General features: G+C 38.9%; 1 protein-coding gene, 1 non-coding gene and 1 pseudogene across 2 annotated transcripts; all 3 read left to right on the forward strand.

Annotated features, from left to right (window-relative positions):
- The first annotated feature begins 27,608 nt into the window (after positions 1-27,608).
- Positions 27,609-29,493, forward strand: LOC123832828 (annotated as a pseudogene).
- Positions 29,494-31,038: 1,545 nt separating this feature from the next.
- LOC123832871 lies at positions 31,039-31,206 on the forward strand. Its single transcript, XR_006788131.1, has one exon. It is a non-coding gene; the product is annotated as a U1 spliceosomal RNA (small nuclear RNA).
- Positions 31,207-52,510: 21,304 nt separating this feature from the next.
- MAOA (monoamine oxidase A) lies at positions 52,511-121,452 on the forward strand. The gene is made up of 15 exons (XM_045860451.1): positions 52,511-52,801; positions 69,245-69,339; positions 75,471-75,608; positions 98,121-98,225; positions 98,973-99,064; positions 102,591-102,732; positions 105,563-105,712; positions 106,003-106,162; positions 107,230-107,326; positions 110,385-110,438; positions 115,144-115,201; positions 116,395-116,492; positions 118,053-118,164; positions 118,370-118,426; positions 118,618-121,452. Exons 1-15 carry the CDS (start codon positions 52,519-52,521, stop codon positions 118,756-118,758), a joined length of 1,782 nt encoding a protein of 593 aa, XP_045716407.1. The 5' UTR covers positions 52,511-52,518; the 3' UTR covers positions 118,759-121,452.
- Positions 121,453-142,460: the final 21,008 nt, after the last annotated feature.

The raw sequence follows: 142,460 nt of genomic DNA on the forward strand, positions 1-142,460 counted from the left end.
GGTTAGGTTTATTCCTAAGTACTTTATTTTTCTTGTTGCTACACCAAATGGGATTTTTCCTGATTTCTGTCTTTTATACTCCATTGATAGTGTACAAAAAATGCCTTCAATTTCTGGATATTGACTTTGTATCCTGCTGTTTTGCCAAATTCACTTATTAGGTCAAGTAGTTTTTTGGTGGAGCCTATAGGATTTTCTATGTGCACTATCATGTCATCTGCAAACAATGACAGTTTTGCTTCCTCCTTTCGAATTTGGATGGCTTTTATTTCTCTTTCTTGTCTGATCACTGTAGCTATATCTTCCAAAACTATGTTGAATAGAAGTGAAAGTGGACATCTTGTCTTGTTCCGGATTTTTGTGGGAATGCTTTTAGTTTTTGCCCATTGAGTATGATGCTGGCTATAGGTTTATCATACATGGCCTTTATTATTTTGAGGTATGCTCCCTGTGCTCCCACTTTGCTGAGTGATTTTTCATAAATGGGTGCTTTTCCATATCAAATGCTCTTTTGACATCGATTGATATGATCGTGTGATTTTTGTCTTTGGTTTTGTTTATGTGATATATTATGTTTATTGTTCGGGAATATTGTACTATCCTTGCATCCCTGGGATGAATCCGACTTGATCGTGGTATATGATCTCTTTAATGTATTGTTGGATGTGGTTTGACAATATTTTGTTGAGAATTTTAGTGTCTATGTTCATCAGCAATATTGGCCTCTAGTTTTCTTTCTTTGTTGTGTCTTTGTCTGGTTTTGGGATTAGGATGATGGTGGACTTATAAAAAGTATTTGGGTATCTTCCATCTTCTTGGATTTTTTGGAATAGTTTGAGAAGGATAGGGCTTAGCTCTTCCTTAAATGTTTTGTAAAATTCTTCTGTGAAACCATCTTGTCCCAGGCTTTTGTGTGTCAGGAGTTTTTTGATTAGTGCTTCAATTTCAGTGGCTGTTATTGGTCTGTTCAGGTTTTCTGCTTCTTCTTCATTCACTTTTGGATGATTATATGTTTCTAGAAATGTCTTCATTTCACCCAGGTTTTCAAATTTCTTGTAATATAGTTGTTTATTATGATATTTTGGTGGCAGATCAATGAAACTTGTCTCATGCTCATACACAAGATGTTATTTGAGTAATTTAACTCTGTGGCTGATAAAACCAGAAGAGTAAAGTTGCTCATCTAGTCAGAGGACATGGAGTATGCTTAGGGCAACATGAAGAACACCCCCCCCAGAAACAGGTAGAAAAAAATGAGAGATATGAGAGATTCAAGAGAGAGAGAGACCAGAAAAGTAAATAGAAATGCAACAGAGAAGTAGTGCTCCAGCAGTGAAGAAAAGAGTGCTTCACGGACAGAGGGAACACTGAGCACTGTTAAAAGCCAAATAAAAAATCACAATTGAGAAATGTTCATTAGATTACCAACAAGCAGCTTACTGATAAACTTTGTAAAAACCAGTTTGAGCAGAGTGGTGGAGACAGAATATCGATTGCTAAAGAGTGGGAGCCAAATTAGGAGAAACGTCAAGGATACACAACTCATTCTAGAAATTTGGCTGTGAAAGGGACTTGACAGAGCTAGCATAAGAGATCAAGAAAATGAGAATGAATAAAATAAGCAATAGATGAAGTAGGATGGGACAGAAAGGGTTTTCCTCTGTCTTTTTCATGGGAGAAATTAGCACATTTACAGGGTGATTGGAAAAAGAATATAGAAAAGAAGACCTTAAAATTAAAAGGGAAGAAGGAGGGGAAGAAGGAAAGGAAGAGACATAGAGTAAAAATAGCCAGAAATGATATAAATGCTACAGGAGACAAGATCTAGAGCACAGGTTCTACTGCAGCTGGAAGGAATGAAGAAAAAATCTGATATAAATGCTGACAGAGATTTATAGATTTAATTGCAGGTAGTTGAGAGGATTTTGTTATTTGGTTCCCAAGGTCACATAAGATTAGAAGATGTAGATTTATTAGGGACAAATACATTGACAGTAATAAAAATAACAGTTGATCTTAAAGGAAATTCATTTTCTAAACAAACATTCACCTAGTGCTATAATAGGTTTTATGAGGATACATTAATGAAAAAGACATTGTCTTAATTTTATGAACAGGTGAAAAAAATGTTTCCCCCTCTCAATAAATGGTGGCCTTACCATCCTATCATTCATCTAACTGCTTCTAGGAGAAACCCAGGAGTTTCTTTTCCTCACCTATTCTTCACCACCTCTGTCTCCACAGCATGCAAACACACGCACACGTGAGTGCACATGTGCGTGTGCACACACCCCCCACATCCAATATTCACTAGGGTGCCCTAGAAATTCTATTTTAAAAACAGGTCTAGAATTTGACAGCTACTTCCATCTCCACTGCCTCAACTTTGATCCAAGCCACTAGCACTTTTCACCTGACTATTGCAGTAACTTTGGTGAAATAATAAAATTTCAACTGAGTAATTTTAAAGATTGTATTGGGTTTATTCACTGATTCTTGAATCAGGTAGCATCCAATCAAGCAGACAGAAAGGAGCTCTGAGAATTATACAAGGCAAGAAATTTTATAGGCAGCAGGGAGCAGGAACCAGGAAGTTGTAATAGACAAAAAGTAGATAGCTTATTACAAGGTTACTTACTTTATAGAGAATGGGATGGGTTTATCAGGCAGATTACCTACTAATGCTGATCAGGAGATTCGTGCTTGGCCGCTTTAAGATTCTATTTCTTGGAGACCTGAAACTGAAATTAAGTCATGGTTTGGTGATGTGGGGCTTAGCAGAAGTAACTCCATTTGGTGCCTGTTGTCTAGTCTTTAGTGCCTCCCAATTTGTTTCCTCCCCATATCCACTCTAATATGTATCTGTCCATTCTCCACATAGTAATTAGAACATAGGTCAGGTCATTATACTTCTACATATAAAACCTTCTAATTGCTTTCATTTTCTCAGAAAACAAAATTCAATAAAGTCACAATGTCTTGAAAGACCCTAAATGAATGTTCTCCTGATCCCCTTTCCAAAACCATACTTACTACATGTTTCTTGTTTAAAACACCTCCTCCACTTGGGCCCCATCTTAGTTACTAGAATGTGCTAACAGTTTATCAACTCAGAATCTTTGAACTCAGGTTGAGCAGAACTAACACAACCAGCAGTGCACAGTCAGGAAGTCCTCGGGTTTCCCTGTTGATGGCTTTATGGGTCCAGTCATGTTGAGGCAAAATCCCTTTGGTAGTTCAGTAAATAAAGTCTTCTTACTGCATATGTTGGAACAAATAGACTTAGGGCAATGATCCAGGGTCCTAGAAGCAGCAAGAGATAAGGGGACAGTTACCTACAAAGGAGTTCCCATCAGACTGTCAGCTGATTTCTCAAAAGAGACCTTGAAAGCAAGAAGGGGCTGGAAAGAAATATTCCAACTTATGAAAGGCAAGGACCTACATCCAAGATTGCTCTATCCAGCAAAGCTTTCATTTAGAATGAAAGGGCAGACAAAGTGCTTCTCAGATAAGGTCAAATTAAAGGAGTTCATCATCACCAAGCCCTTATTATATGAAATGTTAAAGGGACTAAGAAAAAAAAGATAAAAAAATATGTATAGTAAGATGACAGCAAACTCACAATTATTAACAACCACACCTAAAACAAAAACAAAGCAAATAACTGGAACAGAAACAGAACCACAGAAATAGAGATCACATGGAGGGTTAGCAACAGGGAGTGGGAGGAGGAGAGAGGGGAAAAAGGTACAGAGAATAATTAGCATAGATGGTAGGTAGAAAATAGGTGGAGGGCAAGAATAGTATGGTAAATGTAGAAGCTAAAGAACTTGTAGGTATGACACATGGACATGAACTAAAGGGGGGAATGTGGGTGGGAGGGGGTGTGCAGGGTGGAGGGGAATAAAGGGGGATATGGGACAATTGCAATAGCATACTCAATAAAATATATTAAAAAAAAAAAGAAGAGCTACACTTAATAAACCAATTAGTCCCCATGTTATTGGAGCTATGTGCAGCCAGAAGAGAAGGTAATGGCTTTATGTTCTGTACAATTATTTTAGAATAATATCTACAGTGAGGTACTAAAAACACAAAAATGTTTCTATTGTATTTCTCTGCATTTTTGAACAATAATTCTTGAGAGAAGAAATGCTTATCAGATAGCTTGGTCTGTGATTTATTAATCCTTCTTTAGTTTCATTGCCTTGGATGAGTTTGATACATATAAAATTTTATTCTTTCATTACAGAAGTACTTGAAAAGTTACTTACATATTACCAAGAAATGTGTTCATCTTTAAACACTTTGTTTATTTTTACATTTCAAACCAAAATATGCAGTGAGAAATGTATCATATGTACTTTTGTCACATATATTTGTAAAAATTTTTCCTAATATGTGTTAAAATGCCTTAGTTATTGAAATATGTAGTAAATGGTTTTATTTTTTATACTTGAATTTTATTACCTTATTTTCTCTCAGTGAGATATGATTTTATTTACGAGTGTAATAGGAAACTGAATTTTAAGAGCAGGTAACATTTGTTAGAACAATATTATTTTTTGTCTCAAATAGAGATTTACATGCACCCCTCTATAAAAAAAAAAAAAACCTTTAAGCTATTTTCTTTAGGTCCAATTATAGCAAGTCCATTTTGCCAAGGACATAGATGGAGGAACTGGAACTCTAGAACATTGCTGGGATGTAAACAGTACAACCACATGTAAAATAGCTTGGCCATTTCTTAAAAGGTTAAACATATCCCTACTGCAAAATCCAGCTATTTCACTTGTAGGTGTTATCCAAGAGAAATCAAAGCATAAGCCCATACAAAGACTTGTACGTGAATGTTCAGAGCAGCTATATTTGTAATAACCAGACCTAGAATCATCCCAAAGGTCCATCAGGAGGTGAGTGGATAAATAAATTGTGGTATATCTATAATCATCCATCATCAACAAACACTCAATATCAGCAATAAAAAAGAATGAATTGTCAGTACACACATAGCTTGGATGAATTTCAAAATAACATGCTGAGTGAAAGATGCCAGATAAAAAAGAATGCATTCTGTTTAACTCCATGTATACACCATTCTAGATAATGCAAACTAATCTAGAGAGATAGAAAGCCAATCAATGATTGCCTGGGAGTTAGGTATAGGGAGGAGCAGGAGAGAATGAAAAAGTGGCTCAAGGAAACTTTAGGAGCTGACAGATTTGTTCATTTTCTTAAGTGTGGTGATGGTTTCAGATGTGTAGACATATGTTAAAATGTATCAAATGACACTCTTTAATATGTGTAGTTTGTTGTCTGTCAGTTATACCTCATTAATGCCTTTAATAAATAAGATAGAAGGAACAATATTCAATAGAACAAAGGTTGTTAAAAAATAAGATGTGATTATTGAGTTTCTTTTAAAAGGGATGTAAAATGTATATACCTATTTTTTTAACGAATAGTTCAGGGAGCTACACAAGGAATAGCAGTAGAGTTGGAAGAATCCTGTGGAAGGGACAGTCACTAACAGACTTTGTATTCACTAGCTCGTCAGCTATGTAATAACACCCATGGGAGAGATAGATATTATATAAAAATGTCAACAATACAATCTCTTCCTCAGAGATTTGGTGAGAACAAAGCAGAATACTGAGCAAATAAAATCCTGGTTCGAATATAATCTAAAACTCTCCATTCAAGACAGAAAAATATAAAAAATTAAAAAGCAGCCCTGACCAGTGTTGCTCAGTGCATTGAGCATCTTCTTGCTAAAGCAAAAAGTCACCAGTTCAATTCCTAGTCAGGGTACTTGTCTGGGTTGTGGGCCAGGTCCCCTGTTGAGGACACACAAGAGGCAACTGTACATCGATGTTTCTCTCCCTCTCTTTTTCCCTTTCTTCCCCTCTCTCTGAAAAACAAATTTTTAAAAAATTAAAAGCCTCCTAGAATACACAGCAGGCACTCACTTGACAAATTGCAGACTATGAGGTAGGCAAGAAAAGGTGGCTAGGAAGTATATGTGAGGACACATATCATCCTTCAGAATCTCTTCTGTTAATTAAACTGCACCAATGACCAATTTCCTCAGACATCCATTAGAATTTAAAACTTAAACCCAATTGAAAGATTTTACATTTCACTTAGGTTAGAGCTAAGTAGAGAAAAGAGAGAGTGATAACAAAGAAAGGCCAGAGGCCTAGGTAATCTGCAATCCCTGATTTGATGTGCCAACTACAGAAGCAGATATCCTAAGTGAGTTAGGAATATTGTATCTGCCTTCCTTCCTCCTTGAAGCAAGGGATTAATCATATTGAATATTTTTCCCTCTGAGGCTGCTTTCGAACAGCTCTTTCACTCTAAATTTTCTCTGTATCCTTTTGGCAAATAGCTTTGAGAAGACTTGATAAAAATAATCTTTGGGTCTTGTTTTTAATGATCCTCATGTAAATAGAAAGGATAGGCTCACATCTAAAAGTTCTGGCATGGACAGTGGCAAGTTTGGAAGTAACAGAAGTGTGAAACAGGCAAGACGATGAGGATAAAGACAAAGAATCCAAAAAAAGATGAAAGGAGGAAAAAAAGACCCTCAGTATGATTATTTGGGGGTCTGGGGAAAGACATGAAACTGGATTGCCTAGAAAGGTAGACCTTTGAAACAACTAGGATACTACAACATTTACTGATAGATACAGTTTTATAAAGAGATAGTGATTAATTTAGCTGAGAAGAATGAATATGGATTATCTAGGCAGAAATTCACATAGAGGGGAGATGCAGCACAAATAAAGGGATGACATTATGAAACTTTGTGCTGCTTTTGCTAGTGTATAGAATGTATATATGGTGTGTGTGTGTGTGTGTGTGTGTGTGTGTATGCATGTTGGGGAGTAGGGTACATGGAGAGGAGAATGGAGGGCCAAACCAGAAAATTGACATTGACAATGCAATTAATTACACTACAACTCTTACTTGGATTTTACAAAGTAACAATATTTTAAAAATAGAAGTGTTAGCATTTCAATCGTGATATGTATATAAGTCAGGGATGACTGCTAATGACTTATGTGGACTACCACTCAAAAATAACTTAGTGATACTGGTAAACATGTACCAACAACCTATGTAAGTACCATTTCCTGGTATAAGACAGACAGTGCCTGTCATATAGAAGTGTGCAATCCACTTGGGAAGCTGGACAATGTAAATAGAGATAAATACACAATCCACATTGTTAATGAAAGTTGAAAATGAAAGTAGTCTTCTTGTAACAACTGGAAATTTGCCTGCAGTGGTGACCACATAGAACCCAAAAATAATAGGGCACAAAGAATGTAGTCTAAGTGTTGAAAGGGCTGTTTGCTGTTTCTACTGGGATAGCACATATTTATAACTTTTACCTATTAATCTTGGCAGTTTTTGTCATTTGCTCCTCAATTGTGAAGTTTTTCAAAATGCTGTTGGGAAGGAAAAGACTCTCTTTCCTTTACCTATTTTGGGTTGCTTAGTTGGGGCCCTGTAAATTAGACTAAAAAACAGGTTAAGAAAAAACAAGCACAAGTTTATTAGTATATTCATCATGCATACATATAGGAGCATTCAGTGATGAGTAACTCAAAGAAATGGTTAGAACTGGGATTCATATAATACTTAACAAAAGAATAAACAAACTTGTAGCAATGTGACAAGACAGAGGAAAAGGGGTTTAGGTTTCCAAGGGCAGCAAATTGTGGGAAGGTAAATATATGGCAGAAACTAACAGAAAATAAGGATTATTTGTGCAGGTCCATTGTGGAGCTATCTCTCTTCTGTACAGTTATAAAGCTTGCTTGGCAGGGCAGATTTATGGCAGTCCTCATTTCTCAGAAGTTTCTGCTTTTAGTCAGATGTGGAAAACCCTGAAAGGCTTTATTTTGCATCTGTTGATTCTCATTTGCCTCCAGCTCAAAATAATCTTTATGCCAAAGTGGCATGTTTTAGTGTGGTATATTCTGCCATCCTTCCATAGGAACAGGAAAAGTAACAGAGAATACATTCCTCTGTCCCCAGGGGACAGTGTTCCTAGGATTATTTTCCATGGAGGTTAATCCCTCCTATATTAAACACAAATCAAACATCTATTCTGATAATTCAATGAGCAATGACTGAAGAGGTCATTGGGACCTAATAATCAATAGAGACTAGAAAACATTCAATGATTTCAAAGTCAGAGTTGGTTGTCTAAGGCAGATGGCCTTAAAGATTTTTGTGCCATGAATCCCTCAGCAGTCTGAATGTTTCTAAATTAATAAAAAGATCTAAGATTACAAAGGAAACCAATTACATTGAAACAGTTTTCAAAGTATTAACATTTTTACACTTGATCTAGCCAAAAGGCTGAGAAGCAGTTCAAAGTATTAACATTTTTATAATACAATAATTCATGATTCTTTATTAGTGCATTAAATAGCAAGGTATAGCAGTGGGATTTGTGACTAATTTTGAAGTATTGTGATGAGTGTAAGGGAGTCTTAAGATAGCTGCAAGCATTACTATATGACATAACAATGCCTGTAATTCTTGATGATGACAAAGAAAGTCACAGGTACTGCTAATACTACTAATGGTATGTTACTTACATTTATAATTGAAAGAAATGCTCATTCCAGTTAAAGGTTGGTGGAAATGAAGATGTATGTTTCCTTTTCAAGTTCACAGATCCTTCTAAATTCTATTAGTTGGCCTCAAATTAAGGACCCCTTATCTAAAAATATGTCATCTTATTTTTATACCCCCCATATTGGGTCTGCTAGTGTGACATGTGAAAATCCCCATTATATACCAAAATACATGCTCAGAAATAATAGTCAAGCCTTTCTAGACCCCTCCCCTATTCAAATAATATAGAATTGGTCAGGAGACTGTGTAGGACCTGGCAACTTTGCTACTTGCATAGTGTCTGGCTGTGCCTTTTAATCCTTAACTCTCTCTGCTTGCCTTATTTCTGATGTCCCCACATCACTCTCACCTTCTTTCAAAAAATTTTTATTGTAAGAATGATTTTGGACTTTAGTTTTCTCTGGGGAAATTTTTAATTTTTTTTTTAGATTTTATTTATTTATTTTTAGAGAGGGGAAGAGGGGGAGAAAGAGAGGGAGAGAAACATCAATGTGTGGTTGCCTCTCTCATGACCCCTACTGGGGATTTGGCTCTACTGGGGACTAGGGCACAACCCAGGCACATGCCCTGACTGGGAATCGAAATGGTGACCCTTTGGTTCACAGGCTGGTGTTTAATCCATTGATCCACACCAGCCATGGCCCCCTGGGGAAATTTTTTAAAATTATCTTAATATATCACAGGTATAAACTGGAAGAATTTTTGTGGACACAGGTGCTCTGCAACTTTTATTAGGAACATGAAGCAAATGAAAACAATGAGGCTGTTTCATGTGCATACTCACCATTCCAAACTGTTCTAAAGAATTTTCATCCTCACAAAAAGTATCATGGTGACTGATAACAGATGTTGGGTCACACCTTCTCTTTTTAAACATTATTTTCCAGTTCAGTAAATTTAGAAGGGTATATTCATGATGGATATACACTGTAATTGCAACCTATGTAAGGCACTCATTTCAAGAATAGTATATAAAAAGTTAATATAGCTTCAAAGTGTTGCTTATCAGTAGGTCATATTGATGCCATTGATCATAATCAGGATCCTGATAAGAAACACAAGGCAAATTTAGATGGGACTTTGGAATAGACTTTAAAGGGAATATTTACAAAGGTATGGACTGGATTAATGAAGTCAACAAAAGATGCAGAAGCATTCAGGGTCTAGCAATGGTGGGAAGCATGGAAAAGGAATAATGTTAAGGGATCCTGGAAGAGAGCTGGAACTGTGGAAGATGGCAGGACAGGAGTTAGAGGAAGGCAAACATGGCCATGACTTTATTTAAATGGGTAGGAGATTGGGGGTGGGGGAAGAGATGTTGGTAGTGATGACATAATTGCCCTGACCTTTCTCTTGTCCTTCAGTCTCTTGTCAACCCCTACCCCCAAGGCACAACACAAGCAGTAGCTAAAATGAATGGGTGCCAAAGCCATGTATTCCATGAAGGTCAGAGCAGAACAGAACAGAGAAAGGTAGAAAATCAATGTGGAGGAGTGACACGTGGAGAATAACCAGCACATGCTCTCAGCTCTTTTGAACAGTGTTTTATACAAAAACAAGTTGAGGAAATTGAAAGTAGTTGTCTGGTATAAAATTGAAACTCCTCTTAAGATGATGCTTTAAGGAAGGTCTTGTTTGCCTGGTTTCTACTGCTATATTGATCAAATTGTGTAGATAATTGTTTGTCTACCTTACCATTTTACTTTGCCTTCCTGGTCCCAGTCAGTGGGAATGCCTGGAGCTGCATCTATTAAGTGAGGCTGATTTGAGCTTAATTGTTTATCTGTTGAAATGAGAGTACTGCCTGTTTCTTTAATCATTTCTGTTGTTCAATTTCTGTCTTGAAAAATTGAAAGTTAAAGGGATGATTTAAAGAAGAGCCTTGACTTCAAATTGCCTACAGCCACATGAATCAGAGGGTTCTCTGACCCTCTTTAGGTGAAGGGAAGAGTAAACACGTTTATAAATGTCAGACATGGCCCCTGTAGGGGCTATTGATGCAGACAGCCAGAGCCAACATTAAAAAATTATTCAAAGGGCTTGATTCAATATCATTGCTGACCAGAAGTCTGGGAAAGAAATCATTTTGATGTATTTAGAAAGCTGTACTTTTCCCTGACCCTCTGTAATTGCATAACCTCTTTAAAGGAACCAGAAGCTTTAGCCACAGAACAGCTGCAATGATATTCCAATCTCACTCTACATCCAGTCCTTGCTCTGAAATTTAGTCACCTGTCACTTATTAGGGAACTTGATCACATACATTTATATTTTCTTCTTGTATTTAGGAGACTCTTTTGAGAATTTAATTCAATCCACACATACCATATCTCAGTGATACTATAACTGGTTATCACCACAATAATCACTGTGGTTCCTTTCTACAATGGGGCTATATTTTAAACTATTATTTTGGTTGTGTTCTGTTTTTCCCCCTTCTCCCTCTTTGTTCTCACTAGTACACTGAGGGCCAATTTCACTCTTTCAATCTACATTGAAAATGAAATAAAGGTACAGAAAAATATTCAAAGAAACTTTGAACTTTTGCGTCAAATGAACAGTCTCAGAAATGTGTGTGTCAGCTTTTCCTGTCCCAGAGATTAGATGAGACAGAGCCTAAACAGAGCCCCAAAAGATGGCAAACTAGAGACTCAAATGGATGAAGAAGGACAGAACACGAGGAATGAGTTCTCTGTCATAGTATCCAGAGTGCCGAGTAAAAGTAATCCCCTTTCTCCTACCTTTGCCAATTCATATCCTGTGAACGACCCACCTTTCAAAAATATTGGACATTTATAAGCCCCCTTCCCCATACCACTCTTGACCAAAAGATAGGTATGGGAGGCATAAAAAGAGAATTTCAGCCCCTAGTAAGATGAAAGTAAATAGGAATAGTAGGCAGTATCCTTCTTGAGCAGGGCAACAGCAGACACATTTACTGTTCCACATTCATTTAAAGAATGATATCAGAAGTATTAAGTTTAGCTGCCTGTGACAGAAAACCCCAAATAATAGTGGCTTAAACAAACAAAAAAAGTATCTTTTATGTAAAAGAAGTCTAGAAACTCCTTCCATTTATTACTCTGCCAGACTCTTTATATTTCATGGTTCAAGATAGCATCATAACTTCTAGTCTTCAAGTCTATATTCCAGTAGCAGGAAGAAAAGGAGAGGGGGCAATGTTTCCCTTTAAGGAAACTTCCTAGGAGTTTCACATGAAATTTCCAATTATATATATTTGCCAGAATGTAGACACACTTAGCTGCAAGGGAGGCTGGGATATTATGGTCCTTATCTGTAGCATTTAAACTGTGGGTTCTATTTCTCAGGAAGAAATGGAAAACAGATTTTGGGGGATAAATGTCTCTTCCAAAAAAATAAACAGAGTAATCTTTCATTTTATTAAAAAGAGGACAACAGGCCCCAAATGGAGTCACTTAAGCTAAGTCCAGTGTCACCATACTGACAATTAATTACAGTTTTAGCTCTCCCAGAAATGGAATCTTAAACAAATCAACTAAGTATTGTCTGATCAGCACCAGTTAGGTAGTCTACCATATCAATTCCTGTCATTCCCCTAAAGAAAAGTAACCTTGCAATAACCCAATAACCAGTCACTTGTTTTTTGGCCTAGTACAACTTCCTTTTTCCTGCTCCCATCTGCCTATAAAAGTTTTTCATTTTGTACAGCTCCTTGGAGCTCCTTTCTATCTGCTAGATTGGATGCTGCCCAATTCTTGTTGTTGAATAAAACCAATAAGCTTTAAAATTCACTCAGATGAATTTTGCTTTTTAAAAAACAAGGGTGGGCTGGAAACGGGACAGAGGTGGGGTGGGCTGGGATGGGAGTAAAAGGCAGAAAACAGTACTTGGACAACAATTAAAATAAAATAAAATTTTAAAAATCAATTTACAAAAGAGTAAGAAATGGGTAGAAAATTAGAAGGAGAAAGATAGATAAAAGAACAGAAACAATGCATAAATTCTTGGCATTTATGCCTTTTAAGAGTGGAGAATACTAAAAAAATTAGTACTCCATAATGTGGCAACAGATATATGAATAGGAAATTTTAATATTTATATTACTTTCAGTAAAAGATGTAATACGTTCAGTAGAACATGTAGGATCAAGGGATAGTCATTTATCCAGGATTAAAGCCTGGTCAAGGAGGGCTGCTGTCAGAACCAGCTTAATAATTCCCATGGCTCAGTGAAAATGATAATGCAAAGCCCCTTGTTTGAAAAGGGCATCACTGATGCTATATGCAAATTAAGCAACAAAGAACAGATTACATGTATTTTGGGTTTATCTTCTCAGTGCACATGCATGCCCCATTGTCTCATTGGGCTTTACTTACAAATCACAAGTTCAAAGACAAAATTATTAAGGATTTCAAGACAGTGACAGCAAGGCATTAAAACAAGAGAAGGGCCCTTCTGAATGTGAGGCCATGTAGAACTGCACAGGTCACATGCCCATGAAGCTAGCCCTGGGTGCTGTGGCAGGCATGGAGATGTGTCACTCATTTTCCCCTTCAGAACGGACCCTCTACCAAGAAGTGAGGAGTGTGGTTAGCAGACAGCCTCTAGATGTGATTTTCTTCAGGATTTATCTGAGCTTTAGAGCCAACATCACAGTACTCTTGGGGAAGTGCAAACCAATGACTAAGCAAAACAGTTTTCTTATGGCAACCCCCAGTGAATGACTGACCAAGGCACTCTGGGCTGGCCATTTCCACCCAACTTTGGACTCCTTTAATTGATACCCTTTGCCCACTGGAACAGCAGAGACTTCATTACCTCCTGACAGCTCCTGCTCAATTTTTTCCTTTCACTGGTCTAACTCCCAATAAACCTTTTCAATTGTGATGATTGCTAATAGCTTATATGGACTATCATTTAGAAATAACTTCAGTGATATTGGTGGGCATGTGCCAATCTATGTAAGTACATTTCCTGGTCTTGATAATGTACTATGGTTAAGTAAGATGTTACTGTTGGGGGAAGCTGGGTGAAGGGTACACTGGACTTCACTGTACTGTTATTGCAACCTCCTGTGAGTTTATAATTATTAAAAAAACACAAATTTTAGCTTAATGTTTCAGTGATTCTTCATCCTATACATTTTGTTTCATGCAATTAAGACTACATGTCACTCAGATTTATAATAATAATTTTCTCACACCATGAAAATTTCTTATAAACATAATTTTTGAAGACTACATGATCTCCAATGGTATATTTGTGACACATTCTTATCAATTTTCCTATTGTTTCATGTTTAGTTATTCTGAATTGCAGGGGTTCTTTTTTGGAAGGAGTTATTATAAAATGATTGAACATAAGCCTTTTGTCTGTGTTTTTATTTTTATGAAAGACTTGAAGAAATAGAAATAATAGTAGGTGTGAATGTTATTAAAGTTTTGATACACATAACCAAATTGTTTTTCTCTTAAGTTTGTGCCAATACACTCTCCCAGGAGTTAGGCATAAGAGAATCTTTCACTGCACTCTTAAATCATCATTTCTGATAAAACACATCAATAGGCTCTTCAAACAGCAGAATACTGGAGAATTTGAGAAGTGAAGATTAATATAGATTTACTGTCCCTTGCAGATCTAGCAGATACCACTTGGTTACATCTAGAGATTTTGTTTTTGCTATCTAAATTTGTTATAGAAAATGAATGGCAAACAGAGACTGGAGGTGCTTTCAAGTTTAAATACATTTATTAAAAGATCCATAACTTCTAGATACTAGCCCTGAAAATGGCAAAAGATGTTTTATTGTGAAAACAAGGTATCTGGTACATATTCTTGCTTTAAATGAAAGCTATTTGTACTGATTTCTCCAGTTACCCCTCTAGATCTACTTTCCACTCTTCTGCATACTGCTTGCTGCCATGAGGAGCTGCTCTCTCACTGGCCTGTAACAGGTCCCCATATAGTCTGGCTTCTGGTTGCATTTGTCCAGATGGGGAGTTCAGTGGGGAGATAATAGGCTAAAGGTAATAAGTTTGGGGGTACTTATTCCATGGTTCCTTCCCTGTGAGTTCTCAGAGAGCTGCTGTGTCCCTCAACTAGTGCTCACAGCTCCTCTCAAGGTGGTCCTCTTCATATGAATTTGTCCTTTCAAATTTCATTTATTTTAGCCCTGCCTAGGGGTGATAACAGCTCTGCTATTACTTCCTCAGGGTTACCTCAATACTTTTTGTAGTTTCCCTACACTGTGCCCACACCTTGGTGAATATTCTGATTATTAAGTTTTCCTCAAATTATCCTAATTTGTGTGTGCCTTTTATTTTCCTGATGGGGCCCATCTTCAAATAGTGGCTAGATGCAGTAGCTCTGAGGGAGGTGGAAGCATCCCCTTGATTTCAGAGAAATGGCCCTTGTGACTGTAGGGACTGTGCTTCTGTTGGGAGAAATGGGTACTGGCTGGAGGAGAGTAAGCAGGTACAAGTTATGAGACTGATTTAGCATCTGTTAATCTTGTGGTAAATATTTTAGGCAGGTAACTGACTTGATATGACAAAAAGATGATGAATTTTCAAACATTCAGCTCTCAAGTGGTTCCTATGACACACATACAAGTGCTCTAGAAAAAAAAAAGAGGGAAAGACAATGGGGAAATCTAAAAAGAATGTCCTATGATCCCCAATGACTTGTAGGCAATGATGGCATACAGGGAAACTGAACATAGTGGCCCATTTGCATCTTCTACCTGTTGAGATTAGTAAAACCAATAAATGGGCATATTGGGGACACTCAAGAGCAGTGCTGTGCCTAGCCATGCTGGAGCATGAAGACATGAGCAAAAAATCAATTAGTGGTCCTGTCTTTATTTAACATTTTGATTTTTGGTTCATCATGAATTTTTGCATTAATATTGATTTTTTAAACAATGCATTTGTTAAAAACCACCCTGCCTGGTTTCAGGAGCTGTAACTCGCCCCCCACCCCCATGAGTAAGGCTGAATGAGTGACCTTCAGACCATAAGCCACTAAGGAGACAAAGCTTATCTCCCTGGCAGGGGCACCCTGCTTTTGCTCCTTTTACTTCACCCTGCCTGGCCCCCAATGCTTGATTGGTTAGCCAATGACAGGTAAGATTCCCCAAGGGGGGGATGACCTAAGACAGACACAATCATGGGGAGGCCCCAGGGAAGGACTTGGGGGGCTATAGCAAAAGGGGGTGACAGACTCTGGCCCCTCAGCTTTGACAAAGCCTGAGTCCTCATTGTGTCTGTGAGAAGTCTCCTAATCTCTTGGCTGCCTTACTTCCCCTGCCTGACTTAAGCCTGAAACAATGACAGAGGGTGGTGCCGCCCTGTGCTAGAAAGGGCATGTTCCCTAGGGTCATCAGGCCTAAGAAAGAATATGTGAAATCCTGTGAAACCTGCTTTGCTAAGAATGCCCTCAATTAAATGATAAAGATCTGAGCAGGAAATGAGTTTGTTTTCCAAAGTTTTGTAGCCCTTTAGCTAACAGACCCTGACTCAGAATAGGCCCTTGTAGTTCTTTGTATGATATCTATTGTTTGATCCTTACTGCCTGACAATGATTAATGAACTTTACCTGTATTCCTGTGCAAATTGAAACCCAATAAAGAACTGTCAAGGCAAGGGCTGGGCACTCTCCTCTTGAGGGAGTGGCCAGGCTGCTCTGAGGCACTCTCCCCTTGAGAGAGTAGCTGTGCCATCCCTTTTCCTCCACAGGACTCAGTAGTCCATGTGAATTTATCTCATATCTCATCCATAATGCCACAGACACTGTGTGCCGCAGACACTCGGACACTCGGTGTCCGAGTCATGCATTGAAATATTTTTTTATCTTGATTACTCAGTGTTTGGTGCCCTTTAAGCTTTACACCTGAGTAAATTGCCTCATTTACCTCACTTTAGTGGGCCTATTTATTTTGACAGTTCTCTTTCCTTCACATCCCACACTCAATTCTGTTGGCTCTACTTTCCAAATACTTCCAGAATATGATTACATCTAGCTACCTCTACTTCTACTACCCAGGTTCAAGTCATTGTCATCTCTCACCTGGTGTTCTGGTTACTATTCATGTATTACTCCAAAATAGTAGTAGTATCAAACAATCACATTATTTTGCCCATGATTTTTGTGGGTCAGGGCTTCCGGAGAGACTTAGGTAGGCAGTTCTTGCTTATAGTCCCTCATGCTGTTGTAGCCAGGTGTCAGCTAGGGCTGTAATCATCTGAAGGCTCAACTGAATTGTCTGTCCAAGAGGTCTCACTCAAAGGACCTAAGAGTTGATAGTGGCTATCAACTGTGAGCTCACCTTAGTCTGTTGACTGGAATGCCAAACACATGACCATTGCATCATGGAGATTCCTCAGTCAAACTTTTTACATGGTGGTCAATTTCCACCAGAGCAAGCTTCCTAAGAGAATCAGGTGGAAACTTCATGACTGTTTGTGACCTAGCCTCAGAAGTTACATAACATCACTTCTACCAAACTCTATTGTTCCAACCAGTCCCCAGATCACCCAGATTCAAGAACAAGGACCCTAATAGTTTATACATCAAAAAGCAGCTAGGATTATCTTTTTAAAATAAAAGTTAAATCCTTTTACTCTTCTGCTCAAAACCTTGAGTGGCTTCCAATCTCTGAGAGAAAGAAAACAATCCAAAATTCTTAGCATAGTCTACAAGTTCCTATAAGATCTGCCAAACCCCTTAGTACACTCATCTACTACTACTGCCTTCATTGTTCACTCCACTGCAACATTGTGGGTTTCCTTACTGTTCCTCAAACAAGTCAGGCATATGTCTAGCATTAGGTACTTGTATTTGCTCTTCTTTGGCATGAAATGCTCTTTCCAGATATCTTCTTGGCTCTGCTCCACAATTCAGTGACATCTCTACTCAAATATCACCATATGAAAAAGGCCTTCCTGATCACCTTATACAAAATATTAAACCCTACCCCACAGATGGCAAACACAAGGCCCGTGGGCCAAATCCAGCCCTCTACCTTGTTTTATCTGGTCCAGTGCTTTGTTTCTACCTGGCGGCAGTGCCAAGCTATTGCTTAACTGTTAAGGAGTAGTTACATTTATACAGTCTAAAATTACATTCAGCCCTTTGAAGGCAACTGCGAGGCTGATGTGGCCACCAGTGAAAATGAGTTTGGCACCCTGCCCTACCCTATTACTCTCCTTCTCCTTACTGTGATTGATTTTTATTCAGAGCATTTTTTACCACTGAAATCCTATATAGCTACTTATTTATTTTTCCCCTGATTCCCACAACCCTATAAAAATCTAAGTTCAATGAGGGTAGAGACTTTATCTATTCTACACCTGATATATCCATACCATCTAGAACAGAGAGTAGCATATAACATATCTGATAAGTAGTTATTAAATAAATAAATGATTGAAGATAGCCATGATTACTCCTGAATGAAATACACATCATCATTTTTAATGGTTATACTCATTCACTTTATAGATAAACCAAACGTATTTAACTAATTTCTCCTATATTTGGATTCTTCTCAATATATCACTTGTATAACAATGAACGTGCTTATAAATGAATATCTTACAATTATTTCCTTAGGGTAATTTCCTCAAGCAGAATTACTATGTGACAGTGTCCATATTTTTAAGGTTTTTAATACATGTTACCTTCAAGTAGACTACTGCAATTTACACTTCTGTCATTGACATGTGAAAGTGCTTTATTCCCACAATCCCACCTCAGTACTATTTCTTCATTTGTTTGCTTTTGACACTATATGTTCACTTTCCTATATTTTGGGTGAGAATTTAATTCAGTTACATCATTTCCACATTCCCTCTTCACTACCATCACTACTATATTTGCTTGTTGATTTATTAATTTACTTCCTCCCTTTTATCTTTGAGTTGTATACTTAAACCTTATTTCAGTTTCTACTAATTTTTTATAGTATCTTTGGACACTTGATTAAATATTGTGACACTTCTGCATTTTCTTCTACTGCTTCATCCCTATAACTTGTCAGATGTTTTTTTATCTTTATATTGTCAAGATTGATAACATTTATGTTATTTTCTGTAATTATAACTAAGTATTCTAAAAGTAGAAAAATCACCGATGGAACTGGAGAGTATTTTGCTAAGTGAAACAAGCCAGGCAGTGAAAGACAAATACTGTATGATCTCACCTATAAATGGAACCTCATCAACAAAACTAACAACAAGCAAAATAGAAACACATACATGGAAATAAAGAACAAACTGACAGTGACCAGAGGGGAGGGGGGAGGAGGTAACAGGGGAAAGAAGGGGAAGGGTCAAGTCAACGAACTTGTATAAAGGACCCATGGACAAAGACAATGGGGTAGGGGAGGATTGAATGTGGGTGGGGGAGTGGGTAGGGCAGGGGAGAGTAATGAGGGGAAAAATGGGGACAACTGTAATTTAACAACAGTAAAAAAAATTAAAAAAGAAAATCAATAAAACATATAATAACAGCTATGAGAATACTGTTAATTGTAGAGCTGAGTAGTGTGGCATAATTATACAGTGTTTTCTTCTCTATGGTTCCAAGGTCATGATCCCAAAGGAGAATTTGCCTACTAACAAGAACAAATTGATTTAACACATTGCTCTGTAATGTCACATTTTTTGTGTGTCTATCTTTAATTGACAGGATAATAATAGGCTTTCTTTACCATACTCCTAATGCCTTCCAATTTACTCATTCTATATCTTTCTACTATACTCGTAGAGCTCATTGAATTCTAATTTTGATCTATTTGTTTTCTAGACTTCCAAATGGTGGTCAACTGATATTTTACTGGAATTCTAATTAGTTTCTTGTCATTGGCTAGCACTCATTCTTAGTTTTCAGCCATATTTTTCTAGAGTAAATCTTTAAAAAATTTCCTTTCAGAAAGAGAGGTGAATTTTATTTTTTATTTTTTGCTTGTACGATGAATTTCTTTCACCTTTAGAACTGATTAATAGCTTAGTAAAGAGTTCTGACCTCAAGATAATTTTTTCTCTGAACAGTTTTCTCCTCAAGACTTAATATTGAAAAGTTTCCAAACCTACAGAACATTTAAAAGAATATTTTTATCAACACTAGTCCTCCTTTCACCTTGATACACCAATCATTGTGTATATTACTACATTTCCATCATTTTTCTTGTTTGTTAATGAATTACTTGAAAATAAGTTGAAACAATCACCTCAAATAACTTCAGTCTGCCTATCCTAGAAATAAGAACATTCTTACACAAAACCACAGTAACTATTGCATCTAATATGATTAAAACTAATCAATATCATCAAATATATAGTCCATGTTTAAATTTTCTCAATTTTCATAAAGTCTATAGACTTTTAAATTTTCTAATCCAGAATTCAATTAGGTTTCTCACACAGTGTTTACTCAGCATACCTCTTTATTCTCTTAATTTTGCCTTTCAGGTTTTTATACAATATTGACTTTTTGTTGTTGTATATAATTGTTTTTTTAATTGTTTTTCAAGTACAGTTTTCTGCCTTTTCTCTTCACCCCTCCCCACCACCCCAACCCTCCCGCCTCCCTCCCCCATTTCCACCCCCCGTTGTTGTTATCCATGTGTCCTTTATAATTGTTCCTGTAAACCCTTCACCCTTTTCCCCCTTTATCCCCTCCCCTCTCCCCTCTGGTCACTGTCAGCCTGTTTTCAATTTGACTTTTTTAAAGAATCTATGCCACTTGTTTTGTTAAAATGACTTATATCTGGATTTTTCTGATTTTTTCCTCATGATTAGACTTGTTAGACATTCTGGTAAGAATATTACATAAATGAGATTGTGTACTTATTGTATTACACCAAAGGACATTATATTAGATACTGATGATTAGTGATCTTAAGTTTGATCATCTGGTTAAGATGATTATCAGATCTCTTAAGTGTAAAGGAATATTTTTCCTTTATAATTAATAAAATAATTTATGAAGTAATACTTGGAGGCCACATCTATAAACTGGTTAGTAATAATCTTTCATTTAAGATTTTTGTCATCTACTGATATCCTTGCTTGAATCAATTACTAAAAGAGTTAAATATGGTGATTTTTAAAAATATTTTTTCCATATTTACTGATAGTTTTCTCTAAAGAAGAACTTTTCCATTTCTTTCTCCCTATATTTTATTAACATATTTATTTTGGCATAACACAATGGACTAAAGCCTTTTTACTAATGGTTATAATACTTTTTGATACTCAAATTGTTCCAATTTTATTAGGCATGTTGCCTATGTAAAAATTAAGCCCTGGCTGGTGTAGCTCAGTGGATTGAGCGCGGGCTGCGAACCAAAGTGTTGCAGGTTCGATTCCCAGTCAGGGCACATGCCTGGGTTGCAGGCCATGGCCCCCAGCAACTGCACATTGATGTTTCTCTCTCTATCTCCCTCCCTTCCCTCTCTAAAAATAAATAAATAAAATCTTTTTAAAAAATTAAAGGTGCCCTCTGATTAGTAAAAAGCATCTGCACTGGTAGAAACTTTAAATAAACTATATATAAATACTTGATGCAAATGTCAGAATATTGGGCTGCCCTAGCTAGGTGTGGCAACTGTTATAATTGGGTATGTCCCATATGAGTGTTCCTGGATATTATGCCTGTGGAATGATTACAAAAGTTTTTGACTACTATGGAGCATGAGGCTTCTACTCCAAGCTAGGTTCCACACTTGTCTGATGTAAAACTTGTCCCCATGTATCTGAACTACCATTTGGGGGACTAAAGAGAATAGCTAAAACACTGCTCTCTGGACTGCTCTATGATCTGCTGTTGCATGGACTTCCATTGAAGATTACAAAGGATAATGCTGTCAAGCTGTATCTTTCTGAGCAAACTGATGCCACATGTGGCCCATGGTTGTTTTGTGAGTCTGAAGGTTTACTTGAACCCATGAAGACCCCTAATGGGAATTGCACTATTTTAAAATGAATACTCAGAGAAACCTCACTCACATCCCCAACGCCTGTATCCCACTCTCACACATTTTGACATTTATTATTTATCCTTCCTATGTTTCTTTTTCCTTAATTTTAGTTAGAGTTTACATTCAATATTAGTTTGTATTAGTTTCAGGTGTACAGCACAGTAGTTACGCAATCATACACTTCACAAAGTGCTCCAGTACCTACCTGGCACCATAGATAGTTATTACCATATTATTGACTACATTCCCCATGCTGGACCTTACACCCCTGTGAATATTTTGTAACTACCAATCTGTACTCCTCAATCCCTTCACATTTTTTACCCAGTCCTCCAACACCCCTCCCCTCTGGCAACCATAAGACTGTTCTCTGTCTATGAGTCTGCTTCCATCTTGTCTATTTATTTTGTTCTTCAGATTCCACATATAAGTGAAATCACATGGTATTTCTATTTCTCTGACTGACTTCTAATACCCTCATTTGCTGTTGAAAATGGTAACATGTTATTCTTTTTCACGACTGGGTAATATTCCACTATATATATGTACCACCACTTTTTCATTCGCTCATTTACTGATGAGCATTTGGGTTGCTTCCAGAGTTTGGCTATTGTAAATAACACTGCAATAAACATAAGGGTGCATATATTCTTTCTGAATGGTGTTTCAGGATTTTTATGGCATACTCCAAGAAGTGGAATTGCTGGGTCAAAAGGCATTTCCATTTTTTTTTTTTTGAGGAAACTCCATACTATTTTCCAGAGTGGTTGCACCACTCTGCATTCCCACCAATAGTGAGTGAAGGTTCCCTTTTCTCCACATCCTTGTCAACACTTGTTTGTAGATATATTGATGATAGTCATTCTGAGAGGTATGAGATGATATCTTAAACTTTGATTTTAATTTGCATCTCTCTGATGGCTAGTGATGTTGAACATCTTTTCATATGTTTATTGGCCATCTGCATGTCTTCTTTGGAGAAGTGTTTATTTAGGTCCTTTGCCCATTTTTTAATTGGATTGTTTGTTTTTTTTGGTGTTTAGTTGTATGAGTTCTTTATAAAATTTGGGTATTAACCCCTTATCAGATGTATCACCAGCAAATGTATTCTCCCAGTGTATTGCCTTTTCATTTTGTTAGTGGTTTCTTTTACTGTGTAAGAAACATTTTAGTTTGTTATAGTCTTATTTATTTTTCTTTGGTTTCCCTTGCCTGAGGAGATATATTAAAAAATATTACTAAGAGAAATGTCCAAGATTTTACTGCCTATATACTCTTCTAGGAGTTTTACGGTTTCTAGTCTTACTTTTATGTCTTTAACACATTTTGAGTTTGTTCTTACGTGTGGTGTAAAAAGATAGTCTAATTTCATTTTTTGCATGTATCTGTCCCATTTTTCCAACATCATTTATTGAAGAGACTATCTTTATCCCACTGGAGGTTCTTGTTTCCTTTTTCATATACTAATGGACCGTATAGATATGGGCTTATATCTGGGCTCTCTATTCTATTCCATTGATCTATATGTTTGTTTTATGCCAGTACCATGCTGTTTTGACTATTATTGCCTTGTAGTATAGTTTGATATCTGGTAACATGGTACCTCCAACTTTGCTCTTTTTTTTTTCAATATTGCTGTGGCTATTTGGGGTTGTTGTTGGTTCCTTATAAACCTTTGGATTTCTAGTTCTGTGAAATATGCCTTCGGTATTTTTATAGGAATTATAGTAAATCTGTAGATTGCTTTGGGGAGTATGGACATTTTAATGATAATTCTTCCTGTCCTTGAGCACAGTATATCTTTCCATTTATTAGTATCAATGTCTTATAATTTTCTGAGTACAGTTCTTTTGCCTGTTTGGTTGAATTTATTCCTAGTTATTTTATATTTTTGATGAAATTTTAAATTGGCTTATTTTAGTTTCCCTTTCTGACAGTTCATTATTGGTGTATAAAAATGCAACCAATGTCTGAATAGTTATCCTTTCTATGTTTCTTTTTGCAGATACAATCAGATATTTTTCTTACATGAAGGTACAAACACAAATAGATATACATATATATTATATATATTCATACCTTGATTTTATCACCTATATTCTGAAAATCACTCATACAGTTTATAGAGATCACCTTAATTGTTTTTTAATGGCTTCATAATGTTTCATTGTGTACACATATCAAAGTTTATGCAGCTAGTTTCATATGGATGGACATGTAGATTGTTCTAAATATTTTGCTATTAAAATAATTCTATAATAAATAACCTTGTGTGTGTGTGTGTTTCCTGTTTGTAGAAGAGTATCATTAGGGTAAATTCCTAGATTAAGGACTGCTGGGTCAAAGGGTGAATGCATAAGTGATTTTGTTAGATATTACCAAATTCCTCTTTATAAGGGTTTGTTGGGAACCGCCCTGACTGGTATCAGAAGCTGAAACCCCCACCTAGGCTAAGGCTAAGGGAACGCCCTTGGTACCGTAAGCCAGCAAGGAGACAAAAGCTTATCTCCCTGGCAGGAGCGCTGCTTCATTCATAACTGAACCCCAAAGCTTGGTCGGTTAGCCAAAGACGGGTAAGATTCCCCAAGGGGGGAATGACCTAAGACAGGCACGATCACTTTGGGAGCCCCCCCAAAAGGAGGACTTGGGGGGCTACAGCAAAAGGGGGTGATGGACCTTCGCTCCTCGGCTTTGACATAGCCTGAGTTCTCATTGTCTGGGAGAAAATCTCCTTATCTCTTGGTTGCCTTGGTTCCCAAGCTCCACCTAAGCCTGAAACAATGACAGGGTGGTGCAGCTCTGTGCTGAAAAGGGCGGATTCCCCAGGTGATCAGGCCTAAGAAAGAATATGTAAATTACTGTGAAACCTTCTTTGTTAAGAATGCTCTGTTGAATGAGAAGGGTCCTAGGAAGAAGTTAGTTTGTTCCTCAAAGTCTTACAGCTCTTTGACCCTGACTCAAAATAGACCGGCAGAGTTCCTTGTTATCTATTGTTCCTTACTTGCCCTTAATGAGTACTGTACTTTACCTGAATTATTATGCAAAACGAGCCCAATAAAAGCAGGTTTTGACAGTAAATCAGCGTGCTCCCCACTAGAGGGGGTGGCCATTCCGTCCCTATTTCTCCACAGAAACTAGTCTGTCTCTGTGCATGTTTTTTTCTCGCGTATTGTCGAGCCATCCGCAGCGTTCCGTGATCACTACTGGCTGGTGACCCATGCATCAGGGGTTGTACCATCTTCACTTGAGGTAGCAATGTATTAGAAAGCAACACATGTCTGTAGACGAAGAAGAGCATTTTCAAAAACAGTTGATATTGTCCCCATAACATGCATAAAACTGAGTGTCTGTATGACAAAATTAGGAAATTATAGGAGAAAATTCATTGATGTATACATGGCATAAATGAAAAGTGAGTTGGATGAAATAAGCACGTAAAGTTAAAAAGAATACCTAAATTGAAAAGGCATAGTCAAAACCTACAGTAGAAATAATAAAGCACAGAATATGTACTGTAGAAAATTGAATCAGAAACATGAAGGCTAAATTTGATTACCTCGCTCAGAATTCAGAGGAAAACAACAAAGATGATTATGGGTATAGAAAGATGCTCTAATAACATAATTGCAGGTGTTTCTCAGGAAGAAACCACTTAAAACAGACTCAATCAAGAGAAGGGGACTGAGCAAAAAAGCATAATAATATTAACTTAGATAAGGAAAAAATAATGATTAAACAAAGACAATAATCCATGCTAAAGTAGAAGAAAACTGCCCTAGCATAGGGATTAATAAAAACCCCCAATTAAGAGTACACAGATTGATAGGATTCAAACAGATACTACACATGCCTGCATACACACATGCCTGTTGTGCATTTGTATATACATACAAACTCATAGAATCCACACAAAATTGTTTAATTTGGGATATAAATAAAACAATGTCCTACAAATATCCTGGAAATATAGACATCTCTTTTAAAGATGTTAAATGAAATGATCAAATATAAATTTTCTAGATTAAAATTTAGGAACAATTATCATCTGAATTAACCAAGGACATTTTTAATTGATGAAATTATTGTAAAATTCATTTAAATATTTAAAAATACAGTAATAGAAAGAATATGTAAGAATATTGTAAATAATTTGTAAAGAAGAGTATTGGGAAGAGACTAATCCTTCCAAATGGTAAAGTCTACTATAAAGCAAGAATAAGTAAATCAACATGCCACTGAAGGCAAAGTGACAAGATAAGCAGGTCAGCATAATAGAAGAGATGACCCAAAACCAGATCTTAATATTTATGTTATACAAGGGAAAACAATTCTGTGTAGAATAAAGAGATTTTCCAACAGTTTTGTTATGATTGGGTAACTATTTGGATTTGCATGGGGGTGTCTATTCAGACCCTCACAATAGAGTGTTACAGAACACAACAAGGGGGGTCTGGGACGATATACTATTATTTAAAAGGCCCCCAGGTCCGTCATGGACGCCGCCCGAGGAAAGATGTCTCTCAGTGCCAGAGATTCGTGAAAAGGAAAGGAAATGTTTATTTAATGCTATACAATCTTAAAGTAGTGACCTAATGTCTTTATCAAAAATCCCAATGTCCCCCAAAACACCCACAAACAGACACAGTCCTTCCTTCCTTCCCCCTTTGCCCAGTCCAGAGTACCGTATCTCAGGGAAGGAAAATGAAGTCCATGGCTCAGACAGTCCTCTGGTTCTTAGTTAGCCCTCCTTCTCAACTGGGAGACCTCCCTGGGTTCTCGGCACCCTCGGCTGAGTCGCCAGGATCTCTGCTAAAACCAGGTGGTGGTTCCCCTTCTAAAGCTGTGGGGGTCTCCACTCTGTCTAGGCCTCATGGTTCTCCCTCTCAGGGCTGCAGGAAGGGGAGAGTCCCCACTCTGCCAAAGCCGCGTGGTTCTCTCTCCTATGGCTGCGGGAAGGGAGAGTCCTCACTCTGTCCAAAGCCACGTGGTTCTCCTTCTCAGGGCTGCGGGAAGGGGAGAGTCCCCACTCTGCCAAAGCCGCGTGGTTCTCTCTCCTATGGCTGTGGGAAGGGAGAGTCCCCACTCTGCCAAAGCCGCGTGTTTCTCTCTCCTAAAGGAGCACGGTTCTCTCTGGGATGCAGGAGTCTCCACTCCGTCAAAGCCGCGTGGTTCTCTCTCAATGACCGCCAAGTCTGGGTTTTAAATCCCCGCGGCCAAACTTCCTCTGCAGCCTCATTTCCGACTCCTCCCACACTCAGCTTCACATGCCAGAACTCATATCCTTCCAGCTTTACTGGGCTGCCATCTTGAGTCTGGGCAGGTGTGGCCCCATGTCCTGGAGCCAGTCTTCTCCGAGCTCCCACGCAGGCGCTGTAGCTTGGGGGATCTGCCCCCAGTCACGTGTTGGTGGGGAAGTTACTTCCATTCCCCTGGCTCAGAGATGATCACAGCTATTTAACATATCTAAGCGACCAGCCAAAGGTTATAGATATGTTAAATGACCACACCAGAGGGTAGCTGCAAGGCTGTTGCTATGCAAAACAGCTCTCAATGGCCTTGCTCCATTTGTCCCTTCCCCCAACCCACACCCTGGGTAGGGGGGTGGAGACATCTTAAAATCTCCTGGACACCTTGAGTTCTGGACCCCATTTTAAATGCCCATTTGGGGTCCCCCCTCTTGGCTGCACCCTGTAACAAGAGCACATAGAAAATTACATACCAGTAGATTAGGATTGAATAATTAAATTTTAAAATATCAAACAATCAGTGGCCAGCAGGTCTCAGAGTGAGTACATGTGCACCCACTGGACCTGAGCAGAAGGAGCACCAGTACTCATGTAGACATGGAGGGCAAGGCACTGTTTAGGGGGAGAGAAAGGTTTGGGTGAATTCTGTCCCTGGAAGGGGTGTACAGAGCAGGGCAGGAGATGCTTTGAGGGAGGTAGAGGAGCAAGGGAGTATCCTGAGCTAGAGCAACCCACCAGTCATGGAAGTTGAAGAGACGATGGATTGTCTTCAGGAGTTCCTGGAACATCACAAAGTGATCGTGGACCAATTGAATGAACAGCAAGAACAAGACCAATTTACTGACATCACCCTGATTGTCGACAATCACCATTTTAAGGCCCACAAGGCTGTTTAGGCTGCTTGCAATAAGTTCTTCTACAAATTCTTTCAGGAGTTTACTCAGGAACCTTTGGTAGAGATAAAAGGTTTAGTAAAATGGCCTTTAGTCATTTAAGAGAGTTCACATATACAGCAAAATTAATGATACAAGGAGAAGAAGCAGCCAGTGATGTGTGGAAAGCAGCAGAGTTTCAGCAAATGCTAGAAGCTATCAAAGCTCTTGAAGTCAGGAACAAAGAAAACTCTGCTCCACTGGAGGAAACTACCACAGGAAAAAGTGAGGCCAAAAAAAGGATTGCAGAAACTTTAAATATCAACACTGAGTCATTGCCACCTATAGAATCGGAACCATTGAAATTGAGGTAGAGATCATGGAAGGCACCATCAAAGTGGAAAAGGAAGGTGTGGAGACACTAGAGGAGCATGTGGCTTCTGCCAAGCATACTGTGAAGTACAGTACTTCAGAGTGTGTCTTCTTCCGATAATTCAGCTCTGGCCCTGTTGGCAGATGTTACCAGCAAGTACCATCAAGGTGACAGGAAAGGGCAGATGAAAGAAGACAGCTGTGCATCCTACCCCACAAGCAAAAAAGGTAGAAGGTATTGATTGAAATTGTGGAACTTCAGGTGGCACATGTGGAGAAATGTGCCAACATTGTGAGAAATGTAACCATTCATTTACATTGTTTTACCATTTTAAAGAACACATGAAATCACACTCCACTGAGAGTTTCAAGTATGAAATATGCAATGAAAGGTATCTTCAGGAGAGTGCATGGAAACAGCACCTCAATTGTTACTACCTTGAGGAAGGTGAGGTCAGTAAGAAGCAAAGAACTAGGAAAACATTTCAGACATATCAGTACTGTGAGAAACAGTGTAACCACTTTGGATATTTTAAAGAGCATCTTTGAAAACATACAGGTGAAAAACTTTTCGAATGTGCAAATTGTCATGAATGATTTACTAGAAATAGCACTCTCAAATGTCACCTGACTGTGTGCCAAACTGGAACGGGAGCAAAAAAGGGAAGAAAGAAGCTTTACGAATGCCAAATCTGTAACAGTGTATTTAACAGCAGGACCAATTCAAAGATCACTTGGTAATACACACTGGACATAAACCCAACCATTGTACTTTATGTGACTTGTATTTATGTGACTTTATGTGTTTCTGCAAGAAAATTAATTAAGGAGGCATATCAGTGAATCTCATAATATTTCTGAGCATCTGGTAACTGAAGAAGTTCTTTCAGTAGAAACCTGTGTGCAAACTAATCCTGTATTATAGAACAAATAGGTAAGGTTCATGTGTTACCACTGCTTCAGGTTTGGGTAGACTCAGCACAAGCGACTGTGGAACAGGTCCATCCCAGATCTGCTCCAGGACAGCCAAGTACATGGTACACACAAGAATGAGCTTCCAGAGCAGATCCAAGTGAGTTACCTAGAAGTGGGTTGAATTCAGACTGAAGAAGGCACTGAAGTCCACATGGTGGAGCTGCATATTGAATGGGTAAACCAGGTGCCCCTGGAAGTCCACACCGAGCTTCTAGAAGCAGACTTGGATCAAGTGACCCCTGACGTCATGAACCCAGAACAGAGGGAACTAAGCCAAGACCTCACTGCTGAGGCAGCTGGAGAAGTTCACAAAGACGCCATGGGTTTAAAGACCAGGCCAGTGATGGGTTCTCAAGCTGGAAGTGTAGGAAATGAGAACAGAACACCTTTGCCAGTTTTAGAATGAACAAGTGAATATATTTTTAAACATATGTGTTGGGTTTTTGAACTGATATTGGGCAGTGTGATTGTCCCTGAGCTAACAGACAAGTGGACCAAAGTTAAATTCTTTTCTGTTGTGCTGAACTGTTCCAATTGAAACAACCTGATTTCTCCTCCTGGCTAATACCACAGAGGAGGGATGTTTCCTGTAAGTGAATGGGAAGTTTTGAGAAGTATATTTCTGGAAACTTAAATGGATTATATTCTTATACAGTTAGGTACTAATATATCTATTTTCATTGTGCCAAGAGTTCCCCCTTCTTTTTCTCAGGTTGTGTTCTTTCTCAGTTTTTACACATTGTAAAACCAAACATAAAATCATTAGAATATAAGTACTGGTATTCTAATGCATGTTAGAAAACTGAATATCAAGAATATGGACCACATGAAGAAAAGTACATTGCTACTGTGCAGTTAAATGTTGGCTTCTAGCTTTCCTCAGTTTGAACAACATTCTTGTCTACTCTGATAGTCACAGATGTCAGCTCTGCAACAGAAACAGAGTGGTGGCAGCAGCAGAATTTCCAGAATGTAAAAACAATCCATACTCATGTTCCTTTTCAAAACCAACTAAACTTCTATAAGGCATCTCTGGTTCTTTCAAAGTGTGTGTTACAAGAAGCGATGTAGATGATGCTGTATAGTATTTATATTTTTGCTTATAATGGCAACTACCATTTCTTTTTCACTTAAGTTAGGATGAAAATTTCATTTAATGGCAGCCAGAGGGCCATTTTCAACTGGGAAAAATTCATTTCTATCTGTGGTAAACTTTATTTTGGTTGAAAAAGTGCACTAGTGTTTTACCACCAGGTAAAAAATGGATGAGCATCATTTAAAAATTAATGTATTTAAAATAAAGTACAGAGAAAAACATGTATAGAAGATATCAGGCTTTGTTTTGAGTGAATCTTTCCCCCAACCTTAATGTAAAGGTCTTGTGTTATAACTTTTAAAGCCATACAAATAAGAGTGCTAAACTGTGGACTTAAAAGTAGGTGTGTAAATATTTTTAATCAGTATTACTTGGAAAATAAAATAACACTACATTATAAAAATAGTGAACCATCAAAAATTAAGAAGACAGATTTTTATCCTTAAGGTCTCTGGGTTTAAAAACAACAGAAGAAAACACTAAAGGATAAATACAGGGTCTGGCAGAAATAATGCTTGCTTTAATGTGGTTGGTAGGGCAATAACATGGGTGTAATAATTTATAGTTTTAATTTGAACATATCACCTAAAGTGTTATATGGTATGCTTGAGTGTGATATTGTTAAGTTACAGAATTACATGTTTATGATTTTGTAATTCAAAAGGGGCGTCATTTGTGCTGAAACCTGTATAAGCAAATAAACTTAAAATTCCTATATAGAGGCTTCCAGTCAAGATGGCAACATAGGCATACATGGCTCACTTCTTTGCACAACCATATCAAAATTACAACTAAATAAAGTATAGAATATTCATCACTCAAAAATGTCAGAAATTAAGTTGAATAGAAGTCTGAATACTTACCTTGCAGGAGAGATACCATGATCACAAAGGTGGCTTTCCCAGGGGGAGGCTTATCCTTTGTACTCCGGATGTGCTGACTCCTGCAATTTCTCCAAAGGTGGGACACTTGACTGCATAATTTGTGGTAATGAGGGACTGTGAAGAAAAAAAAAAGCCTGACAACTACATAATTAAAGAAAACACATCCATCCAGAATGGTAGGAGGGGCTGCAGATGCAGAATAGGTGGGTCCCAAACCCATGTGGATAAAAATTCGGGAGGGATATCTTGGAAGCGAGGAGTCTCAGACCCACACAAGGCCTCCAAGCCCAGGATTCCAGTACCAAGAAGATAAGTTCCAACTACTTATGGCTGTGAAAACAGCGGACATTGAGTCAGTGGAGGCCCTAAGCAGTTCCTCTTGGGGAACCCATACACGGACTCACCTACTCATATTTGCACCCTCTGAGCTCCAGCACCATGGTGGCAGCTTGAAGGGCACCAGTGATATAGAGGGTGAGACTGAGTGTCTGGCATTGGGGTGAGCAGAGGCCACTGTCCCTTTGCTGAGCCCTTCCCACACAGAGCCAGGAGGCTGGTACCATATCTAAGACTCCGTCAACCTAGCTAACACTGTGACCTATCCTGAAGTTCCACAGAAGCTCTATCCCACCCAACTTACAGGTCCACCCAAGCTGCTTTTATGTAAGAATGGCTGGTTTGGGCTCCTAAATCCTGTTAAACAAACAACAGCTGGCTTCAGTGAGCCCTAGTGGCAACCAGATTAGAGTAGCAGCTTATTTTCACCTGAGAATCTACAACCTCAGCACAAGTAGCAGCCATCTCAGGTTGCTTTATAGCTCAGGTAGGGTGCCCCAGGTAAAACACAGGTAGGGGATGAGCTTGGTCTGCACCACCTGGGAAACCCCAGGGCCAACACACCTAGTAGACAGCTATAGACCATGTCAGAGCACCACTACCCTGCCCCTACACAGCTGATTCTCCATGGAGGACGGAGACTGGAGGTCAGTGGTCACAGCCAGGCCTTGCAGCTGACTGGCTTGGGTAAATCCCTCCCACTGATCTACCAAAAGCAACCAAGGCTCAACTACAAGAGAAGGGTGTACTCAGACCACACAAAGGGTGCACCTTAAGTACCCAGCTTGGGTAATAGGGGAGGCTGTGCCATGGAATTGTACAGGACACCTACTACCTTGGGCCATACTGGCTCACAGAGTCCAAGACACAGAATCCAAGAAGTTCTACCTAACACATAAAAACAAACACAGGGAGGCTGCCAAAATGAGAAGACAAAGAAACATGGCCCAAATGAAAGAACAGATCAAAACTCCAGAAAAAAGAGTTAAACAAAATGGAGATAAGCAATCTATCAGATGGAGAATTCAAAACACTGTTTATAAGGATGCTCAAGGAACTTAGTGAGGACCTCAGCAGCATAAAAAACACCCAGTCAGAAATGAAGGCTATGCTAACTGAGATAAAAAACAATTTTTAAAGATCTTTTTTAAGATTTTATTTATTTATTTTTAGAGGGGGAAGGGAGGGAGCAAGAGAGAGAGAGAGAAACATCAATGTGAGGTTGCTGGGGGCAGTGGCCTGCAACCCAGGCATGTGCCCTGACTGGGAATCAAACCTGCGATGCTTTGGTTCACAGCCCACACTCAATCCACTGAGCTACACCAGCCAGGGCTGAAATAAAAAACAATTTACAGGGAAACAACAGTAGAATGGATGAAGCTAAGAATCAAATCAGTGATTTGGAACATAAGGAAGCAAAAAACAACTAATCAGAAAAACAAGAAGAAAAAAGAATGAAAAAAAGGATAGTATAACAGCCTCTGGGACGACTTTAAGAGGTCAAACATTCACCTCATGGAATGTTGAAAGGAGAAGTGAAAGAGAAGGACATTGCAAATCCATCTGAAAAAATAGTGAAAGAAAACTTTCCTAATTTGGTGAAGGAAGTAGACACACAAGTCCAGGAAGCACAGAAAATCCCAATTATGATGGAAACAAACAGGCCCACTCCAAGGCACATCATTAATAAAAGGCCAAAGGTTAAAAAGAAAAAGAGATTCTTAAAAGCAAGAGAAAGGGGGAAATTTAACATTCAGCTAAATGCTCAGCTGAACATTAGCTGAGAGAGCTGTATTTATACTAGTAATTGTGCAAGTACAATTACAACTGTAATTGTAATAGAATAATCAATAAAATTTAAGTAAAATGAAAAATAAAATCTCTGTATATCTAAAATGCTATAAACCATACTAAAATATAAATTGGAGTATACTATTTGTAATGAAAATATCAAATAGAGGTTAACATCTTATTATTAAAGCACTTACAGAAATCAACTACAGAAAGGCATAGACTGTTCACAACAGAAGAAATGAAATAGATAATAAATGTTATTACTGATAAATATATTGATTACTGATAAAGCGTTTCATTGGTTATCAAGAAAACACTGATTAGAATAGCAATGTCATGCTGATTTTTCACCTTTCAAGGTAAGAAAGGTAAATAAGGATGAAAGGATCCACGATGGTGGAGGAGTAAGTGGAAACTACACTAATCTCCTCCCAGGACCAATCTGGAATTACAACTAAATTGTAGAGAAATCATCCTGAATAACCAACTGAACATTAGCTGAAGATGAGCCTTGTAACCACAGGCTTCACCACATGACTGGTACAGAGAGTGGAGGAGACACCTGAGAGCTGGCTGGGCTCCCACAGGTGGCAGTTGAAGTGCTGGAGGGAAATTCAATGGCCGGGGGTTTCCCCTGAGAAGTGTGTAGTCTAAATCCCAAGATGGGCTCCCTGACCTATAGCACTAGAGCCAGGAAAGGACTCCAGATACATCCAGCTGGGAAAAGCAGCAGGGTTTCTGTTTGCCAGAAAGAGAGGGCTGGAGTCACATAGAGCCTCTTAAGGAGCCAATGCATGTAATTTCATTTGCAGCCACTTACTCTGGGCTCCAGCAAAGGGTAGGCAGAGTGGACTAGAGACGGTGGAGGAGAGTCTGAGGATGGAGGCTTTGGGGAGAGAACTGAGGGAACAGCCACCAGGATCCCTGTGCTGAGTCATCCCCCATACTGCAGGAGCCAATTTGATCAGGCAAAGAGCACTCCCTTCCAAGTGGCATCAGCCTGAGGGGAAGCAATAGCTTTTCCCCCAGGAGTTACTCTACCCCACACTGTGGAGCTTAAGCCTGGTTGCTGATTACAGAGTGACTAGATTAACAATGGAAGGATTCACTAACTGTCAATCACTGGTAGTTTCCAACAGGCTGCCTAGTGGCTGACTGGGACACTATCTGACATCACCAGGGCAGTTCCAGAAAGAGTGGACAGTGAAATGAATTACACCACTAACTTCTTTATGATTTTCATTATTTTCTCTCCTGTACATCTTTTTAACATTCATTTCTTGTCCTTCAAATTTCTGCATATTAAGTCACTAGTTTTTATATTATAATTTATTTTAAATCTCATATTTTGCTCCTCCCTGCTCTTACTTTATTTTACCTTCTTTCCTCTTCTTATTTTCATTTTAAATTTTATTTGATCTCTTGCCATGACTTGTTTACATTCCACACTCTTACTATTTCTTCCCCTTCCGGTCTCTCAAAACCATTTTTCTTGTCATTAGTCATCTCACATTCCTTCTTCCATTCTCAAAATACCCTTATTCTCTCTCCATCTTTATCAGTCTTTGCTCATCCGTTGTGAATATGGTGGTTGTTGTTTCATTTCTCCAATTTTTTCTAGATCTTCACTGTTTTTGTATTTCAAATCTCTAATTTTACTGTTCCCCTGTCCTACTCCATTTTGCCTTCCTCCTGTCCTTTCTTTTTTTCACTTTAAATTTTCCTTGTCAACCTGGTTTTTGATACTCACTCTTAGTATTCTTTCTCCCTTGACCATATCAAAATCACTTCTCTTTCCTTTAGATGTCCCTTAAGCTCTTCTTTCCTTTTTCCATCGTATTCCCCTCCCACTAATATTAAACTTTGCTCATTGTTGTTGACAGTGCTGTGGTGGAAATTTTTCTCTAATTTGGTTCCTAATTTTTTCTTTTTTTCCTTCTCTCTTACTATTTATTTATTTATTTATTTATTTATTTATTTATTTAAATTCTGTTTAAACCTAATACTATACACTTCCCTTCTCTTACTCCATTCTGCCATTTTCCCTTCCTTTATTATTTATGATGTATTTTTTTCTTTCTTTCTCTATTTGCCTTGTCCTTATTCCTTACTCTTATTATTGTTCCTCCCGCTATCCCCTCAAAATCATTTTTCTTTCTGTTAGCTATCTCATATTCATTTTTATTTTCTTATAATAGTCTTAATCTCCTTATACTTTTATTAATGTTGGCTCATTTGCTGTTGATAGTGAGATTGTGGGTGGGGGGTTAATATTGTGGGTGTGGGTTTGCTTCCTGAGCTTTGTGGTTTTGTTCTGGCAGCACCTGCACAACAACAAACAAGATGTGGTGGGTAGAGTGACTCTCAGTCAGCCAGCTGGAGGGAAGTAGCCACCAAAGAATGACCCAACAACAACCAAAAGCCAATTACAACCAGACAGCCAACCTAAACAGCATAAAGGGCATCCCAACAGCATCAACTTCAGGAGACTGCACCACTGAATCCCACAGGTCTCCTACCACAGATGATCATACCAAAAAGACAGGGAGTCAAAACTGATCAATCTAAAAAGCATAAACAAACAAGAGTCACCTAAAATGGGGAGACAAAGAAACAACCCTTAATTGAAAGGAAAGGAAGAAACCCCATAAAGAGTGTTAAAGGAAATTGAGGAGAGCAAACTATCAGATATTGAATTCAAAATAACAGTTATAAGGGTGCTCAATGAGCTCAATGAGAACTACAAAGAACTACAAGGAAGCTACAAGGAACTTACTGAGAACTACATTAACATGCAAAGGGACATAGAAACTATTAATAAGAGACAGAAAGAAATGAAAAGTACAATATCTGAAATGAAGAACACAGTAGAAGATATTAAAAGCAGGCTAGATGAATGAGAGGCTCAAATCAGTGAGCTGGAGGACAAGGTAGAAAAAAATTCCTAAACACAACAACAAAATAAAAAGAAGATTTAAAAATAATGAAGAGAGTTTAAGGGAGCTGCAAGATAACATGAAACATAATAAAATGTGTATAATAGTGATACCAGAAGGAGAAGAAGTGGAGCATGGGATACAAACCCTGTTTGAAAAAATAATGACAGAAAAACTTCCCTACCATGTTGAGAGAAAAAGTCACAGAAGATGAGGAAGCACAGAGGGATACAAACCCTGTTTGAAAAAATAATGACAGAAAACTTCCCTACCATGTTGAGAGAAAAAGTCACAGAAGTCGAGGAAGCACAGAGGGATGAACCCAAACTGGCTCACTCCAAGACATACCATAATTAAAATGGCAAAATTTAAAGACAAAGAGAGAATCTTAAAGTAAGAGAGGGAGAAACAGCTAGTAACTACAAGGGAGCTCTGAGAAGGCTATCAGCTGATTTCTCAACAGAAACACTGCAAGCCAGAAGGGAATGGCAAGAAATATTGCAAGTAATGAAAGCTAAGGCCTGCAACCAAGAGTACTCTTCCCAGCAGGGCTCTCATTTAAAATGAAAGGAAAGCCCTGGCTGGCGTAGCTCAGTGGATTGAGCACAGGCTGCGAACCAAAGTGTCGCAGGTTCGATTCCCAGTCAGGGTACATGCCTGGGTTGCAGGCCATGACCCCCAGCAACTGCACATTGATGTTTCTCTCTCTCTCTTTCTCCCTCCCTTCCCTCTCTAAAAAATAAATAAATAGAATCTTTTTAAAAAAATGAAAGGCAAAATAAGGAGCTTCTAAGGCAAAAAAAAAAGGCTAAAAGAATGCATCTCCACCAAATCAGCATTGCAAGAGATGCTAAAGGGACTGCTTTAAAAAGATGACAACAATAAAAAAAAAGAAATCTCAAAATATAAAGATGAAGAAAAGGAGAGACAGAGAGGAATACAGGTACAAAAGGAAAAAATGGTAATGAATAAGTACCTATCAATAATAATCTTAAATGTAAATGGAATAAATGCTCCAATAAAAAGACAAGGTAGCTGAATGGGAAAGAAAACAACTCACATATATGCTGTATACAAGAGACCCACCTCAGAACAAAACATCTATACAGTCTGAGAGTAAAGGGATAGAAAAAATATTCCATGCAAATGACAATGAAAAAAGATGGGACAGCAATACTTATATCAGACAAAACAGGTTTTAAAACAAAGTCTATGAAAAGAGAAAAAGAAGGACACTTCATAATACTTAACGGAATAATCCATCAAGAAGATACAACCCTTGTAAATGTATATGCAACTAACATAGGAGTGCTCGTGTATATGAGGAAAATCTTGGAGAACTTCAAGAAAGATATTGACAGCAACACCCAATTACTAGGGGATTTTAATACTGCAATGTCAACAATGGATAGATCTTCCAAGCAAAGAATCAACACGGATATTTTCACATTGAACAACACTCTAGGTAAAATGAACTTAATTGATATACAGAAACTCTCACCCCAAAGAAACAAAATATAAATTCTTTTCAAATGCACATGGAACATTAACAAACATAGACCACATGTTAGGACACAAAACAAGCCTCAAAAAATTCACGATAATTGAAATCATATCAATTGTTGTAGGTTAAGTGGAGGCAGTCTAGCTTCCTCACCCACATGCCTGGGTAAATAAAGGAAGCAGTGATCCCATAATCTTGAAGGGGCCAGATAAGTAGTGTTCTCATAGCCTTGAGACTTGGTCTAATAAATTGTCTCCAAAACGTGAAGTGGGCTTACATACGCAAAATCATGCTATGTTGTATAATTTTCTGGCTGGAAGCTGGCTTTGTTCTCCTCTAGTACTTAAGGCCATAGAGGCTTCTCACTAGACACACGCAGCCTGCAGCATGTGTGGCTTGCCCAACCAAGAATGAAGGCATGTCAAGCATCCGCACACCTCTGTGAATTTTCTTCTGTCTCCCTAAAGCTAGAGTGGACCTTCCAGGCCTTCACAGGCTGTAACACAATTGGCATAGTTGGCAAGATTCTCATGGTATGGAAATGGATGAGCCCATGGGCTCTTTGGAGGGAAGCCTTGTTGGGTGGGCTGATCCTAGAGGTCCATTGCAACTGGTGGTGAGCCTTCTGGCCTCATGGACCCCATTAAGGGTGTTGCCCAATGTCAAGGACACACCTAACACTGAGGAGAAATCCGTGAGAAACAATGAGGTTGGGGGGACCCTGGAGTGGCCCAGCACCCATGTGGCCACGGCCATGGGCTGGGAGTTTCTTTCAGCTTTGCAAGCTGAGACAGAAACCGAGCTTCATGACACAGCAAAACTACATGAGCCCCAAGGATGAAAAGAAGCCCTGGAAACCAGAATTGGTGCTCTGGAAGATCTGCGAGCAACCGAACAATGACGCAATCACAGTCTCCTGCAGCAGCAGACAGTCAGAGTCAGAGGAAGATGATGCCAATGCAGAACGATGTTCCTGGAAGGCCTGCCCTGTAGTGATACAAAAAATGAAATTCCAATAGCCTATGGTACCTGGGGGGAATACTATGGGTCCTGTGCAGATAGTAGAAGATACCACTTATAGACCTTACACACAGGCAGAGCTGGTTGATCTCATGCATCAGTTTTGTCAGTGACCTGGGGAGCCCTTAGCTGAGTGGCTCTTGGGCTTGTGGGACCTAAGGGTGATAGCATCATGTGTTCTGATGCTGAGATGGAAAAGTCAGCATCCATCACGAAACACCCCTCCCTGCACCAGCGGCTGCAGAATAGCCAGAAACACAGTAGGGGTCAGGCCTCACATTCTTTCATGGAATAGGTAATGGCAGTTATCCATACTGTCTGGGTGAATGTGGATGACATACCAGATATGGTGAGGAAGTGGCTATTCTTTACAGACTTAGTTCAAATCTTGGGGGAGTTAGGCATGCACCAGGCTATGGTCAATCCCAAAACACAGGGCCCTGATGATGAATGTTTTACAGCTAGAATGAGGAATCTTGTCCTCCAGCACGCTGCTCCTTCCTCTTTTAACTAGCTGATGGTGATTCTCACGCCATTTGTTGGTCATCGCATAAATGACATTATGACCATGGAGGTAGTCTGGGAGAGGTAGAGTCTCACAGCTAACAGAAAACTGTTTGCACAGTCTCTCAGACTCTGTCTGTTTCCTGGCTGAACAGCAGCCTCATTCAAGTGACTAGAACACCGATGTGGTCAGATCTTTTAGGGTCTGGAGTCTATTGCACTAAGATTGACAGGAAGCCAAACGCATACCTGTTTGAGCTCTGGAAGCAGCTGAGAACTGACCAATGCTTCCTGCAGCCTTAGAAGAAAAGGAAACTAATGAGGAAATCCAGGGGTGCACTCCAAGGGCCCCGAGAAGCCTGTTCAGTCTGACTGGAAGATCATCTGGCTGTGTCAACCTCCTGAGGTGAAGGAGGAGATATCCTTTGGACCTGTGGCTAGGGACAAGGCCAAGGGACCCATCTTCAGGGAACAGGTGGGGACTGGAGGCTGCATGTTGAATTGACTATTCACTGGTCCCCTGCAAATGTCCAGCAAGTGTTAGTTCTTGTGGATACAGGAGCTTAATGTACTCTTTTACATGGAAACCCTGAGAAGTTTCCAGGACCTGAGGTCTCTATTGATGGTTATGGGGGACAGAATGCAAGGGTGAAGTCTTTGCAGCTCTCTCTGGGTACCGATCATTTGCCCTCCCCACCTGTGAATGCACTGTCTATGTCTCCCCCATTCCTCAGTATATCCTGGGTATTGACATACTACAGGGTTTGTGGCTATACATTACCGGAAGAGGGTTTTGCCTATAGGCACAAGTGGTAAAAGCTATTCTGCGGACATGCTAATCACCCTTCTGTGCAATTGTCACATGCGACAGGTAATGGCAATGAAGTAATACCAGTTGCCAGAGGACATGAGAGTTGGGGAAGGTGGGAATAATTAGGGCCTCTCACAGTCCCTTTAACCTCCCTATGTGACCAGTGAGGAACTCACATGGCACATGGAGAATGACAGGAGATTACTGGAAGCTCAATAAAGTCATTTCTCCACTACATGCAACGGTCCCTTCTGTGATGGACTTGATGGACCAGTTAACTAATGAGCTGGGAACTTACCACTTTGTAGCTGACCTAGCAAATGCTTTCTTCTCCGTTGACCTTGCTCCAGAAAGTCAGGATCAGTTTGCCTTCATATGGGAGGGCTGACAGTGGACTTTTACAGTGCTCCCTCAAGAATATTTGCACAGCCTGACCATCTGTCATTGGCTTGTGGCAGAGGACCTGGCTAAGCCATGGCCTCCAGAGTTGTACCTGTTCTGTTACATTGATGACATCTTGGTAACTAGTGATTCTCTTGCAGAATTAGAGAAAGCAGTGACTCAAGTGCTGTCACACCTGAAGTCATGTGGCTGGGCAGTCAAGAAGTCCAAGCTTCAGGGGCCTGGATTATCTGTCAAATTCTTGGGGGATGTCTGGTCGAGTAAGACAAAAGTCATCCCTGATGCAGTGATAGATAAGATTCAGGCATACCTGACCCCTACCACTGTGAAATAGCTCCAGGCATTTTTGGGCTTGTTGGGGTACTAGAGACCACTTGTGCCCCATCTAGCCTAGGTCGTTCATCCCTTGCATTTCTTGGTGGAAAAGGGAGTGAACTGGAATCAAACTCTGACCTCAGAACAAGTGTTCCAAGAAGCAAAGCACATGATTAAGCAGGCCCAGGCCTTGCGTACTTTGGAACCTGCTAGATCCTGTGAACTAGATGTGCATGTGACACAGGAAGGCTTTGGATGGGGTTTGTGCCAACAATCGGAACGGCTATGTCAACCCTTGGGTTTCTGGTCCCAACTATGGAAGGGAGCAGAGGTATAGTACTCCATGACTGAAAAGCAATTGGCTGCAGTATATGCTGCCCTATGGGCCACAGAAGCCATAACAGGAACTGCCCCCATGACACTTAGGACCACATACCCCACTGCAGGGTGGGTCCAGGACTAGATGGCCAAGACTTGTTGTAGGACAGCTCAGACACCCACATCAGCTAAGTGGGGGGGTTATCTGCAAAAAAAGAGTACTCTGTCCACTAGCTGCTTTCGAGCTGAGCTACAGGAAGTGTTAGGCCCAGTTAGTTATGTGGATGAGAAATCAACTGTTCCTGTCCCTATAGAAGAGATGGAAGCTAGCCCCTTCCACAAAGGGCAGGCACCTATTCCCTCAGATGCATTGGTACACTGATGGGTCCACCACTGATGGTACCACTGACCTTGCTTCTATGTTGCCTGAGGGCCAGCCTACCATCTGGACCACCAGAGGAATTCAATCAGAGACAGACACAATCTGATTTGAAACTTGCATGGGACAGAGCAGCCAGTGGGCAGAACTCTGAGCTGTATGACTCATGGTGGGCAATGTGGCACTGCCCCTGACTGTTTGCACAGATAGTTGGGTGGCATACCCAAGGCAAACATTATGGATCTCTACATGGCATGCAAACAAATGGATGGTTATGCATAGTCCATTGTGGGGACAGGATTTGTGGTAAGACTGATTGGAGTTAGGCCACCAGAAACAAATCACTGTATATCATGTTACTGGACATGTACCTCTTGCTTCCCCTGGGAATGATGAGGCTGGTACTCTAGCCAAGGTTCAGTGGCTAGAAACAGTACCTGCCAGTCCCTCAGGAAGAGAAGTAGCCCATTGGCTGCACCATCACCTCTTACATGCTGGGCAAAAGACCACATGGTCCACCATCAAAACTTGGGCATATCCTGTTACACTAGCAGAGGTACAAGAAGCTTGTGAGACCTGTGTTGTTTGTTCATGAGAGCATAGCTGAAGGCTAGTGGGAACTTCTGGTGGTGCAGGGACACGTACCACTGACCTGGGGACAGGTGAATGTAATCAGGCCCCTACCTAGTTCAGAGGGATATAAGTATGCTATTACAGGTGTGGACACAGCCACAGGACTTTTAGTAGCTTATCCCACATGGCACCCAGATCCAAAAGCAGTAATTGCTGTGCTGAAGCTGTATGTGCTGCTTATGGACGACCCTTAATCATTGATAGTGATCAGGGCATGCATTTTACTGGGTCATTGGTACAACAATGGGCTTGAGATTTGCAGATTGACTGGAAATTTCATGTGGCCTATCATCCCCAAGCTGCTGGAATGATTGAATGGTACACTGGTCTCTTAAAGCAGCACTGGTTTCTTAAAGCAGGGCCTGCGAGCAGCAGCTGCCCTATGCTGAGGGGCTGGATGAAATGTATATGGACTGTCCTCTGGACTTTAAATGAGTGGAGTCAGAGGGGGGACCCAGCTCCAGTGGAAGCACTGCTTCCAATTTGTAGTCCAGTTGAGCTTCAGGTACAGACTAAGGATGTTTTGCTGAAACCAGGCATGGGGAAAGAGGGGAATATTTTCTTGCCTGCTTCGGAGGGCCTGGAGCGAGGGTAAACAGCCACTTGGACATGGCTTTGGGAAATAAAAGCCCCTCACATGCATTGGGTGGCTCTTATTGCCCCTTGGAATCAAGGGGTGGAGAGAAATAGTGCTCTGGATGATTGGGACAAGGCCCCCAGTCATAATGGCATCAGACATATCCAGGGCCAGGAGACCATGAAATGCTTCTTCATGGCAACTTTGTGATTTCCCTATGGCCCAGAAAGAGTTTCAAGTAGATGCTGAACCCCCATTTGAGGCACAAAAGGTGTGGTGTTCACACCCAGGAAGAACCCCTCTGCCAGCCACTGTCTTATCAGCTGACTAGAAGCTTGCTTGTAGATTGCCTGAGGGTCATGACTTGCCTTTTCTGGTTCCTGTAACTACTCTATCTTTTCATCCATAGAGTGCAAAGTAATCCCTTAGCACTCTGGGTTCATAGCTATGCCTCAGTGGCTAACCAATCAGCATGCTGGGTCTGACTGAACTCCATCTGAGCACATCGGCCCGCCCCTCATGGCGCTTCTCTCCTGCTTCTGTCTCAAATTGGACTTGGCTTCAGAACCAGTGGAACAGTGAATATTCCTTGTGGAATGCTACCTGGACTGACATCTGTGCTGGGGTGAAGCAGCGGTATCACCGGCCCAGCAATTAAGTTGCTACTCCATATGGGATGGCTCAGGGTGGCTTACAGCTGAGGCCATGGAGCTGGCTGAACCAGCTCTCCTTTGCATTGAGAACCCCAAAGGACAAGCCCATGCGGGCTGGACTCTGACAGGTCTGTGTCAGACTCAGACTCTAGAGCATTTCTGGGAGGCACAGGATGATGCATAGGCTATAGTTCCTACTGGAGCCCTCTGGGTGTGTGGCTCACATGGGTGGCCTTACCTGCCTGGAAATTGGACTGGTCATTGTACTTGGGCATGGCCCTATTTGCCTGCTACAGTTCAGAAAACTCTTGTAAGCTGGCCAACAAAATGAGAAGCATTTAAAGCATGACACCAGGTCAAGTGTACTCCCTGGTGGTATTACCCATTAGCTGTTTTTTCTTCTCAAGCCGCTTTTGTTGTCACTGAGACTGAAATAACTGCTTTGTCTTTTCACACTGGTCTTGCATTGAATGCAACACATGATTCCTTAAGCCTGTTAAATGAAGTATATCAATTAAGAAAAGGAGCCTTGCAAAATCGTATGGCTTTAAATATGCTTACTGCATCCCAAGGTGGTGTATGTGCCCTAGTAGTAACAGAATGCTGTGTCTATATTCCTGATGTCCATTACAATGTTTGCCAAGGTTTATAGGCATTAGCCTCTGAGACCTGTGCCACTGAACGCCTGACATGCGATCTTTTGCAGGAATGGTGGGCATCCCTAACCACTGAATGGAGGTGGATTCTTGCTGTCCTGGGTGGCAGCAGTTGTGTTTTGCTTACTTCTTCCTGTAGCTTGTACTACTGTTGTGGGTTATTGGTGCAGGGCTCTGCCCTCCTCATGATGGGAACCTTGCAGAAGACATCTTCATGTAGATTGTGCAGTGAGGAACCCGGAAGTGGTAGGGTAAGTGGAGGCATTCTGGCTTCCTCACCCAGGTGCCTGGGTAATTAAGGGAAGCAGTGTTCCCATAATCTTGAAGGGGCCAGATAAGTAGTGTTCTCATAGCCTTGAGACTCAGTCCAATAAACTGTCTCCAAAACATGAAGTGGGCTCACATGTGCAGAATCATGCTATGTTATATAATTTTCTGGCTGGAAGCTGGCTTTGTTCTCCTCTAGTACTTAAGGCCATAGGGGCTTCTCAGTAGACACACACAGCTTTCAGCGTGCATGGCTTTTCCACCCATGAATAAAGACATGTCAAGCATCCCCACAGCTCCATCCATTTTCTTCTATCTCCCAAAAGCTAGAGTGGGCCTGCCAGGCCTTGCTAGGCTACAGCACGAGCATCTTCTTGGATCACAATGGCTTGAAACGGGAAACCAACCTCAAGAAAAATACTCAAAAAACATTCAAATATATGAAGACTGAATAACATGCTAATAAATAATGAATAGGTTAACAATGAGATGAAAATAGAACTCAAAAAGTTTCTGGGAACAAATGAAAATGAGCACACAACAGCCCAAAACTTATGGGACACTGTAAAGGCAGCCCTGAGAGAGAAGTTCATAGCAATATGGGCCTATATAGGAAAGAGAGATATTTCAAATAAACAACAAAATCCTACATATACAAGAACTAGAGGAACAATAACAAACAAAGGTCAGAGCAAATGGAAGGAGGGAAATAATCAAGATCAGAGCAGAATTAAATGTCATAGAGACTGAAAGAACAATTCAAAGAATCTATAAATCCAGGAGTTTGTTCTTTAAAAAGATAAACAAAATCAACAAGCCTTTAACCAGACTCATCAAGAAAAAAAAAACAAAGAGGAAAAAATATGTAAAATCAGAAATAAAAGAGAAGAAATTACAACCAATACCACAGAAATACTAAGGATTGTCATAATTACTATGAACAACTATATGCCAGGAAATCTGACAACCTGAGGAAAAGAGACACCTTTCTGGAAACATATAATCTTCCAAAACTGAATCAAGAAAAAGCAGAAATCCTGAATAGACTGATAACAACTAGTGAAATTGAAGCAGTTATCAAAAAACTCCCAGCACACAAAAGTCCTAGACCAGACAACTTTACAGGCAAATTTTACCACAAATTTAGGAAAAACCTAACTCCTATCCCTTTCAAACTATCCCCCCAAAATTTCAAAAGGTGGGAATACTCCCAAACTCATTTTATGAGGCCAGTATTACCTTATTTTCAAAGCCAGGTAATGAAACAACAAAGAAAGAAAACTACAGGTCAATATTGCTGGAAAACATAGAGGCTAAAATCCTCAAAAAAATATTGTGAAACCAGACCCAGCAATACATTAAAAAATCATACACCACGATCCAGTGGGGTTTATCCCAGGATGTATTTATAGTATAATATTTGCAAATCAATAAGCATAGTATATCACATAAAGAAAATGAAAAACAGAAACCACGTGATCATATCAATAGATGCTGAAAAAGCATTTGATAAAGTACAGCACACATTTATAATAAAAATCTTCAGCAAAGTGTGAATAGAGGGAGCATACTTCAACATAATAAAGCCTACATATGAGAAACCCACAGCCCAACATCATACTCAACAGGCAAATCCTAAAAGCTTTCCTCCTAAGATCAGGCACATGACAGTGGTGTTTTCTTTCACTAATTTTATTCAACATAGTTTTGGAAGTTCTAGCCACAAGAATCAGACAAGAAAAAAGTAAAAGGCATCCAAATTAGAAAGGAGGAAGCAAAACTGTCATTGTTTGCTGATGACATGATAGTGTACATAGAAAACCCTATAGACTCCACCAAAAAACTACTCAACCTAATAAGTGAATTTGGCAGAACAGCAGGGAACAAAGTCAACATTTAGGAATTGAAAGCATTTTTGTACACCAACAATGAAATATCAGAAACAGAAATCATGAAAAAATCCCATTTGCTATAGCAATAAGAAAAATAAAGTACCTAGGAATAAACTTAACTAAGGAGGTAAATGACGTGTACTTGAAAAACTGTAGAACACTGAAGAAATAAATTAAGGATGATACAAATAAATGGAAGCATATACCATGTTCATGGATTGGGAGAATTAACACCATTAAAATGTTCATACTACCCTCTGGCTGGTGTGGCTCAGTGGATTGAGTGCCGGCCTGCAAACCAAAGGGTTGCCAGTTTGATTTCCAGTCAGGGTCCATACCCGGGCTGTGGGACAGGTCCCCTTAGGCCAGGTCTCCAGTAGGGGTGTGTGAGAGGCAACCACACATTGACAATTCTCTGCTTTTCTTTCTTCCTCCCTTCTCCTCTGTCCAAAAATAAATAAATAAAAATCTTTAAATAAGTAAATAAATAAAAGGAAAAACCTATTCATTTAAAATAGATGTCCATACTACCAAAAGTAATTTATAGATTCAATGCAATCCCTATTAAAATACCAATGACATACTTCACAGATCTAGAACAAATATTTCAAAAATTTATATGGAATCAAAAACAACCCTGAATACCCTCAGCAATCTTGAGAAAGAAGAACAAAGTAGGAGGGGTCACAATACTTAATATCATAATATATTACAAGGCCACTGTAATCAAAACAGTCTCTTGCTGGCATAAGAACAGACACATAGATCAATGGAACACAATACAGAGCCCAGAAATAAACCCATGTCTCTATGGTCAATTAACATTCAACAAAGGGTGCAGAAGCATAAAATGGAATAAAAATAACCTCTTTGATATAGGTGTTGGGAGAACTGGAATGGAAGATGCAAAAAAAAAAAAAAGAAAGAAAGAAAAAAAAGAAAGTAGACCAGCATCTTAGAAGATGCACCAGAATAAACTCAAAATGGGTAAAAGACTTAAACATAGGCTGTGACACTATGAAAGTCCTAGAGGAAAACAAAGGCAATAAAATTTCAGATATCTCATGCAGCAATATTTTTTGCTGATAAATCCTCTAGTGCAAGGGAAATAAAGGAAAGTCTAAACAAATGGGACTACATCAAACTAAGATGCTTCTACATGGCTAAAGAAAACATCAGCAAAATGAAAAGAGAACCAACCATATGGGAAAACATATTTGCCAATGATAACTTGGATGAGGGTTTGATCTGCAAAATACATAAAGAACTCATAGGACTCCACACCAGGAAGACAAACAATCCAATTTAAAAATGGGTAAAGGACTTGAACAGACACTTCTCCAAGGAGGACATACAGAGGGACCATAGGCATATGAAAGGATGCTCAACATCACAACCATCAGGGAGATGCAAATTAAAGCCACAGTGAGATACCACCTCTCACCATTCAGAAGGGCCATCATTAACAAATCAACACACAACAAGTGCTGGCAACTTTGTGGAGAAAAGGGAACCCTAGTGTGCTGTTGGTGGGAATGCAGACTGGTGCAGCCACTGTGGAAAACAGTGAGGAATTTCCTCGAAAAATAAAAATGGAACTGCCTTTAACCCAGCAATTTCACTGTTGGCATTATACCCTAAGAATCCTGAAACACCAATTCAAAAGAACCCATGCACCCCTATGTTCATAGCAGCTTTATTTATAATAGTCAAGTGCAGGAAGCAGCCTAAGTGCCCATCATTAAATGAGTGGATTGAAAAACTGAAGCATATTTATACAATGGAATACTACACAGCAGAAAGAAAGAAGGAACTCCTACTTTTTGTGATAGCATGGATGGAACTGGAGAGTATTATGCTAAGTGAAATTAGCCAGGCGGTAAAAGACAAATACCATATGATCTCACTTACAAGGCGAACCTAATGAACAAAACAAACAAGCAAAATAGAAACAGAGACATGGAAACAAGGAACAGATTTACAGCAACCAGAGGGGAGGTGGGAGGAGGAATAGAGGGGAAGAAGGGAAGGATCTAATCGACAAGCAGGTATAAATACCCACTGACATGGACAACAGGGTGGGGACTGACTGTGGGAGTCGGGGCTTGGTGGAGCAGGGGAGAGCAATGGGGGAAATTGGGATATTTGTAATAGAACATCAATAAAAAAGAAAATTCAAAAAGTTAACTTGGATAATGTTGGAGTGAGGGCAGTAAGAAGACAATCATTGTAAGACATTGCTATGAGGTATAAATTTACATGATCTCTTGGGCAAGTACTATAATTTGGTAAAGTCAAAAAGTTTTAAAATGCTTCTACTTTCTTACCCAATGATTCTGTTTTTAGGATTCTACTTCAAAGGAACTCTGAGAAATATTGACAATGTTTTATGCATGAAAATGTTCATCCCATGCTATATCATATACAAATAGGAAAGTACTAAATCCATAATGTTAGAAGATAATGGTTAAGTAAATAATAGCCCATGACATGAATATATTGTAGTTTTTAGAACTTAAAATGTATGCATTGTGTAATTATCTGAGTATTTCATATTCATTTTCTCATTGATACCTCACTACAATGGTACTGGATATATTCCCTTGGCTCTTCCAGGTGCACCAACAGCTCTTCTCTAGCCTGTTCTGTCCCCTGATGCTTGACCTATAAGGACTGCATGAACGGCTTCCCTTGCCTTCTAGCTTCTGATTAGGTTAGGTCAATGGGGAAGACCAGCCAGAAATAGGAGGAGGGGAGGAAGGAGAGGGATATTGGATATTTATTTGTCCTGCCTCCCTCTTTGAGGGTTTCCTGTGGACTGACTGCCTCTCTGAACTAAAAGCCATAGCTTGAGTCAGGCAGCCCTGCAACCCTTTCCTAAATCCTCTGTTGCCAGGTTCTGATTACTGCTTTCTTATAGTAATGGTTTCTTCCTGTCACCAGTCTGGTAACAGATGATTCCTTGTGGTTTTTCTCAATTTTTCCCATATCTTTTAATATACTTTCTTTATGATAACTCTCTTTAAATAATCTAGAGTTTGCTGTTTCTTGCTGGAACTGATATAATTTACGAGACTGTATGGTGAGGAGACACGCACAGAGAAGTTAAATAATTTGCCCCAGGTCACACAAGGGAGGAAATAATATTTGTACAATATGTGACAATTATTGCTTCATTTACCTATTTTAAAATAACTTTTATTCTTTTTATTATAAAAGTCATATGAATATACAATACAAACAATAAAATGAATAGAGAAAATACTCATATTTCTACCCATCTATTTCACCCATCATTTATTTAATAAGACTTCAATATTTTTACCTCTAGCCAAATTCCTGTTTTGAATCTCAGGCTTACTCTATACCTTCATGTGGATGTCTCAAAAGCACTTGAAACACAACATATCCAAAAACATGCTTAAGATCTTCCAAATCCTAGTGACAAGTCCTATCAATTTTACATGTAAATTTCTCTAATATGTCCATACCTCTCCAGTTCCACTGTTGTTCCCCACTTTAGTCCAAGACACCATCACCTCTTCTTTGAAGAATTCCAAAATTTGGTATCCCTGTATGTATTTACTCTTGTCCTCTTCAACCCATTATTCACAAGGTAGGCAGACAGACCTTTGCTAAATGCAATCTAATCATAATTGCTCACTGCTTAAAATCTTGCAGTGGCTTACATTGCTTTGGAATATACGCAGAGATTGTGCTATGGCCCAGTGGACATCAGTACCTTTGTCTCTGTCTTCTCCCCTTACTATAGCTCCATTGGCTGACTTTCAGCTACTCCAGTGAACAATGCTTCTACGAATGCCTGTACCTTGCCTTTGCCCACATTGTTCCCTATCTCTGGATTCATTTTTATACCCTTCCTCCCAAAGTTAACCTCCCTAACTCGTTCTTATTACTGTGGACCTTTGCAATACAACATTGATTAGAGTCTGGATTGACAATCAAGCTTGTGGTTGTCCATCTTTTCTACTAGCTCCTCTAGTGTATGATCAATGAAAGTCTCCAACTGCCTTGTGTCACCTGTGTATCCTCTGTACCTTGTCCTGCACCTAGCACATATATGAAATAAAATATTTGAATGAAAACAACAGGAAAGCCCTGGCTGGCGCAGCTCAGTGGATTGAGCGTGGGCTGCAAACCAAAGTGTCGCAGATTCGATTCCCAGTCAGGGCACATGCCTGGGTTGCAGGTCAGGTCCCCAGTGGGGGCCACGTGAGAGGCAACCACACATTGATGTTTCTCTCTCTCTCTCTTTCTCCCTCCCTTCCCTCTCTAAAAATAAATAAGTAAAATCTTTAAAAAAAACAACAGGAAAAAGGGGAAATTTAGATAGTATCATATTTGAAAGAGCTGAATTCTTTATATCTATTATTTCTTCTTGTTCTGCTTCAATGTCTAACAAGATAAAAATGATACCTATTTACCCCTAAGTTTCAAATCCTTTTATAGATAAGAGCTATTGAAACTGGATGAAGACTGAATCTCCATTCCTTCCAGTTTCTTCAACAAAATATTATTTGATAGAGAATGGGATGAGGGGTGAGTGGAAGATAGGGTTATAGGTGGGAACAGATAGTAGTTAATGGCCTAGAGTTTTCATTATTTACTTTGAATTCATGTCATAATTACATCTATTTTTGAGGGTTCAGTGATGGCAAATGCACGTCTAGTTGGAAAAAAGCAGAAAACTTAAGGAATAAAAGTAGCAAGACAAGAAGCTTGCTGTACAGTAAAATATGTACATTAAATATTCCTCTTTTCAGTAGGATGGGGGAACATGTTTTTTTGTTTTGTTTCTGCACTTTAGCCATCGCTTGACCTTCACTTTTAAAGTGCAGATCCCACTTAATCTGTGATAGCTGAGGTGTTAATTTTCTCGCCTACTTGCTTCAATTTTGGTTAAGCACTTCGCTTGAAAAAAGTCATGGAAAACCAATAACTGCCAAGTCTCCTCCAAATGATAGTTACCTCACCTGGTCCCCTCTCTAGCTAGGGCGTGAGGCTACGAAGCCCTCACCCAGCCCCTTGTGACGTCAAAAATGAGCTAAACCAAGAGTAGAGGCAGACCTGCTATTCTGCGTTCTAAAGTCGCTTCCTTAAAGTACCCAATTCCTTAAGCCTACCCTGGCCCAGTCTCCTTGCAGTTAAATAGTAAGAATACACCACTAGGTTAAAACTCCTGCCCGGCCACACCCACAAGCTAACTCAGCCACCCACCCACCGCAGTGGCTTCGTCCGGCCACGTGACCACTTAGAACGCTCCAGCCCAACGCTCCGCCTGGAGCTTTTGGAGTAGGCGGAGCCAGGCCGTAACAACGCGTGGTGTTCCCGAGTCTAGGCTCCGAGAATGTCCGAGAGGCCAGCATCTGTAGGGGAGGGGCAGAGAAGACCGAAACTTAAACCACCTGCAGGCACCAGGACTTTGAGATCACTGGATGGTGGCAGCAGGAGTGAGTCAGAGGCAGAACCAGCGCCCGAAGTCGGGACCGCTTCTGACCAGATCCCGGCCCTGGCATCCATATCCGGGTCCAGTACCCAATCTGAGTGGCGGACCGTTTCTTATTTGTCTTCCAGCAGCCAGTCTAACACTTCTACACCAGATGCAGACGATTCCTGGAGCTCCAGAACGCCTTCCCAACTCAGTCCCAGTACTGGCCTAAGAACTGATACTGACTCTAACATCGGCCTTTGGGGCTTTCCCGCTTATGGCCTGACCAACCAGACCCCCTCGTCAGGCTCCCGCTCCAGCAACTTTGAGGGGGTTGCCCCCGACTCCATCCCGGGCGCCGACAATCTTCGGGTGTCAGTACCTGAACTTCCTACGACCAATAACACTCCCCAAGGATCTGTACAAGGAGCCCTCCAGCCCTTGATGCCTGGCTTATTCAGGGTATCAGTACCACCAATACCTCCTATACGCAGTAACACTCCCGAAATATTAGTACCTGGCTACACCCGTTCCTCATTGTTCAGCTCCTCCTGGGATTCAGTGGAAGTACCTCTGACACCAAATAACACCCCGCGGGTGTCATTATCAGAGTCCATCCAGTCCTCAGTAACCCGCTCCTCCCAAGAATCTATATGTGGATCTTTCCCATTCTCGGGCTCCTCCAAAGCGTCTATCCAGGCCCTTGCCCCATCCTCAGTGCTCAGCACTCCACGTATTTCGGTACAAGAACGGGTCATGCTCTTGGGCTCCTCGCTAGAGTCCCTTCAGGGGTCCCCCTCGGTCTCAGAACGGAACATCCCGCAGAGTTCCATACAAGAAACTGTCACGGTCTATCACTCTTCCCGAGGGTTGGTACAAGACTCCAGCCCACCCTCAGCGTCCTGCCTCCTCCTGCGTTCCGGACAAAAACCTCTTACACCGGCGAACTCCTCCCTAATATTGGCACGAAGATCCACCCAGCGCTCAGGACCAGATACTCGTCAAATGCTGGTGTATGGAACGGATTCACCCCAGGACTCTCCCTGGGTTTCAATACAAACATCTGCTCCGCCCTCAGGGCGGGGCTCCGCCAAGCAATCCTGGGAAGAATCGGCTCCGCCCCGGAGCTCCCGGGGAGAGTCAGTAGAAAAGTCCGCAACGCCCTTGGTCATCCTCCCTTCTACACTCACGCCCCGGGAGACTGTCAACCAGGACATGGCGAGTCGGGAGAAGGCGAGCGTATCGGGCAACGTGTTCGACGTGGTCGTGATAGGTGGTGGCATATCAGGTAAGTGTGAACCACAACGGTAGCCGGAGGGGCCCTGGTGGCCCGAGAGTAGATTTGCTGTAGCGCCTGACGTTTGGGGAAGGGGATTGTCTCTCTCCTGCATTTGAGAGTGCAACAGTGGCCTCTACAGCCCCCGGCCGAGGCAGGTCAGGAATGGGGTTTGTGCCAGTGTTGCTGATGGTGTGAACTGGGAGAGGCAGGAACAATACTTTATTACTACTATAAAATACTAATGTTTAATTAGCTGTTGCTGTGCAGTTATATTTAACACTTCATGTGAATTTTCTCCATCCTCAGCAATCCTGACAGGTGGGTAATATATTCGCCTGCATTTTACAAAACCGAGAAACTGAGGTCTGGAGCATTTCAAGTCAAATCACCTAGCTGGCAAGTGTCTAAATGATTTTCTCCTATTTAAGATTCTCACTTCTAATTCCTGAGGTGGCTGCTTTGCCTCACTGATTTCAAGCCCTTTGCCCTAAAAAGCAAAGGACATCAGTATGTGGATTTATGTAGTATTTATGCACTAATAGTATTATTGCAGTCCTTCGCTTTTTAAAGCACCTTTCCTTAGAAAATTTGGTAAGTGAAGAGGAAGAAGGAAGAATTGGTAAGGAAAAATGTTCAAATATATGGCGACAAATGGAAACTAGATTTTTGGTGGTGAGCACAATATACTGTATACAGATATCAAATAATGTGACATATTATAATATAATATAATAATACACCCTAGGGTTATAATATAATAATAAATCCTAGGGTTAGGGTATTGTATTATTATATTATAATATTATCTACAATATAACATTTATACATAACATTGTAACCTATAATATAATTAACCTGAAACACATAATATTATTAACCTATGTTACCACAACAAAAAAGAACAATACAAATAGAAAAAGAGAGAGGGGTGGGCTTTTAGTTTTAACACACCCCCACCACTTTTTTATAACTTGAAGGAAGATGTAGGGCATTTATTGTCCAAAGGGAATACATTTGTGAAACTGGAGTCAAGATCAGGTTAGGGCATGCCTTGTTGTGTCCTTTAATAAGAGCTCCTTCCCCCACTCCTCAAATTATGTCCTGGTGAGCCTAGGTTGCCCTGGTCCTGGCTTGAGTTTGTAACTGACCAATGGAGTGGTAGATGAGGCTTTTCAGGATCATCCTGGAAACCTCATCATGACTAATATATTAAATTGTCACTTATGTTGTCATAATTAATATAAATGTTTGAAATTTACAAATTGTGTTTTAGTCCTAGCTAGAATCCCACACTAATCTGTCCACAACCCAGGAGAGGGTTAATAATTTCTGAAGTATACCTGCAGGATCTGATTTAGAAAGAGGGAGAAAGGCAAGAAGGGCATAATTAGGGTGACCCCACAGTAGCCATTTTTATATATAATCCTTTTGAGAAGACTCTGAATATGTTTACCAATTAATTTTGTGTGAACATAGTTTTTTATTTGGCCTGTTGAGGATACACAGTCTTAATTACCAGAGAAATGATTAGCATAAGCTGTTGCTTTAACAACTCCAGCCAGTGCCAGCAAAAACATGCATGTATGTTCGAACATCAGAGGAAAGTAGATCCTGGTGGAGAGTAAGAAAAAGAAATATTTCCCTTGCTTTCGTTCATTCATTTATTCATTCACTCACTCAACTGCCTGCAATGAAGTGGACTGGTATTTCCAAAAACCTAGAAGCAATATGATGTTTGATCACTGGAAAATAAATATGATGATATATTGTGTAAATTGATTAGGATTTCTGTCTCCTCTCCCATCTCCATACTATCCATATTTTACAATTCAGGGTTCTTTCTGGGTTATTATTCTTGTGTTTTGCTTGTTCTGTGTTCCCATATTTCTTTAGGAGCATTTTGTTTTTAATTTTTCCTCTGCCTAATTACTTGCTCTTTCTCCCTTTCCATACATGGATTTACCATGCAGCTGATGACCCTTGTGCTTTATGACCTTATAAATGCAGGTCCCTTTTTGTTCTCATTCTAAATAAATAACCAGCTTCATATTGAATCTTGTATTTGTAATTTTGCATTCTTTTTTCTTAAGGAGAACACCCAAATTCTGTGAGCTTCAGGCCCCTCAAAACCTGGATTTATCCATGGTTGTTATTAATTAAAAATTAATTTTTTAATTTCCATTTGGGGGAAGAAAAGGGAATTTCTTGCACAGGGGCTCACACTCCTATTCCAAAAGCCAGCTTCCAGTCCATCAGTGACAATGGAAAAGGCACTGGGCTTCCTGTCATATCGTCTCTATCAGTAAGATTTGTGTGATTTTAACACCAAAATTGACCAGAAACACTGCCTTATGACTGTAGTGCCTTCCCAGATGGTTCATAGATGCAAGTCTGGCTCTGGATAAACCTTGCACACAGAGTGGGTGTTTTATTAGCAAATGAGAAAGGCATTACTTCCCAAGGGTTCTTAAGAACTCAAACACATAATTTTCTGTGTGTTTAGCAGTATCCCATGAGTGACTTACTAGTCCCTCTATTGGTTGTAAATGTTTTGGATGTTTCTTATAACTTTTGGCAGGACTTGTACATTTTACGGTGTTACCAGCACACTTCAAATATATGACCAATATGTATCATCTGCAGTAATACTCCTGTTATACAACAAACTGGCTTCCAGAAGAGTACAAATTCTAAATGACATTCCTCAAAAATCAATTCCTTATCAGCAGAATTATCTTTCATTTTGTATATCTTTGACTGCACTCAGAATAGCAATATCTTAATATAACTCCTTTTTGCCATTAAGATACATAAAACAGAGTATATCCCAAAGCCACAAAATCTCTTTTTCTGTACACTCACCAAATAAATTTTTTAATTTCATTACATTATTTTTAAATATTTATTTTATATTTTAGAGAGGGGAAGGGAGAAAGAGGAAGAGAAACATCAGTGTGTGGTCGGCTCTCTCATGCCCCCTACTGGGGATTTGGCCCTACTGGGGACTAGGGCACAATCCAGGCATGTGCCCTAGACTGGGAATCAAACCATCGACCCTTTGATTCACAGGCTGGTGGTACTCAACCACTGAGCCACACCAGTCAGGGCCCAATCAAATAATGTTATATAGTATGTTAGTAGTTGAGAGGGGGAAACCCCCTGTTCATTTGTAGTAGCATAATGGTATCTTTTACATGCTCTCACCTTTGTCCATCATCCATCTATCATCAAGTCCTTTCTAAAACTCCTTTCATGTTTTCTGTAACACTATTGGATCCTGAGTTTTTTCCCCACACTGATTGCTCCTTTGCTATTCCTTTCATTGTGCCCATATTCTTGTGAAATTCTAGTTTTGAAATGGCCTCAAGTTTTCGCTGTTCATTATTTTTGGGCTTTCACGTACTTTCCTCCTCTCCTTCTCATTCTAGGACTATAGCTTTCCCTTATCTATAGAGTTCTTAAGTCTTCAGTTTGAATCCTTTCCTTCCTCTGAACTCCTGTCACATAGCATATATGTTCTTAGATTTTTCACACTTGAATGTCTTGTTCCTCATATTTTACATGTACCAAAGCCCCCTTGCTCTTTGATCCAGCTTCTCCACTTCCTTGACTCTTTGGCACGACCACCTTCCACCATTTTTGGCACATTGTTTTCTATAGCATCTATACTCAGCCAACAGATCCTGCTAGCTCCTCTCAGGCTCTTCCTTTTCTCAATTCCCAGTGACACCTCTGTCCCTAGGACAGAAACTTGACCCCTTCAGCTCACGAGGCTATGAGCATCTTCCCAGTGGCTACCTTTTACTTTGGACTTTCCTTACATGTCCATCCTGCAATGTTCTCCCAGACATGATTTAAAAAAAAAAAAACAACAAAAACTTTTTTCATCACCTCACTCCTCTGCAAGACCTTAATTGTCTATTACCAGTGCTTTAAGCTCCCCTGCATATCTCCAATTATCTGGCCCCACATTTATGGACAAGTAGCATTTCCCACTATCCCCAAAACCAACTATAAGCTTCAATCACTCTGCTCTCTTGTCCTCCTTGCTACACCAGGTATATTTTGTTCTTCCATTTCTTCCCCGTTTTTGTATTTCTTAACATGGAAGTTCTTCTCTCTGACCATCTGCATTTTATCTATTTTCCAATATCTGATTAAGGGTGCTTTCCTTGATCAGTGTGGCTCTCCCTTGATTTTTCTTTCACCTTATAGAGCTTATAATCTATATCTAACAATTTTAACTTATTTTCTGTCTCTATTTCTTGATTTTATTTTAAGTATAGTGGGTCAATTGCTGGCTTTAGGTGCTAGTTCTTACTCATGAATTGATGCAAAGGTAATAAATGACAGAAACCTAGTGACATAAGATTTCAAAATCTGCCCTTAACTGAATATTTGTGAATTGGCTCTCTTTAGGGAGAGATTAAAAAAACCAATACCAGGGAACAATACATACTTCAGAGTCTTTGGGCAAAAGCGGTTTTTAAATGGCAGTCTATCTAGTCCAATCACTCAAGACTTGAATCCTCTCGATAGCATCTCCTTAGTGATTATCTGTCTGTAGCTTTGAACACATTTGGAAAAGAGAATGCGCTATCGTTCAAAGTCGCTCATTATAAATGCAGGTGGCTCTGGTGCCTGGAATTGGTCAAGCATTTTTGGGAGCCTCTACCATATGCCAAACACTGTCTAGATCACAAGGAAAGAGGTATTATATATAAAGATGAGTGAGTAGTGTCCCACCTTATCCTCTTGTAAGAAGTTATCAAGTGGGAAAATAATTGACATTAATGCAGTGAGAGAAATATTAATGTTACAAATACAAACAAACTGCTGGGACCTGGAAAGGTAAGTAGAATTTTTAACAGGTGGAGATAAGAGGATGAAAAAAACAGGAGAGACTAGAGGAGCACAGATACTGAGTCATGAGACTGATCCATACATGAGCAGTGTTTAATTTAAGCCTATGGCAAGAGCTCCAGGGAAGGAAAATAGTTGCCTACTGTGCCCTAGGGATATGATCTTGGGGGTCATTGAGATCATGCCAGTGTGCCACATCTGCCCATGATTTTGGTGCCTGGGTGAACTATGAATGGTTAGTGAGTGCACAGTGAAAACACTTTAGTCATAACAAGGGATAGTCCTTGCTGATTAAAAAGTTTTTCCATATTTTTTGAAATGAAATTTCAAGTGTCATATATTAAAAGATATTTCTGAATAGTGTCTAAGCAATAGAGAACTCATGTATATTTTTTTATCCATGAGTGGAGCTCCACTAAAATAATTGAGAGCACTAGCCTCCCTGAACTTGGTGCTGTGTAAAATCATATTTTGGAGGGTTCTGATTTTTGATATCTTCATGGTTGAATGAGCTTTAGGGTTTATCTTACATTTAATGGGCAATTTTGGCATTTTGCCAGTACTAATTTATTTGAATCTATAAATAATCCTCAACTAATATGAAAAATATGTTAATAATTAAAATTTAATAATTTCAATCTTTTAATCTTTCTGTTATGAGCCAGAAAAGCCATTGTGCAAGAAGATTGACTGATAGTGTTTTGAATGTTGACAATTGAGTGTACAACGTACCACAATTTCCCTTTTTGACATATTTCACCATGATGTCACTTCTGCTAAAGGCATTTTAGACATGTTAACTCAGAACTTGGAAGCACATATTTGTGGTTTTGTAGTAGTTAAGAAAAGCTTACATTAAAAATGCCACTTTTTAGGTGCCTTAGTTATTTAGATACTCTGAAGTTCAGTGCAGGCTGAGCATTAACTTTCTGCTTTTTAGGATATTTCTTTGCCCCTATTTTGGATTTTTTTCTAAAAAATAAACTAATACTTTTACTTTATAAACTTATTTTTATATTGAACAAAGAATAGAAGAAATATATTTTGGAGGGTTCTGATTTTTGATATCTTCATGGTTGAATGAGCTTTAGGGTTTATCTTACATTTAATGGGCAATTTTGGCATTTTGCCAGTACTAATTGATTTGAATCTATAAATAATCCTCAACTAATATGAAAAATATATGTTAATAATTAAAATTTAATAATTTCAATAATAATTAGATAAGTATTATTACTGAAATAGCTATACTTCTATAATTTTATATTACTTGTTTATTTTTAATAATAATTATATAATTATAGTATAACTACAGTATAATTGGATCACAGAGACAAATTATTAAGAAAAAGGAATGTGGAAACCTGCTGTTGGTGAATATTGGGTCATAAAATCTTTGTGCAGGTGTGACATAAACTTATTTTCCATATGACAAATCTTGCCAGTATTTGGATCAGGTATACCAAGAAAAATTGAAGTTATAAGTTTCATATCACTTGCAGGGGTTTGCAAGAGTGTAGACATCCAATTACACTTGTTTCAAGTCTATACTTTCATATATACAAAATGGATAGAGTTCATAATGATGGTGACTTCTCATTTTTAATTGTGGGTTATTAGAACTGCACAAAATGAATCAAAAGAAGTTCATTTACATTTTTAAATGCTGTAGTGTTTGAGACAAGTTGATTATTAGGACTGTTTTATCTTTTTATTTTGAAAAATATTTCATAGTTTTACCAGCAATTTGTATTTTCCTTGGATAATGTATTCCTCATTATGTTGTTGTCTAACATTATGAATCAGGGCAACTTAAACTCTTCGAACCATGATTTTTCCAACTAGTAAAACTGGATATTGGGTTAAGTTCTATGTGTATAGCTTCCAGTATCTTTTTTAGTAATTGGCAGCTTCTTAAAGGTCTGTCTCTTCAGCTTTCTCTTTCAGACTGCTCCTCAACATTTTCTTCATCCATTTTGTTTTCTGGAAATGGTTTGCATCATGTCTCATATTGACATCCTACACTAACTTAAACCAGGATTTGGGTCTTTCTTACAGGTTCTCATTCACACTTTCCCTGTGGCTCCTCTGAGCCTTAGTTAAAAGCCCTTTTCTAGTTGTTGCTAGGCCAGAGTAATTAAAACCCCACTTTGCAGCAATATATAATCAATTGATTAGGTCAGAGTGTCCATAAAAACATAAAAAACAGATTAGCTTTGAGAGTTGACTTGTGTTCAAGGTCACAGAATTGCAGCCTATAAAAGTTCAAAAGTACTAAAACTGAGATTCCAAGGATCAAGTGAATTACCATATGCCACAAAATTCTTAGTGGCATAACTTGACTTTCGGTCCCTAAAATATTGACCATTAGGACAGTGTTCCTTCTATACCCTGCCTCCCTGGGCTTACTCTATAAGGTCATTCATAGAACTGTAGTAAACCTTATTGTTGCTTTACTTTGAGGCTTGATGGTCTAAAACCTAGTAGTGACTGTTGTTACACAGCAATTTATACTTTAGAATATATTACATGTAATGTTACTGATTCATGAACATTTAAATTAAAAATATAGGGTACTCTATTATGTCAAATGACCTTTATATAAATAATTTATTTCTTTCTTGAAAAGTTGTTCCTAGTATGTGCAAGATAGTACATAGTGATTGTTTGAATAGTTTAGATAAATGGTTCTTAATATTTTGGATCAAATGTCCCTTTGGATATCTGATGAAAGCTATTAGACCTTTTCACCAAAAATATGCATATTTATATGGATAGACTTTTTTTCTGCAACAAGCCAATATCTGATGCTATGGAAATTTTTTTAGTATCACTGCCCCTGTAGTGTTTATATTTTGGGCTCATACTGAGATGTCACAAAAGTGGTAATAAATAAAAATTAAAGGACTTATTAGGTCATTAAATAGTTACTAGTAATGAATGTGTAAATAGGCAGTGATAAAAAGTCAAGACATCCTGGTTGAGCTACAAGGTACCTTCATTTTCCACATTAAGACCTTGATAAATGGAACAGTGAGCCTGACATGGCTTGAAAATAAATAATCTATGGAGCCCTGGCTGGTGTGCCTCAGTGGATTGAGTGATGGCCTGCAAACCAAAGGGAGCTGGTTCAATTCCCAGTCAGGGCACATGCCCAGGTTGTGGGCCAGGTCTCCAGTAGAGGGTGTGTGTGAGAGACAACCACACATTGATGTTTCTCTCCCTTTCTTTCTCCCTCCCTTCCCCTTTCTCTAAAAATGAATAAAATAAAATCTTAAAAAAATAAAATAAAAATAAATAATCTGTGGAGAAAACTTTGGTGAAGAAAATGAAAGTCTGTGGTGGTTGATGTGATTTTTTTAGTAGTTTTCTAAGACTGGTATTTACACATCCTACATATTAAAGTGAAGCCATTGTTGCTAAATACTGTCATGTGCCACTTAATGATGATGTTTATGTTCTGAGAAATGCATCGTTGGGCAATTCTATTGTTGTGTAAACATCCTGGAGTATATTTCCACCAACCTGTGTGATACAGCCCACTACAGACCTAGACTATATAATATACCACCATCATATATGCCGTCTGTCATTGATCAAAATGTCATTATGCAGTGCATGATTATACACACTTATGATTTAATATGCATGTGTAATAACTTATAAAGATAATTGATCACTGAAGCATTTGACAAAATTCAGACCTAAATGAAAAAGTCAAGTTCTCTATTTTATCTGTCAGTTCATTTCGGTCTCCAGCAACCATGTGAGGCTCAGGACCCCTTCCTTAGAGGTAGTAACAATGAGCCTGAAGTGCTCTTGGTGCTTGAGATTGGTTCAGAGGTTCAGTGGTGACACAGAGAAGGAAATAAGAAATGAGTGATGGGGAAATGATTTCATGGAGGAAATGGTGCTTGACAGAAGTGCTGTGGATCTTGGATAAAATCTGAAATGTAATGAAGATGACCTTTTAGGTAACCATTTCCAGGTTAAATGAGTTCACTGTGACCTGTGGCTTAAATCAAAACCCTTTATCTTGCATTTATTTGTCCATTCATTTAATAAGTATTTCTTAATTAAGTGGTCACTATATGCCTTGAGCAAAATTTATGGTTTTTGCTCTCTGTTTTCCTGCTTTGGGAATATTGCTTTTGAAATTTCACTCTGAGCTGATGTTTGATGATGCTTTTTATTGTGCTCAGAGTATTCAATCCGAAAATCTAAGCATGCAGTTATATAAGAATTTTGTCATTCAGGGGCCACTTCACTGAATCATAGAAAATTTACTGAAAATCTAGTGTGATGTATACTATACACATTCCTAGGTAGTGACAACTGTCAAAGTTGAAGAAGCATGTCACTTTTAAGAATACATGGAAAGAACTAAAAGAATCAGCAGAGCATAAGCCAGAGCTACATTAAAGCTTTATTTCATTACTTTGAGCTTGTGCTCTAGGCATTGTTCACCTGGGACCTTGTCTAAGGTAGTTTATTACTGTAAATATTTGAACAATATTTTAAGATATGAATAAGCTTTCCTAAAATGTGTTCTGAGGTTTTTTCTTTTTTAAGGCAGAGAGTAGAGAAATGCTGAGTTAAACAGGTGCCTTCAATATAGGACTTGTGAGGGTCTTTAATATGCCAGTGCACACCATACATTTCCCAGAAGGAGAAATAGTATGAGATATCCCAACTTCCATGAGCATTGATACTTTTCATGGAGCATCTTGAGGACTAGTGTTCCATAAAATATTATGGAAACTACTGCTTTAAACCACAGTGCATCTTAGTGTGCAGAATCCAAGGACAGAAGTGTGGTGCACCCTTGGTGTATTTTAAACTTCAATGAAAGAATAGGATGAAAAATGAATTAAGAAATAATTGCATTCCCAAACTTGGGTGAGATCCATTTATCTAAAGTGAAGATGAATGCTGAACAATAATCAAAGAAATTTGTGTTGTCTAGACAACCAGTCTATCCAATTCAGGACAAATTAAAGTTAATTGTTAGTTTTTATCTCTTTATCATTTGAGACAACACTGTCTTTGAGCTTACCAAAAGGGTTAGAAGATTTAGCATTTTCAAAAGCAGAGAATTGTTTCTGAAAGGAAGCAGAATATACAGATGAATATACAGATAGATAAATGGTTGGATGAATGGATGGATAGATAAATGATAGATAGATGATAGATAGATAGATGATAAATAGATAGATAGATGATACAAATGGTTGTATGTACTAAACAAATGTGTGTGCATATTATATTCTCTGTTGCTTTTTGCTAAAAGTTCAATACTGGTTCAAAGACCAGATAATGTACTAGTAGTATTTAGAATCTGCTGAGTTTTAATATTTCTATTGTACCAGGTGGCAATGTGTGCTAAGAAAAAAAAAAAACCAGGATAACAGGATCAGATGATTATATCACTCATCTATATTCACAATAGGGTCACTGGACATTTTTATTTTGTGAAGAATACACTACACTTCAAGGTTTGTTCTAGTGAGGAAGTGGAGAAACTAGATCGTTTGTTGTAGAAAGAAAACCAAATTAAGAACAGACAGTGACCAGAGGGGAGGTAGGAGGGGATAATCGGGGAAAAAGGGGAAGGGTTTTCAGGAACAACTATAAAGGACACATGGACAAAACCAAAGAGAGGTAGGATTAAGGGTGGGGAGTGGGGATAGCTGGGGTTGGAGAGAGTGGTGGAGGGAAAATGGAGACAACTGTACGTGAACAAAAAAAATGAAAGAGAAGAAAGAAGGAAAAGGAAGGGAGGAAGGGAAGGGAAGGGAAGGGAAGGGAAGAAGAGAGGAAGGAAAACCAGAAATTTAACTGGAAAAGATGGCATGAGTGAAATGGACCAATTTCTGTTTTTCTGAAATAGAGCATTGTGAATGTGCTTTAAGAGGTAATGTAAAGGAAGGACCCTTGGCGAGGTAAAGAAGGAAAGAGTAAGTGTGAAGCTAGGTTCTACAGTGACAAGATACTTGAGATTTATATCTCAGGAAGCAAAGGACTATTTCCTTGAAATCTTTTCTTTCTTTTTTTTAATATATTTTATTGATTATGTTATTACAGTTCCATTTCCCCCCTTCACTCCCCTCCACCCTGTACACCCTCTCCCACCCATATCCCGCCCTTTAGTCATGTTCATGTGTCATACTTATAAGTTCTTTAGCTTCTACATTTCCCATACTATTCTTACCCTCCCCCTATCTATTTTCAACCTACATTCTATGCTACTTATTCTCTGTACCTTTTCCCCCTCTCTCCTCCTCCCACTCCCCTGTTGCTAACCCTCCTTGTGATCACCATTTCTGTGGTTCTGTTCCTGTTCTAGTTGTTTGCTTAGTTTCTTTTGGTTTTGCTTTAGGTGTGGTTGTTAATAATTGTGAGTTTGCTGTCCTTTTACTATACATGTTTTTTCTTTATCTTCTTTTCTTAGATAAGTCCCTTTAACATTTCCTAAAATAAGGGCTTGGTGATGATGAACTCCTTTAACTTGACCTTATCTGAGAAGCACTTTATCTGCCCTTCCATTCTAAATGAGAGCTTTCCTGGATAGAGCAATCTGGGATGTAGGTCCTTGTCTTTCATGACTTGGAATATTTCTTTCCAGCCCCTTCTTGCCTGTAAGGTCTCTTTGGAGAAATCAGCTGACAGTCTGATGGGAACTCCTTTGTAGGTTACTGTCCCCTTATCTCTTGCTGCTTCTAGGATTCTCTCCTTCATTTTTACCTTGGCTAATGTAATTATGATGTGCCTTGGTGTGTTTCTTCTTGGGTCCAACTTCTTTGGGGCTCTCTGAGCTTCCTGGATTTCTTGGAAGACTGTTCCCTTTGCCAGATTGGGGAAGTTATCCTTTATTATTTGTTCAAATATGTGTTCAATCTGTTGCTTTTCCTCTTCCCCTTCTGGTACCCCTATAATTCGGATGTTGGAACATTTAAAGATGTCCTGGAGGCTCCTATGCTTCTCCTTGTTTTTTTGTTTGTTTTTTTTTTTTTGAATTCTTATTTCTTCATGCTTTCCTGCTTGGTTGATTCTTTCTTCCTTCTGGTCCACTCTATTGTTTTGAGACCCAGTTTCCTTCCCTTTACTATTGGCTCTCCGTGAATCTTCCTTCATCTCTTTTATGGTAACCTACATTTTTTCATCTAATTTGCGCCTAAAATCAACCAATTCTGTGAGCTTTCTGATCACCAGTGTTTTGAACTGTGCATCTGATAGATTGGCTATTTCTCGGTCGCTCAAAAGGATGAGTCCTGGGGGACTGATCTGTTCTTCTGTTGGTGACATGTCTTTCCCTGTTTCTCCTTTTTATTTTTTTTCCTGGTCTGGTCGCCCTTGTTACAGTGAGGGGCGGAGCCTTAGGTGTTCACCGGGGCTGGGCACCCCAGTCGCTAGATTGTGACATTATATGTGGGGGCGGGGGCGGGGGTGGGAGTGGGGGCGGGAGGAAACAATGGCGGTAGTTCCATTCTCCTGGGATCTGAGTCCCTTCTCTGGGATCCTGGGTTGCGAGCTCTGCCCTGGTCCACAATCACCGCTTCACTGGGTCCACCAGCCGCTGCTTGCATACTCAGGGTCCACCGCTTCGTTCTTGTGTACCCTGGATGGCTTACGCACCGAGTTCGCACCAAGTTCTCCCGGAACTCCGTGCCCCGCCCACCCGTGCCCACCCAGCTCCTCCTCTCCGCCCCTCGTACCGGTCTGGATGAACGGGTCTACTTCAACTTCTTGGCTGTCCAACTTCCATTCAAATAAATTCTCTATCAGTTCTGGGTGTTATTCTGGCTCTAAATTGTTGTTGTTCTAATCTTGGTTGTGCGTGGAGGTACGGTGCGTCCACCTATGCCTCCATCTTGCCGGAAGTCCCCTTGAAATCTTTATTGAAGATTTTTTTAAAGTTCATTTTATTGATTATACTATTACAGTTGTCCCATTTTTCCCTTTTATTCCCCTCCATGCTGCACCCCCTCCCACCAACATTTGTCCCCTTGGTTCATGTCCATGGGTCATACATAGAAGTTCTTTGGCTTCTCCATTTCTTATATTATTCTTAAATTCCCTCTCTCTATTTTGTACCTACCATTTATGTTTCTTATTCCCTGTACCTTTTCTCCCCATTCTTCCCCCTCCCACTCCACACTGATAACCTTCCATGTGATCTCCATATCTGTGATTCTGTTCCTGTTCTTTTTGTTTGCTTAGTTTGTTTTTGTTTTTGTTTTTGTTTTTGGGTTCAGTTGTTGATAGTTGTGAGTTTGTTGTAATTTTACTGTTCATAGTTTTGATCTTCTTTTATTAAGTAAGGCCCTTTAACATTTCATATAAAAAGGGCTTGGTGGCGATGAACACTTTTAACTTGACCTTATCTGGGAAACACTTTATCTGCCCTTCTATTCTAAATGATAGCTTTGCTAGATAGAGTCATCTTGGATGTAGGTCCTTGCCTTTCATGACTTTGAATACGTCTTTCCAGCCCTTCTTGCCTGCAAGATTTCTTTTGATAAATCAGCTTATAGTCTTATGGGAACTCCTTTGTAGGTAACTGTCTCCTTTTCCCTTGCAGCTTTTAAGATTCTCTCCTTATCGTTAATCTTGGGTAATTCAATTATGATGTGTCTTGAGGTTTTTAAATTTTATTCTCACCCAAGCACATGTTTGTTTATTTTAGAAAAAGGGGAAAGGAAGGAGAGAGAAAGGGAGAAAAACATTGATGTGAAAGAGAAACATTGATCAGCTGCCCCCTGTATGTGCCCTGACCAGGAATGGAACCCACAGGCTAGGCATATACCCTGAATGGGAATTAAATCTGTGTCCACTCATTCATTTTATGGGACAACACTCCAATCAACTGAGCCACACAGCCAGGGCCATTGTAGATGTTAAATCCTTCTTTTGGTACACTGTGTGGGTTAAATCATTTACTGTACCATTGCTATGGGAAGAGTAGCCATCTCAGGATGCTGGAGGCAGTGCAGAATCTGTGGGAACACAGTTTTCATGGGTAATGGTTTTAAGAAGCTGGAACTTGGTTCAAGGTTGCCACAGAAACCTCAAAATGCTGGCTGCCTACTCTCACCCAGGCTCTGCTGATACAATAATTAGGACTATCATTGCCTGAACTATCAAATGAGGTGTGCTTTTAGTAGAGTTGCTCTTTTTTTAAACCTCCATAATCCGTTAACCTACTTTAATTTGGTTTTTGTAAAATTCAAATGATTAAAGAGAGAGAAATCAGGAGAGGAATTGTATTGTTTTAAAGTCATCATCCCTATTTAAAACACTTAAGTTGCAAAATTCTTAAAAATTTGCCTCGCTATGATGTGCTATTTTCCTATTTTCTGGTTTTTGCATTTTGAATGTAGTCAGATTCTTTATCCCATACCACATATATGATAACCTCAAAATGACAATACCAGTACTAGTACCAATGAAATGGTTATTGAACAAAATGTTTGCTGTTCTTTTTTGTTTTTAAGATATATACCATTAGGAGTGACCTATCAAATTATCAGGTTTAAAAATCACTTAGAATAGTTCATCTCCTCTACCATTGTTATACCTGTGATTTAGGTATCATTTGTATCATTTTCCTAATATTATCCCTGGTGTCATTCTTTTTCCTCTTTCACTCTAAAGTTCTAACTAATGATTTTTTTCTCCTTGAAGTATTTATCTCTGTAGTCTGCTTCATATTTTTTGTAATAGAAGTATAAAGATAACTAGGTATAAAATACCATTAGAAGTAAAAAATGTATATTTAAAACTAAGTGTGTACACACATATATTTTCTTACTCTGTGAGCCGAGCAGGTCTAGAAGCAGTGACACCCCAAGTAACAATGGGGCACACCTCTTGGTTTCTAATAAAAGGAACAAAGGCTAATGGGAGAAATGGCTGGTTCTAGGATCAGGGCAGAGAGAAACAAGATGAGGCTAGAACATCTTGTAATGCCAGAAATTAAGGAAGTACACAGACACATAAATACAAAAGTATGGGAGCATGTCAGAGAGACACAGGAGACAATTGAAACAACTCCCAGTGACCAAAGCTGGAAGAATTTGAGCAACAAAATAGATAATGTGGTATTAGATTATAACTCAAGGTATAAAACAGCTATTTATGAGTCCATAGTCATATAAATATATTATTAAACACATAAATAAATGGGGGAAAAGAGACAAATCTCCTGAGCAGAAGAATTCAAAATAATTTATGTCCATACTTCATCCTCAAGGAACTAGGATATAACTCCCCAATTCTTTTTTTAATTTTTATTTTGAGGTTATTTTGATGTACAAGTATTATATCAAAGGAAGTGATTGTAAGGGAGTTTTAAGTTGAGAAAAGCACAGATATACTGAGATGTAGCCAGGGGAAGTTTCCAGGATTTAGTTAATATTCATTATTATTTTGTATTAGTTTTTAGATGTATAGCATAGTGATTCGACAATCATATACTTTACAAAGCAGTCCCTTAATATTTCCAGTCCCTACCTGGCACCATACATACTTATTACAATATTTTTGACTATATTTCCTATGCTGTACTTTATATTCCTGGGACTATCTTGTGGCTACCAACTTGTAGTTTTTGGTCCCTTTACCTTCTTCACCCAGCCCCCCAGGCCCTTCTGGCAACCATCAGTCTGTTCTCTGTATCTTCTAAAGTGTAGGTTGTGTAAAGACTTCTGTTCAAAGAGTATGGCATGGAAGTCAGGGGTAGCTTTTACAGTAGAAAAACCTGGCAAACAATAACTCAGCTAGTTGGTCAAGATTAACACCAATGATAAGTAATGTCAATAGCATGCACCTTTGATATAATGTTAATTCACAACATTTCCCCACTTTTCTGGTATTCGTATACTGGTTTAAAATCAAGCTTTTATGAAAGTTTTTATTTACAAGTGAAAACATGTTCTTAGCTTTAAGTGAATAAATTAAGTATAAAGCATAGTATCTACCTTTGGTAACTTTAAATGGAGTGGGGAAATCATGATCTGGCAAGCGTGTAATACAAGTATTACATCAAAGGAAGTGATTGTAAGGGAGTTTTAAGTTGAGAAAAGCACAGATATACTGAGATGTAGCCAGGGGAAGTTTCCAGGAAAACTTGCTCTTCTGTTTATACAATCAGGATTTCTGGAAGAGGTGCACAATAGACTGATTAAAGGTGCACCAAGTTCTCTTAAATGTGATTTGATTATTTTTGAACTACAAAATATATATTTAAAAAATTATTATACTTTGCTCAACCATCCTTTGATAGATAATATATAATTATATATAATTATATAATATATAATATATAATATATAATATAACACATAATATAATATATAATTATATGTAATAATATATATTTATATTTTATATATCTTTATATAATATATAATATAGATTATAAAATTAATCACAGTGCAGTCAGAATATATTAAAAAGACAGAGAAAAATCAATGGATTCTGTATGATACCCTGCATTAATTTTATGTGTAGATCTGATTAAATCTTGGATGTTTCATGTTTAGATGTTAATGTGTTCCTTGAGGCTGTTTCTCTTTTTTTTCCTTTTAGGATTATCTGCAGCTAAATTGTTAGCTGAACTTGAAGTTAGCGTTTTGGTTTTAGAAGCCCGGGACAGAGTTGGAGGTAGAACATACACTGTAAGAGTAAGTAATTTAAATACTTATATATAATATCTAACACAAACGAGAAGCAGGATCCTTGAAAGACACAGAGCTAGAAGAGATCTCAAAAGTTCATGCAGTGAAACCATTTGTCCTCCATAACCCTAAACTACTCCATCAAATAAGTATCCTTTCTTTTCAATAAGCACTCACCAAAAGTCTGACAGTCTCTGACTTTCAGGAGCTTATATTCTAATGAAGAACATAAATGTGAACAAATAGCTTTAGCACAATATCAAAATTTCTATACTAGAGACCTGAATAGAGGATGTAGTGTCTCAGGGTGGGGTTCCAGTTTGACCCAACTCAAAAAGTAACTATATACCCATGACATAAGTGCACTTAGTTTAGGTTCCTCGTTTATTTATCCAAGGATACAAAACTTAAAAGAAGCGTAGCTGCAGTGAGAAGAAACAAATGTAGCATATTTTTGCATAACTTTTTCCTTGATCTTTGTTCCCTGAATGATATGCTGCTGCCAGAGACACTTTTTGATCAGGTGGAGTCAGCTAGATGTGACAAGAAACTCAGTTTTCACTACATCACTGCGTTTTATACAGCATACCTTGTTTTATTTGTACCTTGTAGACATTGCATTTTTTTATGAATTGAAGGTAACAATCTCCACCAGCAAAATGTTTATTACTTGCTGAAGGCTCAGATGATGGTTAGCATTTTTTAGCAGTATAGTATTTTAAAATTACAGAATGTACATTGTTTTTTAGACACAATGCTATTACGCACACAATAGACTACACTGTAGTATAAACATAACTTTTACATGCACTAAGACTGAAAAATTGTGTGAGTCCCTTTATTGGATATTTGCTTCATTGCTGTAGTCTGGAACCAAACCTGCTATCTCTCCAAGATTTGCCTGTACTTGGGATTATATCACCATTCTGGAAAAATACACACTAAATATCGATGACTACTATTCAAGGAAATGGATGCTGGTGGTTGAATCTGTGGCAGCAGATGAAAGTATACACCTAGATGACATAGGGTGGGAAGGAAATAGGGCCAAAGTTGGAAGTTTTGGGAGCATGCAGATTTAAGAGGGGCAGAGGCACAGGGGGACCATATTAGAACAGTGCCATGCAAATCAGTACAGGAAAGAGGGAGGTATGCTAAATAGTCAAATACCATCAGCATTTGATATACGATGAAGACTGAAAAGACCCTTGTTTTTGACAGTTAGAAGTCATTTATAAGACTCTTTGTTAGAGCACACAAATAGAGTATTAAAGGCTGGAGATTGGCTGTAAGGACAAAATTAAAATGTTAAAGTGACTGGAAGGAGAGGAAACATCTAACTAGAAGATGTGTCAGACTTAGAACAGAATGGCTCACATCATGATAATAAAAATGGCTTAAGCAATACAAACATTCAGTTATTTTACATAAGAAGTCTGGTGGTAGTTAGTTCAGTCTAGTGCAGGGGTTGGACTTTGTCATCAAAATTATGCTCTTTTAGTTTTTCTCCTCATTGTTTATATGTTGACTTATTGCCAGTGGTAACAAGATGGATGCTGCATCTCTGAGCATCAAGTCCTCATTTAAGGCAGGAAATAGCATGAAGAGGTGGCCAAGTTACCTGCCACTAAGTTTTTCCTTTACTCCAAGACCCCAAGAGACATTTGCTTGAGTTCTATTGGTCAGAGTTGGAGTACTTAGCTACCCTTAGCTGCTAAGAAGCTTGGGAAAGCAAGTATTTACCATTTTCAAGATGCATAATAAAAGCAGGCATGGGAAGGAGAATTTGAATGGGTATGGAATAGCCAAAGAGCAACATCTAAACTAAGATATTATACCAGCTGTTTCAGTCACACCATGCTATGCTCCCCTCTGTCATTTGCTTCCTACATTTTTAGATGTACAGGGGTGTATTATGGGTCTATTTTCACTTTGTTCAGCTCTAAGACTGATCTACAGCCTTAGTTTTCAAAGTGTTCTATAGGCCCCTAGCTTCAGAATCACCTTGGGGCTTGATGCAAATACAGAATCTTAGGACGTGTCTCAGACCTGCTGAAGCTGAATCTGCATTTTATCAGGGAATACTACAGAAATGCTCCTCTATCATGTATATTTACTTTTTGCTTACTTGCTTTAAATTAATGTATATCCAGAATAATTGTATCTGGAGAATTTCTCAGTACTTCCTCAGCTGTAGTCCACTGGAAAGCTATTGGTCTGGGGGTGAGGAGACTGGGATTCTGGCCCCTGTACTGGCTTGACACACTGTCTTACCTTGGGTAAGTCTTATTAGTTCTTTTACATCTCATTTTTCTCATCTGAGCAGTGAGATTCAATTTAAATGTACTTGAAGCTCCCTTCCAACTCAAATTCTAATTGAAGGCAAGTGTTTGTAGTTAAAAAGAAAGATTGCATATTCTGCCTGTACAACCTCATTAGATATGATTGTCCTGTCATTTTCTGGAAAATGTTTCTTCATTTTTGAGATAGTTATTAAGTTGTCCCTTAGCCCTACTTTTCTTATCTCTAAAACCTTTTGGTTATTAAATAAGAACATCAGGCATGTTGCAGATTTTCAGTTAAGAATAAATTTCTTTGTATAAGGGAAATGAGAATTCTAATATGTTATTGACACAGGCTGCTTTTTCATGCTGCATAGTTTATATATGTTGACACTATACAGGAACTGTATATTGTGTATTGATCATGATATTATAACATACCTTAGGTATATAAGAAAGGAACTCTGACATGTTTGGAAACTAGAATTTAATGTTTAAAAGATTTCAAATGAATAGAAAAAAAGAGGGCTTTAGGAAGCAGGAAAAGAAATGGGATTTAATAAGAAACTGAAATGAATAATATCATAATTGCTTTTAATAGTATAAGCAATTAGGATTACTTGGTGAGGAAATGACATCAAAGTTACTCTGGATCTTTAAGTACTGAAATGTCAAATTTAATATTGTCACTTGGCAGCTGTTCACATAGGTCTTCTATTAGTTCAGAACTTTCCAATTTTTTTTCTCATGTGATTCTTCTATAATTCTCAAGAACTAAATTAATTAAGTTGAAATGCCTGCAGGGCTACCAAAGGAATGATGTATTTGTTTTCTAATAAGGTTCCATGTTTGTGGACTCTTCAAAGGCTGTGTAATGAAGTTGAAATCAAGACCCTAAAAGACTGAGGGGCAACACGTCAGTCACTCTGCCCTCAGCAGTCAAGTTTAAGCACTGTAGGGCAGGGCTGAATCCCTCCTGGGGTGAGGGGTATCCTTATCCCTCAGGCTGCTGCTGCTCGGAGGGGAGTGGTCTGCCTGAGCAGGATGGTTGCAGGTTGGTTCAGCACTGGGATCCAGCAACGACTCTCTTAGTTCTCTCCCCAAGGCCACCAACCCCAGTCTCTCTTCAAGCATCTGTAGTCCACTCTGTCCCTCCCATTTGTCAGGGATCTACTGTCTCTGGCTATCTCCTTTGGTTGTTAATCTGGTCTCTCTGCACTCAGCAGTCAGGCTTAAGCACCACAGGGCCAGGGCAGATACCCTCCAAGGGTCAGGGCTATTGTTTCCCCTCAGGCTCCTGCCTCTCTGAGGGGAATGGTCTGCCTGAACACACTGGCTGCTGTAGTATCCGGTATGGCTCATACCGGGGTATGAGTTCATATGAGTCACCAGGACCCTGGTGTCTATTTTCTCGGTTCTCTCCCCCAAGCTTCAGTCCTTAGTCTCTCCTCAGGCATAACCAGCCCACTCTGCCCCTGCTGTTGCCAGAGCCCAGGGTAAGTGGCTGCAAATGAAAAGTTGTGTGTTGGTGCTTTAAAACACTCTTGCATCTCTGGCCATCTGTCTCTACAGCCTTGCCACTTTTTGTTGCTGGTTGATATCTGTGTCCTTTTTGGGCTCTGGTGCTCTAGGCTGGGAATCCTACTTAGGGTTAGACCCCACTCTTCCCAGGGGAGCCCAGGGTAAGTGGCTGCAAATGAAAAGTTATGTGTTGGTGCTTTAAAACACTCTTGCATCTCTGGCCATCTGTTTCTACAGCCTTGCCACTTTTTGTTGCTGGTTGATATCTATGTCCTTTTTGGGCTCTGGTGCTCTAGGCTGGGAATCCTACTTAGGGTTAGACCCCATTCTTCCCAGGGGGATCTAACTGGTCACTTAATTATCCCTCTGGTACTGCTGCCTATGGACACCCAGCCAGCTCTCTTGAGTCTCCACCGCACTTCATACCAATCACATTTTGAAGCATATATGAAATGCATATATTATAAGAAAAATATAATTTATTGAAATTAACACCTAGTTAAAAAGACACAGAAAATATGAGTAGTGCTTTTGCCTCAAAATAAATCGAATCTGTAGTTTATTTTCCCATAATGAAAATGCTAAGCCTAGATAGTTCTACAGCTCTATAGCTATCTAGGCTTAGTGTCCTACCTAATGTTCAAAGAGTTCATTCAGTTTATAAACAAACCCTTCTAGAGAACAGAAGAAAGTATGATTATTAACTTATGAGACTAGCAATACTCTAAGGCAGAAAAAACAGACAAGGGCTGTAGAAGAAAAGAGAATCATGGGATGATCTCAATCTCATTTGTGAATATAGATGCAAAAATCTTAAACAATATGTTAGCAAAGCAAATCCTACAATATAAAGATAATATGAGGTCGGGTTACTCCAGGAAGCCGAGGTTGAATAATACTAGACAATATTCTGGAAATAACAGGTTAGGTAAATTATACAACCCTTCTACGCCTGGAATGGAAAGATTGACCTACTTTTCTCCTCACTGGTGCATTGGGGAGGGAGGAGTTTGCTGACTACTGAAGAAGCAAGTAAGAGGCTGAATAGTACTTTCAAAACTTTTACAAAGGTAGGACAACTAAAGGTCAAGCCCAAAGTTCATAAAAGTGTATGTGTGTGGAGAGAAGTGTTGGTAAACTGCTCACACTTTGGGTTGGACTCTGTCCTAGCACTAAGGGCAAACTGCAAAAGGACTAGGCCATGAGTACATTCGACCTGGCTTCACATCATTCAGGCACAGAATATGCAATAAAGTTATCAGGTATTGTTAGTGAACCCAGGTGCTGGGCAGAAGCGGACATAAATTTTCTCTAAGAAAGATATTATCCTCCTAGGATTAAAATTATTTCCAGTTTTTCAGATTCAACAAATGGCATGTAATAAAAAATAATCAGGCAAACAAGAGGAGGCAACATGAATGAGAACTCGTAGAAACAGACCTGTAAAAAGTTATTATAAACACATGGAGGAATTATAACTCACCAGTATTTAATTTATTGATTAATTCATTAGGTAATGTGTTAATAAAAAAGCTGGAAAAATGCAGAACTGCATTTAAGAGGGGAAAAGTAAACTTCAGTTTAAGAAAAAAGGCTTGTATATTTATAAACTAATTTGTTAGGTATATGAATCTTTTTAATATGTTTTTGTACTCTTTTCCTATGATACATTCTTCCCTGTGTTTTAAAATAAGATCAATAGCCCATCAGTGTGGGCTAATTTGAGATTTCATCTGTTGGAAAACAGAATTAGGCATAAGAAATCCCTAGGTGGTCCCTGCAGCAGCAACCCCAAAGAAAAACATGGAAAATAACCTAAGTGCTTTAAAATGGTTCTAGCTTGGCAGGATGTACTACAGTGTTCTTTATTCCTTTTTAAAAAGGTTTTATTTACTCTTAGGGGAAGGGAGGGAGAAAGAAAGGGAGAGAAACATCAGTGTGTGATTGCCTCCCATGTGTTCCCCACTGGGGACCTGGCCTGCAGCCCAGGTATGTGCCCTAACTGGGAATTGAACCAGCAACCCTTTGGTTTGCAGGCCAGTGCTCAATCCACTGAGCTACACCAGCCAGAGCAAGTGTTCTTTATTTTTTATGTATGCTGTTGTTGAAATGGCCTCACTGATAACTATGCAAATAGGGTTGTTTGGTAATGAATGTCATAGAGAGTTGTGCCCAGTTCTTGAGTAGAATAGAAAGGGTTGTTCTTTTCAATTGCATTTCATCAGAGAGATGTAAGGCACATTTAAGTTGTAAAAAGTAAATGTTTTACTATAAGACAACCTTCTTTTTCAAGTTCTAACTAAAGTCTTTTTAACACTTTTTCTCTTTCTACAGAATGAACATGTTGATTACGTAGATGTTGGCGGGGCTTATGTTGGACCCACCCAGAACAGGATCTTAAGGTTATCTAAGGAACTGGGTTTAAAAACTTACAAAGTGAATGTAAACGAGCGTGTTGTACAATATATTAAGGTAAGCCTGATATTTTATTCAAGAGACCAATGGGGGAGTATTGTATTTGGGGAAAAGTTTGGTTTTGTTTTGAGTTGTTTGTTTTTCTCAAAACAGTCATAAAAATTGGTTCTTGGCTTTAAAGTAGTATTCTGCCTTTACTGGAAGTGGTCAGGCCTCAGCTTAGCCCTCCTCCACATAACCCACTGAGGTACTTGAAAGCTGCACCCCCACCCCAGTCCAACTGGAGTAGGATGGAAAGCTCTGTTTCCTTTCCTCCCCTCTGGAGCCAAGGGGAGGGTGCCTGCGACACACACACACACACACACACACACACACACACACACACACACACACACACACACCCCTCCTAGCAGCCCACGGCAGCCCTTAAGGCACCTGTGATACAGTTCTAATGCCCCTAGAAACACAATAGTTTGAAGCCACTTTTTAAATACTGACAAGGTTATTCATTCTCCTTCTTACCTGACATTTCTTTACATGCCTTGGTAATTTCTTCCACACCTAGCCTTGACTCTGGCAAAGTCTAGCCAGGTCGTGTAGTTTCCTACTGTTTAAACAAGTGATTGTTTAACTTCTAAATGCTGATATCCACTAAAGGAACAGCTGCTCTTGGCAGTGTTATTTTTTTTTAGTGAAGCCAAACAGAGCTGCTGGAGTGTGGAAATATGTCTTGAGAAGTCATGTTTCCAATCTGTCGTTGTAGCCCACTTCCTGGAATGAGAATCACTAGGCCAAGGGCCACTTACTCATTGTAATGCCATGATTCCTATGCCAATAACTACATCACTTCTCAATAGACACAGCTATCTTCCACTAACATCCAGGCAATCAGGTGTGTCTGGTGTCTCCCCAGCCTTTTGGAGGTGAGAGTTAAAGATACCTGTGATGTATGCATACCAATGCTCAATCAGGAATCTTGGAAAACTGATAGCCAGGTAGTTTGGGATGCTTGGGAGAGTCTAGCAGTCATACAAGGGAAAAAACAAACCAGTAACCTTTGGAAAAACTGTGGGTTCAGAGGTCAATGAAGGAATAAAGAAAGCATAAAAACTTATATAAAGTGTTGAGCATTATTGGCTTCAATAGTCATAATCAAGAGGGAAAAATCCCCTTGCTTCCCCATTTTCTCCTTTCTGCATGGCATGGTGTTTCTCCAGACTAGTAAGTAATAACAACAGTAAGAATAATAGCAGTTAACATATTGAGTACTATTATGTGTATTAGCACATTTAATATTGGAAGACAGACCAAATCCTTTGCACTCAAGTATTTAAGTAAACAGTCTTGTAAATTCACTCTCCAGTCTGGTTGAGAAGCAAATGAAGCTGATGATTATCCTAGAATCTGAGCAGACTCATGCTTATAATCTCTTCCTCTGTAACTTTCATGTGCTGAGAGATTTAAAAAAATTATCTGGAACCTCACAATAAACACCTAAGAGCTTTTTATACATCAACTCATTAAATGCTTAGTTCTACCCTGCTGGGCAGGCATGGTTATCCCCTTTTTACACAGGAGAAAACTGAGGTTCAGAGTTGTAAATTGACTTGAGGGGACTATGTAACTAGTAACAGTCTGCCTACCCACTGACTGCATGCTCTTAGTGATCCCAATATGTGATGTAGGAAATAAAGCTCAGGGTCCTGAATGAAATATACAGGCTCTCCAATCTTTTCTGTGGCTGAACACATATCCATTGTAAGGTATCTCACCATCTATTTCACTGAAGCCCAGCTCAGGCAAGGAATAGATACAGTTATTGAAAGAGCAAATATCTTTCCCTTACTCTTTTCCCAGTCCCATGTTCCTTTATAAACATTTTGAGAGGGAAAAACTGAAAATTTGTAGCTATGTCCTCCAACTAAGTATGTTAATCTCCCAGCTGTGGACACTCTAAAATGTGATACTAAGGTGAGATTTTTGAAAACATCACCCAGCCAAGTTTTGTAATAATTTAACTCATTGTTCCTGATGGAGGCGGGGGTGGGAGTAAAATGAGAAAATGATATTTGGGAATTTTGCCTTTGCTTTGAAAGTTATCAACAAATCATGGCATGTTGCTCAGCCTTGTTGACAGGACCTTAATGAGTTAAGCATCATTAGCTTAGGCTTTCTGACACCTCTGGAATTTACTGGGCTTCATGGTGAATGCTGCATTCAAAGGTCTAGTTCTAATTATTCCATGCTTTGTCAGGGTCCTGCTGCAAGTATTAGTAGAAAATGAACTTGTGGAAAAACTTAAGGAAATGCTACGTCAAATGCCTAAGTAAGGAAAGGGAAATGTTAAGAGTAGCATTCAGGGTCACTTTCTTTGTTGCTGCTACTGAGCCCCTCTCTCTCTAAGGTTAGGGCCACACATCCCTGATAGTCCTGTTCCAAAGAAACAGCTTTCTATAGAGCAGAGCTACTCAACTGCCACCATGTTTTTCTTCAACAAAAATATAAGTATAGCTGAGCTGTCACATAACCTACTGGAAAAAGCATCTTGTGGCATGGGACTTGGTAGCCAGAGGCTGCATTCAAGAATTATTAGGCATTATTAACCTCTGAATCTTTGTCATTGCATGGCCATGCATGTCAGTACAATAGAAATAATGTTCTGTCATAATTATCGAACATGCAGCATGTGGCAGGCTTGGTGCTAAGACTGCTGCTTAACCTGAACTTTGGACAACAAAGAGCACACTGAAATAGTGGCCACAGTGATTGATCCCTCAAGGTCAACAGCACTCCTGTAGTAATAACAACCCAAGATCACCTTTATTAAGATCCTTGTATGTTCCACACTCTGTGCCAGGGTCTTTGCCTCCATCATCTTACTGAACCCTCACAAGGACCCTAAGGCAGGGGCTGTAGCCCCAATTCTCAGAAACAGGCTGAAGGTCAGAGGCCAAATAACCTACTCAAGCAAGTAAGGGCCACAGAGCTGAAATTTAGGTCAAGGCTTTTCTACTTTCCCATGTTGTCTCTTCTTATGCCAGATTCCCATGTCATGACTTTGAACTCCATGAAGTTGCCTTTGTGCTGGTCCTGGTCTTCTTTGAGGACTCTCTTCTAAGAATCATTCTGTGATCTTCATCATGTCCCTGAAGACAGTGCCGGGGATCATATTGCTCAGTCCTTTGGCCTTTGAGCCTGGAAGAGCAGTGTAGCTATCTGCCATAACACAATCATTGTGTCTTGATTATTGTGATTGATGTAGTAACTGGAAAACACTCATTTAAGTTCTGGATAATGAATGTTGAAGCTCTATTTTGAATGATAGTATGTAGAAGTAAACACATATTTAAGATGCTAAACACTTTTTTTTCATTTAAGATATAATCTCACCTAACAAAAAGATGGAGAATATAAATAACATTCAACCATCCTCTCACATACTGTAACCTGCCAAAGAACACATATTTTCAACCAAGGTAGATGGAAATATTAAGGTAAAAAGTAGTGGATTGGTTTGCATTTATTTTAACAGAATGAGTGCTTCATTTCTGGTAGTATTTCTGATAATATCATATTATTTCAGCAATGATAAATACTCAGTGTAATGGATACTTTTATGGTAACCAAGAAACTATAAAGGGAACAGGCCGGATTAGAGAAAAGCAGAAAGATATTCAGTTAAATATTCCAGGTAAGATTGCTAATAAACTGCCTAGCAAAATACAAGTCTCCTTATTTAAAACTATCTTAACATTCACTGTTCTGCCACTTCTAAGAAAAGAAAAAGGACTTTTCCCCAGAACGATAGTGTGTTGGGTTAATAATGCAAATTATATTATTCTCTCATAACAACCCTGGCTTCAGTAATATAATACAGTAATTCTATTATTTTTATTTTTTAACTTTTCCTATAATATTTATTTTTTAAATATATACTCTTTGTTATAATTCTTCCATTACCATTTAGTCCCCTAATAACCCCTTCTCTCAGTAATCGCCATACTGTTGTCCATGTCCATGAGTCCCCTTTCCTTTTTACTCAATCCCTTCATCCCCAATCCCTCCCCAACTAGCTGTCATCTGTTCTCCATCTATAAATTGGTTTTTGTTTTGCTTGTTCAGTTCAGTTTGTTTGTTAGATTCCACATATGAGTGAAATCATATGGTATTTGTCTTTCTCTGACTCACTTAATTTACTTAGCATCATGTTCTCTAGGTCCATCCATACTATTGCAAAGGGTAAAATTTTCTTCTTTTTTCAAGGCCAAGTAGAATTCCATTGTGTAAATGTCCCACAGTTGTTTTATCCACTCCTATACTCATGGACACTTGGGCTACTTCCATATCCTGGTGATTGTAAATAACACTGCAATGAACAGAGGGGTGCTTGCATTCTTTTGAATGAGTGTTTTAAGTTCCTTCTGCTCTAGTCCCAGAAGTGGGATCACTGGGTTAAATCCATTTTTAATTTTTTGAAGTATCCCCATACTGTTTTCCACAGTGTCTGTACCTGTCTGTATTACCACCAACAGTGCAAAAGTGTTCCCCTTTCTCCATATCCTCACCACACTTGTTGGTTGTTCATTTATTGATGATAGCTATTCTGATAGATGTGAGATAGTATCTCATTGTGTTTTTAATTTGCATTTCTCTGATGATTAATGATGTTGAGCATCTTTTCATATGTCTATTAGCCATCTGTATGTCCTGTTTGGAGAAGTGTCTTCTCAGGTCCTTTGCTTATTTTTTTAATTGGGTTGTTTGTTTTTTTGGTGTTGAGTTTTGTAAGTACTTTATAAATTTTGGATAGGAACTCCCTATCAGACATATCAGTGAATATGTTCTCCCACTCTGTGGGTCATCTTTTTATTTTGTTGATGATTTCCTTTGCTGTATAAAAACTTTTTAGTTTGATAAAGTCCCATTTTTTCCTTTTGTTTCCCTTGCCTGGGATATATCCGATAAAATATTTCTACAAGCAATGTCTGAGATTTTGCTGCCTGTCTTCTACAATTTTTATGGTTTTGGGTCTAACATTTGTGTCTTGGATCTATTTTGAATTTATTCTTGCGTATGGTGTGAGAAGGTGGTCTAGTTTCACTTTTCTGCATGCATCTGTCCAATTTTCCAAACACCATTTATTGATGAAACTATCTTTAGCCAATTATATGTGTTTGTTTCCTCTGTCAAATATGAATTGACTATAAAGTATGGGTTTATTTCTGGGCTCTCTGTTCTGTTCCATTTATCCGTTTGTCTGTTTTTATGCCAGTACCAAGCTGTTTGATTCCTATGGCCTTGTAGTATAGTTTGATATTAGGTAGCATGGTTCCTCCAATTTTGTTCTTCTTTTTCAGGATTGCTGTTGCTATGCAGGGCTTTTTGTGGTTCCATATATTTTTAAAATATTTGTTCTACTTCTGTGAAATATGTCACTGGAATCTTGACAGGAATTGTATTGAATCTATAGATTGCTTTGGGTAGTATAGACATTTTAATGATGTTAATTCATCCTGTCTATAAACATAGTATGTGCTTCCACCTATTTGTATATTCCTCAATTTATTTCTACAGCGTCTTATAATTTTCCACATAAAGGTTTTTTACATCATTGATCAGGATTATTTCTAGGTATTATATTCTTTTTTTTAAAGATTTTATTTATTTATTCTTAGAGAGGGAAGGGAGGGAGAAAGAGAGAGAGAGAGAAACATCAATGTGCAGTTGCTGGGGGTCATGGCCTGCAACCCAGGCATGTACCCTGACTGGGGTATTATATTCTTTATGTAGCAATTGTGAATGGGATTGTTTTCTTAATTTCTCTTTCTGTTAGTTCGTTATTGGCATATAAAAATGCAACTGATTTCTGGATATAAATTTTGTCTTCTGATACTTTGATGAATTCATTTATCAGTCCTGGTAGTTTCTTGGTGAAATCTTTTGTGTTCTATATGTACAGTATCATGTCATCTGCAAATAAAGACAGTTTTACTTCTTCCTTTCCAATTTGGATGCCTTTTATTTCTTTTTTAAAAGATTTTATTTATTTGTTTTTAGAGAGAGGGGAAGGGAAGGAGAAATAGAGGGAAAGAAACATCAATGTGTGGTTGCCTCTCACATACCTCCTGTTGGGGACCTGGCCTGCAACTCAGGCATGTGCCCTCACTGGGAATTGAACAGTTTTCCTGTTTAGGTAGGTTCCCTCTATTCCTACATTGCTGAGAGTTTTTATCATAAGTGCATGCTGGATTTTATCAAAAGGTTTTTCTGCATCTAGTGAAATAATCATGTGGTTGTCATTCATCATTTTGTTTATGTGGTGAATCACACTTTTTTGATTTATGAATGTTGTACCACCTTTGCATTCCTGGAATAAATCCCACTTGATCATGGTGTGTAATCTTTTAAAGCATTGCTGATTCGGTTTGCTAATATTTTGTTGAGGATTTTAGCATTTATGTTCATCAGTGATATCGGCCTATAATTTTCTTTCTTTGTAGTGTCTTTATCTGGTTTTGGAATTAGCATAATGCTGCCCTCATAAAATGAGTTTGGGAGCCTTCTGTTCTCTTGAATTTTATGAAATATTTTGAGAAGGAGTGGTGTTAGTTCTCAGAATATTTGGTAAAGTTCACCAGTGAAGCCATCTGGTCCAGGACTATCATTTGTTGGGAGTTTTTTTTTATATTACTGCTTCAATTTTACTAAGTGTAAACTGTCTGTTAAGATTCTTTGATTCTTCCTGATTTAGTTTGGGAAGATTGTATGTTTCTAGGAATTCATCCATTTTATCCAGGTTGTCCAGTTTGTCGGCATATAAATGTTCATAATATTTTCTTACAATCCTTTGCATTTCTTTGGTGCTGGTTTTTATTCTCTTTTTCATTTCTGATTTTACATATTTGGATCCTTTTTCTTTTTTTCTTGATGTGTCTGGGTAAAGGTTTGTCAATCTTTTTTATCTTTTCAAAGAACTGACTTTTGGATTCATTGATCTTTGTATCATTTTTTTACACTCTATTTCATTTATTTCTGCTCTGATCTTATTTCCTTCCTTCTACTCACGTTGGGCTTTGTTTGTTATTTCTTTAAAATTCCTTTAAGTGTGAAGTTAGATTGTTTTTTTTGAGCTTTTTCTTGTTTTCTGAGACAGGCTTGAAATACTATATATTTCCCTCTTAGGATTGCTTTCCCAGCATCCCTCAGATTTTGGATCACTGTGTCCTCATTTCCATTTGTTTCAAGGTATCTTTTGATTTCTTCCTTTACCTCATTGTTGACTCATTCATTGTTTAATAACATGTTATTTAGCTCCTATGTCTTTGCATGTTTTTCAGTATTCTTCTTCTTCTTGATTTCTAATTTCATAGCATTGTGGTCAGAGAAGATGCTTGATACAATTTCAGTCTTCTTAAATTTATTGCAACTTTTTTTGTGTGTCCTAGCATGTGGTTATCCTTGAAAACTTCCCATGTGCACTGAAAAGTGTATCATTCTGCTGTTTTGGGGAGAAATGCTCGGCAAATATCAATTAAATCAATTTGATCTAGTGTGTCATTTAAGCCCACTGTCTCCTTGTTGATTTTTTGCCTGGAAGATATATCCATTAAAGTCAGCGATGTGTTAAAATCTCCAACTATGGTTGTATTTCTGTCTATCTCTCCATTTATGTCAATCAAGATTTGCTTTATATATTTAGGTGCTTCTATGTTGGGTGCATAAGTGTTTACTACAGTTTTGGATTGTTTCCTTTATCATTATGTAGTGAAGTATCCTTCTTTGTCTCTTAATATAGTGTTGGTTTTCAAGTCTCTTTTGTCAGATATAAGTACTTCTACCCCAGCTTTTTTTTTCTTTTCCATTTTCATAAAATATCTTTGTCCAACCCTTTACTTTTAGTCTGTGTGTATCTTTCAATCTGAGATGGGTCTCTTGCAGGCAGCATATATATGGGTCTTATTCTCTTATCTATTCAGCTAACCTCTGTCTTTTGGTTGGAACATTTAAGCCATTTACATTTAAGGTGATTATTGATAGATACGTATGTAGTGCCATTTTATTGTTAGACTCTTTTCCTCTAGTTTGTTTTCCTTTCTCTTTTTCTTCTTCTTCTTCAAGTAAGCCATTTAACATATGTTGTGGTACTGTTACAGTAAAGGTGTTAACAAACTCTTTAGCTTCTTCTTGTCTTGGAAGCTCCTTATTTCTCCTTCAATTTTAAATGATAGTCTCACTGCATAAAGTAGCCTTAGTTGTAGGTCCTTGCTTTTCTATGTCTGTCCATGGTTGTAAGGCTTCTCTCCAGGTAGTGTTCAGGTGATTATTCAAGATGATTTCTCTATAATTTAGTTGTAATTCCAGATTGGTCCTAGGATGATGTTAGTGTACCTTTTACTTACTCCACCACCATCTTGGATTTCCTGTTTCTTTTTTTAAATAACAACATAATGAAGTGGTTGAATCACTGGAAGATTGCCACTGTCTAGTTAAACCAAGCAGTATTATTTATGATCCAGATTGCTTCAGTTCTTCAATTTTCCTAATGTGCAGCTTGAGAGAATGCCTCAATTGTTCCTTCTGTTAGCAGTCTATAGTGCATCCAGCTTCACTTTAGTATTCACCAAAGAACTATTCTTGACGTTTGCTAGCTTGTGTTTATGGTGGAAATTTTGACATAACAATGTGGGATATGGAGCCTGAGTCTCTGTGCTGAGCACAGGGATAGATGTTTAGTGTTTTCTACCCTGTCCCTTCCCTAATAAACTATGTCTATCTACTTCAATCATAGAAGATTCACATTCTTGTGTTAAATTCATTCATTGCCAGTAAATAGTTACTGGCAAGTATACTCTGTACCAGATATCATTCCAGGGTTGAAATACAGTGGTGGGCATGTGATCAAAGTTTCTGCTCACATGGAGCTTGCCATCTAAAAGGAAGGGTAAGTAAACAATAACAATAAATAATATTAGCTAACTTTTCTGTGTTTTCCTTCACGAATCTTGTGAATAGAATTCCTATTCTAATTCTGGTTTATTAGATCCTGATTCATACATAAAATGTTCTTGCCTGGTTTCAACAGTGAACAGGTTTTATGAATTCGTGAATTTGATACAGCTTTGTTTTATAGATTTTCTCTGATTTGTCAAAGTAATACAGATTAATCATGTGTCTAAGCTAAAAGGTGGCATCAGTTAGATATGTTTAAAACATCTTTAATGATCCTTTTTATTTGTATGTTAAAGGAAGAAGACGGACTTGAATGCCTCTTGGATTTATTGATTCATTACTTGCATTAGTAAATAAAATATGAGGTTATTATGATTGTTTTCTGAGTGAATTTCACTGAATTGGGGACGTTTTTGTTTAATTTTGTAATGCCAAGTCTTGGAGAGGAAGGAGGAAATGCTTGATATTTTTTCCATCAGTTCCTTCAGATCTTAGAAATGTAGGTAGGGTGTGGAGACGGAGAACACTGCCAGAGATGGAGTAAGGCATTTTTCGGGAACTGCTTTGAAGGACAAATTGGTACATTCATGCATTCTGACTTTCTCCCTGCTTTTCACATGCTCTCTAAATAAAAGTAGAGTCTGTAAATATATACCACACATTTGTTTTTAGAGAATGGTGCAATATTTATTTGAAACAATGTAGGCTTTCCTGATAGTAACAGCTCAGAAAGCATTTTTTCCTTGTATTTATTCTGTTCTTCCCACAGCCATTTACTCCAGGTTTCTATGCCTACAACTAATCAAAGGTTTTTCAGAATGTGTGTATGCTGGAATGCTAAGTAATTTTTGTTGTTTTTGTTGCTAGGAGGTGAACTTTGGTTTAGCCAGTAGGCTGTGTTGAAAGCAGAGGATGTATTTTTTTGTTGTTGTTGGTCTTAATGTTTGCTGGGTATAACTGTGTCTTTTACCTCTTGCTTGTAATAATAGAGTGTTTTTGCTGCTTTTGTAGGCTTTGAGATGAAATACAACTGAGGCCTGGATGTTATCTCCACGGAGGAAAGGCCAGGGGAGGAAAGATTACCTTGGGGGTGAGGTCCTTATTTTCCCAGGTTTGCCCCCTGCCAGGAACTCAGGGCCTTCTGCCCTGGTGACCATCTGCACCTGGCTGTAAATTGTTCAGCCACTTTGTTCAGCTATTTGTTTCAGTTTCCCTATTCTACTTGCCAAGGAATTTTTCTAGTTTATTACTATTGTGTCTCAATTTGAGCTTCCCAATGATCCTGTGAAATAATAAACATTTTTCCCCATCTTACAGATGAGAAACAGAGGCTCAGAGAATTTTAGGGGCCAAAGTGAGGTTTTCCAGCTCTTAAGCTCAGGGTTCTGTGAGCTTTACGACATTGTCCCTTATTACATGGGCAGAAAGTCAACTTGTGAACCTTTAATAAACTGCTCCAAGATGTGACAAAAATTACCTGCCACTTTGGTGGCAAGGGCTCCTGTGGACCTGAGGGGTAAAGTGTGTGCCTGGAAGCCATATGTGGTACCATTCACCAGAGCGGCTTCTCTTGTCTTGAGAAGATCCTGAGTTACAGATCTGGAGCCCCTCTGGCTTTCATGAGCACCTGACACCAGAGCAACCCCAGGCCATGGCAATTAGGCCCAGTAGGCTGAAAACTACAGATGGATTTTATTATTGTGTTAAAATACTAAGTGCAGGGGTCTAGAGCATGGTTTGGAATTGTTGGCTATACTTTTTGATAAATGATTTATGTAAACTTATTAGCTAAAGTATGTCCAAGAGTATTTGATGCCATTATATTCTGCCTGGTTAAAAAAGAAAGTAAAAAGAGGATTTAAAGTAATTTTTATAAATTAGGATAGGAGATACAGAGAAGACAATTAGGTAAGGCAAGTGGTAGTGGGCCTGTGCTAATGATAACAAAGTTTGTTTTAATTGTAAAAATGAGGTAATACAAGAAGGATTATTTGTTTTCTCTCTAAATTACATTTGTATAGGTTTTTAAAAGCAAAGAATCTAAAAAGTTTACATATTTTTACTTTGATATATCAAGTATTCAGGATAAAGATATATCAATATAGCTTATAAAAAGTAGTTTTTAGTAACTTCCTTTGTTTTTCCCCTCCACTTTAAAAAGACTTCATTTTACTTCTTGTGGTCACAGGAAAGCTTAGTGACAGAAATTACTCTTAAAGCCTTGTACTATTTAGAAAGCTCAGTCAGCATTAGCCATTTTCTTTCAAAGGCTTCTTTCTGTTTCCTATAAACTTTCAGGGATAAGTCTCTGATTTAGTTGCAAAGAGAATAAAGTCTTTGCTCAGCTGAAGTGACATCCCAATATATAGAAAAGTCAGGTTAATTATTAATTTTGTCCATTAATTTTTAAAACAATTGTGAAATACACATAAAATTTACCATGTTAACCATATTTAGGTGCACATTTCAGTGACATTAAGTACATTGTTTCGCTACTGTCATCCATCTACAGAACTCTTCTAATGTTCCTTCTATTCATTTTTAGTAGGGAGTTTATTACCACATAAATTGTTTTCTAATCATTCATCAAGAAGTTATCTAGAGTCACCCTTCTACTTTGGTTTAAGTCAGACAAAGGATTTCTCTCACTAAGGCTCTGGAACTTTGTAAGCACCTCCTCAAGTGGGGCCTCAACATGTTGGCTAATGGCAAAAAGAACCTTGTGAATGGAATGAAACATTATATAAGCAGCTTCCTCAAGATAATTGTTCTAGTCTTCATAATAACTCAACTCTTGGAGGTTTTGATCTTTCAGATTAGAATGTAGTTACCAGTTTGAAGTTAGAATGTCCCCATTCCTGCCTACTGCTTGCTTTGTACTTCTTCCCTATTCTACCCTTTTAAAGCCCCTACCTTCATCCCAGATCATACATCCACTAACTCAACCAAAAGGCTTAATCATGGGTTTGAAGTTTTCAAACTTTTGCAGAATAGCCTTCTAATAGTTGAAATCTTAAAAAAAAATGTTGCTAATGTACTGTGAATCCCATACCTTCTCCATTCTGGACACTTCCTGAAGAAGGGAAGTTCCATTGTCCCATAAACACACTCTGACCCAGCCAGAAAATCTTTTCAGCCATTACCCTGTCCTGCCACTTAATAGGATTAATGCTGCTACATAGCCCTCTCCCTCAGGTGTGAACTCCAAGGTTTTACACTACTGTGTCAAACTCAAATAAGGACAGTTATCCTTACTTTAGAGATGGGATAAAGTTCAAGGTCCTTCAGAAGTGTATCAAAGAGAGACAGAGACAGACAGGTAGATAAATGTAAAAATCTAGTTGATAATTAGCTTTAACAAACACAGAACTTGAAACTGAAAAGAGACAAATAATGATAATGTTGATACTTTGTATTTGAGCAGTCCAATACTATTTTCATAGCATTTCATTTTATTTTTTGCTTTGTGTTTGAATTTAATGCAACCAGAAGAAGAAAATTCTAGGTAGGATCACAGAAAATGTGTGTTATTATAGTTAAATGTAATGACCACTTTGATCCTGAAAGCTGTGAAGCTGAGTCCTTTTCATTTAAAAGACTTTTCTCATGTCAAATTTTTCAAACAAAGAGAACAATTACTGAAATACTAGTTCATTGCCTTTCATTTCCATAACTCTCATGTAATTTGTCTGGCTCAAATTACACACAGTGAACTTCAGGCCAAGATTTAATTTTGTGTGTTACCCAGTGGCCTAGTTTCCATGGCCATATTCAGCAGATAAACATCTCTGAGAAAGTATCAGGCTTTACAGATGTTGGGAAGGAATCACTATTGGTTCACACTTCCTGACCAACAGTGATTGATAAAAAGTAGCTCCTGGGGCACAGACATGATGAAGTTGTTAATCTACATAATTATTTGGGCCCCTACCAAAGAAGTCTTGAGTGTCTGTGACTTTTTCCAATGTGTAGATTTTCTTAAAAATAATTTTCTGATGTACAAATGTTGGGAAGAATGTGCTAGGACTCTGATGGCCCCCTGGTCTACCTTCCCTCCCATTGGAAGTCCTCATCAGGTCTTCACCATTGTGATCATAGAAACCATACCTGAGGTAACTCCATCCAGTAGAAGGTCAGGGTTGTGTGTGCCCAGTCACCAGGATGCAAAAGGTGAATGCAATCAGTTAATACCCCTTGACCCTGTTGATCTGTTCTGATGCACTTTCTCTCTGTATTACTCAGTTCCAACTGGCAGAAGTCCAACCCAAGGCTCAGCATAGAGCACTTTCAGTTTTAGGTAGATGTACAAGTGTGGTTTTATTTTACATCTGTCATTCAACTCGTTGTGGGACGAGGTACTCTGTTGTCCAGGAGAGGTACTCATGAAAATATATTTCAATGTAGCATTTGGAAAATAAGTCTTCTAGTTATTGCAGCTTCCCATGTTTTCCCATGTTCTCTCAGGCTTGTGCCAATGCCAGCCAGAATATGAAGAAAGAATGCTTAAGGGAATATTTTCTTAGCAACATTACTCCCAAAAGTTCTTTGCCAAAGAGGGGGTTTGTTGGGAAGATAGATTTTGGAAGTGCTCCATATTCTGTCTTTGAGAGTCAAGATGTCCATTAGCAAATTAGGAGTCCTATGAGGATTGGCAGTAAAAAAATTTTTTTTAAGTTGTTTAACTATAACCTGAGATTTCCTAAATTTATTACCATGGAACCTGTTTTCATATAACAGCCATAAAGATCAGAATGAGAAATGCTAACATAGAGAATGTTTTTAGAAGTTTAGGTTTCCTAAGGAACTGAGGCTTCTTTTTATTTTCCCTTCAACATCCTACACATAGTGAATTTTACTAAATTTGATGGTATACGGGTATGGCTATTTTAGAAAAGGCATGTATGGGGAATTAAAAGTTAGTATTAAATTGACATTCATTAGAAGGTCTTGTCTGAGTTGGGAAAAGAAAAAGTCATTTGCATAGAAAAAACTGGATGCTTAGAGCTACATATGATATGAGATGGGCTATAAAAGCAAGAATTCCACATTCCCTTTTATTTCTTCATTTATGGTACATTTCTTGGAACCTTGATATTTACAAGGCAGTGTAGGAGATAATAAACACATGTGAAACATTGTCCTTCTTCTCAGATGCATTGAGACTAGTCAGGAAAGTAAGGCGTACATAAATCGTTTGAATACAGTGTAGGAAATGGTGAAGTACCATAGGCCACTATCTTGTGCCATGAGATAAGCAACAGTGTGTGTGAATTACAAAATGAGTGCTGCTTCACTTTACTTATGCTAACTCTCATATAAGAATCCATCTTGTGACCTACCCTAACCAGAAATGTATAGGAAAGAAAAATCTGGGAAATCCAGTTCAACTTGAACAAGTTGATGCAGTACAAAGCCATCACAGCATCTCTTTCCACTGTCACTTTCTAAGTGGGCCCACATACAAAGTGTCATGATAGTGAGGATGGACTCAACAGTATGACCTTCTACTCATTAAGCATGATTTAACTTGGACCATCATTTGTCATTAGGGAAATGCAAGTCAAAACTACAATGAGATACCACTTTGTACACACCAGGATGGCTGTCATAAAAAAGACAGACAATAACTAGTGTTGGTGAGGATATTAAGAAATTAGAACCTTCATAATGTAAAATGGAATGTAAAACGATGCAGCTGCTTTGAAAAATAATTTGGCAGTTCTTCAAATGGAGTGAGGGATAATGGAGAATGACTATTAATGAGTAAGGGTTTTTTTTCCTGGGGTGAAAAAATGTTGTAAAATTACATGTGATGGTTGCACAACTCTCTGAATATATCTAAAACCATTATATTAAATGTATAAACTATAGAGCATGTGAATATCTTAAAGCTGTTAAAAATGCTCTGTCAATTATCTTTACTTACTCAACAGCCTCCAGAACTCCTATTATTTCTATCATAATTGCTTTGTTTGTAATTACTGTATATAACTAGAATTCCTTGAGGAAAATGGCATAACTATTTATTTGAAACCTTTCATTCTTGATGATGTGTCATTACTTATACCTGAGCTTAATGGTTATCCTTTCCTAAAGATGGGACTGTACAATTCAAGCGTCCACTGTGTTAGCTGATAGCTCTGCAAGTCCTGAGAAGAGAGGTTGAGAATAAGATGAAATACCAGGTCATGAACAAATATTCAGAAACATGCTTCCAGCTCTTGAATTTGTGTGAAAGGTTGTAGATAACAAGTTGGTAATACTCATAAACATAAAGGGAGCAGAAGCATTAAAATGCAAAGCATAACAGTGTACAAATATAATAACAAACCCAGATGATGGATGAGTTCCCCAGGGAAATGCCTGGACAGAGGAAAAAAAAAGTCTGGAGTTTGGACCTTGAGGGAGTCAGTAGATGGGAGAAGGGAGGGTCTTGAAAAGAATGGGAACTGGGTGCAGACTTGGGAGAACCAGCACATTCCAATGGGATAGATTTTTTTCCATGTCAATTATAATGGCTTTTTCTAGGTAGAGTAGAACTATGCAAGTTTGAAGAGAGCTGAGTCACCTACATTTGGAAAGAGAAAGAAAATTATTTTATTAACTATTAATACAACATAACACTGCCATCCTGTTGAATGGATCTTTTTTTAGATTATTTCATAATTTAAAGCATTATTAGGAACTATAGAAAAGAAATCACTAAAATTTTTATATAGGCTTCTCACAAAACAATGGGACTAGAAGGGTGCCAAGGAATTCATATGGGTTACAGACATATTCTTAAAACAATCCAGAACATATCTGTTTATTTTAAAGAAAAATAGTTGGCAGCTTTCCTCAGTGGCCTTTGATACCCTTTAATAACACTCATTTCCTTTTGTTTAACTAAAAAATAAAAATACAGAGAGATGAAACTCTCTAACATACCAATGCTACTCATTTACTATAAACTTGGCTTATCTTATATGACTAAAACTAAAGAATGATGTGGGAGCCATAACTTGTACTTAGCTGGCACTAGTCTCTTGTTTTTATGAATGTTGGCAGATCAAGGATGTGATTGCTCAAAGGAAGTTAAGTATTTTGGGCACAATTCCAGGGACATTGTGTTCTAGTAGACACCAACAATTTCTGCTGTATCAAAAACATTTATTTTCCTCTAAAGATTAAAAGCCAGCTTGGAAGGGTAGGAAGGTTTCAGAGTACAGGCACAAAATAAACTTGACCTTTGGTCAAGATTTTAAAAAAATATTTCATTTTTATTTTTTGTATCTTTTAATATATTTTATTGATTATGCTATTACTGCTGTCCCTTTTTTTCTCCCTTTTATTCCCCTCTGCCCTGCACTCCCCCTCCCACTCTCATTCCCCCCCCCACAGTTGATATCCATGGGTCATACATATAAGTTCTTTGGTTTCTCCATTTCCTATACTATTCTTTACCTCCCTCTGTCTATTTTGTACCTACCATTTATGCTTCTTATTCCCTGTACCTTTTCTCCCATTCTCCCTTCTCACCCTCCCCAATGATAACCCTCTATGTGATCTCTCTATTTCTGTGAATCTATTCCTGTTCTAGCTGTTTGTTCAGTTCTTGTGGGGTTTTTTTAGGTTCAGTTGTTGATAGTTGTGAGTTTGTTGTCATTTTAGTGACTGTATTTTTTATCTTCTTTTTTCTTAGCTAAGTCCCTTTAATATTTCATATAATAAGGGCTTGGTGCTGATGAACTCCTTTAACTTGTCTTTATTTGGGAAGCACTTTATCTCCCCTTCCATTCTAAATGATAGGTTTGCTGGGTAGAGTCATCTTGGATGTAGATCCTTGCCTTTCATAACTTTAAATACTTCTTTCCATCCCCTTCTTTTTTATTTTTATTTTAATTGTTATTCAAGTACAGTTTTCTGCCTTTTACTCCCAGCCCTCCCCACCTGCCTCCTGTTTCCACCCACTCTTGTTATTGTCCATGTGTCCTTTATACTTGTTCCTGCAAACCTTTCCCCTTTTCCCCTGAAATTCCCTCCCCTCTCCCTTCTGGTCACTGTCAGCCTGTTCTCTATTTCAGTTTATTTGGTTATATTTTACTTGTTTGTTTGTTTTGTTGATTAGGTTCCTGTTAAAGGTGAGATCATTTGGTATTTGTCTTTAACCACTTGCCTTATTTTGCTTGACATAATGCTTTCCAGTTGCATCCATGTTGTTGCAAAGGGTAGGAGCTCCTTCTTTCTTTCTGCTGCATAGAATTCAATTGTGTAAATATACCACAGTTTTTTGATCCATTCATTTACTGATGGGCACCTAGGATGCTTCCAGCACTTGGCTATTGTAAATTGTGCTGCTATGAACATTGGTGTGCATAGGTTCTTTTGGGTTGGTGTTTCAGGGTTCTTAGGATCCAGACCCTTCTTGCCTGTAAAGTTTCTTTTGAGAAATCAGCTAATAGTCTTATGGGTGCTCCTTTGCAGGTAACTGCCTCCTTTTCTCTTGCTGCTTTTAAGATTCTCTCCTTATCTTTAATCTTGGGTAATTTAATTATGATGTGCCTTGGTGTGTGCTTCCTTGGGGCCAACTTCTTTGGGACTTTATGAGCTTCCTGGACTTCCTGGAAGTCTATTTCCTTTGCCAGATTGGGGAAGTTCTCCTTCATTATGTTTTCAATCTCTTGCTCTTCCTCTTCTCCTTCTGGTACCCCTATGATTTGGGCATTGGAATGTTTAAAGTTGTCCTGGAGCTTTCTAAGCCTCTCCTCGTTTTTTTGAATTCTTGTTTCTTCATTCTGTTCCAGCTGAATGTTTATTTCTTCCTTCAGTCTCAAATCATTCATTTGAGTTTTGGTTTCCTTCCCTTCCCTGTTAGTTCCCTGTACATTTTCCTTTATTTTACTTTTCATAGCCTTCACTTTTTTTTCCATTTTGTGACTATACCCAACCATTTTTGTGAGTATCCTGATTAGCAGTGTTTTGAACTCTGCATCTGATAGGATGAGTATCTCTTCATCACATAATTGTATTTTTTCTGGAGCTTTGATCTGTTCTTTCCTTTGGGCCATATTTTTTTTTGTCTCAGCATGCCTGTTACGTAGTAAGGGGCAGAGCCTTAGGTATTCACTGGGGAAGGGCAACCCACTTAGCTGCGTTGTGGGACTGTATGTGGGGGAGTGGTCCAAGAGGGAAAAATGCTAAATTGTCAGCTCTTGGCCAGCTTTCAGCCACTTGCTCACTTTCTGCTGCTAAGTGGTTTGGGATTGAGAAACTGCTGACACTTTTGTGACAAAACTATGACATTACATTTAAGAGACTGAGAAGATCTGGTTAGCAGGCAGTTCACAGCTAATGGACATTGCCAGGCCCTCCCACTGCACTATTTTTGGGATTCATACATGCAAAAAGTAGTCTCAACAGTTATCTAATTTAGAAGCAGGGTATGGAAGAAATAAGCCTCCCAGGGGCTTTTGAGAAAGGAGGAAGTAACATGTAAGTGACTGTTTCCACATAGTATATGCATTTCTTTAGCAAATTTAGGTTTTTCTGTGGAATAAGAGCAGAGAAGCCAGAAAATGCTAAGAGTAATTACTAAGATCCCTTTATCAACTTGGTGCTTTTCTCAACAGGATAAAGATTAATGCCATGACAGGCCTTTATAATCTTCTAGGAATATTCCATGGCTCCCATTCCTACAAAGATTGCAAGGCTAGACATTTCTCTCTCGCTGGACTCTTCAGTTCTGCCACCTCTGTTTAACAAGGCTTAGATTATGGGTTCCATAGGACCTTGCATGAAATCTTACTGTGGTTGGCCTTGTCCTGAGAAGAACTTAGTTAGATGTGGGGCATATTTTTTGAGTTATGTTTATAATACTTTTCTTAATGCTCCCTGACAATTATGCATATTTAATTTTTAAAAATATTTTTTCAAAGCAAAATCAGTATTTTATGAGACTGTTGACTTGAGTATAAACTCATAGAGAAAATATAGATTTCCCCCCACTTTTAATTAAGGGCAGAATTGTAACAAGAACCAGCTGTTGTAAATGCTGCCTGTGAGCTATTACTTGACCTCATTCTTTCCCCTTTCAATAGCTACTTTTTGTGTTGTGGGTAAAATGTCTCAGCCCATTTCTCTCAGAACATGTTTTTGGCATTTTCCAAAGTTGACCCTATTTGCTGAGCGATCATCTTATACCTTAGAGCTTTTTAGACTCCAGTTTTACTATTTAGAATTATGAAAAATATGATTGGAAGGTTTATAAATTTTACATTTCAAGGTTCTCTCTATTTTAAAAGTTTGGAAGTTTAAGATGTCTTTAGAACAAGCCTATCTCAACATTTCATCAACCATATGGGGGCCCAGAAAATTTAATGTTTGTGAGCAACTGCTTTGGGAACAGGAAATTTCTATTCTTCTATTTCCTAACTAATATCCTTAGGCTTTAATTTCCTCATTTATAAAATGGGAATATTAATAGGGCTTGCCTCTTAGTGTTGGGATAAGCATTACATACGATAAAGCATATAAAGAGCTTAGGCCAGTGCCAGGCATGGAGAAAGATCTTAATAAATGTTAGTGATGATAGTAGTGGTAATGATAAAGATTTTGGAGTCCCCAAAAGTATTACAGCATTACAACATAGTGTTTTCAGAAAAGAAATTGGGTCATGGACTGACAGCCAAGATGGAGGCACAGGTAAACGGACACTTTTCCTCCTCGCACAACCAAGATAGGGACAACAACAATTTAGAAACAGAATAACAATCAGAACTGACAGAAAATTGAACTGTATGGAAGTCGGACAACCAAGGAGTTAAAATAGACACGTTCATCCAGACCAGTAGGCCAGGCAGAATTGGGCAGCCGGGTGCGGGTTGCTGCACAGAGAGCAGAGAGCATTGGGACCTGGCATGTAAGGCATCTGGGGTGTGGAAGGCCACAGCAGGCAGACCCTGGGCACTCAAGCAGCAGCTGGCAGACCCAGCGAGGCCATGACTGTGAAGCAAGGTACTGTGCACAACCCAGGATCCCAGCACTGGGAAATAGAGCCTTGGGGCACTGATTGAAAACACCTGTGGGGGTTGAGGCATGGGGACAGACTCCCAGCCTCATAGGAGAGATTTTTGGAAAGTTCCATGGGGTGCACAAGCCCACCCACACGGGAATCAGTACCAGAGGGGCCCAGTTTCCTCAGGGGAAGCGGCAGAAGGGACTGAGGTCTGACGGAGAGCTGAGCAAGCGCCATTGTTCCCTCTCGGACCCTGCCCCCCACACATAGTGTCACAACCCAGCCACCGGGGTGCCCTGCCCTGGTGAACACCTAAGGCTCTGCCCCTCATACATAACAGGCACGACCAGACCAAAGGAAAAAAAAATGCTGGCTCAAACAGAAGAACAAATGAAATCCCAGAACCAGTACTTTTAAGTGACTGAGAGATAGCCAGCCTATCAGATGCACAGTTCAAAGCACTGGTGATCAGGATGCTCACAGAATTGGTTGAATTTGGTCACAAATTAGATGAAAAAATGAAGGCTACAATAAGTGAAATGAAGAAAAATGCACAGGGAACCAATAGTGATGGAATGAAAGCTGGGTCTCACATCAATGGAGTGGACCAGAAGGGAGAAAAAAAACATACAATCAGAAAAGAATGAAGACATAAGAATTCAAAAAAATGAGGAGAGGCTTAGGAACCTCCAGGACATCTTTAAATATTCCAACATCCAAATTATAGGGGTACCAGAAGGAGAAGAGGAAGAGCAACAAGTGGAAAACTTATTTGAACAAATAATAAAGGAGAACTTCCCCAATCTGGCAAAAGAAATAGACTTCCAGGAAGTCCAGGAAGCTCAGAGAGTCCCAAAGAAGTTGGATCCAAGAAGGAACACACCAAGGCACATCACAATTGCATTAGCCAAGGTCAAAATGAAGGAGAGAGTCCTAGAAGCAGCAATAGATAAGGAGACAGTAACCTACAAAGGAGTTCCCATCAGAGTGTCAGCTGATTTCACAAAAGAGACCTTACAGGCAAGAAGAGGCTGGAAAGAAGTTATTCCAAGTCATGAAAGGCAAGGACCTATATCCAACATTGCTCTATCCAGTAAAGCTTTCATTTAGAATGGAAGAGCAGATAAAGTGCTTCTCAGATAAGGTCAAGTTAAAGGAGTTCATCAGCACCAAGCCCTTACTATATGAAATGTTAAAGGGACTTGGCTAAGAAAAAGAAGTTAAAAAACATGTATAGTAAAATGACAGCAACCTCACAATTATTAACAACCATACCTAAAACAAAAACAAAAACAAACTAAGCAAACAACTGGAACCGGAATAGAACCACAGAAATGGAGATCACATGGCGGGTTAGCAACTGGGGAGTGGGAGGAGGAAAGAGGGGGAAAAGGTACAGAGAATAAGTAGCATAGATGATAGGTAGAAAATAGACAGGGGGAGGGCAAGAATAGTATGGGAAATGTAGAAGCTAAAGAACTTATGACACATGGACATGAACTAAAGAGGGGGAATGTGGGTGAGAGAGGGTGTGCAGGGTGAAGGGGAATGAAGGGGGGTAATGGGACAATTGCAATAGCATAATCAATAAAATATATATTAAAAAAAGAAATTGGGTCATGTTATCTGCCAAACTTATTTGAATTTGTTACTGTTGAGAAGAAAATATCTTGTTTGTCACTTTCTAGCTGTGTATATTTTTACTTGGTTGGAGTGTGTGTGCACAAACTTGCAAGTGTACACACATGAATGCAAATACTGTTACATCTTGTGTCCCTGCCTTGATGGTCAGGAGTTTTGATTTAGCCCCTTTTGAAAAATTCAACACAGTTGTTAATGTTGTACAGTGCATACAGTAGGCTTTCTGCAAATATATAATGCTTTTATTTTTTATTTAATTAATTAATTTTTAAGCAGAGTGGAAGGGAGGGAGAAAGAGAGGGAGAGAAACACCAATGTGTGGTTGCCTGTCATGCACCCCTACTGGGGATGTGGCTGGCAACCCAAGTGTGTGCCCTGACTGGGAATTGAACCGGTGACCCTCTGGTCCACAGGCCAGTGCTCAGTCCACTAAGCCATACCAGCTAGGGTTCTAATGTTTTTATTTGATAAAAAATCAAAATCTCATGCTTAATTGTTTTAGTAGGTATTATGACCTTATGAAAATTCACAATGTGTTTTGTGTTTAAAGAAAAAGAAATTAAATTAGTAAATAAGACCTTAAAATCTACTTAGACCTGTTGCTTTTGACACAGTAGAGCACAGGTAGCAAACACAAGGCCCACAGGCTGAATCTGGCCCTCCACCTTGTTTTATCCACCCCTCCACCTTGTTTTATCTGTCCCTCCACCTTGTTTTATCTGCCCTGGCATCTTGCTTCTACCTGGTGGCAATGATAAGTGGTCGCTTAACTGTTAAGGACTAGTTACATGTATACAGTCCTAAAAGTACATTCGGCCCTTTGAAGGCAAACACAATACTCATGTGGCCCCTGGTGAAAATGAGTTTGACACCCCTTCAGTAGAGGATTCTGTTACTTTGAAAATGGCTCATACATTGGTTGGTTTTTAGTTTTTAAAATACTATCCTCATTTAAAATATTATCCTTTGTTTTTATGTTACAGGGGAAAACTTACCCATTTCGGGGTGCATTCCCTCCTGTATGGAACCCAATTGCATATCTGGACTACAACAACTTGTGGCGGACAATGGATAACATGGGAAAGGAGGTAAAGTGTGTGTTCAGTTTGCACATGACCTGTTTCTGTCATAACAATAGCAGCTGTTTAATATCTTTCTACAGTGCAGGGAACATGGCTCTGGATAATGATGCATATCATTTCCAATGCACCCAACAACTCTGAAAAGTTTGCAGTATTTCCACTTTACAAATGAGGAAAATAAGTGCCAAGGGGTTATTTGATTTCCCCAAGACAACATAGCAAGGGAACCAGGGTTCAAACCCACATCCATCTAATACTAATGCCTGTGTACTTTGCACTCTCTGCCACTGAGAATCTATGTAACATATGTTTGCTAGGTATCCTACTTATATGATGCCACTTTAGTAGTAAAAGAAAGACAGATTTGTTTCCTTAAGGTTTTTTTACTCAGGCTCTTTAACATCACTCTGAAACTTAAATTGGAGACTTAAAATGGGTGTTAACGTTCAATAATGGTAATTATCATTATTATCAAATTTCATTAATTTATATGTTCACACTACATATTAATGTATTACAAATTTATACATGCATGTATATATTGCCATTATTATTATTATTATTATTATTATTAATTATTCTAACAACAGCATTAAGACATAGAATCTAAAGAGCTATACATTGAATTGTATGCTAATCACACACTCCAACATGGACAGAAAAACCAGTTTTCAGAGGTTCTTCTTAGGGCATTTTGGCAGGGCAGTGGGCAGTAACCATCATACCTGGATATGAGCCCTTCTTTCTCTGCAGATTCCAGCTGATGCGCCATGGAATGCTCCCCATGCACATGAGTGGGACAGAATTACGATGAAAGACCTCATCGAAAAGATCTGTTGGACACAGTAATCTTGACTATTTAAAATTACTTTTTATCTTCAATTCTGATTATTTCTATCCTAGCTTGAACTGAAGCATTTTTCCTTCTAAATTATAGGAAAAGAGTTAAGAGGAAATCTAATGTTCTTTCAGTCAATAGCAACATTAAGGACATTTAGAGATTTCAGAGCATGTTTGAACATAAAATGAATCTAAAGCTTAAGAAGAAAATTAGGTGAATGAAGTAGAACATTTTTTAATGAAAGAGTTTTGTGATTTGCAGTAAAACACAAGTGATTTGCAAGTGATTATGTTTTCAGATTATATAGCAGTCAGATATAGAAGCAATTTGAAAAGTAAAGTAATTCCATATAGATATAAAAATATGAAACTGGAAGGACACTAGTATATTTGAACAAAAAATATAAATTATAATGTTTTCTGTGAGAATCTGTGTATTAGCTGAGTTACTTACAGATTATTCAGTGACCATTTGGGGCTCCTATGTGAAAGCACTGCACCAAGCAATGCTTTCTGAGGAATGGTGGTGATTTTGTTAAACAAATCCCCTACTCTCATGGAGTTTACATTCTTCCATCAGGAGACTGGCATTATAGACAAAATTACATGATGCTAGGATAGTGACTGTAACAGTGAATCTGAAATGTCAAAGAATAAAGGAGATATTCTTTAATGAAGCAGTCTTCAAACAGAAACAAAAAAGTTGAAGCATCGACTAAAAACAAACCACAGAGGATAGGAAGAAACAAGGAAGGATAAAAGGTGTTGGGGCATGGTATCTTTCAGGAATGTTCCATAATGAATAAAGAGACAGTAAAGATGTATAGTGTAAGAAGACAGTATGTTTCCAGAATGAGTGACAGTGGACTGGGAAAACAAGATATATGGATGGTGTATGCAGATGGTATATTTTAGGAATGAACCATAGTGGATGGAGGGAGACATGAAAGATGGCTGGTGTGTTTGGATAATATCTTCCAATAATGAGCAAGTTGTTGGGGGGAGATAGGAAGAGTGAATGGTATGAGGAATTGTATATTGCAGGAATGAACCTCAGTGCATGGGGAGGAGACAGGAAAGATGGGTGGTGCAGTGGGATGCCATATTTCAGGAGAAAGACAAGAAGGGTGGATACTGTGGGGGATTGGTATCTTCCAAAACTGAGCCACAGTGGATGGGTGGAGACAGAAGTGATGGGTGATATGGGAGGATGGTATCTTCCAGGAATGAGCCATGGGGGATGGAGCAAGACAGAAAGAGATGATGATGTAAGGGGATGAGCCACAATAGATAGGAGTAGATGGCTAAGGATGAATGTTGTGGGAGCATAGTAGCTTCCAAGAATGGACTGCAGTATATGAAGAGAGACAGTAAGGATGGATGGGTTGGTTAACTGATATCTTCTAGGAATGAGCCTCAGTTGATGGGGGGAGACAGGAAAGGTGGATGTTGTGTGTAGATGATATCCTCCAAGAATGAGCTAATGAATGGTGTGGGGCATACAGGGAGACTGGATGGAGTGAAAGAGGAGTATCTTCCAGGAATGAAGGAATGGTATCTTTCTGCAATGAGCCACAGTGGATGGGGTTGAGGAGAGACAGGATAACTTTATGGTGTGGAGACAGGTTATCTTCCAGGAATATGCCACAGTGGATGGGGAAACAGGGAGGCTAGATGGTAGATGGCATGGTATCTTCCAGGAATGAGCCACAGTAGATGGGAGTGAGAGAGACTGGAAGATTGGATGATGTGGGAGGTGGTATTGGTATCCTCTCAGAACAAGCAACAGAGGATGGGGTGAGAGGAAGGGTAGATAGTATAGGAGATGGTATCTTCCAGGAATGAGTCATAGTGGATGGGGAGGTACAAAAAGACAGGTTGTGTGAGGGAGTGGTATAATCTGGGAATGCTTAGTGACTGTGAGAGAAGACAGGAAGAATATATGATATAGTGGGATGGTATCTTCCAGGAATAAACCACATTTTATGGGGGAATACAGGAAGGTAGGATTCTGTTGAGGGGGGAGATGGTGTCTTCCGGGAATAAGCCAGGGTGGATGGGATGGGGAGGAAAGATGGGTGGTATGGGGGATTGGGTATTTTCCAGGAATGAGATAGTGGATAGGGTAGGGGAAAGACAGGAAGATTGGATGTCATGGGGGATGGTATCTTCCAGGAATAAGTCACAGTGGATTGGGGTGGCAGGAAAGGTGGATGGTATTGGAGAATAGGTATCTTCCATGAATGAGCCATAGTTGTTGGGGGAGACATAGGGAATGGAATATGTGTTTAGATGGTACTTGTAGCAATGAGCCACAGTAGATGGGGTAAGAGAGGAGCAATAGATGGTGTGTGAGAATGGCATCTTTCAGTCATGGGCCAGTTGATATGGAGACAAGAAGAATGAATTGTATGATTGGATGGTGTCCTCCAAGAATGAGACACATTGAATGGGGAGTAGATGACATGTGTACATGGTGTCTTCCAGGAAGGAGCCATAGTGTATGAGGAAGACAGGAAGGGTGGATGATGTGGAAGGGTGGTATCTTCCAAAAATGAGTCACAGTAGATTGGGGGGAGACAGAAAAGTTGAATGATGTTTGTAGGTGGTATCTTCCAGGATTATACCACAGTAGTTGGGGTATGGTAGGGGATACCTTGATGTTGTGAGGGGATGGCATTTTCCATGAATGATGTAATATGGATGAATGCAAACCTGAAGGATAAATGGTCTGATGGGTGGTATATTCCAGGAATAAACTGTAGTGAACAGTGTGCATTATGAAGGGTGGATATTTTAGAAAAGTTATTTTCAAGGTAAAGAGAGCAGCAAACAGCTTTTATAAAGGCCATGAGGTTAGAAGATTGGCATGTTTTAGCAAAGTGTGGACAGTATTCCTGGACCATAAAGAGGCCCTGAGAAAGTGATGTAATGACAAATTGGAGAACTGGTTAATTTGCTGATGGTGCAAGATTAATTGGCCATATTTGAGACTTTTGCCTTTTTCTGTGAAGACCATTGAAGGGTTTTTAGTGGAGTGGAGTTTTTTGTTTTGTTTTGTTTTGTTTTGAGCTGTTAAAAGACATCATTATCTATAATTTGGAGAAGCATGAAGAGGGAATATAAGATGACCAGGTAGGGCCAACCATGAGCAGCCATGACTATAACCCAGGTGATAGTCAGTGGTTACCCTGGACCAGTTTGGGGGCAGTGGAGGTGGAGAGTAGAGAAGGGTTATTCAAATATGTGAGAACAGATATCCTTAATTATCCCTGAGAAGCATATTGATCCTTAAGACTACACTGGGATTAGCGTATTTGAAGCTGACCCATAACTTCCTAAAAGCAAGGGAAAAGTTAATTTTTCCTAAGAGTTAAAATATGCCTTCCTTCAGAAACTGAGTTCATGAGGGTTTTTTTTCAAAAGCCATAGAAATATTTTCTAACCACACTAAATTGTGTTTTAAAAACATGATGTCCAGTGAAGCATATATGTATTTACCTCTGACATCCACTCTTATTCTGTGACCAGGACGGCTAAGCAGTTTGCATCTCTCTTTGTGAACATCAATGTGACCTCTGAGCCGCATGAGGTATCTGCCCTGTGGTTCTTGTGGTATGTGAAGCAGTGTGGTGGCACCACTCGGATATTCTCCGTTACCAATGGGGGCCAGGTATGGAGTGTCCATTTGCAAATATAACTTTATTTGAGATTTTTACCCCTACCCCCAGATCACTGTCTCAATAATTGCTTCTGCATTTTGAAACATGAGTAATTAGCAGCTTGAAATGATCTCAAAACACTTCTGAAAACAAAAGTTTTCATTTCCATTTCTCATTCCTGAAAAATAAGTTCACAGCTAAAGAATATTTCTTTTTGAATTACATAAGTTTTGGGAATTCAGTTCTTTCCTTTTGAAGGTAGGTAAAATTGGACTACTTATACTTATTGGACTACTTTAGCTTAGGCGAAGCTAAATTACTGAAATAACTAATTTCCAAAAATGTCTAGTACAGTTGCCCCCCTCCACATCCATGGTTCATGTGTCATAAGTTTCAGTTATCTGTGGTCAGTTGCAGTCTGAAAATATTACATGAAAAATCCCAGAAATAACCAATTCATAAGTTTAAATTGTGCAACACTCTGAGATGCGAGATGAGATCTCATGCCCCCCCCCAGTGTGTCCCATCTGAGACATGAATTATCTTTGTCTACTGCCTTCACACTATAGATGCTCCCTGCCTGTTGATCACTTAGTAACCATTTCAGCTGTCATGGTATCACAGTGCTCATGTTCAAGTATCCCTTATTTTACTTAATAATGGCCCCAAAGTGCAAGAGTAGTGGTGCTGGCATTTCAGATATGCCAAAGAGAGGCTATAAAGTATATGTATGTATAGGGAAAATATAGTATACATAAGGTTTGATTCTCTCCATGGTTTCAGGCATCCATTGTATGTCTTGGAACATACTGCACACAGATAAGGAGAGAATAATTGTACTTGTAAAATTATTGTGTTTAAAGTCATCTCTGCTCCAGACATAGGGCTATTTGTCCCATTCTGTGTCTCAGTTATTCTTTTATGTTAACTATTATAGAATGGAAGTGACTATTCTTTCTTCTAATTTTCATAATAATATATGGCCACTCTTTCATTAATAAATTCTATATTTTGGATTCTAAATTTTTGCTGCCAACTAGAATTTGGCTCCATACCACTTCTGTTATGGACTCATTTAGCTTATTGTATGGACACACAGCAAACCATTGATGAGGCCAGACTCCTAATTCCCCAATTGTTTAGCCTCTGAGATTGTTTCAAGGCTCACCCTTATCCAAAGAAGATGGGTCTCTCTTTTCTAGGAATATTATGCTTCAATGGGATGAGGTTTAATTAGGAACAGTTTACTTCTAACTTTGCTGTGTTCCATAGTGCAAGGTATAGAAGAGTCCTTATCCACTAAGTGAATTATTTTTCTCCTTAGGAGATATCCAGAAGTCCCCAAGTTGCCCTATGGCCCCAAGAGTTATTGTCAATTTTACCTTTACCTTTAGCTAATACAGGACAGTTGCATTTTTTTATGTCTTTACATATAAGCAGAAATAATACATTACTCCTTAAACCTATATTTTACTTTCCAGTGTATCTTGACTCATTCAGAGGAATCAAACCTTGACTCATTCAGAGGAGTCAAGATACTTCTAGCCAAACTCTATGTGGACTTTTGGAAAGCACAGTTCATATTATGACTCTCAAACAATTATCACAATGTCTTTATAAAGAACTTAGATTTATTCTTTAATCATTTAATTTGACCAATACTAAACATAGAGGCATAGCCAGTGAACAAGAGGAAATAGTTCCAAGATGAACAAGTGGAAAGAGTCCATTTCCACTATACTAAAATTGAAAGTAAGTCTTGGAAAACAGAGGTCAAATTATAAATTAAATTGTCCCAGTTTCTTGAGGAAAGACAGATTGTGAATATAAGTCTAAACTACTATGGGTATATTTTTATAAAGAACTTTGATGGTGTCATTAGAACAATAGCCAATTATGAAAATCATAAAATAACTGTGTGGCTGCTCATGCAAGGTTTTGTAGAGGAGCATGACTGAGGTACCTAATTGTCAAATGTTGGGCTGTGCCTCAGTCTGTCTACATGTATTTGTAACCATTCAAAGAATCTTCTACAGCAGGCTAGATATAGTCCCCTGGTTCTTACAAAATGTGTTGTATTAAGGACTTACCTTCTTAGATTAAGCTGGAACCATTTCCATGGTGAGTATAGCAGATCACAGTGGAGAAGAGCACTCATGGTCTTATAGGGCTGCTCAAGTGAATTATTTAACAATGTCTGAAAGAACAGGCAGGTGTTTAGGTCTTACCCTTCTGCCCCCACATTGAAACTTGGAGACATTTTTGCAAAAAGTTACTCAATATCTGAGATTTAGATTCTTAGAACATCATTGGGTGATGACCAGATGTTTTATAAGAGTACTCTGAACCTGTTCCCTCAGAGAACATTTTAATCTACCTAGATAGCTCTTGGCTGGGGCTTTAAGAAACCAAAGGGAGTTATGAACTGCATCCCCATTTCAATAAAACTAAAAAAATTAATTAATTAAAATAAACCATATCCTTTGGGAGAAGCACCTGCACTTCCCCAGGATTTCCTCCATGCACTGCACTCTTGGGCATTTGAAGCCCATAGACTTGCTGATATTTGCATTCAGTGAACGGACCAGTATAGGGGAACATTTCTTTTAATTCTGTGACTTTATAAACTAGTAACTGCTTTTTTATTGCCAGAAACTGCAGAACATGAGAATCAAGGTCTTTCGGTAGACTTTGCCTCTGACCTAATGAGTTCTTCCAATGGTTGAGTATACAGAGGGTAATGGTATGGCCTCTGACTTTCTGGAGGTTTTCTAATCAGTGGCAAATATAATAGTCCTTCCTTCAGCCTTTCTGATGTTTCTTGCCTGCCTTCTCCTGTAGGAACGGAAGTTTGTAGGTGGATCTGCTCAAGTGAGTGAAAAGATAATGAGCCTTCTTGGGAACAGAGTGAAGCTGATGCGTCCCGTTACCTGCATTGACCAGTCAGGTGACAACATCATCATACAGACGTTGAATCATGAAGTTTATGAGGTAATTCAGTTTAGTCAAAAGGATCATATATTAAATAGGGCTTGCATCTTCTGTAGCTTCTAACCAAATATAATCCAAGCAGTGGCATAATTAATACTGGCATGTTTCCAACTCAGTCTTCCAAATGACCAGTCTTGGCTGACCTACCTTATTGTGTTTGCCTCACATTGGCCTCATTTTGTATACTCTTACTGCTCAGTATCATTCAAAATGATAAATATCATGTTTTACACCCTCTGCAAACACTCTGACTCATGCCTGAGGTGGAATTTTGTATTTGTGTCTTTTAGTGCAAATATGTTATTAGTGCCATCCCTCCTACTCTGACAGCCAAGATTCACTTTACTCCAGAGCTGCCACCTGAGAGAAACCAGTTAGTCCAACGTCTTCCAATGGGAGCTATCATTAAGTGTATGATGTATTACAAGGAAGCCTTTTGGAAGAAGAAGGGTAGGTTACATTTATTAATGTTTAAATTGTATTAAGAGAAGGAACTGCACTTTATTGGGAACATTATACTAGACATTGAACAGAAAAATGGCAAGTGCTTTCAAATTGGTAGAGAAAGGTACAGAAATATCAGTCTGTTCATTTCCATATACCCCTCATAACACAAAATGACCTTAAGAAAACTTGCTGGCTGTGAAAGGGAAGAAAGAGATCCCACTAGTTGCAGGGCACCATTACTCTGGCTCCTAGCATATGTCCTCCCACTTACTCTTCATGAGCTAAGTGAGACAAAGGGGCACTGTGGAAAGAGTACTGCTTTGAAGTCACTTTTTCCTGGGCTTCACTTGCTTACTAGCTGTGTGGCCTGTGGTGTGACGCTTCACCTCTCTCAGTATCAGTCTCCTTGTGTAAAATGGTAACAATGAAACCTACTGTCAGGGTATCATGAGGATTAAATGAGGCAGGGTCTGGGCAGATATGATAGCAGTTGTTAATAAGCCTTCTGCTCATACTCAAAGGATCACTTCCTGCCATCTCTTCTGTGAGTTCATAGGAGTGATTCCCTCTAACACAGCCCTCTCCTTCCCTATATATTCCAGGGCTCCAATACATAGGTAAAGATCATCTTTAGGTAAAGGTCATCAAGATGGATCATTTTCTATGTGTCTGGGTGAAAAATTTTGTATAGTCAAGTGTGTATTTGATAGGAAATAGCTTCTAGAAAGTTGGGGCAAAGAGCAATAGTTTAAGCTTTGCATCTGTCTTAGCATAATGGTGTATATATGTGTATATATATATTTACAAATATATATAGTATATATATAATTTATATATACCATATACTATATATACTATATATAAATTTTTATATATAAATATAAATTTAAATATAAATATAAAAATATAAATTTATATATAAAATTTATGTTTATATATTTTATATTATAAATATAAAATATAAATTATAAATTTATATATATATATATATATATAATTTCCCCCCTAAATCTCTGATGAGGGATCTCATCTCTCAGTTTCAATATCGTATTGATTTTCTTCTGGTTAAGACTACTGTGGTTGTATGATCATCCAAGATGAAGAGGCTCCAATTTCAATAACCCTAGATGACAGCAAACCAGATGGATCTCTGCCCGCTATCATGGGGTAAGTTTGAGTTGGGTGTTCTGCATTTTCCAAATGGTGTTAGAGTATTTGTATGGGTACTGTCAGAGCATATTGTTTTGAAATCAAGTTCAAGCAATGATAAATAACCCTACAGAAATATATTATATTTCCATGTATTAAAATATTAATGTTTTATACATAGCACAAGAACACTGGGAAGCTTTACAAAAATTGGCACCATTTGAACTTGTTCCCATATATTTCTTTCCTCCATAAAACATATATATATCACAGCAAAAGAAGCAACATTAACTAGGTGGTATGGTAGACAACCCTGCTTAGAGGCAGAATGCCCACAACCATTTTGGAACGAGAACTGTTTTATTCTGTAAAATCTTCCGAAGATACGGTTTCTGGGATTGAACATTTTCTCCATTCCAAGCATTGCTACATAGCAAATGTTAATCTGTTCATTGTTTCCCTGGGATATAAGATGCATGACTAATTAGGAAGTACAGTTTGAAGCAGTGCCAGTCATGAAGCCAATGTCACTTGTTCTAGCAGATCACCTTATAGCCATCCTTCACCAGGGATGGTCCAGGGAGAAGTTCTGTGTTTTGAAGAGGAGAGCTCTTCCCCTCTCTTCTGAATTCCACACACAGCTGTCCTGCGCTTTGAGTATTAGGCATCCAAAGAGGGAAGGGAGGCTCCCAAAGATTGCTAAGGAGTGCCACAGCCTCCAAGTTGCCATGTATTTTAGCACTCCTCATAGCTGTACAAACAAAAGAACTATTTGGTCTACCAATGGCAACAAAAGAGCACAGCTTATATAGCAGTCAAGTAACTTTTAGGGACCTGTGATTTTCCCTTTCATACCTGCGAGAGTTGAGCTCATGTGCATTGCATCATTAAAGGGAAATTACAAAATCAAGAGGAATAGACCCATGACCCAAGGGACTTAGAAAACAGACTGTGCTACCAGATTGCCAACAAACCATTTTGTAACAACTTTTATGGTTATAACATATAGGAAACAGCATTAGCTCCCCTGGAAAGGGCAGAAGCTCACAACATAATGACCATAGTGACAATTCATGCTCTTCATCTCTGACCACTCTGGGCAGGAAAGTATACAGATTGTTTGTGCAATTTGGCATCACCTCTACATGCTAAAAAAAGCAGGAGGTTAAAGTAGAGATTTTAGGAGACTCAATCAACATTAGTCTACCTGTGGATGGAAGAACATTGATGTTCTCTTACCCTGGGAGTTAGATATTGTAGCATCTGCCCTTCTGGGCTTTCTTTAGCTGTACTAACAAGGACATGCATGGCAGAAGCCTTCCAGATGGTAATGAGGCTATTTAGGCAGTTTATAAAAAGCTTTATCTAGACAATCGCCCCTACTCTGTTATTCCCTTGAAACTATATTGCCTCCACCCTGCTCTTTGCTCTGAGCAGGGAAAGCTTTGAAGATAGGAATATTAATTGCCCAGTACTGTTTGTGATAATTAGTGCCTTCTGGAAATTAGAAAGGAACTTGTACTTTAGAGCTGTGAAATGTTCCCACCCCAAAGTCAGCATGTTTGATTTCCTCAGTAAAACAACAAAGAAACTTAAAGGATAGTTGTCCATATAGAGGTAGATCAAAAATGTTATTTCATTCTTGGCTTTAGATTCAACAAAAATAGCCAACACTAACTGCGCTTTAGAAAAGGAACTATAAAAAGCACCCAAGCTCTGAAAAGGTTTTCAGCTAAATGATTTAATCTTTCATCAGATATTGGTGATTTTCATTGAAATAATCACATAAGTCTAAAAATGATAGATTTTGCATTAACCTAAAATTTAACTAAAATTACTAGCAAGCCATAACATATGGTATTAAATCAAGCAAAATTATGAGTACCTCCCATAAAGTATGACTTCCTCTGAAATACTATATTCTGTATTAACACAAATACATTTTTATATCTTTGCTTCCTGAAGTGATCTCAACAGCTCTAAAGGAATGTCCAAATAAAATTGAGAAACAGTTTAATTTGGGAGTGAGGGAGAGGACAAAATACTTGTTTTTAGTCCTTGAATTTTCAGTGCTGATCTGGTTGTCTTTTATGGCTATAACAAAAGAAATGCAATTTCTTAACTTTTTTAATGGAGAAATAATTTCATTGTCCCTTAGCTCATTTAGATTTTTGAAAAAAATAATTTTCAAGTAATATTATAATATAAGGACTTCTTGTCACAATTCAATTCTTTAAAATATACAAGTTATTAGTAATGTCAGTATAATAAATAGGATCTATTTGATTAAAAGGAAGCAGACAGATTATAACTGAATTTTATTCAATTACTGAATTTCATGAATGTGCTAGGCAATTTTCCCTGGAAGCCAACTTGCAGGTAAAGATTTGGGTGTAGAAGGTTCATTGGGAAGTGCTCTGGGATCACTGCCTGTGAGGAAGGAATCAGGATCAGACAGGAGAAGAGATTGGTTTCCAGTGTTGATCCAATGAAGATCTAAGCCATCCTACAGCAAGCTCTGGAGTTGGATGATCCTTCAGAGATATCCTGCACTCCTCAGCTAGTCAGACTGAGGAGAGGCAGGGGATTTTGAGGGAGACAGTTCTCTGCTGCAGAATACAATCGCTGGAGAAGGGTTCAGCTGCGAGCTGAGGGCAATGAATGCTCTGGGTGTCCCACCATGGCATCCACTACAGACATGTATTTATATTTGTTTTTCCAGCTTTTATCAAGTATTTGGCAGAAGGCAATCATCATTACCAGGATAATGGTTTAATTCAACATCAATTTTTCTGACATTTGATTTCCCACTGTATGCCAAGAACTGTGCCAAACTTTGGGGGTAAAATGTTGAGTAGGATGCCACCTGTCATTTAGGAGCCCACAACCTAACAGGGGTTTTGGATACAGAGGCAGATGAAAGACAGCATGGCACTTGTTCTAACAGAGGGAAATATTGGGAGGGTGTGGGATATTTCATTAATGCTGAGTCATGGAGGCAAGAACACTTCCAAAAAGGGAGCTCTTAAGATAAACTATTGTCTCCTAATTGTTTAAATATAACCTCTCTCTCCAGTTTCATTCTTGCTCGAAAAGCTGTCCAACTAGCAAATCTCTGTAAAGATGAAAGGTAAGAATTTACTTCTTAAACATATGTAACAGGTTACCTTTATATTGTGCTTGTTGTACTAACAATATAATAGCATTATGAAAAATAATAATTCACGAATATTCTCAAAATCCTAATAAATCGACCTTTTTGGATTTTGCTACAGCTCCCTTGACACAGCCCTTGTCCATAAGCATATATTAATTTAGTTTTACATATTTGTTCTTATTTTACAGTGATCAAGAGGTTAGGGTTTCTTTGTGAGATGGATGAAGAAAAATCATAGAAGACGTTACTTATGAAAAAACTGTTAGAGACCCAGTTTCAATAACCTTGCAAGACCCTTATCCCTTTACCAAGTTTCTCTGACATGCACTTTTTCTGAAAAGCAAATCCGTGCATATGTGTTTCAACCTATTTCAACTTATGTACATAAAAGTATTCCCCTTTTATTAGGATAATTAGCTAGGTTATCTAGGACATGGTTCTGATGTTTCCTTCTCTCAAGAGCTTCCTAGTATAAAAGAATTTAAAGACAATGGATTTTGCTTTCTTTCTCCCTTTCTCTCTTTCTGCATTGTTGTATTTTTGCTTTGTTTTGTTTTGCCTTGGAGTTATTTGTTCAAATAAAATCTTACCTGGAAACAGTCATTTGGCTTTTGGGGGGCTACCTCGGGGAATTTCTGGACTTCCCCTCTTTATGATAACCTTAAATCCCTCATTAGCTTTTAACAAGAACCAATATATACACAATGTACTTCTCTCTGTATTTAATTTAAACATTAAACAGCAAATCCACTAACAGCCCTTGCTTGAAGAGTTACTTGAATGACCTTGGGAGTCAGGAAAAGCTGCAGAAGTTACCACATTTACACATGGATTCAGTTATTTGAATTTCCATGAGATTTGCTGTCAGGAAGGGAACTATTTTAGTGTCCAGCTACTCACACGATAGAGGAAAAATTGTGGGGTCCAGTGGTGGGGAAAAATTTGGCCAATGCTCCACATCTAGTTTATGACAAAGTCAGGAATAGCATCTAATGCATACTTTCTTTCATTACACCACACTAAGCTTGACATTTTCTTTTGGATTTCCTGCTTCTCCTTCCATATTAATAGTAAAGTAAATACCAGCCCAGGTGTAGACATTTGGTTATGATTCCACATGGTGACTGAACTTCTCAAAAGTTTTTGTAAGACAAAACCTTTAGCAGTCTTAATGTTATTGACTGGAGCAACAGTTCCCAGAACTGACTGCATCAAAATCTCCCATAGAATGCTTGATGTGGTGCATACACACACATGCACACACACACTGGAATATTACACAGCAATAAAAAAGAGTGAAACCTTGCCATTTGTAGCAACATGGATGGACCTAGATGGTATTATGCTAAGTGAAATAAGTCAGACAGAGAAGGACAAATACTGTAAACAAACAGAATTAAAACCAAACAGACTCATAGGAACAGAGAGCAAAGGGATGGTTGCCAGAGGGGAAGGGTATAGGGGGATGAGTAAAAAGGGGAAGGGGAATCTACTCAATAATATTGTGGTAAGTTTACGCAATGACAGATGATTACTAGTGGGGGGATTACATTGTAAGGTATAAAAATGTCGAATCACTATATTATACACCTAAAACTAATATAACCAATATATGTGTATACCAACTCTACTTAAATTTTAAAAAAGAGTGTTTGGAAAATATATATTGTGTGAAGCTGATAAGTCATGATTCAGTAGGTTAGGGGCGGGGCCTGAGGATTTGTATTTTTTAAGGAGCTTTGCAAGTGATTGTAATGAGCATCTAGATTTAGAAACCAGTGGGTAAAATTAACTACAAAACGATTTACACAGTGACCTCTTTGGGCCATCATTAAAATGTGCCAACATTTTTAGAGTCCAACTAATCAGACAGTGCATTGCTCCGACTGGCTTACGTTACTTTTCTAAAATGTTTTTAAATTTACCCTGGCTAGCGTAGCTCAGTGGATTGAGCTCAGGCTGTGAACCAAAGCATCGCAGGTTCAATTCCCAGTCAGGGCACATGCCTGGGTTGCAGGCCACAGCCCCCAGCAACTGCACATTGACACTTCTCTCTCTCTTTCTTTCTCCTTCTCTTCCCTCTCTAAAAATAAATAAATAAAATCTTTAAAAAAATAAAATGTTTTTAAATTTAATGAGAGGAATGAATGGGGAAGATAATTTCCTGATATAGTTGTATGAACTTATTCTTGACTTATCTAATAATATGAAATACAGTCAAATGGCTTATATTTCTATTATAACTGGTTTATCATTCATGATTTTAAAAATAGTTGCCTGTAGTTTCATTAGATGTTAGGTTTCACACTGTTTTAATAAAGATTTTATTACATATCCCCAAAATAAGTTAAACTTCATTAAGCTTTTCAGAATGATTGTGAATACTTTTATTTTCTAATTGACTCAAAATGTTAGCATTATTCCTTGTAACCTCATGTGAAGTAGCTAAGAATCATTCATCTATATCATGGAGGGTGTAATACTAGTCTGAGGATAGATTTTGGTTCAGTAAATTTTTATTGAGCACTAACTACAGGTAGGATGCTCAGGAGAGTTCAGCCTAGGCCCTGCCATTAATTAGCTGAGTGATGTGGAACAACTCTGTTCAATGCACTGAGCCCTAATCTCCTCATCTCTGAAATGAAGGGCTTGAATTTGACAGCGAGAGAGACAGATAGGAGGATAGTGGTTTTGAGTCTTCTTCCAGTTCTCCCTTTCCTTTATAATTATTGATCTACAGTATAAACAGCTCCTTGAAGGGAAACCAAACTTTTTCTGTTTGTCCTGGAACTTAAATAATGACCTGATGTTGCATGACATTACCTCAGGAGTGGCATTTGTCTCCCCCTTAAAACATTTGATGGTAACATGGTTGCAATAGGCAGTGTTTATAGTTCCACCTCATCCTCCTGCTGTCTTAACACTGTGTATCTACAAGATGGAAGTTCTGACAGTTATATAAATGGTGTAGACATGAACATTTGGGTAAATTTATAAAGTTCCCTTTTGTCCAACATTACTCAGAGACACTAAGAGAATGTTTTCAAAATATTTTCTAGCCCTAGCTGGTGTGGTTCAATTGGCTGGAGCATTGTCCTATAATTGAAAGGTTATGGGTTTGATTCCAGGTCAGGGCACATTCCTAGGTTGTGTGTTGGATCCCAGCTCCCTGATGCCAGGTCCCCACACATGCACATCATATGGGAGGCAACCAATCGATGCAAAATATCTATGTTTTTTTCTCTTCCTTCCTCTCTCCTTTCTTCTCTCTCTAAAAGGCAATGGGGAATAAATTGACCTCAGGTGAGGATAAAACAATTTTTAAAAAATTTCTAATGTAATTGGAAACATAAAAGTGTCACCTTTTAAAATAAATCTGTTTTATTACTGGTAAGTATAACCTTCCCTTCCCTCCCCCCCATTTTTGGCCATTTTTCTTTTTAGCTTTTTAAAAAAAGATTTAATTTATTCAGTTTTAGAAAGAGGGGAAGGGAGGGAGAAAGAGAGGGAGAGAAACATTGATTCAACAGAGAAGCATCTATTGGTTGCCTCTAGTACAAGCCTCATTGGGGGGGCCAGACCACAACTCAGCATGTCCCCTGCCTGGGAATGAAATCAGTGACCTTTTGCTTTGCAGGACAATGCCCAACCAAGCTAGTGAGCCACACCAGTCAGGACTGTCTTTTCAGCTTTTAATGATTGCCTTGCATATTTGAATTAAACCCTTTGCCACATTTTAGCAACTTTTTTCCTGTTGCCTGTTAGCCTATAACAAATATTTTGGAGCACTTTCAATGTTTAAACTATATAAAGACTAAAGAAGGTAAATACCAAGAGTATATAACTGCATAGTATGAACCTGTTCCAACAAATCCCAGAATAGAACCATTCATTTCTAAAATAAGCAATTTTAGTAAATTAGAACTTTTAAATTTCACTAAGTGTGGTTGTGAGTTCAAAAATATATATTTTCCAAGAAATACTTAGATAAATTAAGCTACTGATTTTTAAAACATAGTATGTGCCATGTTCTGTGTTAGTCACTTACATAAGGATTTATGAGGGTAACCAAAGATTGTGTTTGAGGTAACATCACATTATGCTCATTCCCCAGATGCCCTTTGGAACCCTGTGTGCACAAACCATTTTCTAAAGTTACAGATTACTAGACTAAAATGACCATAGGCATCTCCTGGTCTAGCATAATTTATGTTCTGCTTAAAAGATTAAATGAGCTTTATATGTTCATAGTATCTGTAAAACAAATATAGGATGGTTAAAAAGCTTATGTACTACAGACTTATATAGAGATTATTGTAGAAATGTACATATTATAGAAAAATAACTTAGAATCAACCCCTAAAATGACTGAATTTAATTTAAAATTATTTCCCCAGTTTTAATCTTGACTACCTATGACAATGGGCAGTAAGAGACAAACTATAAAAAAAAAGGAAAATGCTGTTAAATCTTTAAATCAAATAACTGTATTGAGGCATAGAGCTACGTGGAGTGAAAAGATTCATGGAATTGTTTATTTTGTGTGGTTATAGAAAACCATTTATTTTATTTTTTCCTAGATAAATCTGGTTCATTGGCAAGAGCCCTGGAACTCGTAGTGTTTATTCTATACTCACCGGTTATTACGTCCTTAACATTTTTGGTTCTTTTTTTATAGAAAGAGAAAAATCTGTGAGTTGTACTCCAAAGTGCTGGGATCTGAAGAAGCTTTACAAGTAAGAACACTCAGCTTTAATACCTGGCAGGTTGTTCTCTGTTTGCTCTAAAGGGTAAAACAAAGCAGATTCTGGTTCCCTGACAGGCTTATGAAGAAAGTATAAAGGGCTATGCTTACTGGAGGATTAACTTCAGCTATCACAGAAGGCTATTAAAAGCTGCTGATAGGTGCAAGAAATTTTTGATGCAGTGGTTCCTTGGGCCATTAAAATATTCACTGAATAACTGGCAGCCAGTTGTAGTCAGAGCCTGGAGCTTCAGGTATTATCTTCAGGATGGATGAGAGCAGTTCCCACAACCAAGAGCCTGCCCTCCTGTCAAAGTCAACTGACTGCTGTGAAATAAAATCCCAGATATATCATCATTTGTTGGTGAAGGCACTGCAGTATACACTTGACAATATAACTGAATCTAGACTCTTTGCCCAGGTCAAAGTCATATTAATTTATTTTTCCATTTGTAGACTCAATTCACAGCTCACTTGGGAATTTCAGTGCTTTCAATCCAGCACTGAAAGCAATTATGCAAGTGAAATTCTTTCTGAAGATCCTACCAGGTAGCTTAGGGCTCTTTTAAGGGATTATATCTGAACTGTTCAAATAACAAATTTTCAGAATGTGTTAGGGAAACCAGAGAAGGTTCTCTCATGTCCCTTGAGAAACATCTTAATCTTTAATTCTCCCCTTTTTATCAGAATTCCTATCATTCAGTTTTCTAGCTTGGGGAAGTGGTTCTGAAAAAAAACTTGTTCATAGACACTGTATTTATCTTCTACCTCCTCCCTTCCACCCTTTTTTTTTTTTTAGCAGTAATGCCTTGGTAGATGGGGAAGTAAAATCTGTTATTTAGAGTATCCAGAGATTTGAGTAGACCTTACTAGAACCTGATTATTGATGGGGTATTCTGTAGACTTAGGTCTAAAGACTTCAGAATCTGCCTGGAGATGACCTGTGTCCAGAGTAAAGAGGTTGAGAAAGTCAAAGTATACATGTTTAGTTGCTTGGTACCTCACAAAAGAACATTACGTTACTTGGTTCTGTTATATTTCCCCATAAATGTGCTAGAAAATCAGGTCCATCTTTTTTAAAAAATGTAAACTTTTTAAAAGTAAAATACATGAGGACTTTCATTGTTGACTCACAGAATTTCAGCTGTGTCTTTTCTTTGGAATTTTCTCCTCATTGAATTTCAGCCAGTACATTATGAAGAAAAGAATTGGTGCGAAGAACAGTACTCAGGGGGCTGTTATACTGCCTACTTTCCTCCCGGCATCATGACTCAATATGGAAGGTACTACCCAGACACCAAACTTACAAAAATAAGCAAAGTTCAATGGGAATTTTAGGAATAGTAGTCAGCATTCCTATTTGTGTCTCAAGTAGTGAGTTTGTATATTTCTGGATGTCCATAAGAAAATAAGTTATGTTCGTACATAGAAAAATAGCTGTCAGCACAGAGAACAATAGCAGAATACTGGTGAGGATTTTAGATGTTAGCAGCACATGTGAGAATTCTCCAAGTTGCAGTGTCCTTAAAGGAGATTTCTTGAGCTCCATACACATTTAGTCTCACATGACTACCCTAGGCTCCTGGCACCAGTCTACACAGAAGGACATGGACTAAACAGCATCTTGCTAGCATAGCAGTATTATATATTCCTCTTCAGGGAGAGGGGTCCCTGCTATATGTGGCTAAGGTGTGAGTGAGGAGATGATAGCCCTACAGGGTAGGGGAGTCCATCTTGGTTTAGAAGCCCAGTAGGAACCATTGTCTCTTGTAATAGCCTAATTGGCATAGTGCCCAGGGTCCCTGCAAGGGATATGTCCAGTCACAAGAGGTACCACACTCATTGAAGCCCAAAGTGATAGCCTCCTACTAGGTATTTACAATTCATGCCTGTCTTCCCCACTCAGATCCAATTGTGTTGGGCTGGGGGAGACATTTTTAGCATAAGCAGTGTTGCCCAGTAACATAGATGGCATTGTACCTTCATCAGGTTTCCAAAGGAACAGAGTTAGAAAGTTAACTGAAGGTCACATTTGTCCATGAAGGAAAAGGAATTTATTAACCCTTTCCTTACATTGGATTTTTTTTTTATATTAATTGAGGTGAAGGCCTTTGGGGTAGAGATGGGCAGCTTAGGAGATTTTATGAAAGTGGCTATAGACATGGTAGAAGTCAAACCCAACAAGGTAGGAAAGAATAGTTGTTCCTTCAGCCCAGCCCATCCATGGTTCTCTTCACTGAGACCTCTTTGTAAGAGAAAGACCATTTCCTGCCCTCAGCCAGTCTCCAGATAAATTCTTAGATGCTAACTGTACAGAGGTGTTTTGTTTTTTTTTAAGACATAGATTAATAATCCCTCGGGTCTTTCCTTGACATAAATCATTTAATCTCCTTATCTTTCCACTTGCCACTACAGTTCCTCCTGGAAGCCTGGGAGTGCCTGCCTGGCTGTGGTCAGTGGTCAGATGAGATCTCTTGCAGAATGCACCCCTTTGGAAAGACAGTGTAGGGAGAAGACTGGATTACAAACAGGGAACATACAACAAATAAATCTGACTGTGAATTCAATGCATGTTCTTATATTCCAATTCTGGATGGCTAGGAAAAGGTCAACATCACCTTCAGTGATTGATCGTACAGCCTGATTTTCTCTGGCTTGAAAGTTCAGACCCTTGGGTGCAGGCCCAGGAAACAAGAGGAGCCTTTCACATTTGTCTGAGGCACATGGGAGTTTTCAAAACAATTTGAGTTACTTGGTGTTCTGTGGGGTAAATGAGGGCAGTGATTGACTCATTAATTTTCAGTGCCTTCTCAAGCAACTGTGACCTCTCTGTTCATTTGAAGGGTGATTCGTGAACCAGTAGGCAGGATTTATTTTGCTGGAACAGAGACAGCCACACATTGGAGTGGGTATATGGAAGGAGCTGTTGAAGCTGGAGAACGAGCAGCCAGATCGGTAAGGGAGGAAGCCAAGTTACCTTCCCTCCTGGGTCCAGCATTGTTTTTGTATCTGACCTTTTTAGATCTTGACATGAATAAATATATATGTCTATTTTTTTGCCCCTTACTCTACTCAGGGGGCTCATTGGTGGCCAGTAGTGCCTTGAATATGTCAAAACTATAGAGCTTCATTTCACAATACCATTGCTGCTTTCTTCCAGATCTTATATGTTATGGGGAAGGTGGCAAATCTAGATGTTGAAGAACCTGAATCAGAGGTAAATTTGGCAGTTTCCTCTCCATATACCAGTAACTGTATATAGATCTCATATCTTTCATCTTCAAGCCTCTGGTATAATTGTAGCTGCCACTCACCAAGGCATATCCATGCACTCATCTTGCAGATATGTTTTGCCCCTCCTTGTCAGTGCAGGAGTCTTCTGCTAATGATCTGTGTTCATTCATCTAGGATGTTCCAGCTACTGAAATCAGGCATACATTTTGGGAAAGACATCTCCCCTCAGTGCCAGGCCTTCTGAAGATCATTGGATTTTCCACATCAGTAACTGCCCTGTGTTTTGTGGCATACAAGTTTAGGTTTCTGAAATGATCCTGAAGTGTACACCCTCCGCTTAGTCTTTTCTAGTACTATCAGCAAGAAATTGTCAACAAATTAATGGCTGTGTCTCATTAGACTATTGTTAAGTGCACTGCATGTAACACCTTAGTTTAGTCTGTATTAAAGTAAAAACAACTCACGGAATCACCTCATTAAAATCAGTAAGCGCAAGCTCCATCTTATTTGTCTGTGTAGACTAATTCGTGTTTATTGGTAGAATAAAACCTTGTGATCATTTTTTTAAATTTCAAGTTCAATTATTCGTCAGAAATAATTTCTATGTCCTGTTTTTCCCCTTTAACATGAAATGCCTGATGATTGCAAAAATGAAGCCTTTAACTTTCTATAGAGGTTAAATAGGTGAAGGCTCAGCTTGTGACTGATCTTTTCAGTCTTTAGGAAATAGAGAAGTGTAGGTCCAGAGCACAGGGTGTCACAGCTTCTTGGGGTGAGCTGATTCTACCTTGGATGAGGAAATAGTACATGAAAGTAGAGGTAGACCAGTAAGGTGGGGAGGGGCATTTTGTAGGCTGTCGCCTCAGGAATCTCAGGACTGCTTCTAATCCCTATAAAGTTTCTAGACATCTAGTCCCAGTGTTAGCTCACTTGTATATTTTCCCCCTTTGCTTCTTAAACAGAACAGTGTTTACCAAGGCATAATGATTAAAGTGACTTTCTGTGACTTCTGTACACCTCCCCAGGAGAGCAGAATAAACTAGTGCCAGGATTGTTCCCAAGAGGCCTCCCTGACTAGCTCTACATGAGGCATCTTCTCTTCTTCCTGGAATATGGCTAGATATCACTTCACTCCTCATTGATGATAACATTCTCTACCAATTTCAGGAAAGTAGTATTTTCCTTTCTTTCAGGTAGACCCTGGCTATCTGAAAGCCCTTAGTGACATTTTTTTTTCTTTTTTTCCTATGACCATAGTAGAGTTAGACAAATCTGTTAATTTCAATATGTTTTCAATATGGTTACCCTACTGTTAGCATGCCAGTTTCTCTCAAATAACTAAAATAGACATTAAAAATTTCTTATTGTTATCTGTTGAGACTATAAGATACATAAAGAAAATTATGGCTCTATATTATAAATTCACGTGCTTTAGTTATTAAGTTTTATATAAGACATGAAATTGAGTGATTTTACATAAGAAGACTAAGTTCTCTAAGGAGTTATGTGGGCCCAGAGTAGTTCCACTATCAGATGTTTAAGAGCCCCTTCCAAAGGTTTCAGCCATAAACCACTTCTTTTTTCAATATAAATATCTGGAGAAAAATCAACATAGATGTGATCAAATAAAGCAATTGAGAAGATTCAGTGGATTCAGGTACACAGGTGGTAGATACACAGTAAAACCTTATTGTGCAGCATCAATGAATGAAGGTTTCATTTCAAATGAAGTTTCTAGATAGCCAAAACTTACTCTTTTATGTGCCAAAATTTTTAAATAAAAATTTCAATGAATATATTTCTATACAGTATTAAACAAGCTACATCCAATTAATTTTTTATTGATAAGGTCAATCATTATATACCTGAATTATATTATGCTTTTATAATAGAGTAATACCATCATGTTTGCCCTTCTACAAAATGTCACATGATTGTTTTGTAGCTGTTGAGTAAGCTACTTCTTCTGTCTTCTCCCATATTCAGCATTTTATTTCATATCCTATTTATTTCCTAACACCCATTAACCAAATCTATTTTTATTGAATGAGAATTAAAGACTGCCAAAGGAAACCAACCCAAGTTTATTATATAATCAACCTTATCATAAATCTAAAATTAAGTTATGGCCATGGTGTGAGGAGTTAAGGTATTTGTTTTGCCTCACCTAAGAGCAAAGAGTAGGATTTTTCTGCTGTTCTTTAACTTTCATTTGAAAATTATTTTAGCTAATTTAGGAGTTTTGGCAATGCCTTGGATATGCTCTAGTACATAGTGAGATGCACATACATCAAACCACTTAATAGAAATCACAACCCTGATCTATTTCAGTTGTTTCTGTTCATTTACTTATTAACTTGGCTCTGACACACCTTTTGGCAAAATCTCAACTGGCAAGAGTTTTAACAGTAATCAGGTTGATAGTATATCCAAGTCTTGAATATTGAAGAACTGAGTATTCAATTACCCTCTCCTCAAACTTTTTAAGAAACCAATTAATGTATTATAATTAGATCAGCCCTATTAAGCTACAGATTGAGTATTAAAATGGATGCCAGTCCAGATGTGCATAAACATAAAGTTGGAGCTGGAAACTCCCACCATATAGGAGATTGTTCAACAACACAAAGAAAGATACCATAGGTCTTTTCTCCATTCCAGAGAAGCTAGTCATTTTCCACAGCTGATAGAGCCAGGCTCTGTTAAGGCATCTGCCTCACAGTTCTGAGGGCTGAATTGGTCTTACTCCATTGTAGGATTGAGAATTAGATTTTAAAAGTTATCTTTTTATCACAACTATTAAATAAGGATTTATACTACACTGAAGAAAAAATATTGAAGGACCATGAACTACATTTAGTTTGATTGTAAATTTGGTGCCTAATGTTCTGTCTGAAATGTGCCCAAGTGCTACATGTGGGAGTATGCATAAGTGTTTGTTTTGCAATTGAAATATTTTGCCTGTATGGTACTGTTTGGTTTGTTAATAAAGTGCACTACCACCCCTGATTCAGACCTTGCTTCTCTATTTACTTGATAGTCCCAAGGTTAAATGGCTTTTTATAGCAGGAGGTCACAATGAGGCATTATCCATGGATGATGGGTTTAAAAAGTCACTTTGTATTGATTCCAACTTCTCATAATTTGGTTTGACTCTCATGTTTTATCAAGTATTCCTGGGAGCTGATTAAATGCTATAATATTGTCTGCCTGGGTATAATTAGTCAGTAACGAGTATAATCAAAGATTTCTCACCTAATTAGCATATAATACCTTGAGCAAATCACCTTAGTTCTCTGCTTCAGTCTCCCCATCTGGAAAAGTGTGGGTTGCACTTGATGGCGTCCAAGGGTTCTTTTCATGGCAGCATTATGTGATTTATACATTTGTTGCCAGCACTCTATGTTTGCTTATCAATATGGCAGGAACAAGTCACTCTGCCTTCTGTATCTTGGTTCACTCCTTTGTCCTAGGTTAGTTTTCCTGGAAACAGACTGAGATGCAGAATCAGGGCAGAAAGCTTATGGGAAACAGCTCTCAGGAAATACAACTATGGAGGTGAGGCAGGCAGGATTGGGCAGGAGTTGACCTACAAAGCAGTTGCAACTGAGGCCTCAGCAGATCCTAAGAAAGAGATGGGAAGGCCCTTCAAAGTTGTCCCCCATTCAGGCAAAGGGGTCTGGCCTCTGTACCCCTTCAGTAGCCATCCTCTGCAAGGGGGTGCTACCTTGGGTGAGAACTGCAGCTGTGACCTAAGATCAACCTGCATTCCCAGCAGCTGGAGAATCCAGGAAGAAGCACCCACAGCAGCATTTATTTTATTCTCCACCCCCCAAAATATATGTTGTCCTTTGTCATGTAAAAGATCCAGATTTGAGGTTTGGTTTTGACAAATAGAATGAAGCTATTGCTGTGAAACTGTCCCTGTTAGGTAAGGTAACTGCTTTTAGAAGGTTATATTTCTGCACTATTTATGTGGAAGGAAAAATCAGAATTGGAAGGAACTCTGGAAATATTTCAACTTGTCTCAATGAAGGAGCACCCTTCTACAATTTAGTGATAGAAAGATCAAAGTGGGTGGTGGCGAAGAGTGTGCATTTATAAGCATGAGTCCAAAATCTAATATCTTCAGGAGTCAGGCAGCCAAAAATGAGCAGCAGATATGAGACATTAGGGAGTATTGGAAACTGTGGCTGATCTGGGGAGTATCTGCCCCTCAGAAAAGCTTTCATATTCAAATTTCTTTAAAAGATTGCTAACCAATTAAGACACATTTGAAGGCTTTGTTCACGTGTCCAAATTGTTCTCAAGTCTCATAAATAAGTGCAAGGTTTTGTTTTACATCATATAAATGATAAATTCTTTTCAGGTGTCTTTGATTTCTTGAGAAATGAGTACCAATGTTACAGAACACAACAAGGGGGGCCTGGGACAATATACTATTATTGAAAGAAGGCCCCGGGTCCGTTATGTCCGCCGCCAGAGGAAAGACGTCTCTCAATGCCAGAGATTCGTGAAAAGGAAAGGAAATGTTTATTTAATGCTATACAAACTTAAAGTAGTGACCTAATGTCTTTATCAAAAATCCCAAAGTCACCCAAAACACCCACAAACACACACAGTCCTTCCTTCCTTCCCCCTTTGCCCAGTCCAGAGTACCGTATCTCAGGAAAGGAAATAGAAGTCCATGGCTCAGGCAGTCCTCTGGTTCTTCCCAGTTAGTCCTCCATCTCGACTGGAAGACCTCCCTGGGTTCCCAGCACCCTCCTCTGAGTCGCCGGGATCTCTGCTAAAACCAGGTGGTGGTTCCCCTTCTAAAGCTGTGGGGGTCCCCACTCTGTCCAGGCCTCATGGTTCTCCCTCTCAGGGCTGCGGGAGTCTCCACTCTGTCAAGGCCACGTGGTTCTCTCTCCTAAAGCAGCACGGTTCTCCTTCTCAGGGATGCGGGAGTCTGCACTCTGCTAAAGACACATGGTTCTCCCCTCAATGGCCGCCACGTCTGGGTTTTAAATCCCCGCGGCCAATCTTTCTCTGCAGCCTCATTTCCGACTCCTCCCACACTCGGTTTCACAAGCCAGAACTCGTATCCTTCCAGCTTTACTGGGCTGCCATCATGAGTCTGGGCAGGTGTGGCCCCATGTCCTGGAGCCAATCTTCTCCGCGCTCCCACGCAGGCGCTGTAGCTTGGGGGATCTGCCCCCAGTCACGTGTTGGTGGGGAAGTTACTTCCATTCCCCTGGCTCAGAGATGATCACAGCTATTTAACATATCTAAGCGACCAGCCAAAGGCTATAGATATGTTAAATGACCACGCCAGAGGGTAGCTGCAAGGCTGTTGCTATGCAAAACAGATCTCAATGGCCCTGCTCCATTTGTCCCTTCCCCCAACCCACACTGTGGGGGGATGGAGACATCTTAAAATCTCCTGGACACCTTAAGTTCTGGACCCCATTTCAAATGCCCATTTGGGGTCCCCCCTCTTGGCTGCACCCTGTAACACCAAGACCAGCAATCATTTTGTAAAACTTCTTGGAGCAGGCAAAAAGACAAGGGGTAGGAGAAGAAAGGAAAAAAAAATCCCTTTAGATCAGAAATCTCCCTTGAGAAATAACCCTTCCCCCAGTGCATCCCAAAGCAATGCCTATCACCTACTATGTCAATGTCATGATTGACAAGAGAAATTCCAAACTTTATTGGAAGAAAAATGCATCCTCACTATAAGGTAGAAATCAACTATTGTCAGTGGTTAATCTCTGTTGACTATGATATAATTCCAATAAGCAGGACCCTAACATTGAATGAATGAATTTTTTAAAACTATTCTTGTTACCAAACAGGGGCCTGATCCTGACTGGGTCTGCCTAGGGCCAGCTGTAGTGTGTGGATCTGTAACCAGAAAAGACACTGGCGTTCTGGCTGCCTGTCACTACCAAACCCAATAAGCAATTACAGCGATTGAATCTTTTCTGAGTGCTTTATTCAGATGGCCAGTGATCTGAGAAGATGGTGGGTTCATACCCTAACAAACCATCTTCCCTTCTCTTTCCTGGCCAGATCTTTTATAAGGGGTGTGGGGGAGGACAAACAAGGTGGAGTGAGGGCTTTGAGAATCAGAAAATGCAACATTCCTGTCCTCAGCAGTTAGCTGTTTCCAAGGGGGGGGTCACACAAAAGGCCCGGATGCCTCCAGATTACTTGCCCCCAGGCAGTAATCTCTAGCCAGTGCCCGAGGAGGTCCGCTGTTTCCCAGAAGCCAGGATGGGCCTTGTCTGTAGTTTCTGAAACAAAAGCTTTAACATACACATTACTTGGTAGACTTATAACTTTTTACCTTAAGCTAAAATTTTCCAAGTCTTGAGTCCCCTATCAGGTTCTTGATTACGTAGGAAAGATTTCACAACACAAGTCCAGGTGACTATGAGGGTGCATTTATTAAAGCTGGGGACAGTGAAACAAGGAAGGGCCTAGTATAGAAGAAGCAACAGGAGAGCCTGGGCTGGGCTGCCTTAGCTCACTGGGAAGTCAGAGAAAAGGGGACTTTGGAGACTGGATCAGGGGATTAGCCTGCGAAAATGTGCCAATGGTCCATTGCCTTAGCTAGCCTTGTGTGTGAGGGAAGAAGAGTGGAAAGGGAATGGCTCAGGCTGCTCCCCAGAAAGAGAGCACAATAGAGCAGAGTCCTTAGTCTTGAGGCTTTTCTCTTTTTCTTGCATGTGGGAATCTTAGGGGAGATCTCAGGGAAGGGTTTCAGCAGAATATTCATCAGTTCTCCAGACGTGCCCTTTCAGGGTTTTGGTCTCCACTGATTGGTCAGTGACAGAGCAGGGGTCACGTTAGTCATTTAAGCTGATCCTGGCATCACTCACATGATTTTTCAGCTTTTCTCGGCCTGAAGCTGAAACACAGCTGAGGCCTAGATGTTACTTCAGGGAGTAAACTCCAGGGGAGGAAACGCTATCCTGGGGGCGAGGACTTGGTTTTCCCAGTTTTGCCCCCTGCCAGGCACTGGGGCCTTCCCTTAGTGACCATCTTCACCTGGCTATAAATTGCTTGGCCATTGTGTTCAGCTGTCTGTCTCAGTTTCCCTATTCCACTTGCTAAGGAATTTTTCTACCTTCTTACTATCCTGCCTCATGCTGACCGCTTTACACCAAGGTGGTAATAAAAATGAAAGGCAATTGCCTTAGCCTAGAGACTTTGGAGGAACTAGGTGGTAACAAAGGAAGGTAGTGAGTAATAGTAACAATTCCCTTTCCTCTACCAGAGTTCAGGGCTTGGTTTCCTTCCTTGACCAAGGCTATTGGCTCCAGATTCCAAATGCAGGTCTCAGAGTGACAGCTGGTGTAAACTTGTCTTAGCCTGGAGCCAAGTTTGGGAAGGCAACTTTGGGGCCTCACATGAAAAAACTGGCTTGAGGGAACTAGGAATTCTTTCAAGGTGGGTCATGAGCCACTCAAGCAAGACTCCACTCAATGCATGTATGAGCCATACAAGACTATTATTTATTTACAATCCTTTACAGCCACACCTCAGTGGAAACCATGTTTTTCTATTAATGGGCCTCAGATATTTTCCAAGAACCATCAAGATCCATATGAGAATTTGTGGTAGAATGTATTGGTGTGGGTGTATGCTTGGGTGGTGGGGTGGGAGCAAGAAAAATAGAAGGGAAATTGAGGGGGGAGAGGGTTGCTTAAATGTCCACAAAGCAACATGATGACAATTTTGATAGGTTGATACCACCAAAGTGAATAGGGTACCCCTGAATTTTGTGTCATTTACTCTGTAACTCAGAGGACTTGCCTTATAGAGTTGCTGGGAAAAGTTAGGTAATGAAGGTAAGGGCTTAGCATAGCAAATAGTAAGCATTAGCTATTATCCATTGACCTTTTAGAATAGAAGCACAAAGAAGGTAATTTTAAAATTTTGTGAGCCCTGTAGTTTTATAATCATTCAACACATACTTACTGAGCATCTACCATGTGTTGGTGGGCACCATGCTAGAATTCAGCAGTGAAAAGATAGAATTCTCTTCATGGAACACATAGTCTACTGTATATACCAAGCAACACATTTGTTCGGGCTCTGGCCAGTGCTATGGAAAACATAAAATACTATGAATGCAGGGAAAGTTTCTAGAGGGTCATGAGATTTAAAGACAGCTTTCTGAGTTCTGTCCTTAAACTTCCATAGGTCACTGTGTCGCAAGTCAGTGAGGGGAAAGGAAATAAAAATGAGATGGGGTTTTGCTATAACAAAATCCCATAAACTGGGTGACTTATAAACAGCAGACATTTATTTTCCACAGCCCAAATGTCAGCAGATGTGGTGTCTGGTAAGGGCCTGCTTTTTGGTTCACAGATTTTTAGCTGTAACTTCACAGGCTAGAAGGGGCGAGGGATATCTGTGGAGCCTCTTTTATAAGGGCATGGATTCAATTCATAAAGTCTCCACCTTCATTTCCTAATCACCTACTAAAGGCCCTACCTCTTAATACCATCGACTTTTGGGTTAGAAATTCACGATTCAAATGGGCGGGAGCACAAACATTCAGATCATATTAGATGGCATGGCTAAGGGATGAAGAAAATCACAAGCCTCATCAGTAAGTGCTGAATGTTAAATTCCACGTGTTCCATTGACCATTGTTCATCCTTCTGGTCTTCTGTTGTTCCTGTCTACCTAACTCTTCACTGCAATCTGAGATATTTATCAATTTGAGACTATCTTCCAGTCCCTTGTGCTAAGAGCCACCTAAATTTGTTTTAAAAGGGCGCCATCTTCTGGCCAAACACTGCTGTTTCCCTCCAATGAAAACCCTAAAGTATTCAACTCAGTTTTGTCTTTAAGGGAAACTAAGAGTTGTCACCTCCATCCAGAACTTCCTCCAAACACATTTGCCTGCTCTTTCTTACTTTCCAGTTGCAACATGAATAAAAAAATATTAATGTCTAATATCCATAGTCTTTCTTCTGCCCTAATCTCCCAGGAATATTTTTTGCTAGAGCTGCTTGGTTCCTCAGCCTCTGTTGTATCCATCTGAGTAATGTGTGAGGGGGGAAATTTGTGGGAGCTGAGAGAGGAGGAATTCCTTTCACCTTAGATTGGGCAAGGAACTAATCTGGGAAAAGCAGAAGAAAGGGGGTGGCAAGAACAGGAGAAATTTTCAAAAAGTCAACTTGTAGTTATGGAGTACAGCTGGAGGGAAGAAAGGATTTTCAAAAGCTGCCTTGACAGCCCAGATAGACAGAAAGGAAGATTTTAAGAAAGTTTGGCTAAGATGCATGTGGTGCAATATTTGCACTGCTGTTTATGTTTTGGGAGGTCAAAATTGTGTTTCTTTTAGATAGTATATTGTACTGAGACCACCTTAGAGGTTCCCCAAACAGCCTATGTTATCCTGAGCTATATAAATTCAGAAAAGAGATGGGTAGTAGTTTCTGGCATCTTCAACAGTGCCTAAAGAGTTCTATAAGTTCATTTGTGGGATCTCAGTGGAACTAAAGATAAAAGACCTAAAAAATTCTGCCATGAAAAAAACCAGGCTCTAATCTAGTAAACCATACACCCCAAACTGGATAGACGCATAATAGGTGTGGCAGTGAATTCAATTTATATTTTTTAAAAATGAGCAAAGAAGGTCTGCTTATCCTGTACGTATATTCAGCCAGCTGCAACTGTATCACCATCAAACAGTAAACATGGTAGATGCAGATGTGGGCTCTTTGATGGACCCAATAAGGCTGCTAGTGTTTGATGGGATTTGTGTTTACACTGCGCAGAGCCACAGTGTGCATCCTAAAGACAAGTTCACTGGCAAGTGGGGACAATTCAGACAGGCCAAAGGGAGTGAGGGCAGGTTAGCTTCTCTCACAAGCAGCCCAACCACCTTTGCTATGTAAGCCATTTTAATTTCATGGGCTGTATTTGTTTCCCATTGTAACAAATTACCACTAACTTAGTGGCTTAAAACAACACAAACTTATGATATTTTATTTCTGGAGGTCAAAAGTTTGAAATGAGTCTTACAGGGCTAAAAAACAAGGTGTCAACAAAGCTGGTTCCTTTTGGGGGCTCCAGGGGAGAATCCATCGCTTACCTCTTCCAACTTCTAGAAGTTACAGTATTCTTTGGCTCATGGCCATATCAATCTACTCTCTTGCTACCATGGACACATCACCTCTTCCACACTTCGACTCTTCTGCCTCCTTCTTATGAGGACACTTATAATTATATTGGGACCACTTGGATAGTCCAGGGTAATCTCTCTATTTTTTGTTCCTTAACTTTTTGTGATGTAATGTAATATATTCACAGGTTCTGGGGTTAGGATATGAACATCTTTTCACAGCCATTATTCAGCTTAGCATACAGACCAAGAATTAAATGTCAGTATTGACTTGTCCTCAAATTCTTGAAATTCCAGGCACCTACATTTGGAGCAATACGTGTAACATTTAATGATTTAAAACCACATGGGCTCTCCCTTGGCCCCAACAATATCCCCCATCTCCTGCACCACCACACACACAACTTAATATAGCCTTTTTCAGTTTTGTCTTCTAGATACAGAAAGTTTGGAATATGATCCTCAAAAGCAATTGTGTTTGTCTTGTATAAGCACAAAACTAAACTCCAATTTCATACCTTTAAGAAACTAGAGAACTGATATTTCTATGCGCTAGTTCAAATTTGCTCACACTCTGTATATGAGTAAATATTGTGTTCTTATATGAACCTTCTCAGGCCTCCCTTTAGTAGCTGGAGGCTCAAAGCAAAGTATCCTATCAGACACTTGTCAATTGTTGACCTCCCAAAAGACTACCAGAAAACATGCCAATCAAGGAAAGCTAAGTTTGTTAGACACTGCAGTAACAGAGAACATCACACTGACAGTCTTAATAGTTTCTCAAAAATTAGGAGAAATTAGGGTAGGGTTCATAGGTTTATGGGGTTTTAAAGTATGGCAGGGTTATTTTTAAGGTCAGTCTTGCAAGGCAGAAAACTGGTTGGCATTGGTAAAATCTCTGACATCATAGCTCAGATATGATAGTCATACTGAGGTGGGGGTCTTGAAGTGAATCTTGAGCAAACAGTTAGTGTTTATAAATAATTTGGGTTTTTTTTTCATTTCAAAGTTTTATATTCCAGAAACAAATATTTCCTTGGACAAGTAGCAAGTTATTTTGACTGGTTCCCATATTGTTTAGCTCAGGGACAGGAGGGTATGTTGGTTTCAGTTCTTACATTTAGCACAGATCTCAGAATACTTATTATTGCTACATGCATATTTACATATTTCAGTTTTAAGAATTTTCTTTGGAAACAGATTCTTTGTTAAATCCTCCTCCTTTGTAAGAAGACCATACATGTTAAGAGCTCAGGTTTCTGAAATCAGCTAGACCTGGGTTTGAATCTTGGCTTTGAAGATGTTTTTTCATCTGTTAAATAGAACCCTGAAGTTTTTCTGAGCATTAAATAGGACAATGAAGACAAACCTGTTAGCAACAATAAATGTTAGCCTTAAAAGAAGATGCAAGACCTAGCTGGGTAGCTCTGCTGGTTGAAGCATTATCCTGATACAATACACGAAGGTGTGGGTTTGATCCCTTGTCAGGGCACATGCAAAAGTCAACCAATGAATGCGTCAATAAGGGGAACAACAAATCAATGTCTCTCTCTCTCTCTCTCTCTCTCTCTCTCTCTCTCTCTCTCTCTCTCTCTCTCTCTCTCATCAATATATAAAAATTTTAAAAAGATTCAAGATCATTTTATGGTCTACTCTGACTCCTGTTTCTAAAATACATCTTGAATTGCTTCTCTCTTCTATTATTATCTCTCTAGTTAGTCATCTACTAAAATGTCCTGGTTTCTCTTTTACCACACCACATGAATAGCCTGGAGAATCTTTTTTAAAAAGTGTTAATCATATCCTGTCAGTCGGAGGTTAAGTTCCTTTTTAATAGCTTGTCCTTGCACTTTGGATATGATGCAGGATGGCTCACAAGGTCTTGTACATTTAAAAACTTTTTAAAAGATTTTATTTATTTTAGAGAAGGGAAGGGAGGGAGAAAAAGAGGGAGAGAAACATCAACATGTGGCTGCCTCTCACATGCCCCCTACTGGGCGCCTGGCCTGCAACCCAGGCATGTGCCCTGAATGGGAATTGAACTGGTGACCCTTTGGTTCGCAGGCCAGCACTCAATCCAGTAAGCCACACCAACTAGAGCAGGTCTTGCACATTTTATCCCTTGCCTGCTATCCTATGTATGCCTGGAGCCACTGCCCTCTCCCTTAGGAACTTCCAGCCTTCTAATTCTGCTTATATGTCCTCAGACATATACAGTCCTTTTTCTCCCTGGAAGGTTCTTTCCTCCATTCTTCACTGGGCTAAATCCTTTGGGTCAGGTGATGCTATATCACTTCCTCAGAGATGCCTTTCCTGACAAACCCTTCCCCACAATTGATTCTCTATCATAATTTCTTATCCTTGTCTTTATTTCCCCCTGTAAAGATTTAAAATTACATATTTGTTTAAATGATATTTATTTTTAAAGTATATTTTATTGATTATGCTATTACAATTGTCCCAATTATTTTCTCCCCTTTATCCTCCTCCTTCCCATACCCTCCATCCTTCTGCATCCCCCGCAACCACCACAGTTCATGTCCATGGGTTGTACATGTAAGTTATTTGGCTTCTCCATTTCTTATACTGTTCTTAACCTCCCCTATTTTGGGCCAATCTATTCTGCCTCTTGTTCCCTGTACCTGTTCCCCCCATTATCCCCCTCTCCCTCCCTACTGATAACCCTCCATGTGATCTCCATTTCTGTGACTCTGTTCCTGGTGTAGTTGTTTGCTTAGTTTTTGTTTCTGTTTTTTAGGTTCAATTGTTGATAGTTACGGGTTTTTTGTTATTTTTCTGTTCATATTTTTTATCTTCTTTTTCTTAGATAAGTCCATTGAATGTTTCATATAAAAAGGGCTTGGTGATGGTGAACTCCTTTAACTTTACCTTATCTGGGAAGCACTTTATCTGCCCTTCCATCCTAAATGATGACTTTGCTGGATAGAGTAATCTTGGATGCAAGTCTTTGCGGTTCATGACTTTGAATACTTCTATCTAGCCCCTTCTAGCCTGCAAAGTTTCTTTTGTGAAATCAGCTGATAGTCTTATGGGAACTCCTTTGTAGGTAACTGTCTCCTTTTTTCTTGCTGCTTCTAGGATTCTCTCCTTCTTTTTAGTCTTGGGTAATGTAATTATAATGCACTTTGGTGTGTGCTTCCTTGGGACCAAACTTCTTTGGGACTCTGAGCTTCCTGGACTTCCTGGAAGTCTATTTCCTTTGCTAGATTAGAGAACTTTTCTTTCATTATTTGTTCAAATAAGTTTTCAATATCTTGTTCTTCCTCTTTTCCTGACACTTCCATGATTTGGATGTTGGAACGTTTAAAGTTGTCCCGGAGGTTCCTAAGCCTCTCCTCATTTTTTTGAATTCTTGTTTCTGCATTTTGTTCCAGTTGGATGCTTATTTTTCCCAAATCATTGATTTGAGTCCCAGTTTCCTTCCCTTCACTGTTGATTCCCTGTATATTTTCCTTTATTTCACTTTGTGTAGCCTTCATTTCTTTCTTCATTTTGTGACTGAGCTCAATCAATTCTGTGAGCATCCTGATTACCAGTGTTTTGAACTCCACATCAGATAGGTGGTCTACATCCTTGTCACTTAGTTCTTTTTCTGGAGTTTTGATCTGTTCTTTCATTTGGGCCATATTTGTTTGTCTTGGCACACCCATTACATGTAAAGGGCAGAGCCTTAGGTCTTTCCCAGAGCAAGGCAGCCTTCTTTGCTGTGTTGTGGCACTGTCTGTGAGGGAGGGGTCAGAGAAGGAACAATGCCCCTTGCTCTGCTCTCTTTTCCTCACTTCCCTCCCTTTCCACAAGTGTTTTGTGCCCTTTAGGTGCTGATTTGCAAGCAGGTGGGTAGGATCCTGTGGGTTTCTCCAATGAACTCTCCTGTGAGGCTGGGTGTCTCTCCCGTCATCACAATCCCCACATATCTTTTCCACAGCCTGTGGTTTTGAGTCTTTAGTTTCTTTCTCTGAAACCCAGCATTTTGTGATCCCTCCAGCTCCCCCGCTTTCCCTGGGCTTGTCTGCACATGAATGCGGGATTGCCCATAGGGTCCACCAGCCAATGCTTTGCCTGCCTCAGTCCTCCAGCCACCACCTTTCTATGTCCTCTCTGCCCCACAATTCATCTCTGCCCCTCCTATCATCTGGTTGAATGTTTCTTCAACTCCTTGGTTGTTGGACTTCTATGCAAATGTTTTCTGGCAGTTCAGGTTGTTCTTTGTTTTCAAATTGGTTGTTATCTTTCTTTTGGTTGTGTAAGGAAGCAAAGCGTTTCTACCTACGCCTCCATCTTGGCCCCAGTACTGTCCTAAATGGTACCTAATGTCTCTCCAAATGATAGGTCCCACCACAAATGGGTTTATAGACATATGTGTAGATGTCTATAAACTGTCAGCACTCTGGAAAGAAGTGCAGGGTCTTTGGTGGCTGAAGCCCCCAAGCCTCTCAGTCCCAGTCGTGGAGTAACCTTATGCATTTATCCATTATGCCATACAAATATACTCATGTTTCTTTCTGTGTGATATAATACAGAAAAGTTTTGGAATCACTGCCTTAAGCCAGTATTTTTGGTACACATAGAAATATAAGGAAACAAAGATCAAAGATCATGGTTAATGTTCAGATTTTACTATAAAACATCACTTGTGGAAGAAAAATTAAAACCCACTATCATTTCCCCAGACCACAGTTTCATAAGGTACCCAGTATCATAATGATAATGGCATAGCTTCAAAGGTATCCAACCACAAATTCAAGTTTGCTGCTCTTTATTTTACTGCCATTGTTACATGTCCTCCAAAAAAAAGGAATTTAAATGAGCCAATTAGTTACCAGAGGTCAGTCTGGAAAAAATAATTGATAAGATGAGTCCTCAGATCTCACCAGGGCTCCTTGGATTTAAATTGGAATACAAGAGAGAAGCATTTATTCATTATTTATTTCACTTGATCATTTATGAAATGGCCAGTCTCAAAGTGAAGCTGGGTATATAGCTAAAATACAAAATTAACAAATTAAAATTAATAAGCACAGAAAAGAACAAATCCAATCTCTCTCTGGATCACTTCAAGGGCTAGGACTGACACTGGGCACACCACAGAAGGGCACCCCTGGCTTCTTAAACTTGGGCCAACTTTCTCCTCCAACCCTTGCATGCATTAGATGGGTGCTTTCAAGCACTCAGCAGATAACATCCTTCATGAATCAGTGCCTAGGAAAACTGGATCTGTGTGGTCAATCCTTCTGAGACAGAAAGAAGGAGCACATGCCTGGCTCAAAACTATCCCTTGGGGAAGAACCAATATAGTGGGATGGCGAGGGTGGGCAAAGGGAAATGATAGCCTAGGTAGTCTGGCAGTGTTCAAAGGAAAAGCTGGGTTTGCCGTGGAAGGGTCCAGCCATCTTCAGTCTTGCTTTCCAGGGTGTTTTAGGGTGTGGCAGAGGATGAAAACAAGTAATCTGGATCTGAGGCAGGGTACACATTCAAGTATAGGCAAGAGGGCCCCCCACACACACACAAGGAGCAGAGGCAGGGCCTCTCTTGGAACTCCTGGGAGACTGCTGATGGCTACTGACCACAGAGTCTCAGTCCTGTCCTCCCAGTCAGACACATCTTTGTGAAAGGGTGAGGTCTGACACTTAGTCCTAGGCCACTGATCTGCACTGGGCCCCTTAACTACTTTATTCTCACCACATCTCCCTATGAGACAGGGATATAGTTGGAACCCAGGTGCTGTCAGTCTCCTATCCTCTCCACCTACCCCAACTGAATATGACTTTTCATATCCTTGCTGAGTTCTAGGCCCCTGAATCCACTGGACTAGTCTCCACAGAACCTTGACTGAATCACTTGTCAGCCCATCCTGGGATCGTGCTACTTTGGTTCACTCACATATCTGGGTCACCCTACCAAGCCATGCATACTGTGTGATTGGCCCTGTGAACCTAGATGTGTTGAGGTTAGGAAAGAGCCTCACTGGACCCAAATGGTTCTCCATTCCTTGGCTTTCTGAAGAAAGAAATTCTGAAGCTGAGTAGCTGAAGAAAAAATGTAGAAATTCTCCAGGCTGACAACAGGAGTGTATGCCCAAAGGCAGAGAAAATAGTACTACTTTCAGGCACAAATCCCAAAGGAAGGTTCTCAGGTCACAGTCTGCTGAGTGGACAAAAGGCTAGGCTAGTAGAAGTTATTGCAGCCTTCCCTCCTCACTTATCTTTATTCTGGTTCTCTCACCCATCTGCTTTTCCATAGAGCTCTTTCAAATAGGGAACCCATCTTTCTGAGGTCAAGCTGTGAAGAATATTTTTTTCAGCATTCTCCTGCTGGCCCACAGGAAGCACTAGACACATTAGGGACCCTCTTCCCTCCATCAGCAGGATCTTGGAAGGAGATTGTTCACTGAAAGTACTCCAGGAGAAAGCCAAAGACAGATACGAGGAAAAGCTGACATTGAGAAGGTGGGCAGAAAGACAAGCCCAGGAATGTTATGGGGAAGGAGGAATCACTGGGTCTTCCAATATCCTGCAGTTACCTTGTGATGATGTAACCCAGAAGTTAAACTTCAGAGCTGATTTTATATCTGGGTTGACCACATTTTAATGAAGCTTATTCATGCTAGGTGAGACAAGCCAAGAATTCAGTTGGTGGGCCAGATGTGCATTTGAGAGACCCCAATCCCAGAAGCTTTCTGATGTAGTATTTCACTGTGACAACATAAAACAGAAACATTTCAGTCCTAGTCAATGTGTCCTTGTTGAAGTCCCTCAGATTCCCCACCTAGATGGCAGCTGGCCTTCCCTGTGTTCAGCTGCTTTTCTGCCTTCTCCTCACCCACTTATTGCTTACCCACCATTTCTTTTTTGAAACAAGTCTAGATTTTCTGTATTGTTTCATTAACTTCATGTTTACTTGCATTGCTGAATGTTTCCTCAAATTCTTTGGGAAACAGACAATAAGAAAATACATGAATACAGCAGCAGATTGTTTAACCAGGTGTCTGAAAAACAGAAATATATAACATAAAATTGTGATTTTTAAAAAAATAATCACTCATTTTTTAACATGAGGTTGTTATATTCATTGAAAAGCTGTAATAATGTAGCTTACAATGCATGATCATAGTGAAATCACAGTAGTGTTTTTTAATACACAGATTGTGATGGTTCTTATATATGTTCCTTTTAGGGATCACAGCTGTTTCTAAGTGAATATATACATATACACCTTCTGTATGTAAAGTTTGTATGTCACAGGGTTTATGCTCAGACATTTATCTATTCTCAATCCCATGTCTCCCCAAGTTATATTACCAGCCCCAAACTCTTTCCTAAACTCTGACACATATGTTCAACAGTCTATCCAACATATCCACTTGGATGTCCATAGACATTGAATGGATATCTCAAGTCTACTATATTAGACCAAGTCACCAAAATTTCTGGCTTGGACAACTTCCCTGGCCCAACTAGTCTCCTGCTTCTACCTTTACTGCATAATAGTCTGCAGTTCACATTGCAAAGTGTGTCACAGGCTGAATTGTCCAGAAAGTCAACTCTGAGATAGAGATTTGCATGCAGGAAGTTTATTTAAGGGTCCCCTTGGAATTAACACCTATGAGGGAGTGAGGGAATCAAAATTGGGCAGAAGGGGAAGTTGAACTCTGATGAAATTGCACTAGAGGCATCAGCTGATCCTGTGAAAGCCCTGGAGTTGGAATAGTTCTTTGTACCCTCTCATTGCCCAGTCATTGAATGTAGGGTACCATTAGAAAGGGGGCATGTCTTGGGACAGGGGGCCTTTTTCAGCCCACAGAAAGGGACAGAGCCATGAGGCTGTCAGCCTCCCAATTTTCAGCAGCTGGAAGAATAAGTGCCTCAGTCCATAAGGAAGGATCTGGGCATTGCACCACCGCATCCCCTACAGAGTGATTCTTGTAAACATTTCCAAGACCTACTCCCTTACTAGAAACCCTCCAGTGGACTGTCTTCACATGTAGAATAAAAGCCAAAGCCTTTACTATGTCCTGATACTTCCTAAATTATTCTGGCCCCTGTCTAAATCACCAACCTTATTTCCTACCACTAGTTTCATGTTACTGTTGATCCTGCCATACTGATCCCTTTTCTGTACTTTAATAGTCCAATAATACTCTCACCTCTGGGACTTGCACTTGCTGCTTTTCCTTCATGGAATGCTCTTCCCCTGAATAGTATCATGTTTCATGACCTTACTTTACTTAGATCTCTGTTTAAATGTCACTTTTTCTGAAAGCATTAACCTGACCACCCAATCCACAATAACCAGCCCCCCACCACATTACTTTCTTGCCTTGCTTACATTTTCTTGATAACACTTCTATTCACTGACAGTATATATAACAGTGTTTATTTATTCACTCACTCATTCATTCATTCATTCATTCATTTGCTGTCTATTATTCTTTAATCCATATAATAGAATAGGCAAAAGAACATTATCAAGAAGAGGTCAGGGTTAGATTGAGTGGTAAGAGGGCAAGAAAGACCTCTTTTGAAAATAAAATATCTAAGTGTTGGTAATACCAGAAACTCAGAAAGATCAGGTTCTAGGTATTCTGTATAAGTGTCTCAGGGAATAGAGACAGTGCAGAAAACACTCACAGGTTTAGTACAATTCCCAGGTGGGTTTGAAGCCCATGTCCTCCTCTTACTAATTTTGGAACCTTTACTTTATAGCATCTCTGAGACTCAGATTACTGATCTGTAAAATGGAAATGATGGATGTGATTTCAGGATAAAATGAGATGATGTATAGGGTCATGTCAATAACATATTTCATGAAAAGTAGCTATTATAGTAATATAATTAATAACAAGCATGATTATTAGCCAAATTCTTGTTAAGTCTTTAATTTTGCCAAATCATGTGGATTTTTTAGGACACTTTGGACTGACTGTAAGTACCAGAAAACTTGTATTCAAACTTGTTGAATTTATTTCCCATATGAACATCCATCCCAAGACAGGGTAGCCTGTAAACATGGTACATCAGGTCTACAATTGGGTTTCTATGACATTTTTGGCCTTAAATTGTTCTATATATGGCCCTTATCCTCAGCCTGAAAGTTAAATGGCTGCAGTGATTACAAGTGTTGTATCACATATGAGAAAAGGTGGAATGGGTCTTTTTATTTCATAGGTCTCTTTTTAAGAGTGAAGGACACTTTCCCAGAAGCTCCAGCCCCACTGCTCCCCAAAAGACTTCTCCTTTTGTGCCATTAGCCAGAATTGTATAATATACCCAGGTTTAAGTCAATCACTGACAAAGAAAATACGCCCACCACAACTAGCTTAGACTCACCAGTGCTAACTGACTCTTGAGGGTATGACCAGTCTACCTATCCTGAAGTATACTATCCTGAAGTATAAATGAAGTTGAATAGTTCAACAAAATCACGTCATTAGAAAGAAGGTGGAAGAAAAGATGTTGAGTAAGTCTAATACCCAACATTCTGTGCTTACTTGTGGTTCAAAAGAAATTACCATTGTCAATGGGAATATTCTATATAATCTAGAGCCCCCTCTGTGAACCCTCTTCCTATGCTGCTCCTTTCTATGACAGGTTTCATTGTCTACATTGTCTTTTGCTTAAGTAGTACTTGTGGCATTGGGCACCTAAAATAAAAGGGGATCAAGGATGCAGGGAGATGGAAGGGAGGTTCTTTTATTAATTAAGAACACAAAATTTATATCCTGGTTTTAACATTCCAAACAGCTTTTAGAAAATATTATTTTAAAGACAATCCTGCCCTTGCAGTACTCCCAAAACATAAGGATGCATAGTCCTAAGGGCCAACCTCACCAGTCAGCCTTCATTTTAAAAAAGTTATATTTATCCAAACTCAGCCTTGACCAATAGACTGGGGGCTTAGGCATTTGGCAGCGCTGGAGATAGAACAGGAGAAAAGCAAGTAGGGGACAAAATGGGGCCAGAGAAGACCAATGGGTCATGGGGATAAGGGCTTTATGGTCTATGCCTGTGCTAACTCTTCTGAAACAGCTGGTGGTCTTCTTCTCACTGCCCCCACAAAACTCCAGAATTTTATCCTTGATTTTTTATAGCTTATGTAAGATTTTGGTATTGAAAACATTTTGACAGAAGGTTAGGAAAAAGAAAATATAATACAATGAAATGGCCTAGAGATAAGACAGATATGTCAAACTCAAGAGCAAAATCTCAGTGCCACTCAGTGTTTTGTCTTGCAGGGAAATGTACTTTCTAGGGCAATAAACTGAACCAGAATGCTTAGGGAAAAAATAGTTGATGGTTAGAGATGTAAAGAAAGCTGAAAGAAGAGGTCAAAAAGATCATGGATGGAGGCTAAAGTCTAAAATGTCATTCTGCTAGAGTGGTATACAACTTGCCAGTGGCTCCTTGCTTAGTCTCAGCAGAACTGACAAGAACAATCACATTACAAAGTAGCAGCCCTGGGTAAAGTTCAGGGTCTAATTAAATAATTTATTTCCAATACAGAGCTTGGCTTCTAGTGTACAGACTAAAATGTCAGTAGGATCACTATCCAGGAGAATTTTCAACTCAGATAAGTCTTTTTTGGTACTTAAAAATCAAACTTACAGGAAATAAACAAACCACCACAACAAATCCACAACCACGTTACACCAAGTTGTCTACTATGTTTCCTAGAATCTAGAGTATTCTAGACTATTTTATTTTGTTACAAGGTTTATTCTATTTTTGAAATGAGTTTCTCCTCTTAGTTTAGAGCCAAGTCTGAGAAGGAAGTAAAGGATTCTAAAATTGTCCAGGAAACAATATCCTATAAAGTACACAGTGACAGAGAATTAGATAATTGGAGACAAGCATATTTGAAGTTTGAAAGAAATCAGAAAGGAAGGAGCTGATTGTTGGCAGAGGAAAGACATCTCTATTAGTTACGTACACTCAATTTTCATAGAAACACTAAGGGCAGTCAGGAAGTAGGGGAGATCAGCCAACTGTGGTTCAATCAAGCCTCGTAATGTCCTGGAAGGATCATCATTGCTCTTGAGATGTCTCTGTAGGTCGAGTGACATAGCTTCCCCTCTATTGTCACACCCTCAGGACTGGGCATAATTACCCCATTCTTGTGACTTAGCCTGCCTCCTCTTTGTGCCTACTTTGTCTTCACTACTGCCACAAGAAGGCCTTGGACCAGGTGAAATCTTGGAGCGTTGTCCACTCTATAGAGTGCTATTTTTGACTCAGAAATAAACCCTAGTCCAATCATTTGTGTCCATGATACTAGATCACAAAAGCAGGTGGTCTATCTGCAAGGATCCACTTCTGATCACTTTTTTACAAGGAAACCACAGGCATGGCAAACATTCAATGTTTCATAGACACCATTCTTGCATGAGAAGTTACCAATAGATGGCGTTTGCCCTAGTTGTACAGCCTTGAAGATCTCAAACTGGGATATAGCTTTATAATTAAAATATCTATAAGAGTGTCACATAAACATATTTTTCTCAAGGTTTAGAATATCTCTGTTGAAAAAACAAGCAAGCAAACTGACAAAACCAAAGAAGCTCACAATATTAAGTTTCTCTTAACTTCTGTTTTAAGTTGTATATTGGCCCCTATATAGAGGACCCCTCTTGGGCACCACCACATCCTCTCAGCCTACATTTTCACTTCAACCATTGCTGCAACAACCAGCAACCAGATGCACAAATTACTGACAGCACCTTTCTCAGTGGTCATTCTGATACATAGGTGGACCTGGAAGTTTAACAGTGAACACTTTGACCAATGGGAGATGAACTCCCATCTTTAGTTCCCTCAAGTGATCTAGTCTGAGGAGCATTCTTCACAGCTCTTCAGAGAGCCCTTGGCAGGAATGAGCCCCAGTAGCCCATAGCAGTAACTAATTCAATAACACAATGTTGGGTTCGCTTTCTCTCCTTTCCTGTTTCACTCTTCTCAGTCCCACTTCTATTCTCTGAGCTCACTTCCCAAAGTCAACATTATGTATTAAAGTCCTTGTTTGAGTCTCTGATTGATTTTGAGAAGGACCCACGATAAGACAACCATGCTTTCCAATCAAGATAATCTTTCTTTAGTCAATTAGCTCCTATGATCCAGGAAACATGTCTCACTTTTTAACTTATTGCCTTAATGCTTAACTTTTAGAGAAAACTGCTGTTCCTTTTTATTGCAGTATTTTATAAGCATCTTTTCACCCTGATATAGCTGAAAAAGAATGGAAGCAGAGTAGCAGTGCTGTGAGAAAGGCTCAACTCCAGATGTCCAAGCCCTACTCTACCTTCAAACTAGTGATTCTTAGCTTTTGGCTAATACCTTTATAGAGAAGGTCTATAAAGACACTTGCCCTCAACACAACCTGCTAAATTAATCTCCTCATGTAAAGCTTAAACACATGGGTTTCTCCAAAACAGCCCATAATTCTTGTGTGCACCTTCAGTTGAAATCATTGCTTTAGACTCATTAATAAGCCCAAGAAGAAAGCTGAATCCAGCCAGTTATTAGTGCTACCTCAACTAAAACATAGTTAAGAAAACTGATAATTTCAAAATAAGTATATGGAAAGCTGAAAATTAGCTCTCTGCAAAATAGGGCACAGAAGCATTCACTTAACAAAGAGTAGATATAACAGGATTTTCAAATCCAGAATTAAAATTTAAAATAACAGGAATTAATTCATTTATTTTTGAGACATTATGATGGCTTAGGCACCATAAGAGATACAGAAAATGAAAAGATTAATAGGAAACAGTCTCTGCTCTAAAGTATAGATGATAATCCCACTGTACTGAATGGGATGTAACAAAGTCACTAATTTATTTATCTTCCACTGTCCATTTAAATTTTACAGTAAGGGAAGTTTCTTCTCTTCTTGTGTTTGAAAACCCTGGTAGTCTATGACTCTATCAATCACTTTAAATTAGAAGAAATTCTAAGGCATCTTTAAGTCATAAGCCACACTTTCAATTCAATAATTAGAAATGAAATATTGTGGAACAATCAAATCTATGAACTTGATTTAGAGTTTGATTTTCTCTCCTCTACCAGTTAGGACCAGCTTCAGGGGCTGTTGAGCCATCTTGCAGAGGCCTGTGGTTAACTTTTCCTTTCCTTCTCTTCTCCTTGCTTAGCTTGCCAACCATTGACGCTGGTTTGGGCATGCTAAGGAAGAAAGAAAAATTGCTTAGTGAACATTCCAACTTGACTGGTATCCTCTTGTGGGACAGTTTTTTATATGGTCTGGACCTGGTTGTTATGAGAACTGACTCTTCATTATAGGGACACTTGTTGGTTTGTTTTTTTTTTAAGAGAGTCTTATGATAGCTCTTTCTATCATTACACAGGCAGTACCTCTGCTTTGGTTAGTCAATTTTGATCTCCATTAAGCTTCTGTGTTCCTGAAGTCTCTGTGGCATTCCATCACTGTAGTCAAAAGAATCTTGAGCAGGATCCAGGACTTTAGATTCCTCAGGGAGGTGTCATGCTCTCAAAGGGGTTGTCTCCTTGCAACCCCTCCCACTAGATGTGAGATAAGAGTATAGCATCATGTCCCTCACCATTGGGGTGACTTGGACTCAAAGCATGGCAGCTCTCTAAGGAGAGCTCTTCACAAATCTACCCCTTCAAAAATACACTCTTTTTATACCCTCAAAACTAGTGAGGAGTTTCAACAGAAAAGAATTTTTTTTTTTTAGTAGGAAGTTAGGGGATGGAGGGATTGAACAAAAAGGAAAAAGGACTCATGAACATGGACAACATTGTGGTGATTGAGTGAAGGAAGGGGGTATAGGGGACTAAATGGTGATGGGGAAAAATATGATATTAAAAAAACAGGTTTTGAGGTTTTTTCCTTTAAA

The sequence above is a fragment of the Phyllostomus hastatus genome, unplaced genomic scaffold, assembly GCF_019186645.2.
Source record: "Phyllostomus hastatus isolate PE091 unplaced genomic scaffold, TTU_PhHast_1.1 phas_scaffold_200, whole genome shotgun sequence".
In the NCBI taxonomy this organism is placed as follows: domain Eukaryota; kingdom Metazoa; phylum Chordata; class Mammalia; order Chiroptera; family Phyllostomidae; genus Phyllostomus; species Phyllostomus hastatus.

Bases quoted from the DNA above. Each gene is read 5' to 3' on its own strand.
- MAOA (XM_045860451.1), top strand. From the start codon at position 52,519: ATGCTGGTGTATGGAACGGATTCACCCCAGGACTCTCCCTGGGTTTCA. The intron at 52,802-69,244 runs GTAAGTGTGAAC...TTTTCCTTTTAG, and splicing joins GATAGGTGGTGGCATATCAG to GATTATCTGCAGCTAAATTG. The intron at 99,065-102,590 runs GTAATCTTGACT...TTCTGTGACCAG, and splicing joins GAAAAGATCTGTTGGACACA to GACGGCTAAGCAGTTTGCAT.